The 142,550-nt window shown below is 43.8% G+C and overlaps 3 protein-coding genes across 5 annotated transcripts; 2 read left to right on the top strand and 1 right to left on the bottom strand.

Annotated features, from left to right (window-relative positions):
- Positions 1-60,229: 60,229 nt before the first annotated feature.
- LOC140454967 (uncharacterized) lies at positions 60,230-71,041 on the bottom strand. Its single transcript, XM_072549642.1, has 4 exons — positions 70,658-71,041; positions 70,366-70,489; positions 65,981-66,054; positions 60,230-62,426 (listed from the first exon to the last, which is right to left on the bottom strand). Exons 1-4 carry the CDS (start codon positions 70,986-70,988, stop codon positions 62,170-62,172), a joined length of 786 nt encoding a protein of 261 aa, XP_072405743.1. The 5' UTR covers positions 70,989-71,041; the 3' UTR covers positions 60,230-62,169.
- A 3,375-nt stretch (positions 71,042-74,416) lies between these two features.
- On the top strand, positions 74,417-90,127 carry LOC140455063 (uncharacterized). Its single transcript, XM_072549728.1, has 5 exons — positions 74,417-74,492; positions 75,734-76,108; positions 80,927-81,028; positions 81,779-81,834; positions 89,603-90,127. Exons 1-5 carry the CDS (start codon positions 74,417-74,419, stop codon positions 89,735-89,737), a joined length of 744 nt encoding a protein of 247 aa, XP_072405829.1. The 3' UTR covers positions 89,738-90,127.
- Positions 90,128-97,775: 7,648 nt separating this feature from the next.
- Positions 97,776-138,204, top strand: LOC140455140 (uncharacterized). 3 transcript variants are annotated; one of them, XM_072549814.1, is made up of 10 exons: positions 97,776-97,945; positions 105,603-105,908; positions 110,487-110,750; positions 119,598-119,726; positions 119,876-119,959; positions 122,336-122,461; positions 126,411-126,509; positions 132,244-132,345; positions 135,874-135,944; positions 136,796-138,204. In XM_072549814.1, the coding sequence occupies exons 1-10, from the start codon at positions 97,876-97,878 to the stop codon at positions 136,841-136,843; spliced, it is 1,299 nt and encodes a 432-aa protein (XP_072405915.1). In that variant the 5' UTR covers positions 97,776-97,875; the 3' UTR covers positions 136,844-138,204. The 3 variants fall into 3 exon arrangements, with proteins under 3 accessions (XP_072405915.1, XP_072405914.1, XP_072405913.1); XM_072549813.1 differs by having other exon boundaries at positions 97,776-98,548; positions 136,799-138,204; XM_072549812.1 differs by having other exon boundaries at positions 97,776-98,548.
- The last annotated feature ends 4,346 nt before the right edge of the window (positions 138,205-142,550 follow it).

Raw genomic sequence — 142,550 nt, 5'->3', positions numbered from 1 at the left:
CTGTGTGTGAGGGGGGAGTTAGATGGGGGTCTGTGTCTGTGTGTGAGGGGGAAGAGTTGGATGGGGGTCAGTGTCTGTGTGTGAGGGGGGGAGTTGGATGGGGGTCAGTGTCTGTGTGTGAGGGGGGGAGTTGGATGGGGGTCAGTGTCTGTGTGTGAGGGGGGAGGTGGATGGGGGTCAGTGTCTGTGTGTGAGGGTGTAGTTAGATGGGGGTCTGTGTCTGTGTGTGAGGGGGAAGATTGGATGGGGGTCAGTGTCTGTGTGTGAGGGGGGAGTTAGATGGGGGTCTGTGTCTGTGTGTGAGGGGGAAGAGTTGGATGGGGGTCAGTGTCTGTGTGTGAGGGGGGGAGTTGGATGGGGGTCAGTGTCTGTGTGTGAGGGGGGGGAGTTGGATGGGGGTCAGTGTCTGTGTGTGAGGGGGGAGGTGGATGGGGGTCAGTGTCTGTGTGTGAGGGTGTAGTTAGATGGGGGTCTGTGTCTGTGTGTGAGGGGGAAGATTGGATGGGGGTCAGTGTCTGTTTGTGAGGGGGGAGTTGGATGGGGGTCAGTGTCTGTGTGAGGGGGTTGCTGGATGGGGGTCAGTGTCTGTGTGTGAGGGGGTTGCTGGATGGGGGTCAGTGTCTGTGTGTGAGGGGGTGTTGGATGGGGGTCAGTGTCTGTGTGTGAGGGGGGTGTTGGATGGGGGTCAGTGTCTGTGTGTGAGGGGGTTGCTGGATGGGGGTCAGTGTCTGTGAGTGAGGGGGTTGCTGGATGGGGGTCAGTGTCTGTGAGTGAGGGGTGGGGGGGGGAGTTGGAACATGGTGAATGTTTTTATGATTTACTTCCTGACCGTACTGGAGATGTGCGAATAACTAAGGAGGCATTGCTGGATCAGTCACTGTTGTTAATAATAGAAATGTCAGGTCGACTGCCCTGTTTTTTAAACAGTGTTATAGCCAAAGATTTTACAATATAAAAGTGATTAAAATGACTTTTACTTTGCGATAGCCTATCCTGAGATCTCCAGAATGTTATCTCCAATCCTTCATCGTTGACCTCCCCATTTGTGCTTTTGTTGAATTTGTGTACTGCCGATGGAACAATATTTACTTTATCATCAGTGCTTCATGTGGCTAAATGGCCCTTATGGGTATAGTATTTTTTGGAATCTGCATGGGTTTTGACAGTGGTTTTGTGGGATATAATGAATGAAAGAGATAAAACAACATTATTACTCTACTTTATGAGAGTGTGGTTAATCAGCCCTCTAACCTTCACACACTTCTCATCGTGTCTAATTCAGAGATGAATGTCTGACCCCAAAATTGTAGTATAAAGGGTAACCACATTCCGTCTCTGTAATACTATAACTTTGTGCGTATTTGTCCATTCTGTAGCCCAGCCATCCCTTCACTCAGTCTCTTCTTCCCCACTGTTCTCTTCACTAGTCTCCCATTGTCCTTCAAAGTTAAAAATCACACAACACCAGGTTATAGTTCAACACTTTTATTTGGAAGTACAAACTTTGAAGCCTTCCAAATAAACCTGTTGGATTATGACCTGGTGTTGCGTGATTTTTTTTAAGTCCACCCCAGTTCAACACCAGCTGCTCCACATCGTTCTCCTTCAATATAAACTTCATTTCATTGTTAACACTGCTGTTTATATCCTGTCTGTTGCCAAATCAACAGGAGAATGTATAATGAGTCTTTTGGAATACTGCTGGTCTCCCTGCTATAGGAGAGATGTTGTTAAACTTGAAAGCGTACAGAAAAGGTTTCCAAGGATGTTGCTGGGACTGGAGAGTTTGAACTGTAGGGAGAGGCTGAATAGATTGAGGCTATTTCCCTGGAGTGTCGGAGGCTGAGGGGTGACCTTATAGGGGTTTGTAAAACCATGAGGGGCATGGAAAGGATAAATAACCAAGGTCCTTTTCCTGAGGGTGGGGAGTCCAAAATTAGAAGGCATATGTTTAAGGTGAGAGGGTATAGATTTACAAGGGTCCTAAGGGGCAACTTTTTCACACAGAGGGTGGTGCATGTATGGAATGAGTTGCCAGAGGAAGTCATAGAGATGTGTATAGCATGGAAACAGACCATTCAGTCCAACTCGTCCATGCTGACCAGATCTCATAACCTCAGAAGTAGTGAAGGCTGGTACACTTATAATATTTAAAAGGCATCTAGATGGGTATATGAATAGGAAGGGTTTAGAGGGATATGAGACAAGTGCTGGCAAATGGGACTAGGTTAATTTAAGATATCTGGTCAGCATGGACGAGTTGGACCAAAGGGGCTGTTTCCGTGCTGTACATCTCTTTGCCTCTTTGGGTTGTCTGTGAGAACCTTAGATAAGCAGAGTCTCTCTCCCTGCTCCCATGTGCTGACATGCAGTGCTTGTGTAGGTGGAGCTGACAGGAGGAGCTTTATCTAAACCTGTCACCATCTCGCGTTGTACACCTCTGTCTGATCTCCCCTCGACCTCCGTGGTTCCAGGGAGAACAACTTCTTCAGCTTCTCCAACCTCACCTTACTCTCTCAGCCAGCAGGGGGCATCATCCCTGGGACTGTCAGGAAGCTCGAGATTGGGAAGGAGATAAAGCAATTTTCTCTATCTTGTGAACAGCGAAATTGTGCAGATAATGGAAACCTGAAATTAAAAACAAGAATAGAAGTGCTGGAGATCCTCCGCAGGTCTTGCAGCATCTGTGGAGAGAAGCAGAGTTCCTGTAAACTGGCATGACTCATTTTTCCGAAATTGGAAGGGGCTGGAAAGTGCTGGAGGCAGAGGGGCAGGAGGAGCAAGTGAAACAGACTGCCCAGGACAAAAGACAAAGGAAGTTTTAATAGTGCTACAGGAGAAATAGAGATGTAAAAGGGGATAAATGGAAGTGTAAAAAGGGGAAAATCTGTCCGCTCTGTTGAGACCAACGCAACAAAATGCAGACAAGACATTGTCGGGGGGAAGGGGGAAGGGGGTGCAGAGGATGTCAGAAAAATAAAGGTCATTCACCGAAGTTGTGGAGCTCAATACTCAGCAGCCTGAAGGAGGAAGATGACGCAGTAACATCATCTCAGTCCGATATCTACAAATCCTTGTATGCCAGTCTGTATGACAAGAAGCCCACAAACAGTATGGCTCCCAGCCGTTCCTCTCCTCTAATGCGGAAGTCTTTGACAGTTTGTGGGAGAGGCTGGACCAGTCGCTATCTCTGGGCTAGCAGACCTAACGCCCTCGGGTCCTTAGAAAGGAATAAAGTTCACAGAAGCGATCGCTTACTGGACAGGGTGGGGGGCAAGGTGGGCACCTGCAAAGTCAGCCTGAACCAGGAGAAGGCCTTTGACAAGATGTCACACACCTACATGTGGGGCATACTCTTCCAAATGGGCTATGGGGAGGGAATCCACAATTGTTGCTCTACATCAATATTGATAGTGCAGTCTCAATCAATGAAAGCTTCCTGTTCAAATCCGGCATCAGGCAGAGTTGCCCACTCTCTGTCCTGCCGTGTGTCTCTGTGTGTATGTGTGTGTGTGTGTTGTACAGAGCCCTTTGCTGAACCATGCGGAAGGATGTGAGCCTCAGAGGGGGGACTGTTCCAGGTAGGGGGGGGGGGGGGGGCACAGGTCAAAGCCTCCCTGTGCATGGATGATGTTGCTATTTTCTGCTCAGCTCTGCTGTCGGTGTGCAAAATCCTGAGCATCCGTGACCAGTTTGAGCTGGCCTCGGGAGCCAAGGTAAACTAAGGCAAGGTAAACTAAGTTCTTCAGGAACTGGGTGGACTGATTTCCTTCACCAGCAGGACAGATTACCTGAAGGTGCTGGGAATACAGTTCAGAGGGACCAGGGTGTGAACAAAATCTTGGGAGGAAAACATAGAACATTACAGTGCAGTACAGGCCCTCGATGTTGCATCACCTGTCATACCAATCTGCAGCCCATCTATCCTACACTATTCCATGTACGTCCTTATGTTTGTCCAATGTCGACTTAAATGTACTTAAACTTGGCGAATCTACTACCGTTGCAGGCAAAGCATTCCATACCCTTACAACTCTCTGAGTAAAGAAACTACCTCTGATATCTGTCCTATATCTATCACCCCTCAATTTAAAGCTATGCCCCCTCGTGTTCGCCATTACCATTCTTGGAAAAAGGCTCTCCCTGTCCACCCTATCTAACCCTCTGGTTATCTTCTATATCTCTATTAAGTCACCTCTCAACCTTTTTCTCTCTAACAAAAACAGCCTCAAGACCTTCAGCCTTTCCTCATAAGACCTTCCCTCCATACCAGGCAATATCCTAGTAAATCTCCTTTCCAAAGCTTCCACATCCTCCTTATAATGCGGTGACCAGAACTGTACACAATACTCCAAGTGCGGCCACACCAGAGTTTTGTACAGCTGTAGCATAACCTCATGGTTCCGGAACTCGATCCCTCTATTAATAGAAGCTAAAGCACTGTATGCCTTCTAAACAACCCTGTCAACCTGGGTGGCAACTTTCAAGGATCTGTGTACCAGGACACCAAGATCTCTCTGCTCATCTACACTACCAAGAATCTTAGCATTAGCCCAGTACTTTGCATTCCGATTACTCCGACCAAAGTGAATCACCTCACACTTGTCCGCATTAACCTCCATTTGCCACCTCTCAGCCCAGCTCTGCAGCTTATCTATGTCTCTCTGTAACCTACAACATCCTTCATCACTATCCACTGACCTTAGTGTTGTCTGCAAATTTACTAACCCACCCTTCTACGCCCTCATCCAGGTCGTTTATAGAAATGACAAACAGCAGTTCACCCAACACCGACCCTTGCGGTACACAACTAGTAACTGGACTCCAGGATGAACATTTCCCATCAACCACCACCCTCTGTCTTCTTTCAGCAAGCCAATTACTGATCCAAACTGCTATATCTCCCATAACCCCATTCCTCCACATTTTGTGCAATAGCCTACTGTGGGGAACCTTATTGAACACCTTGCTGAAATCCATATACACCACATCAACTAGGTTACTCTCATCTACCTATTTGGTCACCTTCTCAAAGAATTCAATAAGGTTTGTGAGGCACGACCTACCCTTCACCGTGCTGACTATCCCTAATCAAATTATTCTTTTCTAGATGATTACAAATCCTATCTCTTATAACCTTTTCCAACACTTTACCAACAACTGAAGTAAGGCTCACTGGTCTTGTACTATAGTGTTCCCAGTCAATATTTGGAAAGTTGAAGTCCCCATGACAACTACCCTGTCTCTCTCACTCCTATCGAGAATCATCTTTGCTATCCTTTCCTCGACATCTCTGGAACTATTCGGGGGCCTATAGAAAACTCCCAAAATGGTAACCTCTCCTTTCCTGTTTCTAACCTCAGCCTATACTACCTCAGTTGACGAGTCCCCAAACATCCTTCCTGCAACTGTAATACTGTCCTTGACCAACAATGTCATACCTCCCCCTCTTTTATCATCTTCTTTGTTCTTACTGAAACATCTAAATCCTGGAACCTGCAACAACCATTCCTATCCCTGCTCTATCCATGTCTCTGAAATGGCCACAACATCGAAGTCCCAGTTACCAACCCATGCTGCAAGTTCATCCACCTTATTCCGGGTGCTCCAGGTGTTGAAGTAGACACACTTCAAACCCGCTTCTTGCTTGCCGGTGCCATCTTGCATCCCTGAAACTTGATTTCGGACCTTCCTACTCTCAACCTTTTCTATAATCAAACTACAATTTTGGTTCCCATCCCCCTGCTGGATTAGTTTAAACCCACCCTGATAGCCTTAGCGAATTCCTCCCCCCCCAGGATATTGGTACCTCTCTGGTTCAGATGAAGACCATCCTGCTTGGAGAGGTCCCACCTACTCCAGAAAGTGCCCCAATTAGCCAAGACTCCAAAACCCTCCCTCCTGCACCATCCCTGTAGCCACATGTTCAACTCCTCTCTCTCCCTATTCCTTGCCTCACTAGCACGTGGCACAGGCAACAAACCAGAGACAACAACTCTGTTCGCCCTAGCTCTAACCTTCCTTCCTAGCTTCTTGAATTTCTGCCTTAAATCCCCATCTCTCTTTCTAACTATGTCATTGATGCCTAGGTGGACCACGACTTGGGGCTGCTCCCCCTCCCCCTTAAGGATCCCAAAACACGATCAGAGACATCACGAACCCTGGCACCTGGGAGGCAACATACCAACCATGTGTCCAATGTGAGGCAGGAACTGGTCTTTTGGAAACACTGCTCTCTTTGCATTTTGGGTAAAAACCTGGTCATCAGGTGTGAGAACCTTTCTCTCCATTGCATGTGGCACAGGTCTGGCCCATTCCCTTAAACTGTGCTGTTTCAGTCACCCGAGCCATCTTCTACTTCATCTGGAGGTCTCTAAGATGGATCGTGTCTGCAGGGACTCCATACACCAACCTCTGTGGATAATAAGGTCACCAATGCTGCCCTCACCCTGATGACCACCTTTGTGTGTGGCTGCATCAAGCTATGGGTGGACCCTCAATACACAAACACCAAGTATCAGTACGTACTGAGGTTCGACCTGTTCCCAGGGTTGGGAAGATGGGATTGACCTCGCTGCTGCAGAACACTCTGAGTAGTTGGACTGTTCCGCATCTCCTGTCTTGCGTGGAGAAATTTACAAAAGAAATCACCTTTACCCACTGGTCCATCAGGAATTGGTCAGCACGTAGCATCCCCGATACCCTCCGGGATAGGGAGAGGTTGGATCCTGTCACGTGGTTCCCTGAGCAAACTGTCAAAGTCATTCGGCAGAATGTCCCATCACCAGAACTTTCCAACAAGCACCAAGAAATCGCTCGGCTGGTGGTGAGAAGGGCACTGCCCATCAGGTCCTTCATGTATGCCCGGACAGTCGACACCACCTCACGCTGCCCTTGAAACGGCCATGAGGGGGCAGTAGAGGCTGTTACACATTTCCTGCTGGAATGTGATTTTGTAAAGGGAGTCTGGAGGGAGATATTAGATTACATTACAGTGTGGAAACAGGCCCTTCGGCCCAACAAGTCCACACCGCCCCGCCGAAGCGCAACCCACCCATACCCCTACATCTACCCCTTACCTAACACTATGGGCGATTTAGCATTGCCAATTCACCTAACCTGCACATCTTTGGACTGTGGGAGGAAACCCGAGCACCCGGAGGAAACCCACGCAGACACGGGGAGAACGTGCAAACTCCACACAGTCAGTCGCCTGAGGCGGGAATTGAACCCAGGTCTCTGGCGCTGTGAGGCAGCAGTGCTAACCACTGTGCCAAGATGCAGTGGTTTGTGTCCAGGTTCATCCTGAGAAGCTCTGTGACATGGGACTCTGTGCTCTATGACCTGTTCCTTGGGACGCACACCGAGACAGACATCAACTGTGCCTGGAGAACCATCAACTCAGTGAAAGTTGCTCTTTGGTCTGCCAGAAGCCTGTTGGTCTTTCAGAACAAGGAGCTGACCCCAACTGAGTGTTGGAGCCTGAAACATTCCAAGGTCTAGGACTACGTGCTGAGGGATGCACTAAAGCCTGGGGCAGCTGCTGCAAGACCACTACCTGAGGTCTTCCTGCTGGAGGTTCAGTTATTGGACCCTCTGACTGTCTCAATGCGTGTAAATATAATATTGTACGTGTAAGAGAGGACAGAGTCAAACTTGTTTCCTTGACATGCTACCATAAAGAAACAAACTGTTTGTGACAATGAATACGTACAAAGACTTTTTTATGAATAAAGTATATTTTTGTAATTTAAAAATATCGCTGTTCTATCATCCAGGATGAAGCTATTCCATTACACTTTGCAAGTGCTGACACCTGTGGTGTCCCCAAGTGCAGAATTCCCTGCTGTAGTGGGGGACTGTGTTCATGCTCTCCCTGGTTTCTAATTCAACCACAGACTTTGTTCATTCATTCCTATCTGGCCTGGCCTGAAGCACTGGCCATTTCCCCTTTGTTGCTGCTGTTCTCATTCACACGCCATCCTCACTCTCTAAGCCTTCCATCAGTCACTTTGTCAGGCTGCTCCAATAGCTTCTTTAACAGAGAAAATCTCCGTCCTTTGATTCCACATTTCATTCACTGGCCTTTCCACCAACAACAAACACTCACACAGTATCCTCAAGAAAACAAAGCAAACAACTGCATATGCTCAACAAATTCTTACACCCACGGTTACCCTTTCCACTCCAGTCATCCTTCTTCACAACAGTGACATCAATTCTGTAACAGAACCTCTTCAATTCAAAGTCTTCTCCTTACACATGCAGTAACATGTTATTTGAAAACACAAAAAGCAGAGCCAATCCAATCCAGCCAATTAGACAAGTCTCAATCTTCAGCAAAGAGATGAAAGTTTGTCAGTGACAGTGCTGTCACTGCCCAGACTGTTCTCCACCAGGAACACTACAGCCTTGATTCAAACATGAACGAAAGCAATAAATTCCAAAGGAATGATGATTCCCGACATCTTGGCAGCATTTGATCAAAGTTGATCAGTGGGAATCAGGATAAAATCTTCTTCTTGGTTGGAGTTATACTGGCAGAAAGATGCTTGTGGTTGTTGAAGATTGACCATCTCAAGGTGTCCTTTGGCAGATTCCCAACTCGTGAGATGATGCTTTGTGCCTTGATAGTCAACTCTGTTATACATCACCCAGTGTGCCTCAGGAGTCCCATTCTGGCAGTGGTGCAGATGAAGACACTGGGCTGACAAGGTGCAGGATTTACTCTGGCCCAGTTGAACTTTCTCTTTCTTCAAATCTTGTTCAATGCCTTCCCAAGCAGTCAGCTACGGAACTCACAGCCATTGAGGCTATTTCCCATCTGTTCCAATGTTTTATAGCAGAGGTACAGTCACTCTGATGGCCATGAACTGGTGATCACTTCACAGTACACGCACTCAGGGTAGGTGGCTGCCAGCATTTGATGAGCATAATCATAGAATCCCTACAGTGTGGAAACAGGCTCTTCAGCCCAACAAGTCCATCCCAACCCTCTGGAGAATAACCCACCCAGACCCATTCCCCTACCCTATATTTTCCCCTGACTAAATGCGCCTAAAACTATGGGCAATTTAGCATGGCCAATTCACCTAACCTGCACATCTTTGGATTGTGGAAGGAAACCAGAGCACCCAAAGGAAATCCACGCAGACACGGGGAGAACATGCAAACTCCACACAGACAGTCGCCTGAGGCTGAAATCAAACCCGGGTCCCTGGCGCTGTGTGGCTGCAATGCTAACCACTGGTAGCCACCATGCTGCCCGTAATGAATAACCTTCCTTCCATTGTAAAGTCAGATGTAGGGATGTCACTGCAGATTGCACCGTGTCATTTGTATTTCTTCAGCTAATGAAGGAGTCTGTGCCAACATGCAGAAATAACCTGGGCAACATTCACATTCCAGACAATAATCATCGATGCGTAGAGAGAATCTAAATATCTTCCCTTCACACTCAATGGCTTCACTGTGGATGAATGACCCACATTGAATATCCGATTAACAAACAATACTATTGATCAGAATTTATTTGGAGTAGCCATGGAAACTCTGTGGATGCAAGAGCAGGTCAGAGGCTGGAAATTCTGTGGTGAGTAATGTATTTATTAACTCCCTAACCCTGCCCACCAACTGCAAGGCACAAGTCTGGAGTGTGATGGAGACTCTCCACTTACCTGGATGAGTGCAGCTCTGACAACATTCATCAAGCTTGATGCTGTCAACGACAAAGATATGTGTTTGACTGGTATTCCATCCGTCACCTTAAATATTCACTCCCTCCACCACCTAAGCTCAGGAGCAGCAGTATGCATTATCCCCAAGATGCACAACAGAAACTTAGCAACTCCAAATGTGTGTTCTGTAATACCTTGATTGATAAGGGTAGCAGATACATGGGAACACCACCACTTGTAGGTTCACTTCCCAGTCACTCACCGTCCTGACACAGAAATGTATCACCACTCTTACAGAGTCGCTGGGTTAAAATTCCAGAGATCACTCACTAACAGCATTGTAAGCCAGCTACACCACGGGGGCTGCAGTGGGTCAGGAAACCACCTCACTCTCACCTCCTCAAGGGCCATTAGAGATGGGTAATAAATGTTAGTGATGCCCATATCCCCTGCATAATGATGAATCTCATGTTGAGAATCTGATGCCTGATACTGCTTTATGCTCATCAGTTTGACTGCAAGGCTGCCCTAAAACAGCCCAGTTCTATTCTGTTCATTCAATCCTGAACAAAACAAACAGCCCATTATCAATGCAGTGTCCCATCTCAGAGGATACTCTTACCCAGTGAAACAAAAAGAAACTTGTTTGAGCTCATATTGCAGTGTAATTTTCAAGGGTGATGATGCAGTCTGCTCCCACTTTGCATAGTAACAGCCTCCTGCTGTAAAAATGAGCATGACGTGCTCCCTCTGCAAGAACACCTGAATGGGGACCATGGCCATGGAAGAGAGGAAGGCAGCCCTGCAGAAGGCCCTGTCGTCTACCCACTAGCTGCACTTTTAATGGCTGGCTTGGCCAGACCTCGAAGCAGAACAGAGGATAGCAAATGTGGTTCCCCTGTTCATGAAGGGGAGTAGAGACAATCCTGGAAATAGACCAGTGAGCCTTATTTCAGTTGTTGGTAAATTGTTGGAAAAGGTTATAAGAGATAGGATTTGTAATCATCTAGAAAAGAATAATTTGATTAGGGATAGTCAGCACGGTGAAGGGTAGGTCATGCCTCACAAGCCTTATTGAATTCTTTGAGAAGGTGACCAAACAGGTAGATGAGAGTAACCTAGTTGATGTGGTGTATATGGATTTCAGCAAGGTCTTTGATAAGGTTCCCCACAGTAGGCTATTGTACAAAATGTGGAAAAACGGATTGTGGGAAATATTGCAGTTTGGATCAGTAATTGGCTTGCTGAAAGAAGACAGAGGGTGGTGGTTGATGGGAAATGTTCATCCTGGAGTCCAGTTACCAGTGGTGTACCGCAAGGGTTGGTATTGGGTCCACTGCTGTTTGTCATTTTTATAAACGACCTGGATGAGGGTGTAGATGGGTGGGTTAGTAAATTTGCAGATGACACTAAGGTCGGTGGAGTTGTGGATAGTGACGAAGGATGTTGTAGGTTACAGAGAGACATAGATAAGCTGCAGAGCTGGGCTGAGAGGTGGCAAATGGAGTTTAATGTGGACAAGTGTGAGGTGATTCAGTTTGGTTGGAGTAAGCGGAATGCAAAGTACTGGGCTAATGGTAAGATTCTTGGTTGTGTAGATGAGCAGAGAGATCTCGGTGTTCAGGTGCAAATCCTTGAAAGTTGCCACCCAGGTTAACAGGGTTGTTAAGAAGGCATACAGTGTTTTAGCTTTTATTACTAGAGGGATCAAATTTCGAAACCATGAGATTATGCTCCAGCTGTACAGAACTCTGGTGCGGCCACACTTGGAGTATTGTGTACAGTTCTGGTCACCGCATTATAAGAAGGATGTGGAAGCTTTGGAAAGGGTGCAGAGGAGGTTTACTAGAATGTTGCCTGGTATGGTGGGGAGGTCTTACGAGGAAAGGCTGAGGGTCTTGAGTCTGTTTTCGTTAGAGAGAAGAAGGTTGAGAGGTGACTTAATAGAGACATATAAGATCATCAGGAGGTTGGATAGGGTGGACAGGGAGAACCTTTTTCCAAATATGGTGACGGCGAGCACGAGGGGGCATAGCTTTAAATTGAGGGGTGATAGATATAGGACAGATGTCAGAGATAGTTTCTTTACTCAGAGAGCAGTAAGGGTATGGAATGCTTTGCCTGCGACAGTAGTAGATTCGCCAACTTTAAGTACATTTAAGTCGTCATTGGACAAGCATATTGACATACATGAAATAGTGTAGGTTAGGTGTGCTTCAGATTGATATGACAGGTCGGCACAACATCGAGGGCTGAAGGGCTTGTACTGCACTGTAATGTTCTATGTTCTAGTGAGGAGATCCTCTGCTCCACCCACTCCGCCTCCAGCCTGTGGGGCAACCGTCAGGAGTGTAGGCTTAAATACAACCAGAAACTGAGGGGAAGCTCTTTCAGAGACAGGATGGGAACTGCAGCATATAACCTTGTGTATGAATAAAGTAAAGCTAAAGGTAAGGTCACCAATAAAGTAAGAGAAAAGTATAATGGCTGAGGTTGTAAACTTTGTAAGATGGAACTTTGCAGCCAGTAGAGGGGGCTGCTGGACTGTGTCAGCAGAAAACACTGAATCATACAATCACTACAGTGCAGAAAGAGGCCATTTGGCCCATCAGGGCTGCCCCAGCCCTCTGAAGACATCCTATACAGACCCAACTCCCCAATCTATCCTCATTTAACCCTCCCAGCCTGCTACTCCCACCTCCGAGGTGTTGTTAACATGCTGTGATTTCAAGAGTCGGGTGACAAATTAAATGGAGTGAGTGCGGTTCTATTTGGGAGCCTTGCTTCTGGTGAAATTTGCAATGTGGAGGTCAACTCTGTCTCAAACATACCTGAATGATATGGCTTGTTCCCCATAAATAAAGACAGACATTACAGAGAAATAAAAAGAATGATTTGTAACAACCGAAACCATTTATTCATTGAATTCATTCTCAATAGGTCCAGATTGCTGCCTTACCTCCATGTCCCTCTCACCCCATGGAGAGTTGCCAGATGGCAGTGAAAAGGGTTGGGGGTCTGGCAGGGTGCTAAGGCAAAGCCTTGAGAGTCCCAAAGGGCTGCCTGTGGGATCCTGCTGTGCATGACTTTGTCTGCAGGTTTCCTTTATACATCACAAGCCTGTCAAACCTGTGGGCTAAGGAGGAGCAGATGGAGTTTAATTTGACAAATGTGAGATGCTGCATTTTGGAAAGGCAAATCTGGGCAGGACTTATAGAAGTCCTGGGGAGTGTTGCTGAACAGAGAGATCTTGGAGTGCAGGTTCATAGCTCCCTTGATAGTGGGGTCACAGGTAGATAGGATGGTGAAGAAGGTGTTTGGTATGCTTGCATTTATTGGTCAGTGTATTGACTACAGGAGGTCATGTTGTGGCTATATGGGCCATCTCTTCAATAGTGTGCAGTCCTGGTCTCCCTGCTATAGCAAGGATGCTGTTAAAATTGAAAGGATTCAGAAAAGACGTATAAGGATGTTGGCAGGGTTGGAGGGTTTGAGCTGTAGGGACAGGCTGAACAGGCTGGGGCTATTTTCCCTGGAATGTCGTAGGCTGAGGGGTGACCTTATAGAGGTTTATAAAATCATGAGGGAAGCACGGATAGGGTAAATAGACAAAGTGGGGAGTTCAGAATTCTAGGGCATAGGTTTAGAGCGAGGGGGAAAGATTTTAAAGGGACCTAAGGGGCAACTTTTTCACGCAGACAATGGTGGGTGCATGGAGTGAGCTGCCAGAGGGAGTGGTGAAAGTGGTTAACATTACAATTTTTAAAAGGTATCTGGATGGGTATATAAATAGGAATAGTTTAGAGGGATATGGGTCAAATGCTGGAAAGTGGGACTAGATTAATTTCAGATATCTGGTCAGCATGGGCGAGTTGGGCTGAAGGGTCTGTTTCCGTGCTGTACACCTCTATGACTGAATGACTGTATCCCTGGATTCTATAGGGCAAATATAGTCAACATGGTTTCGGCAAGGGCACATCATTCCTCACAAACCTCACTGAGTTTTTTGAGAAGGTGATCAAGCATGTGAATGAGGGTAGGGCATTTGACATAGTGTACATGGACTTCCGTAAAACCTTTGATAAGGTTCCACATGGTAGGCTGTTGGAGAAAATGCAAAAGCATGGGGTTCAGGGTGATCTAGTAGTTGGAATTGGAAACTGGCTTTCTGAAAGAAGGTAGCGAGCAGTGGTTAATGCAAAATATTCAGCCTGAGTCCGATTGCCAGTGGTGTGCTACAAGGATCTGTTTTGGGACCACTCCTGTTTGTCATTTTTATAAATGACTTAGAAACAGGCATCGAAGGATGGGTTAGTAATTTGCAGATGACACTAAAGTCAGTGGAGTAGTGGACAGTGTGGAAGAATGTTACAGGTTGCAGGGAGACTTGGATAAACTGCAGAATTGGGCTGAGAGGTGACAAGTGGAGTTCAACGCAGCTAAATGTGAGGTGATGCACTTTGGGAAGAATAACAGGAAGGCAGAGTACTGGGTCAATGGAAAGATTCTTGGTAGTGTGGATGTGCAGAGGGATCTTGGAGTCCACGTACATAGAGCCCTGAAAGTTGCCACCCAGGTGGATAGTGCTGTGAAGAAGGCATACGGTGTGTCAGGTTTCATTGGAAGAGGGATTGAGTTCCGAAACCGCAATATCATGCTGCAACTATACAAAACGCTAGTGCGGCCACACTTGGAATATTGTGTACAGTTCTGGTCGCTCCATTACAGGAAGGATGTGGAAGCATTGGAAAAGGTGCAGAGGAGGTTTACCAGGATGTTGCCTGGTCTGAAGGGAAGGTCTTATGAGGAAAGGCTGAGAGACTTGGGTCTGTTCTCATTGGAAAGAAGAAGGCTCAGAGGGGATTTGGTAGAGACATACAAGATGATCAGAGGATTAGATAGGGTAGACAGTGAAAGACTTTTTCTGAGGATGATGACATCACTTGTACAAGGGGGCGTAACTACAAATTGAGAGGTGGTAGATTTAAGACAGATGTCAGAGGCAGGTTCTTTACTCAGAGAGTGGTAAGGGCGTGGAATGCCCTACCTGCCAAAGTAGTTAACTCATCCACATGAGGGAGATTTAAACAATCCTTAGATAAGCACATGGATAAGGATGGGGTAGTGTAGGGGTTGAGTTCAGAATAGTTCACAGGTGGGCGCAACATCGAGGGCCTAAGGGCCTGTTCTTTGCTGTATTGTTCTATGTTCTGTGTTCTAAATCAGTCTGGCACAGTGACTCAGTAGTTAGCTCTGGTGCCTCACAATGTCAGGGACCATGATTCCACCTTTGGGAGCCTATCTGTATGAAGGTTGCACACTCTCCCTCTGTCTGTGTGGCTTTTCTCTCAGTGCTCTCGTTTCCTCTCGGTCATAAAGATGGGTGGGTTGGCTGTGCTAAAGTGTGCAGGCTAGGTAGATAGGCCAAGAGAAATGCAGTGTGATTGGAGGGTTTGCTTTTCAGGGGGTAGGTATGGACTGGATGGCCCAAATGTCCTGCTTGCACACTGTCGGTATTCTATGATATTTCCATATCAGGATGGTGGGAGTTTGAAGGTGGTGTATGTGGCGCCTTTGTCCTTCTGGATGGAATAGGTCTTGAGTTTGAAAGGTGGGTGCTAAGATGCTTTGGTGAATGTATATATTTCATATCTTGTAGGTGGTACACACTGCTGCTACTGAGGGTGGGCAGCTGGGCATTGGTGAGCAGAGTAATTGTTTATGGATGTGGTGCCAATTAAGCCAGCTGCTTTGTCATAGATGATGCCTTTATGTCAAGGACAGCCACTTGCATCTCAGCTCATGTCAATCAGCGTTATAAAGAAACATTCTGGTCCTAGCCCAGATACATACACACAGCAACACATAATAACTAAAACAAAAGGTCAGAGAGTTACTCTCAGAGCATTGACCAATACAATATGTGAGTAGCTAATGAAGAAGTAGCCTTTCTTCCTCATGGGTCAGAAATGATTAAGCTTGGCTGAGAGCCAGAAACCTGGGCAATTTGGTCAAATCTTCAAAAGAACACGATTCAAGGGCATAGTCAGGCAGTGCAAAACTTCTCTTCCCATATGATGCAAGTTACAGATAAGTTCGAGGAGACCAGAATGATGCCAGGGCCAGGCAGAACACAATGGTGAAGGAGTAGTCCAAAGGATTTCTGAGAATACAAGACATTAGAGAGAAGGTTCTGGATTGGTAGAGATGACTTCTTCACCAATTCCCTCAATATTGCTCTTGTTCATTGGTTTGTGACAGGGTGGGCTGTTCTTAAGAAGTGTTATATCAGACTTGCAAGGTTAGCTCTGTTTCTCTCGCTTCAGATGCTGCCTGGTGAAATTCTCCAGCACTCCATATGCGATTGTTTCAAGTTTCCAGCATCCACAACATTTTGCTTTTATTTGAGGGAGGGCAAATATTACTCATAAGGAGATTAACAAAAGAGCATGGTTGTATCAAAGTTGTCAATTTGTCGCATATCAGATCCTCTCAAAATTCCCGCTCAAACCCAGAGGGGTCTGTTCATGACAGCAAAGGTCTGTGAATCTGGGTTGAGCATAAATGTGAAAGAGGGCTTCAACAACATTGACTAAAGATTTGGGAATCTTCCAGAGGTGATATTTGTAGGATTTCCAGATATTCTTCCATACGCTGTGAGCATCAGTGGGGCAAGGCCAGTACTTGTTGTCTATTCATAACTGATATTGAGAAAGTGATAGCGAATTGCTTTCTTGAACTGCTGCAGTTCAGCTGGTGTATGGACACCCAATGTGCTACTGGGGAAGAAGTTACATCCTTTACACCAGCCACAGTAAAGGAATGGTACCAGGTCAGGATGTTATGATGCTGATGGTATTGCCGTGTATCTGCTGCCATTGTTAGAATGGAGAGAATACTGAGGTTTGGATCATTTGGTCTAGCCTTTGGTCAATAACTGGAGAGGATGGTGGCCATTTTTGGCGAAGATACCGGTTAGAAATTTATATAGGGAGCAGTGACACAAGTCAGGAAAGGATGGATCTGTTTTTTCTGCGGGGACCTGATATTGAAATCGTTTGCCTGCAGGCACAGCACAGAATGACTTTTTTGGTCAATCCAACATTGCCAGCTTTTAATCACTGTCCAAGACAGATTCTGTGGTCTCATTACACAAACAAACACAATAAGACCCACCCCCGAAATTCCTGAACCCGGGAGGGCAGTACTGGGCATTGCTGTCGACGAACTGCAATCTGGATAGGGACTTTATCCAGTGGGATACTGAGCTCAGGGACAAATGTTCAGCCTCAGGGAGATGGTTATACATTGTACCTAGAAAATAGAACACATATGAAAGGAATTTTACTTGAATTAGAAGATATTTTCAAAGTTAAAAATCATGCAACAACAGGTTTAATTGGAAGCACTAGCTTTCGGAGTGCCGCTCCTTCATCAGGTGGGTGTGGAGTACACAACTGTAAGACGCAGAATTTATAGTAAAAGTTTACAGTGTGATGTAACTGAAATTATACATTGAAAAATATCTTGATTGTTTGTTAAGTCTCTCATCTGTTGGAATGACCATGATAGTTTCACTTCTTTCATATGTAAATCACAAAACATTTTTAAAAAGTTACATTCTCAGGTGAACTTTAACAATTAGTGTCAGCCCAGATAATGTGTTGAAGGTGTTAGCCCCCATGTGCTGCTGTCTGTGCCATAATGTTTAGACTAATTCTATTCTAAAACATGAATGAACAGAATCTTACATGGATACAGTTTTGACCAAAGTACAATATAACTCTACAAGTACATATTCACTCCACGAACATATATGTATATGTGTGCATATGTGTGTGTGCGTGTGTGGGGTAGGTGCTTGTGAGTGTCTGTGAGAGAGAGTATATATGTGTGTGTGAGAGTGTAAAGGGGTCTAAGTCTGTGAGAGTGTGCATATGTGTGTGTGTCCATGTGTGTGTGTATAGGAGTGCCTGTTTGTGTGTAAGAGTGTGTGTGTGTGCATGTGTGTAGGAGTGTGTCTGTGTGAGTGTATGCGTGTAGGAGTGTGTGTGTGTGTGTAGGAGTGTGTGTGTAGGAGTGTGTGTGTGTGTGTGTGTGTGTGTGTGTATGTAATGTGACATGAACCCAAGGTCCCGGTTGAGGCCCTCCCTATTGGTACCGAACTTAGCTATCAGCCTCTGCTCAGCCACTTTTCGTTGCTGCCTATCCTGAGGTCCGCATTGGAGGATGGTCACCCGAAGGTCCGAGGTCGAATGTCCTGGACCACTGAAGTGTTTCCCAACTGGGAGGGAACCCTCCTGTCTGTTGATTATTGTGTGGTGCCCATTCATCCCATTGTTACCGTGGCCTCTGCTCAGTTTCACCAATGTACCATGCCTCAGGGCATCCTTGCCTACAGCAAGATGACATTGGCTGAGTCATATGAGTACCTAGGAGAAAGTGAGGACTGCAGATGCTGGAGACCAGAGTTGAAAAATGTGGTGCTGGAAAAACACAGCAGGCCAGGCAGCATCTGAGGAGCAGGGGAATCGACATTTTGAGCATAAGCCTGAACCTTCCTGAAGAAGGGCTTATGCCCGAAACGTTGATCCTCCTGCTCCTGGGATGCTGCCTGGCCTGCTGTGTTTTTCCAGCACCACATTTTTCAACTCATATGAGTACCTGCCAAGTACATGGTGGGAGGTGTCCCCACGTGTAATGGTGGTATCCATGTCCACACTCTGACACGTCTTGCAGTGTCTACCATGACAAGGTTGTATGGAGTTGTCATGAGAGCCGGGCAGTTTGCTACGGACAACAGTCTGTTTGAGGTTTGGCAGTTGTTTAAAGGCAAGTAGTAGAGGTGTGGGGAAGGTCTTGGTGAGGTGCTCATCCTCATTGATAATGTGTTGCAGGCCACAAAGAACATGACGTAGTTTTTCAGCTCCTGGGAAGTACTGGACAATAAAAGGTATCCTGTCGGTTGCACTGCACAACAATCAACAGACAGGAGGGTTCCCTCCCAGTTGGGGAACACTTCAGTGCTCCAGGACATTCGACCTCAGACCTTCATGTGACAATCCTCCAAGGCGGACTTCGAGACAGGCAGCAGCGAAAAGTGGCCGAGCAGAGGCTGATAGCCAAGTTTGATACCCATAGACAGGGCCTCAACCGGGACCTTGGGTTCATATCATATTACTATATACACACAGACATTCCTACACACACACATACACATACACACAAACTCTTACACACGCGCACACAGACACTCCTACACAAACGCACACATAGACACATAGACACACATACACAGACACTCCTACACACACGCACATACATATTCTCACTCTTACACACACATGCACACAGACACTCCTACACAAACACACACACACAGGCACTCCTATATACATGAACACACAGAGGCACTCCTACACACATACACAGACACTCCTATACACATGCACACACAGACACTCCTACACAAACACACACACACAAGCACTCCTACACAAATACACATGCACACATACAGGTACGCCTACACACACAGACACACAAACACACATACACAGACACTCCTACACACACACACACACACACACATATACACACACATACACTCCTACACAAACACACATACACAGACACTCCTACACACACACACACACATATACACACACACATACACTCCTACACAAACACACACACAGGCACTCCTACACACACGTGCACACACAGGCACTCCTATACACACACGTGCACACACAGGCACTCCTATACACATACACACGCACGCTCACACATCACACACACAGACACACTCCTATAGACACACACATCCACATTCACATATGCACTCTGACAGACAGACCACTTTACACTCACACACACATACACTCTCTCTCACAGACACTCACAACCCCCCATATGACACAAACAAACTCACACGCACACATATACATATATGTTTATGGGGTGAATATGTAATTGTAGAGTTACATTGTACTGCATGAATCCATTGTAAGATTCTGTTAATTCATGTTTTAGATTAGAACCAGTCTAAACATTATGGCACAGACAAGAGCACACAGGGGGCTAAAACCTTCAATATATTATCTGGACAGACACCAATTGTTAAAGTTCACCTGAGAATGGAACTTTTAAAAAGAGTTTTGCGATTTACATGTGAAAGAAGTGAAACTAACACAGTCATTCTAACAGATGAGAGACTTTGCAAACAATCATGGTATTTTTCAATGTATAATTTAAGTTACATCACACTGTAAACTTTTGCTATAAATTCTATGTCTTACAGTTGTGTACTCCACAACCACCTGATGAAGGAGCAGCACTCCGAAAGCTAGTGCTTCCAATTAAATCTGTTGGACTATAACTTGGTGTTGTGTGATTTTTAACTTTGTACACCCCCGTGCAACACTGGCATTTCCAAATCAAGATATTTTCAGGTCGTTCAAGCACTTTGTTCTCCATTCAAAGACTTAAACTTTCTGTTGTCATGTGTATAATGTGTAGGAGGTAATTTCGATCCGAATCTCTCTCATTCCAATTTTCTTGAAAGGTAATAATGCTGATTTCTGAATTTATTTCGGGCGAAGTGCAAAATGGAATACAATTTACTTGCTACAAAGCCCCACTCCGAACTCTATTCCCAGAAAGAGGGTGTGGCCAGTAGGAGGAGCCCCGATCCTATCCCAAAGAGCTGCTTTTCACCAGACTGAGTCCAGAACCCCCAGTCTGCAGGAGAGTGCAATGCTCAGTGATACTGAGGCCCAAAACATGCCACTGTTTCAGAATCGCTGTCATCTCATTGTACGCTCGCTCTGTCCCGATGAGAAACCTCGGAAGGTCATCGACAGGTTAGATTTGGGCAGCATGGAGGTCGAGTACTGTCCATTTGAAGACGAGTTGCAGCAATCCTACTTGCTGTGGCGCTGTTGTTGGGGCACCTTACGAGTCTTTCAGGCTTTCTGCTGCAGGCTGTACAAACTCCTCAGCCCGCTGATCTCTTCAGTATGCTGCTGCTGTTCCCCTCTCTGCTCAATTGTGGCCGAGTGCTTTAACCGCTGTCCCTTGTCCTGGAGATACCTTGTGTGTCGATGTTTCCGGAATTGCTGGTATCCGAAGTATCACAATCTGTATGTAGTGTACCACACAAACCTTTATGGAAGAGGGAACCTTACGGACGTGCGCGACTCTTTCTATGACAACTTTTTAAATTACATGGAATTGAAAGCTGGTAAGAAGTAACAATGAGGTAACTTTGCTTTTAACTGTAATAACTGCAACATGAATTGCACACTTTCACGTTTGTGAACTCTGTGATCATTCCAACTCGACAGCACTAGCGATGCCCTGCATTCCCTCCCACTCTGTCTTACCCTGTCCCCCGTTCTGAGTTCTAACATCTCCCAGCATTTTATAAACGAACAACCCTCTCATCCCAAGAGACGATCTAATGAAACCTTCACCGCATTCCAATGTAGGTATATCCTTCCTCAAATACCAAACCTGCACATTTCAAGAATGGTCTAACAAAGTCATTTCTGATCGTATTCGGTGCACTCGAATCGCCGTGCGTTCAAAGGCAGTAGAACATTAAGCTTCCTAATTGTTGGCTAAAAGGACATGCTAACTTTCTGAGTTCCTGGTGCAAACACATCCAAGTCCATCTGGAGACAAATATTAACAAGTTTTATGCTTTTATCTGCCTTTGTTCCGTTAATGACCAAAGTGAATAATTTCATCATGTTCTCCGCATTATACTTCATTGTCCAACAAACCTTTTAACGTCATGTGACAGTGGGTTATGTAAATAGCTAAGGGAAATCACAAGTGCTTTACACAGAATGTTTATTCCTTTATTCATTGAAAGCAATTGAATTGGATTAGCGTTATTGTCACATGTACTCACTGAGCACAGTGAGGTGTTTATGATTCGCCGCTCAGTGCCACCTGAGGTACAGAATACCGAGAGACATTGAAGGGAGGAGCAGCAGGAGGCCATTCAGCCCTTCCAGCCTGCTCCGCCATGTATCACAATCATGGCTGATCATCCAACTCAATAATCTAATCCTGCTTTCTCCCCTTTGGTTCCATTTGCTCCAAGTGCTCTATCTAGACATCTTTTGAATACATTCAATGTTTTGCCATCAACTACTTTTTGTGGTAATCTATTCCACAGGTTCACCACTCTCTGAGTGAAGAATGGGGTGGCAAGGTGGTTCAGTGATTATCACTGCTGCCTCACAACACCAGGGTTCCAGGTTCAATTCCTGCCTTGGGTGACTGTCTGTGTGGAATTTGCACATTCTCCCTGTGTCTGCGTTGGTTTCCTCCGGGTGCTCCGGTTTCCTCCCACGGTCCAAAGATGTGCAGGTCAGGTGAATTGGCCATGCTCAATTACCCATAGTGTAAGGTGCATTAGACAGGGATGAATGTAGGGGAATGGGTCTGGGTGGGTTGCACTTTGGTGGGTCAGTATGGACTTGTTAGGCCTAAGGGCCTGTTTCCGCACTGGAGGGAATTTAATCAATCTAGACACCTTTTGAATGCATTCAATGTTTTGCCATCAACTACTTCTTATGGTAAAATATTCCATAGGTTCACCACTCTCTGAGTGAAGAAATGTCTCCTCATTTCTGTCCGAAATGGTCTAACCTGAATCCTCAGACTGTGAGCTCTGGTTCTGAACACACCCACCATCAGGAGCATCCTCCCTGCATCTACCCTGTCACAGAGTCAAAGAGTCATAGAGGTATACAGCATAGAAACAGACCCTTCGGTACAACTCATCCATGCCAACCAGTTATCCTAACCTAATCTAGTCCCATTTGCCAGCACCTGGCCCATATTCCACTCAATCCTTCCTATTCATATACCCATCCAGATGTCTTTTTAATGCTGTAATTGTACCAGCCTCCATCACTTCTTCTGACAGCTCATTCCATACATGCACCATCCTCCATTATATTTTTCCCCTCTCATGCTAAACTTATGTTCGGACTCCCCCACCCCAGGGAAAAGACTGTGTCTATTTATTCTGTACTTGTACTGACCTCACCATGTGCTTCCTTTGTCTGCTCTTCTCTCTTTTAAAACTGCTGTTGTTTTGACTTTTTTCCCCAAAGTTCCAAAACAATGCGACAGCATATAAAACAGTAATTGCTGCTCCTGGAATTTGAGGAAATCACCTCCAGCACCTAAAACACCTCAAAAAAAAAGGAGCAGCACTTACAGCCAGAAATTTTTCCCATCCTCCTTCCCAGCACCACCTTCTTGACCTGCAATCTTCTTCCCGACCTCTCCGCCCCTACCCACTCTCCGGCCTATCACCCTCACCTTAACGTCCTTCCAACTATCGCATTCCCAACGCCCCTCCCCCCAAGTCCCTCCTTTTATCTTAGTCTGCTTGGCACACCCTCCTCATTCCTGAAGAAGGGCTTATGTCTGAAACATCGATTCTCCTGCTCCTTGGATGCTGCCTGACCTGCTGCGCTTTTCCAGCAACACATTTTTCAGCTCTGATCTCCAGCATCTGCAGTCCTCACTTTCTCCTAGTTGTATTATAGACCCCCTAATAGTCAGAGGGAAATTGAGAAACAAACTTGTAAGAAGATCTCAGCTATCTATAAGAATAATAGGGTAGTTATGGTCGGAGATTTTAACTTTTCAAACATCGACTGGGACTGTCATAGTGTTAAAGGTTTAGATGGAGAGGAATTTCTTGTGCGTGCAAGACAATTTTCTGATTCTGTATGTGGATGTACCGACTAGAGAAGGTGCAAAACTTGACCTACTCTTGGGAAATAAGGCAGAGCAGGCGACTGAGGTGTCAGTGGGGGAGCACTTTGAGGTCAGCGACCATAATTCTATTCGTTTTAAAATAGTGATGGAAAAGGATAGACCAGATCTAAAAGTTGAAGTTCTAAATTGGAGAAAGGCCAATTTTGACAGTATTAGGCAAGATCTTTCGAAAGCCGATTGAAGGCAGATGTTCGCAGGTAGAGGGACGGCTGGAAAATGGGAAGCCTTCAGAAATGACATAACAAGAATCCAGAGAAAGTATATTCCTGTCAGGGTGAAAGGAAAGGCTGGTAGGTGTAAGGAATGCTGGATGACTAAAGAAATTGAGGGTTTGGTTCAGAAAAAGAAGGAAGCATATGTCAGGTATAGACAGGATAGATCGAGTGGATCCTTAGAAGAGTATAAAGAAAGTAGGAGTATACTTAAGAGGGAAACCAGGAAGGCAAAAAGGGGACATGAGGTAGCTTTAGCAAATAGAATTAAGGAGAATCCAAAAGGTTTTTACAAATATATTAAGGACAAAAGGGTAACTAGGTAGAGAATAGGGCCCCTCAAAGATCAGCAAGGCGGCCTTTGTGCGGAGCCACAGAAAATGGGGATGATACTAATGAATATTTTGTATCAGTATTTACTGTGGAAAAGGATATGGAAGATATAGACTGTAGGGAAATAGATGGTGACATCTTGCAAAATGTCCAGATTACAGAGGAGGAAGTGCTGGATGTCTTGAAACTGTTAAAGCTGGATAAATCCCCAGAACCTGATCAGTTGTAACCGAGAACTCAGTGGGAAGCGAGAGAAGTGATTGCTGGGCCCCTTGCTGAGATATTTGTATCATCAATAGTCACAGGTGAGGTGCCGGAAGACTGGAGGTTGGCTAACGTGGTGCCACTGTTTAAGAAGGGTGGTAAAGACAAGTCAGGGAACTATAGACTGGTGAGCCTGACCTCGGTGGTGGGCAAGTTGTTGGAGGGAATCCTGAGGGACAGGATGTACATGTATTTGGAAAGGCAAGGACTGATTCGGGATAGTCAGCATGGCTTTGAGCATGGGAAATCATGTCTCACAAACTTGATTGAGTTTTTTGAAGAAGTAACAAAGAGAATTGACGAGGGCAGAGCAGTAGGTGTGATCTATATGGACTTCAGTAAGGAATTTGACAAGGTTCCCCATGGGAGACTGATGAGCAAGGTTAGATCTCATGGAGTACAGGGAGAACTAGCCATTTGGATACAGAACTGGCTCAAAGGTAGAAGACAGAGGGTGGTGATGGAGGATTGTTTTTCAGACTGGAGGTTTGTGACCAGTGGAGTGCCACAAGGATCTGTGCTGGGTCCTCTACTTTTTTGTCATTTACATAAATGATTTGGATGCGAGCATAAGAAGTACAGTTAGTAAGTTTGCAGATGACACCTAAATTGGAGGTGTAGTGAACAGCGAAGAGGGTTACCTCAGATTACAACAGGATCTTGACCAGATGGGCCAATGGGCTGAGAAGTGGCAGATGGAGTTTAATTCAGATAAAAGCGAGGTGCTGCATTTTGGGAAAGCAAATCTCAGCAGGACGTATACACTTAATGGTAAGGTCCGAGGGAGTGTTGCTGAACAAAGAGACCTTGGAGTGCAGGTTCATAGCTCCTTGAAAGTGGAGTCGCAGATTGATATGATAGTGAAGAGGGAGTTTGGTATGCTTTCCTTTATTGGTCAGAGTATTGAGTACAGGAGTTGGGAGGTCATGTTGCGGCTGTACAGGACATTGGTTAGGCCACTGTTGGAATGTTGCATGCAAGTCCAGTCTCCTTCCTATTGGAATGATGTTATGTAACTTGAAAATGTCCAGAAAAGATTTACAAGGATGTTGCCAGGGTTGGAGGATTCGAGCTCGAGGGAGAGGCTGAACAAGCTGGGCTGTTTTCCCTGGAGCGTCGGAGGGTGACCTTATAGAGGTTTACAAAATTATGAAGGGCACGGATAGGAAGGTGTCGGGGAATCCAGAACTAGAGGGCATAGGTTTAGGGTGAGAGGGGAAAGATATAAAAGAGACCTAAGGGGCAACATTTTTCACGCAGAGGGTGGTACGTGTATGGAATGAGCTGCCAGAGGAAGTGGTGGAGGCTGGTACAGTTGCAACATTTTAAGAGGCATTTGGATGGGTATATGAATAGGAAGAGTTTGGAGGGATATGGGCCGGGTGCTGGTAGGTGGGACTAGATTGGGTTGGGATATCTGGTCGGCATGGACAGGTCAGACCGAAGGGTCTGTTTCCATGCTGTACATCTCTATGACTCTATGACTGTATGTCCCTCATGATTTTATAAACCTCTATAAGGTCACCCCTCAGCCTCAGACACGCCAGTGAAAACAGCCCCAGCCTATTCAGCCTCTCCCGATAGCCCAAACCTTTCAACTCTGGCAACATCCTTATAAATCTTCTCTGAACCCTTTCAAGATTCTCAACATCCTTCAACTGTCTAGCCCTGTTAGAAGTTTATGAAGTATCTTATAAAAGTATACTTATAAAACATATAGATACTTATTGAAGAAGTAGATACCTGGGGCATTATGGTGGCTCAGTTGTTAGCACCGTTGCCTCACATCAACAGGGACCTGGGTTTGATTCCTGCCTCTGGTGACTGTCTGTGTGGAGTTTGCACATTCTCCCTGTGTCTGCGTGGGTTTCCTCTGAGTGCTCTGGTTTCCTCCCACAGTCCATGCTAATTTGCCCATCGTGTTCGGTGCATTAGTCAGAGGGAAATGGTTCTGGGTGGGTTTCTCTTTGAAAGAGGCTTGTTGGACTGAAGGACCTATTTCCACACTGTAGGGAATCTAATCTATGAGATGCCCCCTCATTCATTTGAACTCCAGTGAAATCAATTCTAACTTAGCCAATCTCTCCTCATACATCAGTCCCACCATCCCTGGAATCAGCCGGGTAAACCTTCACTACACTCCCTTGAGAGCAAGAGCATTCTTTCTCAGAAAAGGAGATCAAATCTGCACACAATATTTTCGATGTGGCCTCACCAAGGTGCTGTATAACTGCAACCACAAATCCCTGCTCTGGTACCATCCTCAGCAACAGAATACAGAAATGGCAAAAAAAAACTGACATTACAGCTATACACAGTGCAGCTATACACATTATAATTATAGGTTGGAAAAACATGAAGCAATGTTAAAAAGACAACCAACACAGTCTCTCTCCAAAGGCTCTCTGCCGCAGACCAGCACAGGGGGTTTCCACATGGTCATATCACTGGCTGCTGCCATGCTCCACACTGAATTGCTGGATTCTTCACTCTGGCTGCTGTTTGCTGGTGTCCCTGCTCTAGCTGTTGGTCGCCAGTCTCCCAGCTTTGGGTTGCTGGTTGGTTTCACTACTTTGGGCCACTGGTCACCGCCATCCCTCTCCGGATGCTGGTGCCTTGTTTCTCTACTTCCATCTGCTGGTGCCTAGTTTCTTTACTTCCATCTGCTGGTCACCGTGTTCCTGTCTGGCTGCTGGTCACCAGTGTCCCTGCTCCAACCACTGCTTGCTGGTGTCTCCGTCCACAGCCAACCTGGCTTTGGAGGATGGCAGAAGAGGATGGCAGAAGGGAGGAGAGAGGGAGACAAAGAATGACAAGGAAAAAGAATGGGAGTAGCCAAGGAGTGGAAGTGCAATACATAGATTCTGGGGGCATGTTTTACTAAGAAGCTGCCAGGTGCCTAGCATACCCTGATGGTGTCTATGGAATTTCAGAAAATTCTGTTTCTTTAATATTTCTAATATTGGTTTATTCTGCAGGAAAATCATCCCTGATATTTATTGTTGATGATGAGAGAAATGGGAAAGAGGCAAAGGAACAAATTGAAGCAGAACATCCAACACTAAGAAAATGCTGTGATAAAATATTTGTTTTTGAGTCCCAGAATCCCAATGGCCAGAGTGTATGGAATCAAGAGGAAATTCGCAACTTCAACAGATATCTGAATGCATTTCAACAGAATTATACTCCAGAGCATGCTTTATAGAGTGTAAGGAGGTTGATGATGCAATTTTCCACTCTGCTTTCGCAAAATAGCCAACTTTCAAATTACCTACTTTTGAACAGTTTTAACTATTTTAGTTTGGATAATCCTGATTTTTCCAACTGCTATACAATGGAACCATTTAATTCAGAGGAGGCCCTTTGGACGATCAAGTCTGCACTGCCAAAAACTATTCTATGACCTACTTCAGTCCCACTTTCCCGTACTAGACCAATATCCTTGAACTGTCTGTTTAGGGTTAAATTTGACTTGGGCACTGCCTAACATTTTTCAGATGCTTCTGGCAAAGTGCTCACTCCCCACCTGCAATGTCCTTCCTGAAGTGACATTGACCTGAATCATTGCTGTCCATGTGTTGTTGGAATACTTATATTGCTGTTTGGGAAGAAGTTCAAGATTTTTGATCCTGTGACAGTGAAGAAATAGAAATATAATTCTAAGTTAGAATGATGTGTGACTTGGAGAAGTACGTACAGGTTATGTGAAGAAAAGGAAAGAACTAGGAATTATTTGTCTTTAAATGGTTTCTTTATTTTATCTAAAGATTTTGACACGTTTCATTTGCTCAAAATATTGTTTTCCCTTGATGTGAAGCATTGGTAATTTTATGAAAATGCTGTAAAACTGTAACATAATTATTAAAAAATCAAATGTGTTCATGTATCAATAAAAAGAAACAAATAAGGTAACTGAAGTAAACCTGTACCATGGGTGGGTAAGGCTGTGATGGGTTGGGTGTAAGAGGATTGCCTTTGATGTTTTTACTAACATCAAAATACTTCTCCTATACATAAGCTCTTTGTACTGATTATTGGCTATTTTTTGTTTGATGTTCAATAAACCTGTCCAACTGTTCACAATCTGGTCTAATAGTGTGAGTACTCTTCCAACCTTGGGTGCCAACTATGACATGGAATGTCATGTGAATGTACTGAGTCAGGAAAATCTGAAAGCAGAACTCTTTTCAAATCCCAGAGATCACTTCACTCTACAAATGTTGAGTTTTCCACTTCATAGATTTTACAAAACAATTCTGTTTCAGAGAATATCATATGATGGTCAGTCAAAATGATAAGGTAAGGAAGGAACCCAAACCCATTCTAGTACATGTTCACCTGCCATTGGCTCCACCTCTGCACAGTAAATGAACCTCTCTGTAGAGATGGTACTACCACAATTAATTGCCCTGAATTTGTCTTCCTCTGCCCCTGAGGTGATGCTTTGAGATTAAGTTTGTCAAATATTGTATTGTAGTTTGCGGTGATGACTGTTTATAAACTTCTGATGTGCAAAATATGAACATGAAGTGGAAGATGCTCAGCAGATTTTACTCCGCATCTGAATGATGTCTAATTTCTGTAGGAAGGAGAGAGACTTGTGGTTGGTGCATTGCCTCCCAGGTATCAGGGTCCGTGATGATCTGATGTTTTGGTGTATAAAACCAATGGTTTTGGGGAGAACTGCCAATAAAATCAATACGTATAGACTGCTAGCTGAAGAGCTGTCTGAAAGGTACCTGTCTATAAGAGATTTGTATAGGTCAGGAGGGTGGTGCTGAGTTGGAGGCTTGGGACTGGGATAATGCAGGGGGAGGGGAAATGAAGAAACTGTTGAAATCCACATGCATCCCATGTGATTGCAGGATCCCAAGGCGGAATAGGAGGCGTTCTTCCTCCCGGTTCAGATTGGGTAATGGAGGAGGCCCAGGACCTGCATGTCCTTGATGGAGTGGAAGGGGCAGTTGAAGTGTTCAGCCACAGGGCGGTGGAGTTGGTTGTGCGGATATCCCAGAGATGTTCGCTGAAATGATTCGCATTTCTGACGGATGTGGAAGGATCCTTTGGAGCCTTGACCTCTTCATTTCTAACTGCCACCATGACATCAGCCACGTCAACCTGTCCACCCACCTCACCCACTCCAACCTCTCGCCCTCACAACATGCAGTCATCCACTCCCTCTGCTCCAACCCCAACCTCACTATGAAATCAGCAGGCAAGGGGGCGGGTTCAGTGGTAGTTGGGCGCACCGACTTCTGCACTGTTGAAGCCAGATGCCAACTCATAGACACCTCCTCTGACTACACCCTCAACTACAACCTCACCTCCCAATACCAAACCATCATCTCCCTGACCATCCACAACCTCATCACCTCTGGGGATCTGCCATCCACGACCTCCATCCTAATCGTCCATGAACCCTTCACCACCTGATTCTATCTCCTACCAAAGATTCACAAACCTGACTTTCCTGGTCAACCCATTGTCTCAGCCTGCACCTATTTCACTGAACTCATCTCTGCACACCTTGACACCATCCTATCCCTCATAGTCCATGAGCTCCCTACCAATATTCAGGACACCATGCGTGCCCATCACCGCCTCCAAGATTTTTGTTTCCCCAGCCCCCAAAGCCTCATCTTCACCATGGACATCCAGTCCCTGTACACATCTATCCACCATGATGAAGGCCTCGAAGCCCTCTGTTTCTGCCTCTCATGCTGGCCAACTACTGACACCCTCCTCTGTGTGGCTGATTTGGTCCTCACCCTCAATAACATCTGCTTCCAATCCTCCCACTTCAATGATTTGAATGTGAACAAAGGAGAAATTATAAGTTTGCAGATGACACCAAAATTCGTGGTATTGTGGACAGCAAAGAAAGCTATCTTAGAGTACAACAGGGTCTTGATCAAATGGTGGATTAGTGGTGCTGGAAGAGCACAGCAGTTCAGGCAGCATCCAACGAGCAGCAAGATCGACGTTTCGGGCAAAAGCCCTTCAGGAATAAAGGCAGTGAGCCTGAAGCGTGGAGAGATAAGCTAGAGGAGGATCAGATGGGCCAATGGGGTGGGGAGTGGCAGACGGAGGTCTGGCTTTTGGCAGAAATGAAGCAGCAGTTTACAGGAATCATCATTCTTTTCTTGTAAAAGCTTGGCAGACCAAATGTCAGAATCTTTTCCGCTGTTGTCAACACCTAACTCACTGCAATCTTGTAGCAAATGCAGAACTGATTGCCGAGTCTTTGAGCTAGAGGAAAATTTGTCAAGTTTGGATCCCAGTCTACTGCATTCGGCACTGACCTCAATGTGTGAGACTGGGGAACGGGGTACATGACAGCCCAGCTGTGAGTTTGTGGACATCTCAGGGCGTGTTGTAAGGAGGATGATAAAGCAGTGTCTAAGGACATCTTTTGTTACGGTCTGGTTTAGCTAGCCCAAGCACAAACATTCAATTTTCAGGCAGGACCGGTAAATGAGATGCGTTCAGTTATAGAGTCAAAGAGACGTACAGCATGGAAACAGACCCTTTGGTCCAGCCCTTCATGCCGACCAGATATCCCAACCCAATCTAGTCCCACCTGCCAGCACCCAGCCCATATCCCTCCAAACCCTTCCTATTCATATACCCATCCAAATGTCTCTTAAATGTTGCAATTGTACCAGCCTCCACCACATCCTCTGGCAGCTCATTCCATACACGTACCACTCTCTGCATGAAAAGGTTGCCCCTTAGGTCTCTTATATCTTTCCCCTCTCACCCTAAACCTTTGCCCTCTAGTTCTGGACTCCCTGACCCCAGGGAAAACACTTTGCTTATTTACCCTATCCGCGCCCCTCATAATTTTGTAAACCTCTATAATGTCACCCCTCAGCCTCCGACGCTCCAGGGAAAACAGCCCCAGCCTGTTCAGCCTCTCCCTATAGCTCAAACCCTCCAACCCTGGCAACATCCTTGTAAATCTTTTCTGAACACTTTCAAGTTTCACAACATCTTTCTGACAGGAAGGGGACCAGAATTGCACACAATCCAAGGATAGGTGTACCCAGAAGGAAGGATTTCTGAAGCTCAGTATGTGAGGTTACAGAGAAACATTGCTGCACAGACCGGTAATTGTAAGGTACAATAAGCCCATGGACAGCTCTCTGTGACCTGTCCTCACTCCTGTGTGTGCAGTTAACTGACTGCTATCCTGTAGGAACAGTGGCGTTTTTTACTCTCTCATGGGGATGTGGGTGTCGCTAGCTGGGTCAGCATTTATTGCCCATCCCTAGTTGCCCTTGAGGAGGTGTTAGTGAGCTGCAACATTTATTATTAAAAATAACTGGGTTACAAAGAATCAAAAAAGCTACGTTTTCCCAGGTGAGGTGCCAATTGCTTCACCTGATGCCCTGGACTGGTATAAGAACAAAGAACAAAGAACAAAGAAAATTTACAGCCCAGGAACAGGCCCTTTGGCCCTTCAAACCTGAGCCGATCCAAATCTACTGTCTAAACCAATCAGTCAATTCCTAATCTGTTTACCTATTTGTTCTTCTCCCTCACGCTCACTGTTGGGAGGCCTGTAATCCAGCCCCAACAGTGTGACTGCACCCTTCTTACTTCTCAGCTCCACCCATAATGCCTCACTACCCAAGACCTCCACAGTGTCCTCCTTTAGCACAGCCGTGATATCGTCTCTGATCAGCGATGCAACTCCGCCCCCTCTTTTACCTCCCTCCCTGTCCTGTCTGAAGCGTCTATGTCCTGGAACATTTAGTTGCCAATTATCATGCCCTTCCTTCAACCAAGTGTCTGTGATGGCAATAATGTCATACTCCCAGGCATCAATCTAAGCCCTAAGTTCATCTGCCTTACACACTCTACTCCTTGCATTAAAGTCAATGCATTTCAGGCCACCAGTTCTTTTGCGCTCACCTGCTCTCTGTCTATTCTTCCCTTTATTAGTGCTATCTTCATAATTCTTACAGTCTCCAGTCTCCACCTCACTGCCTACTTGTTTTCTCTTCTGGTTCCCAGTCCCCTGCCACATTAGTTTAAAACCTCCCCAACAGCAGTAGCAAAAACTCCCCCAAAGACATTGGTTCTGGTCTGGTTCAGATGTAGACCGCCCCACCTTCCCCAGAACCGGTCCCAATGTGCAACAAATCTGAACCTCTCCCTCCTACACCATCTCTCAAGCCATGTGTTCATCCTGCCTATTTTTTCATTTCTACGCTGGCTAGCACATGGCACTGATAGTAATCCTGAGATCACTACCTTTGAGGTCCTCCCCTTTAACCTCTCTCCTAGCTCCCTGATTCTTCTTTCAGGACCTCATCTCACTTTCTACTTATATTGTTGGTGCCTATATTCACCAAGACAACTAGCTGTTCACCCTTCCTTTTTAAAATACTCTGCAGCCGATCAGTGACATCCCTGACCTGAGCACCTGGGAGGCAACATACCATCCGGGAGTCCTGTTTTCAGCCACAGAACCGCCTATCTACTCCCCTCACAATAGAATTCCCATCTGACTATGGCCCTACGAGTCTTTTTACTGCCCTTCTGAACAGCAGTGCTTTCCACGGTGCCATGATCCTGGCAACTGCTGCCCTCCCCTGGTGAACCATCTCCCCCAGCAGTATCTAAAATGGTACACCTGTTTTGGAGGGAGATGACCACAGGGGACATCTGCACTGCCTTCCTACTCTTTTTCTGTTTTTGGTCACCCATTCACTGTCTCCCTCAGCAATTCTAACCTGCAGTTTGACCAGTTCACTAAAAGTGCTATCCACGACCTCCTCAGCATCGCGGATGCTCCACAGTGAGTCCATCCGCAGTTCCAGAGCTCATGTGGTCAAACAACAACTGCAAGTGGATACACTTCTTGCAAGTGTAAGAGTATGTGTAAGAGTATGTCTGGTTCTTAGCAATTCAGATGAGACAAAACAGGAGTGCAGAACTACAATCGATGCCAGTACCCCAAGTATCTGAAATGCTGTAACTGTAACTCAGTCAGAGTCAAGCTTCACAAGATTAACACTTTAGCACTTTTCAAAATCAGCATCTGCTGGAATGAAACTGTATGTCAGTCAGATTTGGAGATTACAGGAAAATAACTGCACCTCACTCAGAGTCAGCGTCCACCAGGGCAAATCTTTCCCTTGATTAGAGTTGTTATAACAGAAATGCTTCTTCAGTTGTTGTTCTGTTCTATGAGAATAAAATCATACTCCACTTTGAGTTTACTCCTACACTTCCAGTTCGATTTACTTTCTACTGGATTGAAACTGTCCTCCTTATTTTACAGGAATCTATACTCCAGTTAGAATTAGGTTGACAGGAACAACATGGATTCCAGTTTGAGCTGGGACCTAAAACAGAGAAATGTTTTTGCAAATTCCACCCATTAAAAGTCAAGCTTTATAAAAGCTGGATCCCATGAGAAGGCCTGAACTGAATTCTATTGCTCCTGAAAATAATTGGAGTTAACCCTCAAATCCTGATTTGGAGGTCTATGTGAGTGTCTGTGAACTGGAACCCCTGTTGGATTCACGCTTTTATAATCACAGTAATACAGAACTTTTACAAGACAGAAGGAGGACTTTCTGCCCATCATCTCTGCACCAGCTCTCCAAAAGTACCTTTTCCGCTGCCTTTTTCTGTAGCCCTGCTCCTTCTTCCTGTTCTCCTCTTAGCTTTCTCTTCTTTAAGGGAAACAGTTCTAACTTCTCCAACATTTCTCATCCCCTTACATTAACAATGGAATCGAAAACTCTTAGGAGTCTTTTTGTCTCAACTTCATTCCTAAAGTGCATTCCCCAGAACTGAATGCTTTACTCCAGCTGAGGTTCAATATACAAGAGTTTTACACATTTAAGTAAGTTTCATCAGGAAGAAGAGATCATGTCCGGAGTGATACACAGCCTGAGTGAGGATATAATTCAGGGAATTTGGAGGCAGCATAGGAATTTGGTGCAGAGGGTGTGGAACTTGGAAAGCCACAAAAGGATCAGTTCCATTTTTACTTCTTTTTCCTGACATACTGGGGACTCAAGGGTTAAACATTCCACTGCCAAAAAGACTCACTGCAGTATCAATTGCGTGCCTGTCCTCTTACAGAACGAGGCAGGACGTCACATCAGGGGAGGTGGTTGACTCTCACAGAACTCAATCTTCTGGAGCCATACATGTGAATTCCACTTGCAGTCTCAGGCAAAGGTATTTGTCCTCCCTGGACATGACTAATAGCCTTAGCCATGACTCTATTAACTGCCTCCTGCTCCCATTATCATGCTTCCCCTTCCTAATAGCATAGGTATGTGCATCTCACTTTGAGAACAAGCAAAGTCCTTATGTTTAAATCTCTTCTCATGAACACACGATTATGAAGAATATGATAACCAGTCCCTGTAATCCATTCACTAGTTATCACAGGGCATTGGCAATCACTGGGGCATTGTAAAGTTATAATTACCTATCTTAAACAATGTAATGAAAATCAACTATGTGACTTATAGACCTTTTGAATTATTCCTATAAAAAAAAACTGCCTTAGTGTGTAGAGCAGAGATTCATGGAGAAGTGTCACCACATGTAGAGCACGATTACTTTTGGGGACATTGAGAATCTCTCACCAGCTGTCCGATAATAAAGCATCTACTGTTGTACTGAAACTTGAGTCGTCTGGATTTGTGGAACAAAATATATCTCAACGGGGAAGAGGTCATTTTGTTGTCTCATAGTTTGGAAGGATTCTTTTTAGGTTTTTGATTCCATTGTTAAGGATGAGATTATTGAATATTTGAAAGTGCATGGTAAAGTAGGGCTGGGTCAGCATGATTTCAGCAAGGAGTAGGGTCATGGCTGACAGTTCTGTAAGAATTCTTTGAGGAGGTCATGAGCAGTTTAGATAAAGGAGAGCCAATGGGCATGATCTGTTTGGATGTTCAGAGATCTTTTGACAAGATGCTATGCAGAGGCTGCTAAATAAAGGAAGAGACCATGGTGCTAGGGGCAATGTGTTGGCATGGATAGAGGATTGGCTGACTGGCAGATGGCAGAGAGCACAGATAAAGGGGTCTTTTTCAGGATGGCAGTCAGTGGTGAGTGAAGTTCTGCAGCTCTCCCTGTTAGGACCATAATTATTCATGTGATACATTAATCTTCTGGGTGAAGGAATTGAGGGATTGGTTGCTAAGCTTGCAGATGTCACAAAGATGGATGGAGGGACAGTTAGCTGTTGAGATGGGCAAGCTTCAGAAGGCAGAGAGAGAGTGGACAAAGAAGTGGCAAATGGAAAACAGTGTGGGCAAGGGTGAGGTTATGCATTTTGGTGGGAAGAATAGAGGTGTAGACTATTTTTTAAGTGTGGAAAGGCTTCAGAAATCTGTAACAAAAAGGGACTTAACTGTTAACATACAGGTTCAGTTGGCAGTTAGGTAGGCAAATGCAAATTGGCAATTATTTTGCAAGGACTAGAATCCGAGAGCAGGAATGTACTGCTGAGGCTCTATCATGCTCTGATCTGATTGCATTTGGAATATTGTGAGCAGTTTTGGGCCTCGTATCTAAAGAATAGTGTACTGCCCTTGGAAGGGGTCCACAGAAGGTTTGCAGGCATGATCCTGGGGATGAAGGGTTTGTCATCTGAAGAGCAGTTGAAAAAATTGAGCATGTACTCAATGAAGCTTAGAAGGATGCGGGGGAAATCCCATTGAAATCAACGTAATTAAGAAAGGCTTGGATAGAGTGCATGTAGAAAAGATGTAACTTGTCCGTGGCAAGCAGAAATCCTAAATGAATCTAATCCTATTTGCATTTGGCCCACATCTTTCTCAACACTTCCTATTGAAATATCCATCCACATTCCATACATGCACCACTCCCTGCATAAAAAAGTTGTCCCTTGTATCCCCTTTCAATCTTTCCCCTCTCACTATATTTGGACTACATTTGCCCTCTAATTTTGGACTCCCTTACCCTGGGAAAAGACCTTGAATATTCACCTTAGCCATGCCCCTCATGTTTTATAAACCTCTATAAGGTCACCCCTCAGCCTCCGACATTACAGGGAAAATAGCCCCAGCCTATTCAGCCACTCCCTATAGCTCAAACCCTTCCACCCTGACAGCATCCTAGTAAATCTTTTCAAGTTTCATAACATCTTTCTTATAGAAAGGAGGCCAGAGTTGAATGCAGTATTTCAAAAGTGGCCTAACCAATGTCCTGTACAGCCACAACATGTCCTCCTAACCTTTATGGTCAATCCACTGCTCAACAAAGGCGAGCATAGCGAACATCTTCTTCATTAGTTGAAAAGTGTGGTGTTGGAAAAGTACAGTAGTTCAGGCAGAATCCGAGGAACAGGAGAGATGATGTTTCGAGCATGAGCCCTTCATCAGAAAGCCCTTTGGTGCTGAGAAACTCACTTGGAATATTGCCCACTTGCCTTAATAATCAATGTGCAAACGACACTCGAAAAGATTGACAGCATCAAGGAAAAGCAGCCCACCCCATGAATCACCTTCAACCTTTCCTCCTTTATTATGGACACACAGTGGCAATAATATGTATAATTAACAAGACATTAACTTAGTATCTCACCAAGGCTCCTTTTGACATCAGCTTTCGAATCCACAACTTACGTTACCTAGAAAGATGATGGCAGCAGGTACATGGGAACACCACAATCTGAAAATTCCCCTCCAAATCACACAATATCCTGATTTTGCGCAATATTAACATCCCTTCACAGTAATCTGGCGTATTTATCAATGCAGGCCCACAGCAATATGGTTGACTTATATTGACTCATATTGGTACTTGTAATGGCCTGGCCAGTCACTCAGCACAAGGGTAATTACAAGGCAACAAATGCTGGCTTTGGTAGCAATGCCTACATCCATGAAATAATTAAAAGTAGTCTTTAACTGCCCACCACTGTTTATTTTCTGTAACATTTTCTCTTTGGCTTTTGCCTCATGACATAATTTGTTTTAAATTTCTTCCTGTGCTCACCCTCCACCCTATCACAGACCTTGCCCTTCTATTTTCCTGTCACTGCCCTTCTCTTTGTTGCAAAGTACTTACATTTCTATTTCTATTCAGTGCTGCCAGCTGGTGATATGCCTGAAATGTCCTCCTATTGCCTGACCTTCTGAGCATTTCCAGTCACTGTTGTTTTAATTTTATGTTCTGCTTGGTATAAAGCCACTATCACATTCTAATCAACCAGCTATACTGGTTTTCTCCATGTAGGTGCAGAAATACAGTTCCGCATTTTATTCTGATTAGTTCCAAACTTGTTCTGCACGAAAGTTGTAGTTGATTATTAATTGTAATCTGTTTGGGTGATTTGGTCAAGTCTGAATGCTTGGGAGTCTATTCAAGTTTCAACATGCAGGTGTTACAAGATGGAAATATATAATATTTGTGCATGGTGTGAAAGATATGATTGGATTTTGTGAGCTGTTTTACAGATGAGTTATGGAAGAATGGTAAAATGATCAGTGAGTGGTCGAAAAGCCACAGAGCAGAAGGTGAAGCTCTGCAGAGAGTTAGAAAATAAATCAAAGCATTCAGCAGAGAATTAACACATAAGCAATATCTATTGTGATACGTAAATTTATTGGAAGTGATAGACAAAAAAAAATCAATAAAGTGTGCCTTTGCTCTTTTTCCTAAAGAAAAGAGTCGATAACCAGAGATTATTTCCCAGGGCAGAAATGGCTAACACGAGGGGTCATAGTTTTAAGCTGGTTGGAGGAAAGTATAGAGGGGATGTCAGAGGCAGGTTCTTTACACAGAGAGTTGTGAGAGCATGGAATGCATTGCCAGCAGCAGTTGTGGAGGCAGGGTCATTGGGGACATTTAAGAGACTGCTGGACATGCATATGGTCACAGAAATTTGAGGGTGCATACATGAGGATCAATGGTCGGCACAACATCGTGGGCTAAAGGGCCTGTTCTGTGCTGTACTGTTCTATGTTCTATGTTCTAAAAAGGGGATGATGTAATTGTTCCAAGGGATGAAGTAGCACTGCTATCTGTGCAGTCATGCCCTGCAGTGCATCGATGCAAGGTGACCGGATGCAATCAATGCAAGACAAAGTGGTGGAGGCACTAAGGGCAATTAGTCCTGAATTTTAACATCTAATTACTGTTAAATAATGAAATAAATGTGGCAAAATGGATCAATAAGGTGCCACAGATGGCATTTTTAAAATTAACCCATCAGGAACAAAGACAGTGTTTACTGCCCATCCCTATCTGACCAGAGAAGAGTTAAGAGTCAACCATATTGCTTTGGGTCTAAAGTCACCTGTCAGCTAGACAACAGAAGGGCAACAGATTTTCTTCCCACAAGGGCGGCACGGTGGCACAGTGATTAGCACTGCTGCCTCACAGCGCCAGAGACCCGGGTTCAATTCCCGCCTCAGGCAACTGACTGTGTGGAGTTTGCACGTTCTCCCCGTGTCTGCGTGGGTTTCCTCCGGGTGCTCCGGTTTCCTCCCACAGTCCAAAGATGTACAGGTCAGGTGAATTGGCCGTGCTAAATTGCCCATAGTGTTAGGTAAGGGGTAGATGTAGGGGTAGGGGTATGGGTGGGTTGCGCTTCAGCGGGGCGGTGTGGACTTGTTGGGCCGAAGGGCCTGTTTCCACACTGTAAGTAATCTAATCTAATCTGAAGAGAAAGAACATTAATGAACCACATTGACAACCTGACAATTTTCTATGGTTTCATGGATATCCCTACACTCTTATTTCCAGATTATTATTCTATTTAAATTGCACCATATGTCAGAGAAGGTTTTATGCACAGATTCCCCAGATCACTGCTTGGCTCTGAAGATTATTAGTCTCGTGATACTAAAACACTGCCATTGTCTGATCCTTATATTGACCATGGGACATAGTGACATAAGACAGGCATGCATGAACAAATGGTTATCAGCAGCAGATGGGAACAAGTGTTGTTAAATTGAGCGAGTATTCCCAGTCTTGAAACGTCAATTCTGTTGTTTCCTCTGCGGGTGCTGCCATCCATATTGCGTTTCTCCAACAGTTTCAGTATATGCATCAAAGAGCCGTTGTGGCCAGCTGACATTACTGATCTCCTCTGTACATGCACAGAAGATTGTGGCCATCCTGGCTTTGGGAGTAATCATTCCATTTGAATTCCAGCGATGATCGGAACTGACTGCCTTCCCATTTCTGATAGTCATGGGTGTGCAAACTGAGCAAGTGAGTTTGGAAATGCCACAATCAATGACATTTGGTGATGACAGTGAGCTCTGTGATGGCCATGATGACAATATGACAGAGTGTCTGGGAGACCGGTAGAAAGCACTGGAAGCAAAGGGTTTGGAGACAAAAGCCCCCAAAAATGGACTGTTAGATTGGAATTGGGAATAAAGATGGGATTTGAGGTAAAAAAGGTGAATAACTTGAATTATCTGAGGGATAGAGGAAAATGGAATAATGGGAATGGAAATTATCAACATATTGGCTATTTTTCGAGTAATTAGAAATACAGTGAAGTGCAGTTTAATAGAAAAACTTTGCGGAAATTGAATGGAAGGATCCATGATCAGGTTGTTTGAGTCTTGCGATGTAGTGCAGAAGGTTAGGAAATATCAAGAACAGGTAAACATCGCCCTGAAACTAATAGGAGAATGAGACTGAGTGGGATACTCATTGGAAGGCCAATGTGGACTTGCTGGGCTGAAGGACCTGTTTCCACACTGTAGGGATTCCATAAATTTAAAAAAATTCTATTCTATAAATTTAGAACAGGTAAACATCGACTGGAAACAAATAAGGTGCAGACACTAAGATAGATATGTGGAGTGAGAAGAAAAAACAAGGCCTTATGCTATTGGCATCTGTGAAAACTGCTGAAGCATTGAAGAAAGGAGCCAAGAATGGATTGAAATGGTATGGCATCTGTTGTGTGCAGACAATATGTGGTGAGGTGACTAATAGAGATGGGAGTTTGAGAAAACAGGAGAAGAAGGTCTATGACCAGATGGAAGGATGAATGGTGAGGGAAGAACATATTGGACTGGAGGAAGATTGAGATGCTATCGAGTGGATATGGAAAAGGTAAACCTATTATGATTTTGGCTGCTCTTATCAAAAAAGAGGCAGGTTGAAAGACGAAGACACTTTTATTGGTCAGAGTATTGAGTACAGGAGTTGGGAGGTCATGTTGCGGCTGTACAGGACATTGGTTAGACCACTGTTGGAATATTACGAGCAATTCTGGTTTCCTGCCTATTGGAAAGATGTTGTGAAACTTGAAAGGGTTCAGAAAAGATTTACAAGGATGTTACCAGTGTTGGAGGATTTGAGCTACAGGGAGAGGCTGAACAGGCTGGGGCTGTTTTCCCTGGAGTGTCAGAGGCTGAGGGGTGACCTTATAGAGGTTTATAAAATCATGATGTGTATGGATAGGATAAATAGATAAAGTCTTTTCCCTGGGGTCGGGGAGTCCAGAGCTCGAGGGCATAGGTTTAGGGTGAGAGAGGAAAGATATACAAGAGACCTAAGGGGCAACTTTTTCACACAAAGGGTGGTATGTGTATGGAATGAGCTGCCAGAGGATGTGGTGGAGGCTGGTACAATTACAACATTTAAGAGGCATTTGGATGTGTTTATGAATAGGAAGGGTTAGGAGGGATATGGGCCAGGTGTTGGCAGGTGGGACTAGATTGGATTGGGATATCTGGTCGTCATGGACGGGTTGGACCGAAGGGTCTGTTTCCATGCTGAACACCTCTATTACTCGATGACTCAAAGACATGATAGTGATTTTTAAGAAGACAAGTGTTGGAGTGTTGAGCTATGAGTCAAAAAGAAACTCACGCACTGTGCCGGGTATATTTGTATTGGTTATGATTCACAGAGTTTTGATTAGCAACCCTGGACACCTCTCAACCTGTTACGCTCCAGGGAAAAAAATAGTCTCAGCTTATGCAATCCCTCCTTATAAGTCAAAATCTCAATTTGCAGCAACATCCTGGTACATTGTTTCTGAATGCACTCCAGTTTAAAAAAATTCTTCCAATAACAGGTGACCAGAACTGCACATAGTTCTCCAATGTCCTGTTCAACCACAACATGACAATCCAACTGCTGTATGCAATGGTTTAAGCAATGAAGACAAATGTGCCAAACACCATCTTTACCAATCAGTCTACCTGTGATGCAACATTGAATGAACAATATCTATGAACCGCTAGGGCTCTCTCTGTTCTACAACACTCCCTACAGCCCTAACATAAACTGTGTAAGAACTGTTCTTGTTAGTCTTTCCAAAATAGAACCCCTTGCATTTACCTAAATTAAATTACAGCTGCCACACCTCAACCCATTGATCAAAATCCCATTGTAATCTTTGATAACCTTCCTCATTGTTCACCATACCACCATCGTACTGACCAAAGAGCTTTCACAGCAATTCAGTAACACGAAACGTTGTTGTCATACGCTCCATTCAATAGTGCATCAAGTTCTGATAAGAGCAAGACCTGATCAATACCATGGAGTTGGGCTCTACATTGAGAATGTCTGCACTAAGAAGAAATACTAACAATATGCATGTGAAAATGAAGGACCTGGGAGGTGACACTACAGAGATCGATGTCATCCTAAATCATACTGAAACAAGAAGAAATCAGTGGAAATAGGGCAGGTGAGTGACAGGTTGTTTATTGAATCAGGGTTGAGCAGGTTTCAGAGTGCAGTACAATATATGGTGTGGTGGGTATGGTTACTGACAGTGTTCTATATGGCTGTGACACAAAGACAGACATTGCCATTGATATTGGAGATTTAAAGGAGTCAGTTGGTGCGTAGGACCAGAGTGGCAAAAAAGATTGGGTAAATTCATTGTAAATGATTTCACATACTAATGAATTGGGGCATTGGAATGTCCTCCTCATTCCTGAAGAAGGGCTCATGCCTGAAACATCGATTCTCCTGCTCCTTTGATGCCGCCTGACCTGCTGCGCTTTTCCAGCAACACATTTTTAAGCTCTGATCTCCAGCAGCTGGAGCCTTCACTTTCTCCCATTGGAATGAGTGTACATCAAACATTTGGTCATAATATCTCATGAACAGAATATCCTCAACTGGTCATGGAGACACAAATGGTGACATCCTATCATCCACGAACACATCCATGCCAATAGAATTGGAGAAATGAAAGCAGGTGTCCAGTGAGGAGGTTCTTGACACTGAGAGCAAAACATTCCATTCACTCTTCACAATGTGGTCTCCTTTATACTGAGGACACAAAGATACAGCTCAGGAGCACTTGATGGAACAGTTCTTGTCGCTTTACAACTACCATCCTCAGCTTTCTGTCACTTTTTATTGTTCACTTTACTCCAGTCTTTGTCTTTCTGTTCATGCCCTGTCGCAATGTTTGATTGAAGCTTAATACAAGCTCAAGGAATGGCATCTCATCATTCTTGATATTGTCCCAACCACTCAGAATCAACATCAAGTTCAATAATTTATGATCATCACCTTTGCCTCCATCTCATTCCCTGTGTTTTTGATGCGTTTTAATTTTATGTCTTTATTTCTTTCTTTACTATTTCATGTTGCAGTCAAATTGAACTGGGTTTGGAATGCAGATCCCCAGAAAAAAAGTACTCTGCAGCATGTGTTCGAGGCTCACGATGGTGGCTGGTGGAATTTAAATTCAATGAATAACTTGAGAATATAACATTCACACCATGCAATTGCCAAGTTTGATCATATCCAACAAGAGTTAATGTAATTATTGCCTATTGATGGAAAAATTGATAAATTACGTGCACTGAATCTGCAAGTGTCAATGTCCTGTGGGTTACCATTTTCCCAGAAACTGAACCAGACGAGTTGAATATTACTTTATCTGAAAGACCTGGTGAGAGCTTGGGAAATTGGTGGTGAGAAAGACTCCTCGGAGCATGTCTGCCCATGTGCAAGGCTGAAGTGAGCACTGCGATGGAATATTCCACATTTGTCTTGGTCAAGGCTGCTCACTCAAAAACATTGACAGCATTGAGGAAAAGCAGCCACCCCATGAATCACCTTCAATCTTTACTCCTTTATTAATGACACACAGTGGTAATAGTATTTATCATCCACAGAAAGCACTTAGTATCTCAACGACGCTCCATTTGATATCAGCTTTCAAATCCACAACTTATTCTGCCTAGAAAGACAATGGCCAGCAGGAAACTCCCCTCCAAGGTACACAACATCCTGCCTTGGAACAATATTAACATCCCTTTACAGTAGTTGGTCTACGTGTCAATGCAGGCCCACAGCAATGTGATTGACTCATTACTGCCCCCTGTAATGGCTTGGAAAGATACTCAGCACAAGGGTAATTACAAGACCACAACAAATGTTGGCTTTGCTAGCAATGCCCACACCCATAAAAAAATAAAAAGTAGTCATTAACTGCCCACCATTGCTTCTTTTCTGTAACATTTTCGATTTGGCTTTTGCATCATGACATATTTTGTTTTAAAATTCCTCCTGTGCTCCACCCTAGAACAGACCTCGACCTTCTCTTTGTTAAAAAATTCTTGCATTTCTATTTTTATTTAGTCCTGACGGATGGTGATATGCCTGAAATGAATTCTGTTTCTATTCACACATGCTGCCTGACCTCCTGAGTATTTCCAGTCATTTTGCTTTCATTTTATGTTCTGCATTGCATAAGGGCATTGTCACCTTCTAATTAACCAGGTATACTGAGTTTCTCCATGAAGGTGCAGAAATGCACTTCTGATTTTAGAATATAGAACCATAGAACAGAACAGCACAGAACAGGCCCTTCAGCCCACGCTATTGTGCTGACCATTGATCCTCATGTGAGGTAAACCTAATGTACGAACTCTCAAATTTCTGTGACCATATGCATGTCCAGTAGTCTCTTAAATATCTCCAATGACCTCGCTTCCACAACTGCTGCTGGCAACTCATTCCGTGCTCCCACAACTCTCTGCCTAAAGAACCCGCCTCTGACATTCCCTCTATACTTTTCACCAAACAGCTTAAAACTATGACCCCTCGTGTTAACAATTTCTGCCCTGGGAAAAAGTTTCTGGCTATCAACTCTATCTATGCCTCTCATTATCTTGTACACCTCAATTAGTTCCCCTGTCTTCCTTCTTTGTTCCAATGAAAGAAGTCCGAGCTCAGTCAACCTTTCTTCGTAAGGTAAGCCTTCCATTCCAGGCAGCATCCTGACTCATCTCCTCTGAACCCTCTCCAAAGCATCCACATTTCTCCTATAATAGGGCGGCTGAACTGGACACAGTATTCCAAGTGCGGTCTAAGCAAAGTTTTACAGAGCTGCAACAAGATCTCGCAGCTCTTAAACTCAATCCCCCTGTTAATGAAAGCCAAAACACCATATGCTTTCTTCACAACCCTGTCTACCTGGGTGGCAATTTTCAGGGATGTATGTACCTGCACACCAAGATCCCGCTGTCCTCCACACTGCCAAGGATCCTGTCTTTAAACATGCACTCAACTTTCAAGTTTGACCTTCCAAAATGCATCACTTTGCATTTATCCAGTTTGAGCTCCATCTGCCACCTCTCAGCCCATCTCTGCATCCTGTCAATGTCACGCTGCAGCCTACAACAATTCTCTATACTGTCAATGACACCTCCAAGCTTTGTGTCGTCTGCAAACTTGCCAACCCATTTTTCAATCTCCTTATCCAAGTCATTAATAAAAATTACAAAGAGCAGAGGCCCAAGAACAGAGCCCTGTGGAACACTACTCACCACTGACTTCCAGGCAGAATATTTTCCTTCCACTACCACTCGCTGTCTTCTGTCAACCAGCAGTTCTGTATCCACACAGCAAAATGTCCCTGTATCCCATTCCTCCTGACCTTTTGAATGAGCCTACCATGGGAAACCTTATCAAATGCCTTACTGAAGTCCATATACACAACATCCACTGCTCGACCCTCATCAACTTGTCTAGTAACATCATCAAAGAACTCAATAATATTTGTGAGGCATGACCTGGCCCTCACAAAGCCGTGCTAACTGCCTTTAATCAAGCCATGCTCTTCCAGATGGTCATAACTCCTATCCTTCAGAATCCTTTCTAACACCTTGCAGACGACAGACATGAGACTGACTGGTCTGTAATTGCCGGGGAATTCCCTATTTCGTTTCTTGAAGAGAAGAATTACATTTGCCTCCCTCCAGTCCTCAGGTACGACTCCAGTGGAGAGCGAGGATGCAAAGATCTTCGCAAGCGGCGAAGCAATCACATTTCTCGCTTCCCAAAGCAACCGAGGACAAATCTGGTCTGGCCCTGGTGAATTGCCATTCTGATTAGTTCCCAACTTGTTCTGTAAGAAAGGTGCAGTTGACCATTGATTATGATCTGGGTGACGTGGTCATGTTTGAATGATTGGGAGTGTATTCAAGCTTCAACATGCAGGTGTTACAAGATGGAGATATATAATATTTGTGTGTAAGGTGAAATTATGATTGGATTTTGTGAGATGTTTGACAGATGAATGAGTGGTAAAATGATCAGTGAGTGGTTGAAAAGCCATAGAACAGAAGGTACACAGTGAAGCTCTGCAGTGATTTAGAAAGTGAGTCGAAGCATTCAGCAGAGAATTAAAACACAAGCAATATCTATTGTGATATGTAAATTTATTGGAAGTGATAGACAAAACAAATCAATAAAGTGTGCCTTTGCTCTTTCTCCTAAACAAAAAGTGAATGACGTAATTGATCCGAGGGACGAAGTAATACTGCCACTTGTGCAGTCATGCCCTGCAGTGCATTGACGCAAGGAGCCACGAGACAATACAAGATAAAGAGGCTGAGGCACTAAGCACGATTAGTGCTGGATTTTGAAATCTAATTCTCATTAAGTAATGAAATAAATGTGGCACAATGAGTCAAAAAGGTGACATGGACTGCATGCTTTTAAATATCATCCATCGGTAACAAAGACAGTGTTTACTGCCTGTCCGTATCTGACCAGAGAAGAGTTCAGAGTCAACCACATTGCTGGAGGTCTAAAGTCTGACAATCGAGACTTATAGGAGTATGTTGGTGGGTTGGAGCAGAGTGGCAAAATGGCTATGGTCTTGGTCAACTTTGTAAATGATATCACGTACTAATGAAGTGGGGCATTGGAACGATTGTCTCTCAAACCAAATGCTTTGGTCATACTATCTCATGAACAGTACATCCTCAACTGGTCATGGAGACACAAAGGATCAAATCTTATAATCCGTGAACCCGAGGTAGGCCATGCCAACAAAACTGGGAAATAAAAGAAGGTGTTCAGTGAGGAGGTTCTTGACACTGAGAGCAAAACATCCCATTCACTCTTCACAATGTGGTCTCCTTTATACTGAGGACACAAAGATACAGCTCAGGAGACATTGATAGAACAGTTCTTTAGATTAGATTACTTACAGGTGGAAAAGGCCCAATAAGTTCACAACAACCCACAACCCACCCTGACCCATTCTGTTTACACTACAGGCAAGTTAGCATAGCCAAGTCAACTAACCTGCACATTTTTGGACTGTGGGAGGAAACCCATGCAGAATGTGCAAAGTCCACACAGTCAGTCACCTGGGGTGGGAATTGAACCCGGGTCTCCGGCGCAGTGAGGTAGCATTGCTGACCATTGTGCCGCCATGCTGCCCACCATGTTGCTTTACAACTACCATCCTCAGCTTTCTGTCACTTTTTATTGTTCACTTTACTCCAGTCTTTGTCTTTCTGTTCATGCCCTGTCGCAATGTTTGATTGAAGCTTAATACAAGCTCAAGGAATGGCATCTCATCATTCTTGATATTGTCCCAACCACTCAGAATCAACATCAAGTTCAATAATTTATGATCATAACCTCTGTCTCCATGTTATGCCCTGTGTTTTTGATGCATTATAATTTTATGTCTTTATTTCTTCCTTTACTGCTTCATGTTGCAGTTCAAATGGAACTGGATTTGGAATGCTGATCCCCAGGAAAACCCTCTGCAGCATGTGTTCGCATCTCACAATGGTGGCTGGTGGAATTTAAATTCAGTGAATAATTCGAGAATAGAACATTCACACCATGCAATTGCCAAGTTTTGATCATCTCTAACAAGAGTTAATGTAATTATTGCCTGTTGATGGTAAGGTTGATAAATTACTTGCACTGAATCTGCAAGTGTCAATGTCCTGTGGGTTACCATTTTCCCAGAAACTAACCCAGACGAGTTGAATATTACTTTATCTGAAAGACCTGGTGAGAGCTTGGGAAATTGGTGGTGAAAAAGACTCCTCGGAGCATGTCTGCCCATGTGCAAGGCTGAAATGAGTACGTTCCACGTTTGTCTTGGTAAAGGCTGCTCACTCAAAAACATTGACAGCATTGAGGAAAAGCAGCCACCCCATGAATCACCTTCAATCTTTACTCCTTTATTAATGACACACAGTGGTAATAGTATTTATCATCCACAGGAAGCAATTAGTATCTCAACGACGCTCCATTCGATATCAGCTTTCAAATCCACAACTTATTCTGCCTAGAAAGACAATGGCCAGCAGGAAACTCCCCTCCAAGGCACACAACATCCTGCCTTGGAACAATATTAACATCCCTTTACAGTAGTTGGTCTACGTGTCAATGCAGGCCCACAGCAATGTGATTGACTCATTACTGCCCCCTGTAATGGCTTGGAAAGATACTCAGCACAAGGGTAATTACAAGACCACAACAAATGTTGGCTTTGCTAGCAATGCCCACACCCATAAAAAAATAAAAAGTAGTCATTAACTGCCCACCATTGCTTCTTTTCTGTAACATTTTCGATTTGGCTTTTGCATCATGACATATTTTGTTTTAAAATTCCTCCTGTGCTCCACCCTAGAACAGACCTCGACCTTCCCTTTGTTAAAAAATTCTTGCATTTCTATTTTTATTTAGTCCTGACGGATGGTGATATGCCTGAAATGAATTCTGTTTCTATTCACACATGCTGCCTGACCTCCTGAGTATTTCCAGTCATTTTGCTTTCATTTTATGTTCTGCATTGCATAAGGGCATTGTCACCTTCTAATTAACCTGGTATACTGAGTTTCTCCATGAAGGTGCAGAAATGCACTTCTGAATTTAGAATATAGAACAATAGAACAGTCCAGCACAGAACAGGCCCTTCAGCCCATACTATTGTGCTGACCATTGATCCTCATGTGAGGTAAACCTAATGTACGAACTCTCAAATTTCTGTGACCATATGCATGTCCAGTAGTCTCTTAAATATCTCCAATGACCTCGCTTCCACAACTGCTGCTGGCAACTCATTCCGTGCTCCCACAACTCTCTGCCTAAAGAACCTGCCTCTGACATTCCCTCTATACTTTTCACCAAACAGCTTAAAACTATGACCCCTCGTGTTAACAATTTCTGCCCTGGGAAAAAGTTTCTGGCTATCTACTTTACCTATGCCTCTCATTCTCTTGTACACCTCAATTAGTTCCCCTGTCTTCCTTCTTTGTTCCAATGAAAGAAGTCCGAGCTCAGTCAACCTTTCTTCGTAAGGTAAGCCTTCCATTCCAGGCAGCATCCTGTCTCATCTCCTTTGAACCCTCTCCAAAGCATCCACATTTCTCCTATAATAGGGCGGCCGAACTGGACACAGTATTCCAAGTGCGGTCTAACCAAAGTTTTACAGAGCTGCAACAAGATCTCGCAGCTCTTAAACTCAATCCCCCTGTTAATGAAAGCCAAAACACCATATGCTTTCTTCACAACCCTGTCTACCTGGGTGGCAATTTTCAGGGATGTATGTACCTGCACACAAAGATCCCGCTGTCCTCCACACTGCCAAGGATCCTGTCTTTAAACATGTACTCAACTTTCAAGTTTGACCTTCCAAAATGCATCACTTTGCATTTATCCAGTTTGAGCTCCATCTGCCACCTCTCAGCCCATCTCTGCATCCTGTCAATGTCACGCTGCAGCCTACAACAATCATCTATACTTGTTTTGATCACCTCTAACAAGAGTTAATGTAATTATTGCCTGTTGATGGTAAGGTTGATAAATTACTTGCACTGAATCTGCAAGTGTCAATGTCCTGTGGGTTACCATTTTCCCAGAAACTGAACCAGACGAGTTGAATATTACTTTATCTGAAAGACCTGGTGAGAGCTTGGGAAATTGGTGGTGAGAAAGACTCCTCGGAGCATGTCTGCCCATGTGCAAGGCTGAAGTGAGCACTGCGATGGAATATTCCACATTTGTCTTGGTAAAGGCTGCTCACTCAAAAACATTGACAGCATTGAGGAAAAGCAGCCACCTCATGAATCACCTTAAATCTTTACTCCTTTATTAATGACACACAGTGGTAATAGTATTTATCATCCACAGGAAGCACTTAGTATCTCAACGACGCTCCATTTGATATCAGCTTTCAAATACACAACTTATTCTGCCTAGAAAGACGATGGCCAGCAGGTACATGGGAACACCACAGTCGGAAAATCCCCTCAAAGTCACACAACATCCTGACTTGGAACAATATTATCGCCCCTTCACAGTAGTCTGATCTACATGTAAATGCAGGCCCACAGCAACATGGTTTAATCATAACTGACCATTGTCATTTCTGGCAATCTTTTTCAAGAGTAATTACAAAAAGGCAATAAATATTGGCTTTGCTACTAATGGAGAAAATGAAGGGGAGTGCAGCTGCTGGAGATCAAAATCGAGGGTGTGGTCTTGGAAAAGAACTGCAAGTCAGGCAGCATCCTAGGAGCAGGAGAACTGATGTTTCGTGCGTAAACTCCTGCTCCTCAGATTGCCTTTAAGGCAAATATTGCCTTTGCTCGTAATGCCCACACCCATGAAACGATTTACAGTAAATCATTAACTGCCCGTCTTTCTTTCTTTTCAATAACATTTTCTCTTTCGCTTTTGCATCATGACATACTTTGTTTGTTAAATCATCCTTAGCTCCACCCTATCACAGACCTACCCCTTCTATCTCCTATCCCTTTCTTCTCTCTGTTAAAAAATTCTAACATGTCTAATTTTGTTCAGTCCTGACGTATGGTCACAGACCTTATGTTACTGTCCACAAATGCTAAGTATTTCCAGTCATTTTGCTTTTATTTTATATTTTACTTGTTCGAAATGTACTGTCACCTCATTTCTCTATAAAAATACGGAAATGCAATTCTGTATTTCATTTTGTTGAGTTCCCAATCTGTTTTACAAAAAAAGGTGTAGTTGATAATTGAAATTGACCTGTTTGGGTGATGTGGTCACATTTAAATGATTGCGAATCCTTTCAAACTTCAATATGCAGGTGCTTGATTTTGGACACGTGTTGTGTTTGATTTTTTTGAGATTTTGATACAAATACCTGTGTAAACAAAAGAGCAGAGCAAAAGGTATATACTGAAACTCTGCAGTGAATTAGAAAACAATTTGAAAGATTCAGCAGAGAATTGAAGCGCAAGAAACTTCTAATGTGACGTGTAAAGTTTATTGGAAGTGACAGACAAAAGTAACACCAAGCAAGTGTCCCTTTACTCTTGCTCTGAAAAACAAAAGGGGAACAATGTAGATGGCACGAGGGACCAAACAATACTTCTAAATGTGCGGTCATGACCTGCAGTGCATCGATGGGATATGCTCAGATGGAATACGAGAAGAGGCACTTAAAGTGATTAGTCCTGGATTTTAAAAACTAATTATGAAATACATACGCGGCAATGGTTCCATCAAGTGACATGGAGTGCGGGTGGGGGGGAATGGAGGAGGCACCCAGCGAGATAGTGAGGAAAGGGATCTACCACCTGATGAAGGAGTGTCGCTCCGAAAGCTAGTGTGCTTCCAATTAAACTTGTTTGACTATAACCTGGTGTTGCGTAATTTTTAACGCTGTACACCCCAGTCCAACACCGGCATCTCCGAATCAATCTGAGACTGGTAAAGTTGAGTACAAAGGTGAGTCAAGCAGTTAGGGCAGGCAGGGATAAACAGAGAACAAGGTAGGACTAATCAATTAAACGGCATTTATTTCAATGCAAGAGGCCTAACAGGGAATGCTGATGAACTCAGGGCATGGGTAGGAACATGGGACTGGGATATCATAGCAATTACAGAATATGGCTCAGGTATGGTCAGGACTGGCAGCTTAATGTTCCAGGATACAACTGCTACAGGAAGGACAGAAAGGGAGTCAAGAGAGGAGGGGGAGTGGCGTTTTTGATAAGGGATAGCATTACAGCTGTACTGAGGGTGTTGTTTGGGTGCAACTGAGAAATAAGAAAGGGGTGATCACCTTATTGGGATTGTGTTATAGATCCTTAATAGTCGGAGGGAAAATGAGAAACAAATTTGGATGGAGATCTCAATTATCTGTCAGAATAATAGGGTAGTTATAGTAAGGGATTTTAACTTTCCAAACATAGATTGGGACTGCCATAGTGTGAACGGTTTAGATGGAGAGGAATTTGTTCAGTGTGTACAAGAACATTTTCTGATTCAGTATGTCAATGCACCTACTAGAGAAGGTGCAAAGCTTGACCTACTCTTGGGAAATAAGGTAGGGCAGGTGACTGAAGTGTCAGTGGCGAAGCACTTTTGGGCCAACAACCATAATTCTATTAATTTTAAAATAGTGATGGAAAAGGATAGTTTTAAATTGGAGAAAGGCCAATTTTGATGGTATTAGGCAAGAACTTTCAAAAGCTGATTGGAGGCAGATGTTCGCAGGTAAAGCGATGGCTGGAAAAATGGGAAGCCTTCAGAAATGAGATAACAAGAATCCAGAAAAAGTATATTCCTGTCAGGGTGAAAGGGAAGGCTGGTAGGTATAGGGAATGCTGGATGACTAAAGAAATTGAGGTTTTGGTTAAGAAAAAGAAGGAAGCATATGTCAGGTATAGACAGGATAGATTGAGGGAATCCTTAGAGTATGAAGGAAGTAGGAGTATACTTAAGGGGGAAATCAGGAGGGCAAAAAGGGGACATGAGATAGTGCTGGCAAATCGTGTAAAGGTGAATCCAAAGGGTTTTACAAATACATTAAGGACAAAAGGATAACTAGAGAGAGATTAGGGCCTTTCAAAGATCAGCAAGTGGTCATGGTGTGGAGCCACAGGAGATGGGGGAGACACTAAATGAGAATTTTGCATTAGCATTTACTGTGGAAAAGGACATGGAAGATATAGAATGTAGGGAAATAGATGATGACATCTTGAAAAATGTCCATATTACAGAGGAGGAAGTGCTGGATGTCTTGAAATGCATAAAAGTTGATAAATCCCCAGGACCTGATCAGGTGTACCCTAGAACTCTGTGGGAAGCTAGGGAAGTGATTGATGGGCCTCTTACTGAGATATTTGTATCAGCCGATAGTCACAGGTGAGGTGCCTCTAGACTGGAGGTTAGCTCATGTGGTGCCACTGTTTAAGAAGGGTGGCAAGGACAAGCCAGGGAACTACAGACCAGTGAGCCTGACATCAGTGGTGGGCAGGTTGTTGGAGGGAATCCTGAGGGACAGGATGTACATGTATTTGGGAAGGCAAGGACTGATTAGGTGTAGTCAACATGGCTTTATGAGTGGGAAGTCATGTCTCATAAACTTGATTGAGATTTTTGAAGAAGTAAAAAAGAGGATTGGTGAGGGCAGAGCAGTAGATGTGATCTATATGGACTTCAGTAAGGCGTTCGACAAGGTTCCCCATGGGAGACTGGTTAGCAAAGTTGTATCTCATGGAATACAGGGAGAACTTGCCATTTGGATACAGAACTGGCTCAAAGGTAGAAGACAGAGAGTGGTGGAGGGTTGTTTTTTCAGACTGGAGGCCTGTGACCAGTGGAGTGCCACAAGGATCGGTGCTGGGCCCACTATTAATCATCATTTTTATAAATAATTCGAATGTGAACATAAGAGGTACAGTTAGTAAGTTTGCAGATGACACCAAAATTGGAGATGTAGAGGACAATGAAGAAGATTACATCAGATTACAATGGAATCTTGATCGGATGGGCTAGTGGTCTGAGAAGTGGCAGATAGAGTTTAATTTAGGTAAACATGAGGTGCTGCATTTTGGGAAAGCAAATCTTAGCAGGACTTATACGCTGAATGGTAAGGTCCTCAGGAGTGTTGCTGAACAAAGAGACCTTGGAGAACAGGTTCATAGCTCCTTGAAAGTGGAGTCGCAAGGAAATAGAATAGTGAAGAACACATTTGGTATACTTTCCTTTATTGGTCAGAGTACTGAGTACAGGAGTTGGGAGGTCATGTTGCAGCTGTACAGGACATTGGTTAGGCCACTGTTGGAATAGTGCGTGCAATTCTAGTCTCCTTTCTATTGGAAAGATGTTGTGAAATTTGAAAGGGTTCAGAAAAGATCAACAAGGATGTTTCCAGGGTTGGATGATTTGAGCTATAGGGAGAGGCTGAACAGGCTGGGACTGTTTTCTCTGGAGCGTCGGAGGCTGAGGGGTGACCTTACAGAGGTTTACAAAATTATGAGCGGCATGGATAGGATAAATTGGCAAAGTCTTTTCCCTGGGGTCGGGAGTCCAGAACTAGAGGGCATAGGTTTAGGGTGAGAGGGGAAAGATATAAAAGAGACCTCAGGGGCAACGTTTTCACACAGAGGGTGGTATGTGTATGGAATGAGCTCCCAGAGTACGTGGTGGAAGCTAGAACAATTTGCACATTCAAAAGGCACCTGGATGGTTATATGAATAGGAAGGGTTTGGAGGGATATGGGCCGGGTGCTGGTGGGTGGGACTAGATTGGGTTGGGATATCTGGCGGCATGGACAAGTTGGACCAAAGGGTCTGTTTCCATGCTGTACATCTCTATGACTCTATGATTCTAGTGCAGAAGGGTAGGAAACATCAATAACAGATGAACATCAACTGGAAACTAATAAGGTGCAGATGCTGACATGGATATGCGGAGTGACCAGAAATAACAAGGCCTTATGCTATTGGAATCCATGATAACTGCTGAAGCATTGATGAAAGGAGCCAGGAATGGATTGAAATGGTATGATATCAGTTGTGGTGAGATGATATGTGATGAGTTGAGTAATGGAGATGAGACTAGGAGAAAACAGGAGAAGAAGAAGGTGAAAGAATGAGTGGTGGGGGAATGAACACAATGGGACTGGAGGAACTGAGACACTGACAAGTGGTATGGAGAATATTAACTAACCATGCTTTTGCCTGCTCTTATCAAAACAAGACAAGCTGAAAGAAGAAGGCATATGTACTAGAACAGTAGGAAACACGTACTCTGTGGAGTTTGTGCATATAATAATATGCCATCCAGTATTGTGATCTAGTGTCCCCAGGTCCTGGATCCTACCATCTCTTTCTGCTTTTTCAGGATGGGATCTTTTTGTGTCAATAGTTTGCAGTGACCGGAAGAGTATACAGAAAGTTTAAATCCAGGTGGGGCTCTTCCATGGGCAGGGCCACTGGTGGTCCATCCAGCAATGGGACGCCATTCAAGGCATCAATATTTACCACTTGGCACACCCCCCCCCAAATCATGTTCCAACTTCAACTAAGTTCAGAATAAGAGCCCACCATTGGATTCGACCTAGAACATAGAACATAGAACAATACAGCGCCAAACAGGCCCTTCAGCCCTCGATTTTGCACTGACCTGTGAACTATTCTCAGCTCGTCCCCCTATACTATCCCATCATCATCCATGTGCTTATCTAAGGATTGTTTAAATCTCCCTAATGTGGCTGAGTTGACTATATTAGCAGGTAGGGCATTCCATGCCCTTACCACTCTTTGCATAAAGAACCTGCCTCTAACATCTGCGTTAAATCTATCACCCCTCAATTTGTAGTTACACCCCCTTGTACAAGTGATGTCATCATCCTCAGAAAAAGACTTTCACTGTCTACCCGATCTAATCCTCTGATCATCTTGTATGTCTCTATCAAATCCCCTCTGAGCCTTCTTCTTTCCAATGAGAACAGACCCAAGTCTCTCAGCCTTTCCTCATAAGACCTTCCCTTCAGACCAGGCAACATCCTGGTAAATCTCCTCTGCACCTTTTCCAATGCTTCCACATCCTTCCCGAAATATGGCGATCAGAACTGCCACATTCTTGTTTTCCTTATCCCGAACCAATTATCCACTTTGAATGTCTCAATATGAGACACTGACACTGGAAATGCATCTAATTCATCCAGTGCAGTTCTTTCTGTCACACTCATTGCAGGAGCCAGAGAACTGTTAGTGATATAGCAGTGTGGAAAAGATTACTATCGAATACAAAATGCATGACCCCTGATCTCCTTATCACTTTAATTTTAATTCACAACCTTGCTCCCATCGGCCTTTCTATCCAGGTCCTTTTGCTATATTCCAAAGACATTCGATTCATGCACAGTGTTATGAAGATGTGGGTGTACTGTACCTTTAAAAAGTTAAAAGTTAGCATAACTACCTGACAGCACCAAGTGTTCTGAACAAGACACAATGTAACTTTTTGGTCTAGCAGTTAGTGTAGCTGGTTGCATGGAGACAAAAACAAATACAAATTAGGCCAATCAGTTTACATTTTACCCCCCAAAAAACGTAACTCCAATCAAGCTTGAATTTCGTGTATTGACAATATTAAAACCGATGACACAATCCAATGTTTTGGGGATATAAGACAAGGAAAACATGAACAGTTGAGAGAAAACTGCCAAGCCACCAACATCTGCCGACTGCCCGGAAAAGTAGCGTTATCGACCAACCACCTGTGAAAGAGAAATCCTAAGAAGAAGAAAATCTACAGAGGAAGATACAAAGGGAAGATTCAACAGCTGCTGGTTTTCTGAAATTTGAAGTTTGGCAAATCTTAATCGGGGAGTTTATTGGACTAATATTATGGAAGGCAAAGGAAAGGTAGGAGTTGTAGATAGTTATTAGCTAATTATTCTGTTACACTTTAAGAAATAAAGTTGTTAATTTTTACTTTACATTGTACTTGGCCTCTCAAATTTTCACAGATTACTGCGTGGGATAAATCTTTTCTGTGTTGCTGGTTTAAAATTAACAGAGGGAATTTTAGCCTGTGTCATAACAGTTTGGGGACTCATCGTTGGGATTTGCACTGGTACAGACAAATTTGAATAGATTTAGGGGTACAAAAAATCCCAACAGATTTAAACACTTGCAGATTAGTGTCCTAGATCTTTAAATAAAACATAGGTGAGACAATTTGCTTAATTTCAGTGACTTGTGGTTGATTAAATTAAAAGTGAGAGAAATGGTTCTTAAAATTGCTCAAGAAGTTCTGGATTTGAAGATGATTCGCAAATTTGCCAAGAAAGTTTAGAAATAAAGAAAAAGGACATACTTTTAGAATTAGCAAAGAAATTAGACTTAAATTTAACCAGGGACAAAAGTAAAGCTGAAATTGTAAGGAAATTACTCAAACACTTATGTGTGTCAGAGAAACAGGTAAGTACAGTAGAGGTGGAAAACTTAAATTACAATTGAGGAAAATGGACTGAGAAGAAAAACAAAGAGAGAGACGACAGAGAGAAGGAGAGAGAGAGAGAGAGAGGGAGAGAGGAAAGAGAGCGAGAGAGGTTTTTTAGGCTGAGCAAAGAGAGAGAGAAGAAAGGGAGAGAGAAAGAGAGAGAAGGAAAGGAGATACAAAAAGAGAGAATTTGAATTTGAGAAGTTGCGACTTAGTAAAGTCAAGTTAACAGGATGGAGATTAAAAGAGAAGGCAGTGATACATAAATATGTCAAAACTCTGCGATATTTTGATGAGAAAGATGTTGATGCCGTCTTTATTTCATTTGAAAAATTGGCTATGCAGATGGAGTGGTCCAAGGATTTATGGGTAATACTAGTTCAGACTAAACTGGTAGGCAGATGAGGTAGTAAGGTATTTGCGGCATTGTCAGATGAGATGTCAAGAGATTATGCAGGTTATATGGGTTATTTTAAGTGCTAATGAATTGGTACCAGAAGCATATGGACAGTGGTTGAGAAACACAAAGGTCAGACTTAAGTTGAGTTCAAAAGAATTAAACAAAGTCATTTTGATAGATAGGTGTGTGCTTTTCAAATAGATAGGATCTTTGAGGCTCTAAGAGAGATTATTCTGCTGGAGGAATTAAAAAACTCACTTCCAGAGATGGTAAGAATTCACGTGGAGGAACAGAAGGTTCAGGAAGAGAGAAGGGCAGCAGAATCAGCAGATGAGTACATGCTGGTGCATAAGACAAGCTTCTGGCCAAAATTTCATCCTGTGAGAAAGAGAAGTTTGGAGAAGAGGAGATCCTACATTACAAAATCAAGAGTAGAGAGAGCAGGTAAGAATTTACCACAGGATAAAAAGAAGTCCAAGAGGGTGGAAAGGAGGTGAAAAGCCTCAGGTGCATCTACTGTGGTAAAGTGGGACACATAAAGTCATAGTTCTGGTTGTTAAAGAAAAGCGCAGTGGAAAAAGATGTGGTAAATGAAGCTAAGCCAATAGCATTAGTGAATGTAGTAAAGGTGACTCCAAAAAGAGCCGAGGAGCTGCAGGAGAGTGTACAGCCTAGGCAGGGGCTGGGTATGGAGTTAGTATCTGATCTCAATAAAGAATTCGCCTCTGTGGGTAAAGTTTACTCAGAAAGAACAGAGGGAGAAGGGCAAGAAGTTATAATTTTGAGAGATACAGGATCTAACCAGTTGCTGATTCTAAGGGATGAGCAAAAATGCACTCTTTCTGATCTGTTACCCGAAAGCGTGGTAATTTGTGGGGTAGATGGACAGACATTTAGCATTCCCCTATATAAGATCAAGTTGGAGTGTCAAATCAAGATTGCGGAAGTGATTGGCAGAGTGTTAGTTCCAGGAATTCTTGGGAATGATTTGTCAGGATCCAAGGTGGGAGTGGGACCCTTTGTTCTGGAGAAGCCCAAGGAAGACCAAGAAACTGAGGAGTCAAAACAGGAATGTCCTGGTATTTTCCCAGATTATGTGATAACCAGATCCCACTATCATATGTCACAGCATGCAACAAAAACTAAAGAGAAAGATGAAGGAGTTGAGGTTCAGTTAGCAACTGCCCTATTTGACGTAATGGTGCAGGAGAAACCTGAACAGGCAGAGGGTCAGACAGAAGCATTTACTCCTGAAAGATGAAGAGACTTGCAACAGCAAGACAAGATGATAAAAGATATATATGTGGATGTGTACTCTGAAAAGGAGGCAGAGAATATTCCTGAGGGTTATTATCTGAAAGATAGTATTCTAAGATAGAAATGGAGATCACGGCAGGTTAGTGCAGAGAAGAAATGGGCTGAAGTGCACCAGATTATGTTGATCCAACAACTACATTTTATTTCACAATTTATTCTTTCATGACATGTGGCCATTGCTGGATGAATGAATGTTTGTTTCCTATTCCTAATTATCTGGAAAACAATGGTGAGCTGCCTTCTTAAACCACAGTGATCCATGTGGTATAGATGCACCCATACTGCTGTGAGTGAGGTGTTCAGAATTCTGATGAACAATAAAACAACAGTGGGGTGACCAGCTTAGAGGTGGTCCTTCAGGTTATGGTGTTCCACGCACCTGCTGCCCTTGTCCTTCTAAGCAGGAGAGGTGACTGGTTCAAAAAAAGAATATTGGATGAAAGGATTTGGAAACTTGCTGCATTGTATCTTCTGGATGGCACATTCCAATAAGATGGTGCACATGCGGAGAAAGGGAATGTTTAAGATGATGACTCAAATGCTAAGCATACAGCATGCTTTGTCCTAGATGGTGGGAAGCTTCCTGACTATTGTTGGAGTTGTCAAGTGGATAAAGCTAATTACATTCTTGACTGCACCTTATAGACAGTAAAAAGGCTTTGAAGAATCCAGCATTCAATTATTCAGCACAGAACATGCAACCTCTGAACTACCCTTGTAGCCACGCTATTCATGTGGAAGCAATAATGAAAATTTTATTAAATGCCAAGGGTGTTTCAGAGCTATGCCTTATTTGACATCAAAGCTATTCCTGGAAAATGGTGTATTAAATTAAATGAACAGAAGTAAAATAATTTTAAGAGATAATGTCAAAGGGTTGGTTTAGGTTCTTGGTCTGTGCAGAGCATTGTCCTCTACCTTCACCCATGATCATTTCAGCTGCATGGAACAGCAAATGTTACCTAAAAATAATCTCAATGACATCTGAAGCAATTTAGCACAAAGGAAGCTGCCAGAAATGTTCCTTATAAGAGTGGGGAAACTCTTCCAGGACTGGGAGTGATTCTGGAATGATAGTTACTAGCTCCAGGAGAAGCTCTTCAGGTTGAGGAATGAGAAATATCTGCAGCTGTAGGACTTAGATCAGAATGCTGTGGGGACTCGGTCCTGAGTTGGTTCCCCAAGTACCTGTACCAGGTTGCAATTACTGACCACATGTCATTCCTTCTCATCATCATCACCACACACATACATTTTGACTACTGGGAGAACATCAACGCGCTGACAGTTTCATTATAGATTGAGCTCAGGTTAAAGTCCCAGAGAACAACCTGAAATCACTGACCTGGTTGTTCAAGCATGAAATGAGGCGCTGACTGGAAGGCTGGTGAATATAAGGAGAAGGCTGTGCAGGCCTTTACAAGACTGGAGGATGGGAGTATGATCAGCTGAGGTGAACAGCAGCTCAAAATGTACAGTATAATGTTTAACAAAAATTCAGGTAACTGAAAACTGGAAGTGTTGAAACTGAATCTTCATTGCATGCCCAGTTATAACATATGAACTGTGCTCAACTGAAGACTCAAATCAAAAGCTATTTAGGACAGTATTTTTATTTTTAAAATTGCTCAAAAGTTCTGTAAGCAAGATGCTTAAATTCCATAAAACCAAATGTTGAAAGCTGGAACAGAATCCAATTTTTACACAATGTAAAAGCATTTATTTGGAGAGATTTCCATTACAAATATGCATCTTCTGATTCCAAACAATACAGTTTCAGATTGTTCCCAATAATATAAGGATAAGTGAATTCCCAGTTCTTGCACATCACAATGTATGATTAAAGAGAATTGATATAGCAATTAAAATGAAACAATTAACAAATGGAAGCTTAAATTTCACCTCATTGCAGATGATCATTGCCTGGCATTCATATGGCATGATTACTTGCTACTTATCAATCCAAGACTGAAGGCTATCCAGCTCTTGCTTCATCAGACTCAGATATTGTCTGAGGAAATGTGAGTAGAATCGAATGCCGTGCATTCTTCCACAAAACAAAATCCAAATCTGACTTAAATCTTCATCTCAATCAAGACGTAAGCAAATAAAATATCTTTTGTCAAGTATAGCAAAGAAGCAGAGCCTACGTTTGCAGAAGAAGGGTGTGTTTTTAATGAAAAGAGCAAATCCCTCATGCAATTAAATATAAAAGTGAATTGATCTTTCATCAACAGTGTTGCTGTAACCAAAGAAAATGTTACCTGTCATAAAATTCAGAAGAAATCTGAGATTCCAGTTCTAATAGAATATTCTAATCTTGCTTATGGATCAGATATATCAGTATTACCTTTCATTTCTCTGAGTAGAAATTTTGCAAGAATTCATGATCACTCTCAGTTCCATATGAAATAGCTGAATCCTTATTCTAGAACTATGTTCCCTTTCTTGAGATTCCATCATGGAGAAATATTCTCTCTGCATGTACTTTGTGAAACCCCTTCATTATTTTGTACATTTCCAGAAGATCAAATATCCCTCTTCTAAATACACCATCCCCACCAACATCAAACTCTTCTAATACTTGTTTTTTTTTAGTTCCTGACTATTACTTCTAAGCTTTTATTTATCATTCGTGTAAAACTGACCAGTCTGTACTTACTTGGAATGTCCTCACTTACTTTCTTGAATGAGTGTGTCACTTTTGCCACTTTTCAAAACTCTGATGCCTCTTCCATAGCTAGGGAAGAGGGGAAGAATATGGACTGTATTTCCACTATCTCCACCCATACTGAAATCAAAATCAGCTGGTCTAGATGACTGACCCACTCTGAGAATGTCCAGTTGTTTCAGTACCATCTCCTTCCCAATTTTCACCTGATCCATTACCTGTACAACCTCCACTTCTACTTTTACTTAATCAGCATTCTCTTCCTGAGTAAACACCAATGCAATGGCCTTACTAAATATTTCATCGTCTGAGAGTCATTCACTTTATCTCTAATGTACACATTTTACTTCTTACTATCTGCTTCTTAATCTACCAGTTGTATTTTACTTATCATGTCCCTTTTCATCTTAATGTATTTGGCCTGATTCTTGCTTTAAGAATTGATCTGACATGCATCATTTCACCCTTTTTCTTTCATCACATTCTCTTTCTCTTTTTGGAGCTTGGCTTTGGTCTCTGCTTTTCCGATCATTTTCAAATCAACTTAGTCTATACTTGTATTATCTCCATCTTAGAGCCATTATTTGGTTTCATTATTTCTTGTCAATCTTTGTTCCATTTTGCACTGCTGAGATCTCCACCAGCCCTCTTCAAGTTTGGAACTTATGATTTCAATCGTTTTTATTTCTGTCCATCACTAATCTAATGCTTGTGACTGTTCACTACAACAGTTGTTCCACTTTATTTTGCAAGACAAGATTTGGCAATTACTCTTTTTCTTACTCTTGTTAAATATTCTTTGAATATTAGTAAAAAGCAGTTTTGAAAACCTACATCAAAAAAGCCAGAATACAGAGTTTAGAAATGATTGCTAAATTGAAAGAAACACCTTTAATTTTCAACACAATTTTCAAAAAGTAAATAAAAATTGGATTAATTGCAGCTACAATCCTTTACCTTGCCAGAAATATGTGTATTCAGTTAAACTTTTCAGGTTTGTATTCTGTAGTAACTGACTCTATTACCTCTCCTGCACGTTTCAAACATTGGAGTAGAACCTTCAGTATCATTTCATCAGTTTCTTCATTCCGTTCTACTGGAACCTTTTGGTCATCCTTGCAAAAATAGTTGTTCAGGAGGAAAACATCAGGACAATGCAGTGACTGAAAAATTGCTTTTACATTGAAATTTCCGATTTCTGTTGCATGAGTTACAACAATTATTGGCCACATTCCTGCAGAAAAGTTTAAGAAAATATAAAAAATGTCATTTTTAACTTCACTTGGTCCTGAATATACATTCAGCAATCCAGACATTTTCATCAAGAGACACTTCTGCACAGATCAGATTTTGTGGATGTCTATTGATGAGTAGGATGTTCTGTGTTATTTATTCCATATATATTCATTCTTTTGGCGTGTATGTTGCTGGTCAAGATCAACAGTTTTTACAAAGTTAAAAGTCACACAACACCAGGTTAGTCCAACAGGTTTAATTGGAAGCACACTAGCTTTTGGAGTGCTGCTCCTTCATCAGGTGATTGTCATGAAGGAGCGTCGCTCCGAAAGCTAGTGTGCTTCCAATTAAACCTGTTGGACTATAACCCTGGTGTTGTGCGATTTTTAACTTCTGGATTAGAGTGGTGCTAGAAAAGCACAGCAGTTCAGAGAAAAATGAGAAAAATAAATAGAAAGTACTTTCTCCCCACCCCACCCTCCTCTCATTTATCTCTCCACCCTTCAGGCACTCTGCCTGTATTCCTGATGAAGGGCTTTTGCCCGAAATGTCGATTTTCCTGCTCCTCGGATGCTGCCTGAACTGCTGTGCTTTTCCAGCACCACTCTAATCCAGAATCTGGTTTCCAGCATCTGTAGTCATTGATTTTTACCTTTGTACACCCCAGTCCAACAGCAGTATCTCCAAATCAGCACAGTTTTTACACATCTCGAATTCCTCTCATGAAGCTGGTGCTGTGTTGCATTCTTGAAATGCTGTTGTCCATATTGTGAAGGTGTTGTTTGGCAGAGAGTTCCAGGTTTTGAACCAGTAACAATTAAGAGTTGGTGATATAACCAAAGCAGTTTAATTTTCGAGTTAGGACAGGGACTTGGACATTTTCGAGGTAAATGGAAAATTAATTTGGCAAGAGAAATGTAACAAATAGCAGATGCACACCAAAATTGGTGCTATAGTGATGAGTGAAGAAGGTTATTTAAGATTATAAAGAGATCGAGATCGATTATATCGATAAGGAAATAAAGACATCAAGTTAGCCCCCAACTACCACCCCCTGAGAAAAAGAACAGAAAACAACATCACCACAGAAAACGACATCACCAACAGAAATAACAGCACCCAAACGTATAAATAGAAAGCAGAAATCATCAGCAGTGCTTCATCTGGAGGCTCACTAAAGATGTTACCTAATAGGGTGATGAAACGTCTGAAAGCGAACCTTCCAGCTCAGTGAGCAAACCTACATGCAGACCTCAACCTGAGCTACAAATCTTCCCAAAACTTGCTAGATCTTGATCAGTTGAATCAATGGGATGAGGACTGGCTGATGGAATTTAACTTGGATAATATGAGGTATTGCATTTTAGTAAGACAAACAAGAGCAGGACTCATTAAATTAATGGGAGGGCCCTGGGTAGTGTTGTACAACGGAGAAACCGATGGGTTCAGGTGCATAATTCTTTGAAATTGGTATCACAGGTAGAAAGGTGGTTAAGAAAGTATTTAACAGAGTTGCCTTCATTGCTCAGACTTTTGAGTATAGGAGTTGGGTTGTCATATTGAGGTTGTATAGGGCATTGGTGAGGCATTTTCTGGAGTACAGTGTGCAGTTCCACTGAGGAAGGATGTTACTAAATTGGACAGGGCATGGCAAATTTTTACCAGGACATTGCCAGGAATGAAGGGCTTGAGTTATAAAAATAGGCTGGATAGGCTGAGATGTATCTCACTGGAGTGCAGGAGGGGTGACCTTATAGAGGTTTACAAAATCATGAGGGGCAGAGATAAGGATTTTTCCCTGAGAACGGCGGAGTTTTAAAGTAGTTTGCATATTTTTAAGGTGAGAGGAGAAAGATTTAAAAAGAAAATGAGGGGCAACACTTTTACACACAGCAGTTTGTGTGTGGAATAAACTGCCAGGGGAAGTGGTGCATGCACAGCTCAAGGACATTTGGATTAATACAAGAATACGAAAGCTTTGGAAGGATATGGGGCAAATGCAAGCAAGTGGGACTCATTTAGTTTGGCAACATAGTCAGCGTGGAATAGTTGACCGTATAGTCTGTTTCCATGCTCTACCATTATCTATGACTCACTGCACTAAATTTTAGTCTCTTATATAAAATCTTGCTGAATCAGTGCATCTTGCAGTAGGAATTAGATATTTTTTCAACACCTTCAGCTTTAAAGTGTTTTGCAGTCTATCTTGCAGGAAGTGCAAACTGGTGCACTGGAGACAAAGGATTATCTGGGACCTCAACAAATAACCAAACCCATAGCCTAACTCCTTGGTGTAATAGAAGAGTGAGGACAGAAGATTGGGTAGCTAACAAGAAACAGAGAATAGGCATGGGTCATTTTCTGGTTGACTAGATGTAGGAAGTAGTGTGTCACATAGATTAGTGCTAGGCGCTCAACTTCTTATAATTTACGCAAGAAGATTGGATGAACAGACCAAAGCCAGAGTCACTAAATTTGCTGACAGCAATGATGCTCATAACCCATCAATAAATTAGTTTCCCAACTGTTAGATGGATCTATCAACTTGACATTGGAGTGGACTATTGGCCTTTTATACTCAGAGGTATTGATGATGGTGAATGTGTGGTGGCAATCAAAGGGGAAGGGGCACAACTGCTGAGGGGAGTGTGGGACTGAGAGAGGCACTGACCTTAAAAACCTCATGGTGGATAGAGGGAGGAAGATACACAGGAAATGGCAATGTCAAAAATGGTCAGACCAGCATGGTGTGAGCAAATCAGTGGTTATATGAGGAAGGTCAATAATGAAGTTCTAAAGTTCATGTTGAAATGGAAAGATATAGGATGATAGAGGGACATTCAAAGTGTTGGATAACACATCAAGAGGTCAGTTCTACTGCATTGGGAAGTCTCAAGGGTCATTGGATAATTAATAATTGGGCAGCTAGGCATTGTGAAAGAACAAGGGTGACATATTGATGGTCAGTAGTGATGAAGAAAACATTATATTTTTGCATGAGGGGCCAGAGGTGATGTCATCCTATTCCGGAGTCAGCCTGAGTTTCTACAGATATGGCTTCGTAGGTGGGAGTTATCACAATTAAGTTTTAGGATGGAGTTAAATGAGTTAGGTGGAGACCAGTGTATAATTGAAGTTAACTATAGGCCCACTCATTGGTCAAAGGTGCAGAGGAGAAACAGGGAAACAGAACTGCTAGCCATTCCCAGACATTCCCAAGCTTTATTGAACCATGGGATCACTCTTTCTCTCTGCATAAACATTTGTCCATTTTTATATGGAATGTAGCCAGCTCCAGGGATCACCAGGTGGCAGACGAAGAGAGAGAATGGCAGTAGTTGCAGTTCCCATAACCTCCTCTCAGACAAGAATTGTGGTCCTGGCTTTCAGGAGATGACTCTCTATCTGGATACTCTTTAAATATAGTACTTAGACCACTGAATCCTGAGGTAACAGCAGCAGCACTGCTTTCCTGTCTGCTCTACCACATCATTTCATATGGTCCTCACCTAATAACTAATTTACTGGCAAAAATAATCATCATAAACCTACCAGTAATATTGCGTGCATTGTCAATTAACGGCTTTATCATTGGTTTCTCCTTTTCGAAAGATGGAAAGTCTCCTCTGCAAAAGATAATGAGTTACCTTTGATCCTTTTACAGCCAGTTATAAGGAGCGAAATTTTCTTTTTGAGATTAAGTGTGGAGGTAGGCATAAAAGCGAGAGGGCCTTCCACTCAATGGCAATTTGGGTTTTTCTGAGCAATTATATTCTTCTCAGCTCCTTACATTTGCTTGCACAGATTAAGCATGAAATTACATAAGCAAACCGTTCTGAAGCCTGCTGGGTCATGCTGGACTTCAACATCAGAGTCAAGATTAGAGTGATGCTGGATAAACACGGCAGATCAGGCAGCTTCCGAGGAGCTGGAAAATTTCGGGCAAAAGTCCTTCATCAGGAATGAGGCAGGGAGCCTTTGGTTCAAGAGATAAATGGGGGGTGGGGGTGGGAATGGGGCTGTGGAGAAGATAGCTAAGAGTACAATAGGTGAATGGAGGTGGAGATGAAGGTGGTAGGTTGGAGAGGAGGGTGGAGTGGATAGGAGGGAAGAAAGATTGGCAGGTAGGACCGGTCATGAGGATGGTGCTCAGCTGGCAGGTTGGAACTGGGGTAAGGTGGGGTGGTGAAAATGATGAAACTGGTGAAGTCCACATTGATGCCCTGGGGTTGAAGCATTCCGAGGCAGAAGATGAGACGTTCTTCCTCCAGGCATTGCGTGGTGAGGGAGTTGCGGTGGAAGAGGCCCAGGACCTGCATGTCCTTGGCAGAGTGGGAGAGGAAGTTGAAATGTTTGGCCATGGAGCGGTGGGGTTGATTGGTGCGGGTGTTGTAGAGATGTTCCTGACAGCGTTCTGCGAGAAGGCGTACAGTCTCCCCAGTGTAAAGGAGACCGCATCAGGAGCAACGGATACAATAAATGATATTGGTGGGCGTAAAACTTTGATGAATGTGGAAGGCTCCTTTGGGACCTTGGATGGAGGTGAGGCGGGAGGTGTGGGCACAGGTTTTGCAATTCCAGCGGAGGCAGGGGAAGGTGCCAGGAGGGGAAGGTGGATTGTTGGGGAGGCGTGGACCTGACCAGGTAGTCACAGAGGGAATGGTCTTACTGGAAGGGGTAGCCATGGGCACCCACAAGGACCCAGCTATGCCTGTCGCTTTGTTGGTTACGTAGAACTGTCCATCTTCCACAGTTACACCAGCATGACTCCTCACCTCTTCCTCCACTACATTGATGACTGCATCAGCACCACCTCATGCTCCCAAGAGGAGGTTGAGCAGTTCATCAACTTCACCCACACATTCCACCCTGACCTTAAATTCACCTGGACCATCTCTGACATCTCCCTCCTCTTCCTGGACATCTCTATCTCCATCAATGACGACCCACTTAACACTGACAAACCCACTGACTCTCGCAGTTAACTGGATTACACATCTTCCCATGCTACCTCCTGCAGAAACACTATCCCATATTCCCAATTCCTCCGCCTCCGTTGTATCTGCTCCCAGGAGGATCAGTTCAACTACAGATCACAACAGATGGCCTCCTTCTTTAAAGACCATAATTTCCCTTCCTACATGGTTGGAGATGCCCTCCAACGCATCTCATCCACAGCCTGCACCTCCACCCAGAAACCCCACCCTGCCAACCGCAGCAAGGCCAGAACCCCCCGGTCCTCACTTTCCACCCAAACAACCTCCGCATAAACTGCATCATCTGCCAACATTTCTGCCAACTACAAATGGACCCCACCCACCAGGGATATATTTTCCTCTCATCTCTATCCACTTTCCACAAAGACTGTTCCCTCCGTGACTACCTGGTCAGGTCCACGCCCCCCCAACAACCCACCCTCCCCTCCTGGCACCTTCCCCTGCCACCACAAGAATTGCACAACCTGTGTCCACACCTCCCCCCTCACCTCCACCCAAGGCCCCAAAGGAACCTTCTAAATCCATCAAAGTTTCATCTGCACATCCACCAATGTCATTTATTGTATCTGTTGCTCCCAATGTGGTCTCCTCTACATTGGGGAGACTGGACGCCTCCTCGCAAAGGACTGTAGGGAACATCTCTGGGACACCTGCACCAATCAACCCCAGCACCCAGTGGTCCAACATTTCAACTCCCCTCCCACTCTGCCAAGGACATGCAGGTTCTGGACCTCTTCCACCACAACTCCCTCATTACCCAATGTCTGGAGATGAATGCCTCATCTTTCGCCTCAGAACACTTCAACCCCAGGGCATCAATGTGGATCTCACCAGTTTCTTCATTTCCCCTCCCCCTACCTTACCCCACTTCCAACCTGCCAGCTCAGCACCAACCTCATGACCTGACCTATCTGCCAATCTTCCTTCCCACCTATCCTCTCCACCCTCCTCTCTGACCTATCACCTTCATTCACCTATTGTACTCTTAGCTACCCAGCCCCACTCCCCCACCATTTATCTCTCCACCGCAGAAGCTCCCTGCCTCATTCCTAATGAAGGGCTTTTGTCCAAAACGTTGATTTTCCTTCTCCTCGGACGCTGCCTGACCTGCTGTGCTTTTCCAGCACCACTCTAATCTTGACTCTGATCTCCAGCATCTGCAGTACCCACTTTTGCCTTCAACATCAGGGTGCCATGCTTCAAATCCCACAACCCATTTATCTATTGTCACCGCCAAACAGCTCTGGAGATTCCAGAGAGCAGGGAAAAATTGGCACCGTGCATTAGTAATGCTTCCCTAGAGATTCATCTAAAGACTGCTTAAGAGCAAAGAGAAGTTGTTTTCCCTATGAATAGCAACAAAAGGCCACATTGACTCATAAAAGCAGCCTGGAATGAAGTGGTTATGCAGGTCAGTGTATTTGATAACTTTTCACAAAACACTTGTATAGGATAAACAATTTTCCACAAAAGGCACCTTTGAGTTAATGTCCTTGTTGAATTCATCTTTACTTGCTTGCCCCAGTCAGGGCTGCTGTGTGGCTGTGTGGTTTGGGTGGGTGCGTTGGCCCAGTCAGGCTTGACTGCTCACCTTGTGTACGATTAACAACAAGCTAGACTGTGCATCTTTCAAGCTTCCCATGAGCCAATCAAAAGCCTCACACTCTTTCATTTTAACAGTTTGTGCAAAGAAATAGTTTTGGTATGAAGGAGTCAAGTAACCAAAGTTTGTACTCACCAGAACTTGGAGGAAGAAGTCTACTCCACTAGGTACACAAGCCTCATACAGCCATACATACATATATAGCCAGGCTTGTGAACACTAGTTTCCTGTTTACACGCAACAAGATTGTGTTGGTGAACAAAAATTCCAAGGACCGGAGTGTTAATGAATATTCATTACATACCAATGAATGCAAAGCAGGTTCCCATCAACCTACCTGAACATAATAGCAAAACATTAACCCACTGCTAGGAGTTTGAATACTTTTTCGCTCACCCAATTAAGCTCCCTATCCAGCTGCCTGCTCATCTAAAACAAACAGATATGCAAATACATTCCATCAAAATAATCAATTATATTGACAGAATAAACTGGTTAACGATCCCTTAAACAGAATAAACGATATTGTCATCGTTTGTAGTCAGGGCCCGTTGACTGAATTTGTGGTCACTGCAGAACGAACGGATTTTATCACATTTAGTGTGGAAAGGGCAAGAATTAGTGTTGACCTTCATTGGATAGAGAAGCGATGTCTTTTTTTATTTCATAGGTATGGCTGGCTAGGCTAGCATATATTACCTATCCCTATTTGTCTTTGAAAAGATGGGAAAATTGGGAAAGAGCGAAGAGAAAGGATAATTGAAATGAATACCAATTAATTACCACTATCGAAAGGTCTGCCACCTACCCAGTTACTGAGACCAGAGAGGGATTCGGGTCTCAGCCCCACCATATTGTCATTTTGTGCAGAGCCCGCCCCTCAGAACGTGTTCCAGTGAAATAGACAGATACCAACCCAACGCCTACTAAAACCGACTCTTGTTTGAAAACATGGATTGTATTCAATGCAGCACGCTGTGTAGGAGACTTGGAGATCGTATCTGAACGACTCGTTTGGAGGAACAGGGAGACAGGTGGGAGGCGGAATGGGAATGCCCAAGAAGGAGATACATTGCTGTCAAATAGGTTTTTCTAAAAGAAATCTAATTATTCGGGTTATCTCTTGTAATATGGAGCCTGCAAAGACGACTTGTCCGTTAAGAGGTTAAAGACCTGACGATATGATACAGTGTAAAACCGTCGAGAGTACAACATGCTCATCTAGATATTCCAATGGTTGTTATCTTGACTGTATGCGTCAATGTGTACAGGAAGAAATGGCTTTGCAGCAGAGTGCATCCCGCTGTAACTCTGTTGTTTAAACCCCTGACCATTACCTGTAAACAATTACTGGGATGTATATCGTGTTTTGCCAGTCCGCATTTCGTGATGTCACGTAGTCCCAAAAATAACTCCCCCAGCCTCCAGATCCGACTTGTTCGCCCACTTTTCGATACCCACCTACAAATAACAAAGTGAGAACATCTGTGAAATATAATCAAAGTGAGAATTACTCATTTTCTGATTAACGTCCAGTTGAGCTGCTTCGCTTCTTCTGTTTTGTAACTCGCTGATCTGACAGCCTCAATAATTTACAGCAACAAAGAGGAACAGAACAAAAATATATACCTAACTGAGCACGGAATTCGTAACATTCATTGGAACTGTACGATTTTGCTCCAATGTTGTCGACAATTTCAACATAATCGCTGAGTCGGTATCGCTTTAGTTCAACTGTGAAACTCCCTTGCGGATCCCCTTCACCAGCCTCGGTGCGGTACTCGGTGTCCTTGACCACACACAGGCAGTTGTTAATAAATGTTGATTTCCCATGCCCCATTCTGCCGAACAGCCGAATACTTAGTTTGAAGGGTCGGTATGAGTTAGTCCTCATGCCGCCTGATTGTGGATTGTAGTTTAGAAATTCCTCTCTGAGTTTCTGGTTTGAATTGAAGGCCATGGTTGTGAAAAGTCAACGGAGAGCTGTTACGAACGAGCTGGAATTCCTCAGCAGGTCTGGCAGCATCAGTGGAGAGAGGAGCTGTGATCATGTTTAAAGTGTATGGGACCTTTTTGTTTTCTTTAAACGCATGTTTCAGACTGCGGAACTGAGGGCGTTTCAGGAAATATTGATGCCCGGAACCATTTCAACAGGTTCCTTTATCACAGCCCCACAGAGTGAAATCGTTTAGTGCAGCAAGTGTAAAAAATACACTTCCAAACTAAATGTTCCATTTCTTGCAGAATTTACCAATACCTAATTAAACTAGTAGCAGCCATAGACTCACAAATCAAAACCTGAGGGGCGGGATTTTAATTTCATAGAATCATAGTCATAGACGTACAGCACGGAAACAGGTGCTGATCCAACTCGTCCATGCCGACCAGATATACTGAATAACTCTAGCCCCATTTGCCAGCACCCGGCCCATATCCCTATAAACCCTTCCTATTCATATACCCATCCAGATGCTTTTCAAATGTTGCAATTGTACCAGCCTCCATCACTTCCTCTGGCAGCTCATTCCATACATGCACCACCCTCTGTGTGAAAATATTGTCCCTTAGCTCCCTTTTAAATCTATCCCCTCTCACCTTAAACCTATGCCCTCTAGTTTTGGCCTCCCCCACCCCGGGAAAAGATCTCGCCTATTTACCCTATCCATGCCCCTCGTGGTTTTATATAATTGTTGTATGACTGCTACCACAACCTATTATTATCACAGTGGGAGCTGTGTCTTCACGACTCTGTGTACCCATCCTGGGGGTAAAATTGCAGCCTGATTGATTTCTTCTGGCTCCCCTCTCGCCCCCCTCCCCATCGTTTTGAAATCTCGTGAATTCCTTAAGCTTTTTATCCTCTTTTTGTTAGTTGCGTCTGTCTGCCAACAGAGGGTAGTGTTGTATCACTTCAGTCCCAAATTCGCAGAGAAACAAGTTTGGGGAAATGAAACTTTCACCCTCATTTCATTCATTCTCCCAGATACAGATGCTTGTCCTTATTTTTTAGTTTTTCACTCCCAATGCCAAGGCAGTTCATGAACCAGCCTCCACCACATCCTCTGGCAGCTCATTCCATACACATACCACCCTCTGTGTGAAAAAGTTGCCCCTTAAGTCTCTTTGGTATCTTTCCCCTCTCACCCTAAACCTATGCCCTCAAGTTCTGGACTCCCCAAACCCAGGGAAAAGACTTTATCTATTTACCCTACCCATGCCCCTCATAATTTTGTCAACCTCTATCAGGTCACCCCTCAGCCTCTGACGCTCCAGGGAAAACAGCCCAGCCTGTTCAGCCTCTCCCAATAGCTCAAACCCTCCAACCCTGGCAACATCCTTGTAAATCTTTTCTGAACTCTTTCAAGTTTCACAATATCTTTCTGATAGGAAGGAGACCAGAATTGCAAGCAATATTCCAAAGTGGCCGAACCAATGTGCTGTACAGCCGCAACATGACCTCCTAATTCCTGTACTCAATACTCTGACCAATAAAGGAAAGCATACCAAATGCCTTCTTCACTATCCTATCTACCTGCAACTCTACTTTTAAAAAGCTATGAATCTGCACTCCAAGGTCTCTTTTTTCAGCAACACTCCCCAGGACCTTACCATTAAATGTATAAGTCTTGCTCAGATTTGCTTTTCCAAAATGCAGCACCTCATGTTTATCTAAATTAAACTCCATCTGCCACTTCTCAGTCCATTGGCCCACCTGGTCAAGATCCCGTTGTAATCTGAGATTACCTTCTTCGCTGTCCACCACACCTCCAATTGTGGTGTCATCTGCAAATTTACTAACTGTACCTCTTATGCTCGCATCCAAATCATTTATATAAATGATAAAAAGTAGTGGACCCAGCACCGATCCTTGTGGCACTCCAGTAGTCACAGGCCTCCATTCTGAAAAACAACCCTCCACTACCACCCTCTGTCTTCTACCTTTGAGCCAGTTCTGTATCCAAATGGCTCATTTGCCTCTGTGATTTAACTTATTTTTTTCCTGACCTCACATCCGAGACAAAATGGCCCATTTGGTTAACACCCACCAACACCTTTCAATCTTCAGAATATTCAATCCCCTCACTGATGCACAGTGACAGCAGCCTGTACCATCCACAAGGTAGACTGCAGTAACTCACCAAAGCTCCTGCAGCAGCAACAACTTCCATACACATGACCTCTAGCAGCTGGAAGCACACCATAGGAATACCACACACCATTCTGACTTGAAACTATTTGATTATTCCATCAAAGGTGCTGGGTCAAAATCCTGGAATTCCCTTCCTAATTGCACTGTGGATGTCCTTACACACCAAGGAATGTTTCAGGTAAGCAGCTCACAACAGCTTCTCCCATTGGTGTTGGACAAGAAATAAATAGTTAACCACACCCATAACCCATGTGCAAAACATAATAAAGTACAGCATATGCTGGAAATCTGAAATAATGCACCGTATTACAGAAACCTGACAGATCTGCTAGCATCTATCAAGAGAGAAAAACAGAAATTGGTGATTTGAATCCGTTCTTATTATTTTTTGGAGGAAGAGTCATATGTTGGACTCGAAACATTAACTAAGTTTCTCTCTCTGCTGTCTAGGTCTGCTGTGTTTGTCCAACACGTACTGATTTCAGATATCTGAAAGAAAGTTGTTTGGTATGAAATGAGAATTCTAAATCTCAGGATACAAATAGTGGTGGACTTTTACACACAAAGGGTGGTTGATGTTTGGAACTTTCTTCTACAAACGGCGAAGGATTCAGGATCAGTTATTATTTTTGAATCTGAGATAGATTTGTTTTTTTACAACCTGGTATTGAGCGATATGGGCCAAAGGCAGGTAGATGGAATGAGGGCACAGATCAACCGTGATCTCATTGAATGGTAGAACAGGCTAGAAGGGCTCTGTGGCCTATTCTTGTTGCTATGTTTCCATGACTTGAATTCCTCTTACAGGATTTCACTTTATGTAATGCCAAAATGAGATGTCATGTGACACATTCTACCTAAGAGATGTTCAAAAAAAAAAGTACATTTTCTTAAACTCAAATATTACACAATTTCCAGCACCTTATTGTGCTGTAGTGCTATTTTCTAGCAGAAGATTGGGCACCCTCATGGCAACTCTGATACCAAACTGAAATGTGAAAATCTATTACAGCTTCAGAAAACAGGAAACACTGTGAGGTTGACCACAGGTAAAAGCAAATGGGACTTTTCAGTTAAAGGCTGCACTTCAAGTTGTTGCGACTCAACCTCATCAAGTCCCCTTATAAATGGTTTGAATTGTATCACTGTGGATGTGCGGATATTTCTACATTGATGGTGCCTGAAAACTCCTTCCAATAAAACACAACTGTAAACAATTGCACAGAATCTGGAACAGAATGTCACCAAGCAGAAATGGGATTCCCAAAATGTGTGGAGCCTGCCTTTTCGCTTTCAATCCTTTTGCTCTACTTGGTAAGTGTTGCTACAATTAATAAAGAAAATGTATATTTTAACAGTAATTTAGATTGAGAAAGATTTTGAGAAAGCATCTGAAGTAATGTATCAAACACTATATGTTCAGTGGAATTAATCTTTAGGAAAATATTGTCTGTATTTCTACTAGTTGCAGTTCTCGTTAAATGAGAGTTGTATTATACAATTGTAAAGTTGTACGACATGGAAACAGACCCTTTGGTCCAACTCGTCCATGCTGACCAGATATCCTAAATTAATCTAGTCTCATTTACCAGCATTGGATTCATATCCCTCTGAACCCTTCCTGTTCATGTACTCATCCTTTTAAATATTGTAATTGTACCAGCCTCCAACACTTCCTCTGGCAGCTCATTCCATACATGTACCACCCTCTGCATGAAAAGTCGCCCCATAGGTCCTTTTAATTCTTGCCCTTTCACCTTAAACTTATGCCTTCTAGTGTTGGAGAAAAAGAAAATCAGCTATTCATCTTATCCATGCCCTTCATGATTTGAAAAAAGCACTGTAAGGTCACCCCTCAGCCTTTGACATTCCAGGGAAAACAGCCCCAGCCTATTCAGTTTCTCCTTGTAGCTTAAACCCTCCAACCTTGGTAACATCCTTGTACATTTTTTTCTGAGCCCTTTCAAATTTAACAACATCTTTCCTATAGAAGGGAGACCAGAAGTGAATGGAATATTCCAGAAGTGGCCGAAACAATGTTCTGTACAGCCTCAGCACAACCTCCCAACTCCTATCCTCGGCGTTCTGATCAGTGAAGGCTGGTTTGAATTTTGGCACACATTGAGGGTGAAATGTGCCAATATTACTCACAGGGTAGTTAAACAATTCTGCTCTTTCTTCCCAAGACACAGAATGTGTTGAGTATTCTCCTTGTGTGACTCTGCACATAATCACAGGTTGTTGATTGGAATGGTTCCCACAGGCAGGAATACTGCTGGAGCCCAATGTGTGTGTGTGTATATCACTGTGATGGAAGTGTTGAGGCATCCCACAAACACTACTGTAAAATTACCACAGAATGCCATAGATTATTACTGATGCTTGTACACGCCAGAAAGTTATGAAAGAGGATGTTCCGACATTGTACTGAAGGGACCATAGTGTGAAGTTAAAATGTGTAGGGTATACTAAAGATCAATATCAACCCCATCATTATTCAATGTTCGCGTTATTATCTAGATCTTGTAATACACAGTAATTCTCTCCATCTTTAGCTGCTGTAACACTGAGGGTGAGCCAGGACAGCGTGAATGGAACTGTTGGTGAGTCTGTGCTGTTAGCCGCCTCTTACACTGTCTCAGACCCAGGCGGTTACTTGCGGATCAGATGGACTAGAGGTGGGATCAGAGCGGTGGACTACAGATGCATATCGGATCGAGACAACAGCCTGTCTGGGCGCTGTCATTACCTGCCAGTTCCCGGTGATTACAAACATCGAGTGGTTCTTTTCCCAGAGAATGCCTCACTGCTGCTGCAGCACTTACACCACAATGACAGCGGAATTTACGAACTGTCCGTCAGCCACTCGGAGGGAACAGAAACCGTCAAGATCACTTTAATGGTGCAGAACACCACAGGGTATGGAATGGGTAGGTCACCTCTCCAACGCGGGGATTCGTTTCATTCGATTTTATTAAACAAAACCCCAAGGAAAACAAAAAGGTCTTTATTGAACTGGGTGTTGCACGGGAATGTGCACATGGCTCACCAAATGTTTCGCGTGTTGCGTTCCACTGTTTGTAACGGCGACGTCCATAATGAAAGTCAAACACTCAAGTTAGCATCTTCCTCGCTCCCAGTGACATGTTCCAGAAGGAAATCTGCCGGACTGCCCCCAAGATAGCGTCAGGGTGGGTGACCAAAGAGGGAGGTTTCAGACAGCTCCCCCCCCCCATCCCCTCCCCACTGAAGGGGGCAAGAAACACAGGGATTATGGGGTGGTTTAAACTGGGAATTCTCAGATCCGGGCAGCGGAATACCTGACTCAGTGGAAAACTCAGGAATCCAGACAGGTTTCAGAGGATGGCGGGGGGGATTACAGCAAGCAACAGAGATGGGACGGTGGAGTAATTTAAAATCATTCCATCACCCTGGGGTCAGGGAGTCCAGAACTAGAGGGGCATAGGTTTAGGGTGAGAAGGGAAAGATATAAAAGAGACCTACGGGGCAACTTTTTCACACAGAGGGTGGTACGTGTATGGGATGAGCTGCCAGAGGAAGTGGTGGAGGCTGGTACAATTACAACATTTAAGGGGCATTTGGATGGGTATATGGATAGGAAGGGTTTGGAGGGATATGGGCCGGGTGCTGGCAGGTGGGACTAGATTGGGTTGGGATATCTGGGTCAGCATGGACAGGTTGGACCGAAGGGTCTGTTTCCATGATGTTCAATTCTATGACTCTATGACTCAATCCCGCTGATCTGTTCAGGAAATGTTAAGGATGGACCTTGCACCTAACAGACCCCCTCCAATCACAAAATCACACGCTTATTCCTGTTCAGATCACTGAAGTTACAAGATTCATCTATTCCTATGGCCACCCCTTTAAGCTGGTTTTCAATCTATCCAGTTTAAAGTTAAGGTGAAAACAATCATTTTGGGTTCAAACTGATAAATGGTACATTCGAATTTGGTTGCACAAAGACTGAACAGGAATTTCGTGTGGGTGAGTTACACGGCGGGATTAGCCATCAACCTGGGGTGGGTTGGTAGTCTAACACAGGAAGCGAGTCTCTGGAGAAAAATCAGCCCCACCGATTTATCTCCGCAGCTCCCATTCACATACGCGGACGGTAAATGTCAGGGGAGTGCAGCAAGCTTTACTCACTAACATCGCCAGTAGTTACTGAGTTACTTCAGCCTTTTTGGGATAAACCGTTCTGTACAGCCATGAGCATAAACCCTTCAATCCTCATCGGGAGGTGATTAGTTCCTGAGTTTCTGCCATTTAATTTCTGGTATTTTTGAAGCCAGAACAGGATGGACTCCCTTAGAGACACACACACACACACACACACAAGGGCCGACACATTCTGGTAAAATTCACGGCCTTTACCAAATCTGAGATCAGGTTTCCGGCTCTGTTTTGTTGTATCTTCGGTCAGGTTATAATCATCCACTGCCTTTAAATCCAAAGGTCAAACAGCTTTCTGCAGCACACAAAGATGCCTCTCGGCAGTAGCCCCTATCCTCCCCGGGCCTCTTTGAAATTGTATCTCATTGGTCCCACCCGCCCGCTCTTTCCTGATAGCCCCACATTCTGTTTCTTGAAAGTTATTATTGAAGATGAGGCGTCTATCCTTTGAGACAGTGCATTCCAGATCACAGCCACTCACTGCCTTAAAAACCTTCCCTCATTTTCCTCTCTGCTCCTGTGGGTTATTTACTTCAATCTGTCTCTTTTTGTACAGTTCTATTCACTGATGCTGTTGACACAAAACCTGCCTCTATTGAACTTCCTCTTAACATTTTCTGCCAGAACGTATCAGCCTTTTCCAGTTCCCCTTATATTTGAAACTTTTAGGGTTGATCTAATTTTTGGAAATTCCCACTGCCCATTTTCCAAGGCCTTGCTGCCCTTTCCATAGTTTGTCCAAAATGTTCTGGCTCAGGGGCGGCACAATGGCTCCGCGGTTAGCACTGCTGCCTCGCAGCGCTAGGGACCCAGGTTCGATTTCAGTCTCGGGCAAATGTCTGTGTGAAGTTTGCACATTCTCTCTGTGTCTGCGTGAATTTCCTCCCGCAGTCCAAAGCTGTGCGGTTCAGGTGAACTGGCTGTGATAAAATTGCCCATAGTGATAAGAGCATTAGGAGGGAGTAGGTGAATGGGTCTGGGTGGGTTACTCTTCGGAAGGTCAGTGTGGACATGTTGGTCCGACGGGCCTGTTTCCGCACTATAGGGAATCTGATCTAATTAATAAAGTGTTACAAATCTTCCATTGTTTGCGGAGTTGGTTCACTGATCAGTATACTGAGAATGTAGTTCCATCTGAAGTTAAATGGTGAGATGTAGAATCTCACTCTCCCAAGTGGGACAGAATATCCAACTTAACATCATCAGAAAGCAGGGTGGCGTAGGCAGGGACAAATTAAATAATCAGCCACAAACTATTTAGTTCCCCACGTAATCATAGGATGAGAATTCTTAACTCATATTAAAAATAATTTTGTTGATAAGAACACCAGTTATGGAAATGTGAACTATAATAATAAAAATAACTACAAAAGTTTTCAGCACAGAGAGACGGCATGCTAATATTCTGAACTAATGACCTGGTTCTTGTCACTTATTTAGTTCCTATAACCAACCTCCCTTTGCTCTTGCAATCTCCTCTGCCATCTTTTAGTATTGTGACAATTTGAATGAATGAATAAGTATTACATATATATGTAATTATTCAATAACCAGACATGAATATGAACTATATAATGTGCATATGAACGTACAATGAAGTGAATGTATAATGAGAATTAAGCAGAGTATAATGCATAGATGCGGTATTATGATGGAGACCAACTTAATGGAGGGGAAACCCTTTCGTGCCTTGTCATTGAACTTGCCTTGGGTGAAAGTATAATGAGTCAATATTAGGGACTAGAGAAGGAATTAATTTTATCCACCTTATATTTAGCTATGCAAGTTAAAATCCTAAAGTTAGGAGCCTTCAGAATTTTAGGAAATCTACACCATCAAGAGAAAGCTATAAATTAAAATGAGGTTATTTATTTAATCTGTATTTAAGTTTAAAAACTACAGAAAGTGTAAGATATAAATATTACTCTTTATTAATATTGACAGAAGTGTAAATAATTAATTAGAAACTTTTAATTTTAATTTTAATTTGACAGCAACAATTTAGAATATAGAAATCAGACAAAAAATAATGAAGTATATATTTCTGCCAAATCAAATCTCAGATTAAATTAATGTAGTGAAATAATAGTTAATGGTAATGTTTGATCTTACTAAATTGGTAAATTGAATTAAACTTTACATGTTGCATAAATACAGAGAAGAAATCAGCATTAGCCTACGTTTGATACTTTAGGCTTGTTATTTTTATTTTTCTGTGTTTCACTGTGAAAACTTAGTCTTCCCTTTTCTAGAGTATCGACAATGGAATTTATGCTATTCCCTAATACTATTACAATGTCTTTTCGAACCTATTACAATGTCCTGGAAGTCTTTTTATCACCTTCACTTGTGATTCTATATAGTTTGCAGAGTGAAGCTGACATTGCACAGTCTTAAGAATGTGAGCAAACAACTCTATATATACTTGACATAAAATTCTAATTATGAATTCTATTCTTCTAGATACAAACACTACTGGTTGTTGTTTCACAGTTCTGCATCTTTGCTAAGCAGCATTACTGACTTTAACAATTCTTTTTTCATCTTTTCTTCTCAATACCTTTGCTTCTTTAGCCTACATAAACATTTGTTTTCCAAGAAGTGTTGTAGAACAGAGAAATCGAGGAGTTCAGATAAGTAATTCTTTGAAATTTGTACCACATATAGATAAGGTGGTTAAGAGGGCATTTCATACACTTGCCTTCATTACTCAGACCTTTGAATATCGGAGTTGGGACTTCTCATTGAGGTTGTACAGTATGTTGGTGAGACCTCTTCTGCAGTATTGTGTCTAGTTCTGGACGCCCTATTATAGGAAAGGTATTGTTAAACTGGAGAGAGCTCAGAAAAGATTTACCAGGATGTTGTCAGGATTGTAGGGTTTTTAGTTATAAGAAGAGACTTTTTTCACTGGAGTGAAGGAGGCTGATTGGTGACATTGTAGAGGTGTATAAAATTATAAGAGGCTCAGATCAGGTGAATAGCAAAGGTATTTTCCCTAAGGTGGTGAATTCAAAGACGAGGGGGCATATTTTTAAGGTGAAAGGAGAAAGATTTAAAACGGGTATGGGAGCAACGTTTTTAGATAGAGAGTGGTTAGTGTGTGGAATGAACTGTCAGAGGAAGTGATGGATGCAGGTACAGTTACACATTTGGATAAATACATAGATAGGGAAGGTTTGAAGGGTTATGGCCAAACACAGGCAGGTGGGACTAGTTTAGCTTGGGAACATAGAAGGATCTGTTTCCACGCTGTGTCTAAAATCTACAGAACATTATAATCTTTGCAGAATTCGAAGCAGCCAACTTTTCAGGACAGGTTACAAGATATATTAAGCTTAAAAGACTAAGATCATCATCGTTCTGAATAACAGTGTAAACAATTTATTTTAATTCAGTCAGGGCAGAAAGCTAGAAATGAATTGAAATATTAATGTAGCTGAAGGTCACAAGAACTTCCTTCTGGTCCAAATGAATGTCTTGGAATGAAAAATGAATGTAAGCAGCGAGCCATTTCAGTGTAATGACCAAATCTTTTTCTTATTGCACAGATACGAACACGAAAGAAACACCAAGAGCTGAAGCTAAAATTCGATATGCTAGCCTTATTGTTATTTTGATCTTCCTGTGTTTCACTGTGAAAACACAAAGAGGTAAGGGAGCATGTTGTGAGACAGTCTCAGGTACCCTGACACATGCTGATGCTGCATTTATTATTGGAGCACTGATGAAAAGTGTTCATCTGTAAGTCAGGGGAACTGATGAAGGATATTTTTCCTCTGTTCCAAGCAAGTTCAGTTCAGCAATGTGGAAATAACTTGATTTTGTTTTGTTATTCCTTATTTGCTTTGGTAATATTGTCCACTTTGTTTCCAATCTTTTGTTGTCTTTTATCAAAACTACTGCCCAGTACAGCTGGGATGTTATCCTAACTGGCGGGGATTGAGTGAAAGAGCTGCTTTATACCTTTATGGTGCAGTGGTAGTGTCCCTGCTTTTGAGCCAGAAGATCCGGTTCAACTCTCACCTGCTCTAGAAGTGTCTAATAGCGCCTGAACAGATTTATTAAAATAAGTACGAGAGCATAAAAGAAACAATATAAGCAAGCTGGGACATCTGCTGAATCATAATTGCCTGTGATATTGTTCATTGATCATACAGAAAAGAAAATCCTAACTTATAACATAGCTAACACACACATCCACTGCAGCTGAGTGGAATTCTGTCACATAAATCACCTGTGGAAATGAAACAGTGATATGAGATCTGTAACTGCTACATCATTCCAACCTTTATTAAACTGCAGGATCATTTTATTACAGAAGTATTGATGTAAACGGTGTATTGTGTTAGCAATGATAGACCAATCCCCAGGGAAGATTAACAGAGATTTTTCTCCTTTAGGTTGTAATCGAATACAGAAACAAACAGTAAAGAAAAAGACTGCTCAGGGTGGTTGGGTAAGTGAAATATTCTGTGGAAAGGTAAGAGTATTGTTTTTCTTTCACAATTATTACGGTACAGAAGGAGGCTATTTGGCCAATTATGCTTCGCCAGCTCTATTTCTTATGCATATCACCTTTTTTCTTCCCCCATAATGCTTTACCTTTTGGGCTGTAGCTCCTGCAGTAGATTTACTTTCAATGTGCAATTGTGAAACTACATGGTGATCAATAAATCTGATTGCAAGGGGAATAACCAATTGAATGCAAGATTGCTATTGAGAACTGCTTGCATCGCTCTGAGCTTAGTTTTTAAAAAATACATTTGTTTTTTTCTTCATTCATGGGATGTGAATGTGCAGGCTGGGATAATTTGTTGGCTGTCCCTTCAGGAGGTGGTGCAGAGCTACCTTCTTGAAATACTGAACTCCATTTGCTTCAGGTAAACCTAGAATGTCATTACGGAGGGAGGTCCAGGATTTAGGCCAGGGACACCAGAGAAGTTGTGATATATTTCCAAGTCAGGATGGTGATCAGTTTGGCAGGGAATGTGCAGGTGGTAGTGTTTCAGTGTATTTACTGCTCCTATCCTTCTAGATGATAGTAGTCATGGATTTGGAAGGCTCTATCTAAGTTGCACACTGAGTATTGATGGTTGAAAGAGTGAATGTGGTGTCAATCAAGCAGCTGCTTTGTTCAGGATGGTGTCATGCTTCTTGAGTGTTGTTGGAGCTGAACGCATCCAGGCAAACGGGGAGTATTCTATCACACTCACGACTTGTGCTATATAGAAGGTGGTGAGTTTTTGGGGATTGATGTGGTGAGTTCTATGCTGCAGCATTCCAAGTCAGTTGTAGTCCTCCGAATGTTAATAGTTAGGAATACAGTGATAGTAATGCCATTGAATATCGATGGGCAAAGGTTCAATTTGAAGGAAAGTACAGCACAGGAACAGGCCCTTTGGCCCTCCAAGCCTGCACTGATCCAGGTCCTCTATCTTACTGGAGATGCTCATCGCCTGCCATTTGCATGGTGTGAAGTGTTATTTGGCACCTGTCAGCTCAAACCTGGATGTTGTCCGGATCTTGCTGCAATTGGACATGGACTGCATCAGTGTCTGAGGATTTATGAACATTACTGAACGTTGTGCAATCGCAAGCAAACACAATGGAGGGTAAGTCATTGATGGAGCAGCTGAAGACAGTTAGGCCTGGGACACTTCCCTGACGAACTCTAGGAGTACCAGTGAGAACCTGAGATGATTAAATTTCAACTGCATCTTTGTCTGTGCAAAAAAATGGCACCATCCAGTGGAGTTTTTCTTTGTTTTCCATTGACTCCAGTTTGACTTCCTCAGCTGTTAAAACCCTTAGACAGTTGTCCTGAGACCTGAATATCGAGAAGAATATGCTAATACCCTGTGATTTCTGTATGACAGTACTGCAGTAGCCATCCATTACAACAGACTGGTGTCCAAACCTTTCAGTAACTGGAATAAAACAAGTCTGCATCATTGCACCATCTCTGTTTACGGACAGCAGAACCAAAACATCCTTCCAGCCTCTGATGTCACAACACAGTTAAATTAAACCATCAAACACCCCCAAATAGTCACTCCAAAGATCTTAATTAGACTTTTGAATCATCAATCCTAGACTTCATGAATAATTCATTTCCAGACACTGGTTTTGTATCTTAACCAAAAGACTTAACTCCTTATCAAATACACAGTAGCTTTAGCAGAGAGAAAATTAGACAGCACCATAATCTGATTAATGCCTGTGTTTAAGGCCCGGAACAGTTGTTTTAAGCCCCCATTCACACAAAAGACTGTAAAAAAAAAGTTAAGGGATAAATGAAAGAAAATAGCAAAACTGGCCAGATTGCTTTTATAGGAGAAAGTGAGGACTGCAGAAGCTGGAGTACCAGAGTTGAAAAATGTGGTGCTGGAAAAACACAGCAGGCCAGGCAGCATCCGAGGAGCAGGAAAATCGACGTTTCGGGCATAAGCCCTTCTTCAAGAATGAGGCTCATTCCTGAAGAAGGGCTTATGCCCGAAACGTCAATTCTCCTGCTCCTCGGATGCTGCCTGGCCTGCTGTGTTTTTCCAGCACCACATTTTTCAACTCAGATTGCTTTCATAATGACTTTCACAATGCATTGTCTCACGGGCATCAATGTGGACTCTATTGTTGCTTTTTGAAAAGATGATCAGGGTCACCGTCTCAGTTCACTTGAGCAATATTTCTTACTCAGCTTTCTACTCTTTAGGCTTCTGGTAGCAGAATAAGTTGGGAGCTTTCAAATGTTCCTGCTATCCCAATAGCAACCAGAAACCATCTGTTAGAAAACATACTTCAAACAAAAAACAACTTCAGTACTGATTCCATCTGGACTAACTGATAAATTATTTCTAAATCCTCACTTGCCATTAAACAACTGCTATCTGTTTGGAAATAAGGTTCCTTCCAGACTTGCTGGAACCAATTCCCAAATACTGACCTCATCAATAGATAATGTCTGCTATCTGTTTGAACGCAATGCTCCTCCCATGTGCTGCATCTGTGAAGGGCAGTGCTTGTCACTGGCCACTCGGGTGTTTTCCTATCTTCCTGGTGGTGGAAATTGAATAAAGATTCATGCAACTTGTGTTTCTCACTGTATCTCACACCTACACACACACACACCATGGGTGCTGGGGGAAAAATAAGCACTACTGCAGTTAGGCGGGAGTGTGGGGGGGGTTAAAAAAAAAGAAAAAAACCCAAAAATAAAATAAACAGAAAAACAAAAAAAGAAATATAACCAAAAAAAGAGCAGCATTGTTTTGGCTCTATTTCCAATCCCCTGACCTGATTTACTGGCTACTCCGGTGTTTCCCTTCTTCCTGGTGGTGGTGAAATATAAATAAAGGTTTACACACTTATTGTTTTTCACTGTGTCCCACACCTGCACACACACAACATGGGTGCTGGGGAAAAATATTAAAAAAAAAGAAAGGTGCCTTTTTCAGACTGTCTCACTTGTTTGTGAAATCCTTCTGACTTTTTGTTTGCCCACAGAAAAACAGCTTGCAGTTACATTGAACTTTAAATTTTAGGATAATGCTTGTGAGCAAATATTTTCTTCGCCCTTCCTCCCAGACCATTGAATGTTTAATTCTTTTGCACTTAAGTAATTACAATATATGTTCCAGTTGGTATTGAGTGTCAGTTCTGCCAAGTTTTAATTTTTATTTCCATTCAATATTTACTGAAAACCCCCAGGGACATTGTGAAATGTGATGATATCAACTAATCTCAAAACATGAAAGTAACAGAGAGGAAACACAAGTGACCACTTTAAGTGACTGATTATGCTTCATGCAGAATGTGAGCATAAAAAGAGACATCCTGTTCAAACTGACCGCTGTCTCTGCAACAGGATTGTCAATAATGATCTCATCTTAAAATCCTTCCCACTCTTTCATTATAACTTGCAGTTCGGGAGAAATTCGAGTCGAACCTGGAAATAAAGATTAAAAACTGGAACCACATTATTTCAATGGCAGCTGGGATGTACATTACATAAACCTTGAAGAGTCAACTACCTTATGCTCTGGACAGGAAGAGCTCAGACACTAAGTTGATGAGGTTTATGTAGGCCAACGACGCTAACACCTTTGTTTCCACTGGTCAGAAAGTTAGAACACTTTATCACTTGTTAATGGCACACACAACTATTAATAACACAATTAATACTATTTCCAATCCCCTGACCTGATTTAAGTTCCCTAATGTTGCCTACAGTCAGTTGCTGAATGCAAGGTAATCAGAGTTGGGACAGACAGAACTAACCAGTTATATGTTGTCACAGTATACAACTATTTAATAGTTCACACTGGGACATTTCCAATCTGAATGTTTACACAGTCAACTTCAAGTTAAATGTTGAGTTTATAAATACAACAATAGGAAGTGTGGCCATATATAGGATTTTGATTATTTAGATTTTTAGATTTAGATTTAGATTCCCTACAGTGTGGAAACAGGCCCTTCAGCCCAACAAGTCCACACCGACCCTCTGAAGAGCAACTCACCCAGACCTATTCCCCTAACACTACATTTAGCATGGCCGATTCACCTAACCTGCACATCTTTGGACTGTGGGAGGAAACGGGAGCACCCGGAGGAAACCCATGCAGACACAGGGAGAATGTGCAAACTCTAAATTATACTTGCACCAAAAACCTCAGCTCACACCAGCGGAGTTGAAGGAGGTCACACACTTCTGTACGATGAGGTGACTGGAACCAGATGATGAGTACGACAGAGGAAAGCTCAGCTTCCACGTTGCTTGCAAGGATGACATGAAGGCCCAAGTTACTGGATGTCATTAGCTGGAGACAGAGGAAAAAGGGCAATACCTCTTTTGGACCAGCATGCACCTCGTAGCATAGCAGCAGAAGCCGATGCTGTAAGCAACCCATGATAACAATGGTTGGCTTCACTTATAGTATGTGAGGCAGAACCTGCCTTTTAAGGATTGGCCTAAAACAAAGAACAAAGAAAATTTACAGCCCAAGAACAGGCCCTTCAGCCCTCCAACCCTGAGCCAATCCAAATCTACTGTCTAAATCTGTCGCCCAATTCCTAAGCATCTGTCTCTGTCTGCTCCCCACCTACTCATGCATCTGTCCAGATGCACCTTAAATGAATTTACTGTGCCTGCCTCTTCCACCTCTGCTGGCAACACATTCCAAGCACCTACCACCCTCTGTGTAAAGTACTTGCCACGTGTATCCCCTTAAACCTTTCACCGCTCACCTTGAAAGCGTGACCTCTCGTTATTGAATCCTTCACCCTGGGAAAAAGCTTATCTCTATCTGCCCTGTCTATACCCTTCATGATTGTGTAGACCTCAATCAGGTCCCCCCCTCAATCTCCCTTTTTCTAATGAAAGCAATCCTAACCTACTCAACCTCTCTTCATAGCTAGCACCTTCCATACCAGGCAACATCCTTGTAAACCTTTTCTGCATCCTCTCCAAAGCGTCCACGTCCTTTTGCTAATGTGGTGCCCAGAGCTGAACACAGTATTCAGAGTGTAGCCGAACCTATGCTTTGTACAATTTTACTGTGACCTGCTAGCTCTTAACCTGGCCTGTTCAACCATCGGTGAAAGTGCCCGACATGAAGACATCTCATCGGGAATGGATTGGTTGTTGTGTGTCCATTGCTGTTCACAGGCAGAAGGATGCCAATCAAAAAAAAAGTTATAACTTCTTTTTGAGAAGATTTGTAGCTCAGATTGATGTTCAGGTTGTAAGTTTGCTTGCTGAGCTGGAAGGTTTGTTTGCAGACGTTTCGTCACCATGCTAGGTAACATCATCAGTGAGCCTCCTGATGAAGTACTGGTGTTCTGTCCTGCTTTCTACTTATGTGACTTGGTCTGTTAACGTGGGTGGTATAATTTCTGTTTCTGTTTCTCAGAGGTTGGTAAATGGCAAACCCACAAAATGAATGTCATTTACAAAATACCTTGCAAGGACTGTATCAAACACTACATTGGGGGTAGGCAGAAAACTAGCCACTGGGATACAGGAACACCAACTAGCCACCAAAAGACATGGCCCACTATCACTATTATCCTTAACACAGACGAAGAGGGACACCACTTTGACTAGGACAGCACATCCATCCTGGGAGAGGCTAAACAGAGACACACACGGGAATTCCTAGAGGCCTGGCATTCAAACCCGAACTCCATTTACCAACCTCTGAGAAAAAGAACCAGAGGCTCTACCTATAATTTTCCAGATATCCTTAGATTTGAAATTGCATCAGGGCTCTTGAGAAAGACCACTGTATTATTTCTATCCAGTAATGGAGAAAATAATTTACTGGGTAATTATGGAAACTTCATCTAATTTTAGATTGAATTAAGAAATATGTAAAAGGAAAATCATAGAATCCCAACAGTGTGGAAAGAGTCTGCACTGAACCTACAAAAAGCATCCTGCCCAAGTATAGCCCTATAACCCACATTTACCATGGTTAATCCACCTAGCCTCTACCCCTAGTCACTACAGACAACTTAGCATGGCCAACTCACTTAATGTGTCCATCTTCGGTCAAAAACCAGAGCACCCAAAAGAAACCCACACAGACATAGGGAGAACATGCAAACTCCAGTTTATGGGCAGCACGGTGGCTCAGTGGTTAGCACTGCTGCCTCACAGCGCCAGGGACCCGAGTTTGATCTCAGCCTCAGGTGTGGAGTTTGCACATTCTCCCCGTGTCTGCGTGGGTTTCCTCCGGGTGCTCCGGTTTCCTCCCACAATCCAAAGGATGTGCAGGTCAGGTGGATTGGCCATGCTAAATTACCCATAGTGTTAGGTGCACTAATCAGGGGTAAATTAGGGAAATAAGTCTGGGTGGGTTACTCTTTGGAGGGTCAGTGTGGACTTGTTGGGCCAAAGGGCCTGTTTCCACACTGTAGGGAATCTAATCTAATCCAGTCAAACAAGGCTGGAATCAAACCCGGGTCTCTGATGCTGTTAGGCAACACTGCTAATCCCTGAACTAACATGCCTCCCAATGCCCAAGTTAATCAAAGATAGTCAGTATGGATCGAAGTGGATGTTATTGAGTTGACTACCTATTATATAACCCATCCTATATTCTACACGGTCTGCTTCAGCTCAGCTGAATATTGAGTAGGGCATGCTTTTGACAAAAGAAGATTAATTTGAACTTGACAAGTTTATTTGGAACTAATTTAGTGGATTGTTCGAGCTTTCATTTTGCTTGGCAATAATACTCAACGTTAAAGACATGGTAGAACTTTCTGGTTGTAACATGCTGTCTAATTCCTTATGCCTTTACTCATGATGGAAAAGAACCATTTTAAAATGATCAGACTGTGGTTATTTCACACAATAAAACAACAAAAGGTAAGCATGAACCTGCCTGTTTCCATAATGCAATAGCTAACAAAAAAAAATCACGTTACCGTATTCTCCAACATGTTTACTTGGGAAGTAGAGTATGAATCACAAGTGAATCTTAGAACTTCATCATATTCTGCATTGCTTACAGCAACTGAATTTCTACTATTTCATGTATTAAAATTGAGTGAACAAAAGGTTGGTTATATTTCTCATCACCTGCAGGTATGAGGCAAATTGTACCTTTGGTCAAAGATGTTAAAAGGGAAATATTGAATTAGCTGCACCTTTTACAGCTCATCATACCTGACTTTAATCTCCATTAAAATTAAAACTTTAAAGTTACTCGTTCTACACTTCCACCCAATACTTCAACACACCTCTGTACACCTCATCATGACCCTAGTCATTGGCAGTTTACCAGGAGAATCGATCCAATAGAAACTCTTTATGTAGATCTTAAACCAAAAAACCTTGGAAGAAAAATCATAAAACTGACCAAATTTTAAAAAAGGCTGTGTGAAAAACAAGCTAATTGTGAATGTGCAGTCCATGTTTCTATAATGTGAGTCATAAAATCTGACACACCAGATTCACACTAGGGAAATACAAGAGCAAAATTGGGATGTTACTCATGATTATTCAGAATTAAGTACAGCTAATAGATTGTTAGATAAAAATAACTACATAATACATTGCTTCTTTCAAAAACAAGTGAAAATTGCAAGATTGAATGTCGGAGATGTTTCTGTTAATAGTTCGTCTCCTGTCCCACTCATGGTTATTCAGTCTATTTTATTTGACTTATCTAAGGAATTGCTCATGAATTTATGACTTTGCTTCTGTTCCTTGGCTTCAGAATTCATTATCGAACAACTCTGCTGTGACATTCAGTGAGATGAAGTTGTATAAATCTACAGGAGCTACGGAAAGGAAGATGTATGCCACTGATGAGAATACAGAACATGCTCATATTCAGATGTTGACGACCTGATCATAACATAAAGATTAGACTGTTTATATTTTTCCATTCTGTGATAATTATTATACTAACATTATGAATAAATATAAAAATTACTATATTGGCTCCAAGCATCAACTATAACTGATATCTAAGGAATTGCTCATGAATTTATGACTTTGCTTCTGTTCCTTGGCTTCAGAATTCATTATCGAACAACTCTGCTGTGACATTCAGTGAGATGAAGTTGTATAAATCTACAGGAGCTACGGAAAGGAAGATGTATGCCACTGATGAGAATACAGAACATGCTCATATTCAGATGTTGACGACCTGATCATAACATAAAGATTAGACTGTTTATATTTTTCCATTCTGTGATAATTATTATACTAACATTATGAATAAATATAAAAATTACTATATTGGCTCCAAGCATCAACTATAACTGATTGTCCAGTAGTCACTATAGAACCTAATTCTTTCTGATATCTGCTTGTATTTGGTAGCCATTATTAATTAATAGAACACTTAAGATTTCTCCACCTTAGAGCGAAAACTGTAGCACAGTATGGTTAGATGGGAGAAGACTAGGTTTTACAAGATATGAAATTGTTTTTTGAACATTGTGAAAGACTAGGACTGTGGTAACAAGTTTCAATTTGCAGCCTGAGGATTTAGTAATTAAATTGTGCTGAAACTATGAGATACATTTATATGTATTTCAATATTAATTTACTATAAGTCTGGGTTCTTGGAATTCAAAGCCAAGCGTACGGGTTTGTCTGTGTGTTTGGAGTTAACAATTAGCTTTAAAGAAAATGCAATACCCATAATCCTCAGTGGGAAGATGTTACCCAGCATTTCTAGCAAGCAACCTCCAGGAAGAGAACTTTGCATTGTCATATATGATGGGTTATCAACTTATCTCACAAGGAAGGGATAAAGAGAAATGGAAGGGCCAAATTCTGATGAAGAGAGTTGCTGATTCATAGAATGCATTGCTAAAGGGAGTAATGTAGCAGAGAATGCCGAAATATTCAGTTGATGCAGAGTTATGGGACTGCATGGGTCATCGTGAGTAATTCCTTCCATAAAGGAGGTCAGTTTGAAATTTTAGAATTGTGAAAAATAAAAGGTCATCATGCAGGTGGCAGCATATTAGCATGCATAGAACAGTGGCTGGCTAAAAGCGTCTTTTTCAAGGTGACAAGGTATATGAAACTGAGTTCCAGAGCGATTTGTACCAGGACCTCAATTGTCGATAATTTACATAAATAACATCAGTCAGGGATGGAGGATGCCAAATTTGCTGATGGCCCAAAAATAGATCAGAAAATTTAAGTTGTGAAGAGGAGACCAAGAGTTTACAAACAGATATAAAAAGCTTGAGTGAGTGGGGAAGAATACGGCAAATGGAACATAATGTGCAAAAATGCAAAGTTGCCCATTTAGGCAGAAAGAAAAGCATCTTATCTTAATGGTAAGACCATAGGATGTAGGAGCAAAAGTAGGTTTTCAGTCCATCAGGTTGCTCTGCCATTCAATGAGATCATTCACAGCCGATCTGATAATCCTCAACTCCACTTTCCTGCCTCTCCACAAAACCCTTGATAAAAATCTGTCTATCTCAGCATTAAAATAATTAATGACGCAGCCTCTGCAGCCCTCTGTGGTAAAGAATTCCACAGATTCACTACTGTCTGACAGAAGAAAAATCCCACACACCAAACTTTGAGGCATGCGTTTAATTCCTTGAATTTATTTATCATAGGCCAGTTTTCTTGTGGTTCAGATATTAATCCTGCGGTTATTACCTTAAGGGATCTCCTTTATAATTTAGCCCTTAACTATTCAAAAATTTTCAGTAGAACCATCTCTCGAGTCCTACAAATATAATCAATAGTGTCGGCACTGCCCATGGCTGAAAACAGCACAAAATAGACAAAGGGTTGTTCACAGTTGAAAGCAGCACAAAATGGCCGAATGACTGCCCACGGCTGAAGGCAGCACAAAATGGCCGAAAGTAGTTTTCAGCTGCTTGAGAATAGTTTGCTTGATATAGATTGTACTGAAGTAAGTCTTAAATTAGAACAATAGTAGCTCTGTAGGAAGAACATGTCCAAGGACACAAGATTAAAATAGTCCAAGATTAAAATTTTCAGATAATCAGAGTTATCAATTTTGATATATAACCTTACAAACAAAAACCCAATCAGCATTAAAGAGATTCCATGAAAAATCCTATGGACAAGACAGTAAGGGAGACCACTTGCAGGGAGGATTGAATTACAGAAGTCAGCAATATTGGAATGTGGTTAAATACAGCTTGCATTGTGAAACCACCAAGGATAGAGAGAAGGGTGTCTGGTAAATATTGTGTTTGTAATTAATTAATAATATAATTGGTCTGTAATTGCTAAAGGTGGGCTGAAAACAAGTGTATAAAAATGTCTGTCTTTCCTTTGTTCATTGAAAAAACTTCTGACCCCCAGATGTTTCTTCCCACTGGTGTAATTTCAATAGCTCTTTGATGCTGCAAGTGGATTCCAGGTGTCGAGTGACTTATTTGGTCTTTCTGCTCCAAAAAGCACCAATTTGGCTGATGAGGTGCTCATGAAACCATGAAAGATTGCCGAATTTGGAAGCAGAGAGCAATCTAAGCTCCCTTGTACTTAGACTGCAGGATGTTAATGTGCAAGTCCAGCAGGAACTTAGGAAAGCTGGTAGAAAGTTATCCTTTATCTCAAATGAACTTGAGTAAAGTACAAAGGTTCTGCTTCAGTTGTACTGGAGAACTATGCACAGTCAGGGTCACCTTAGTTAGGGTAAATGCATTGGAGGTAGTTCCGGAAAGTTTTACTCAACTCACACCTGGACTGGATTTATGACGAAAGGTTGGATAAGTTGGGCTTATGTCCATTGCAGTTTAGAAAGGTAAGAGTTGACTTGATTGAAACATAAAATACCCTGAAGAGTCTTCAAAGTGCAAAGGTGGATAGGATTTTTCTTCTCATGGGAGAATTTAGAACTGGGGTCAATGTTTAAAAATGAGGAATGACTTTGTACAAAAATTAGACTACAAAGAACTTCTTGCTGAATGTCATGAGTGATTGGTGCTCTCTCCCCGAAGAGGTGGTGAAAGCAGAACCCTTGGGTATTCTTAAGCAGAGATAGATAGATTAAGCAAGGGATTGTTATAGTTAACAGACATAGGTGGTCATGTAGATTTCAGGTTGCCCTCTGATTCGCCATGATCTTGTTAAATGATGGAGCACACTCAACAGGCTGAATGGTCTATCTTTCACTGTACTTCGCATGTTCATATTGTTATCAGTCCAGCTGATGTGATGCCTGATGAAGGACTCCTGCCCGAAACGTCGATTTTCTTGCTCCTCAGATGCTGCCTGACCTGCTGTGCTTTTCCAGCACCACTCTAATCTTGATATTATTATACGACAAATCAGATCCCAAATTGAATTCTGGCTCAATAGGTTATTCTCCAACCATATAATTTGAAAATTGTTCATGTACCTGGAATAAAAAATGTCATAGTGGATGCATTATTGAGAGCATCTATGAAGGATACCAACTAATATTGACATGGATTTGCATAAAATATGGTTGCTGTGTAACCCATTGCATACTTAATGTCAATATGGTATGACTGTATTGTGATACAGAAATTATGTGCAGGTAATTTTTGATGAGTAATGAATAGGCTTGCTAAAGATATATTTTGATCCTTCTTTGGGGTAGTGTGATGTAAGATGTGTGATTTATATATACTTTAAGGTAACTTATTTTATAGTTTGTAACAAGGTAGAAATTCAATGGAACACAGGCATGTAAAGCTGCAGATTAGGTTTTAACGCAAAACACAAGATTGTTATGCAAAAGAATTAAAATAAAATAAATCAAACTATTTAAACATATGTAATTTGAAATATTTCAAAACACAGATAAAATCTCATTTAAACCAATAGCACTCCTTTATATATAAACTCCAAACATATAAATAGAAAGCAGGAAGTTTCAGCATTGCTTCACATGAAGTCAACTGAAGATGTTACCTAGTAAGGCGATGAAACGTCTGGAAAATGAACCTTTCAGATCAGCAAGCAAACCTACATCCAAAAGCACTCCTTTATGACACTCAAAGATGAGAGAGTGTCATAAAGGGGTACTATTAGTTTCTTCTCTAAAAACGTCTATGAATTGACTTAACTGTTGCTTACAATTTCCAGACTTGAGAATCTGATCGCACTTTTCTTCAGTATCCACATAGATTAGATTCCCTCCAGTGAGAACCGGCCCTTTGGCCCAACAGGTCCAAATCGCTCCTCTGAAGAGTATCCCACCCAGACCCATTTGCCTCTGACTAATGCACCTAACACTACAGGCAATTTATCATGGCTAACTCACCTGATCTGCACATCTTTGGACTGCGGGAGGAAACCAGAGCATCTGGAGGAAACCCACACAGACACAGGGAGAATGCGCAAACTCCACATAGTCACCTGAGGCTGTAATCGAACCTGGGTCCCTAGTGCTGTGAGGCAGCGTGTTAACCACTGAGCCACCATGCCACCAATGAACTTAGACTTTCTCAGTAAAAGCAAAAGAACTGCGGATGCTGTAAATTAGAAACAAAAAACAGAAATTGCTAGAAAAGCTCAGCAAGTCTGGCAACATCTGTGAAGAGAAATCTATGACCCTTCCTCAGAGTCCAGTTGAGTTCTGAAGAAAGGTCACTGGACCGGAAACGTTAACTCTGATTTCTCTTTACAGATGCTGCCAGATCTTGTGTGCTTTTCCAGCAATTTCTGTTTTCGTTTTAGACTTTCTCAAATTTGAATAACCCCTTCAGAGTTATAACCAAAACTTCTGGTCTGGAACAGTCAAACTAAACTCCTTTATAATGAGATAACCAATTTCTCAATTGTTCTAAATTATCTCCATCTTCATGAGAAGCTGTTTTACAAATCTAATTTCCAGCAAACCAAACTTGAAACCAAAATGCTTTTCAAGCTATTTGTGTTTTCCCTCAACCAAAAAACCCCTCAAATCCTTCTAATTACATTGGCCAAAATCCACATGACTAACTCCAATGTAACAATATTTCTATGTCATGTTAATAGGAGTTCCATATTGACATTCAAGACACAATGAATTACACAGCAACTATATTATATATAAGCCCATTTGAGTCAGTCAGACTGCACCTGTGTCACTCCTTATATATAGAATTAGAGGGAGTCAATTTAGAACAGAAATGAGGAGACATTTTTTCAGCCAGAGATTGGTGGGCCTGTGGAATTCATTGCCGCGGAGCGCAGTGAAGGCTGGGACATTAAATGTCTTGATCTCACAAGGAACTAAGGGCTATGGGGAGAATGCGGGTAAGTGGAGTTGAAATGCTCATTGGCCATGTTTAATAGTGGAGTGGACTCGATGGGCCGAATGGCCTTACTTCCTCTCCTATGTCTTATGGTCTTACATGTCTGACCAACCCAGCTCCATGCTCTATGCACAGTTGAAGATAGACAGACTCAGCCCTGGCATTGTATGTAGTAAGATCAGGTTCAGTCAGTTCATTGACTCTGAACAGGCGATAACAAGAAAACCCAACTCACCCTTTCCCTGCAGGAGAGGGATAATTTTCTCAGCCCATACCTGTGTACAGGTGGGGGCAGTTTGGCTCATGTTCTGCATCCTGTATTCAGGTGAGATCAGATTGTCTCCTTCCCCTGTGGAGAGGTGAGGTCAGATTGTATCCTCCTTCGTTGTACAGGTTGGATTAGTCAGTCTCCTCCCTCTGTGTACAGATAATGTCAGACTGATTCCTTCTGCAGTGTACAGATTATGCCAGACTGTCTCCTCCGCAATCCCGTGTACAGGTGATATCAGAAGGTGATATCCTTCCCCCGTGTACAGGTTGTATCAGTCACCTCCCCCATGTACAGATGATGCCAGACTTGTCACTTCCCTTCCCACGTGGTTAAAGATGCCCTCCAACGCATCTTGTCTACATCCCGCACCTCCGCCCTCAGACCCCACCCCTCCAACCGTAACAAGGACAGAACGCCCCTGGTGCTCACCTTCCACCCTACCAACCTTCGCATAAACCAAATCATCCGCCGACATTTCCGCCACCTCCAAACAGACCCCACCACCAGGGATATATTTCCCTCCCCACCCCTTTCCGCCTTCTGCAAAGACCGTTCCCTCCGTGACTACCTTGTCAGGTCCACGCCCCCAAACAACCCACCCTCCAATCCTGGCACTTTCCCCTGCCACCGCAGGAACTGTAAATCCTGCGCCCACACCTCCTCCCTCACCTCTATCCAAGGCCCTAAAGGAGCCTTCCACATCCATCAAAGTTTTACTTGCACATCCACTAATATGATTGATTGTATCCGTTGCTCCCGATGCGGTCTCCTCTACATTGGGGAAACTGGGCGCCTCCTAGCAGAGCGCTTTAGGGAACATCTCCGAGACACCCGCACCAATCAACCACACCGCCCCGTGGCACAACATTTCAACTCCCCCTCCCACTCTGCTGAGGACATGGAGGTCTTGGGCCTCCTTCACCACCGCTCCCTCACCACCAGACGCCTGGAGGAGGAACGCCTCATCTTCCGCCTCGGTACACTTGAACCCCAGGGCATCAATGTGGACTTCAACAGTTTCCTCATTTCCCCTTCTCCCCCTCACCCTCGTTCTAAACTTCCAGCTCAGTAATAGTCACCATAACTTGTCCGGACTTGTCCTACCTGCCTATCTTCTTTTCCACCTATCCACTCCAACCTCTCCTCCCTGACCTATCACCTTCATCCCCTCCCCCACTCACCCATTGTACTCTATGCTGCTTTCTCCCCACCTCCACCCTCCTCTAGCTTATCTCTCCACGCTTCAGGCTCACTGCCTTTATTCCTGATGAAGGGCTTTTGCCCGAAACGTCGATTTCGAAGCTACTTGGATGCTGCCTGAACTGCTGTGCTCTTCCAGCACCACTAATCCAGAACCTCCATATGTGTACAGCTGACGTCACACTTTCTCCAACCCCGCCCCGTTTACAGGTGAGGTCTGACAGTCTCCTTCCTCTGTGTCCAGGTGATGCCAGACTGTCACCTCCCTTTGTGTACGGGTGACGTCAGACTGTCTCCAGTCCCGCCCCCCGTTTACAGGTGAGGTCTGACAGTCTCCTTCCTCTGTGTCCAGGTGATGCCAGACTGTCACCTCCCTTTGTGTACGGGTGACGTCAGACTGTCTCCAGTCCCGCCCCCCGTTTACAGGTGAGGTCTGACAGTCTCCTTCCTCTGTGTCCAGGTGATGCCAGACTGTCACCTCCCTTTGTGTACGGGTGACGTCAGACTGTCTCCAGTCCCGCCCCCTGTTTACAGGTGAGGTCTGACAGTCTCCTTTCTCTGTGTCCAGGTGATGCCAGACTGTCACCTCCCTTTGTGTACAGCTGACGTCACACTTTCTCCAACCCCGCCCCGTTTACAGGTGAGGTCTGACAGTCTCCTTCCTCTGTGTCCAGGTGATGCCAGACTGTCACCTCCCTTTGTGTACAGCTGACGTCACACTTTCTCCAACCCCGCCCCGTTTACAGGTGAGGTCTGACAGTCTCCTTCCTCTGTGTCCAGGTGATGCCAGACTGTCACCTCCCTTTGTGTACGGGTGACGTCAGGTTGTCTCCACGCTCCGTTTACAGGTGACGTCTGGCAGTCTCCGCCCCATGTGTACAGGTGACGTCAGACTGATTCCTTCCCCCTGTCAACCGGTGATGGCAAACTGACACCGCCCACTGCGTGCTTGTGACGTCACACAGTCCCCACCCCCGTCTACGGATGACGTCAGACAATCTCCTCCCCCAGCGTGCAGGAGATGTCAGACTGACCCCGCCCCCTCAGCGTCCAGGTGACGTCAGACTCACCCCACCACCTGTGTACAGGTGACGTCAGACAGTCTCCGCCCTCCCCCCGTGCAGAGGTGAGATCAGACTGAGCCCACCCCCTGTGGTGATGTCAGTGTGGCCCCGCCCCTCCCGTTCTGTCCTGATGCGGAAGACGGTGTTTGCGGAAATTGGCGGAATGTAGAACCGGGCAGCGCCGTCCCCATTGATCTACTTTTCAGCAGGCGGGCGAAAAGTTCGGGGACCGAGGATGGATCCCCGATCCGCTCCGGTGCTGCTGCTGCTGCTGCTCGGCTTCCTCCGGGGGATCGCTGCAGGAGGTGAGGATCTGCCCTCATTGGGGTTGGGACGGGGATCGAATTCCCCGCAGGATCTGCAGGGAAAAGGGACTTCGACCATTCCTCCCGGAGCGAGCCGTGAGCAGCTCAGGCTCCGGAATCTCCCTCTGTGTGTCTCTGCAGAGACATGTTCAGGATCGAGAAGGCGCTGTTTCCTGCAAAAAGATGCATCGAGTATTTTCATCCCCTTGGAGCTAGTAAAAAGAATGTTGCCTTTCCTGAAACAGCCAGATTCCTCGGCATTTCCTTCGGAATCAATACAGCGGCTCAGTGGTTAGCCTTGCTGCCTCACGGCGCCGGGGACCCGGTTCGATTCTACCTTTGGGCGACTGTCTCTGTGGTGTTTGCACATTCTCCCCGTGTCTGCGTGGGTTTGCTCCCGTTTCCCAAGCAAACACAAACATATAAATAGAAAGCAGGAAACACCAGCAGTGCTTCGTCCGTTACCTGGTATGGTGACGAAACGTCTGAGAATGAACCGTCCACCTCAGCGAGCAAACCTACCTCCAGAACCTCAATCTGAGCTACAAATCTTCTCAAAACTCACTCACATGTGCCTTCTTAACCACTTTGTCTACTTTAATGGTAAGATACTGGGGAGTATTGCTGAACAAAGAGACCTTGGAGTGCAGGTTCATAGTTCCTTAAAAATTGAGTCACAGGTACAGAGAACAATAGAACACAGAACAATACAGCACAAAACAGGCACTTCAGCCCATGATGTTGTGCTGAACATTTGTCATAGCTTAAGCACCTATCCATGTACCTATCCAATTGCCGCTTAAAGGTCACCAATGATTCTGACTCTGCCACTTCCACAGGCAGCACATTCCATGCCCCCACCACTCTCTGGGTAAAAACCTACCCCGACATCCCCCCTATACCTTCCACCCTTCACCTTAAATTTATGTCCCCTTGTAACACTCTGTTGTACCTGGGGAAAAAGTCTCTGACTGTCTACGCTGTCTATTCCCCTGATCATCTTATCAATTTCTATCAAGTCACCCCTCATCCTTCTCCGTTCCAATGAGAAAAGGCCTAGCACTCTCAACCTATCCTCGTGCGATCTATTCTCCATTCCAGGCAACATCCTGGTAAATCTCCTCTGCACCTTCTCCAAAGCTTCCACATCTTTCCTAAAATGAGGCGACCAGAACTGCACACAGTACTCCAAATGTGGCCTTACCCAGCTGCAACATCACCTCACGACACTTGAGTTCAATCCCTCTGCTAATGAACGCTAATACACCATAGGCCTTCTTACAAGCTCTATCCACCTGAGTGGCAACTTTCAAAGTTCTATGAACATAGACCCCAAGATCCCTCTGCTCCTCCACCTTACTAAGAACCCTACTGTTAACCCTGTATTCCACATTCTTATTTGTCTTTCCAAAATGGACAACCTCACACTTGACAGGGTTGAACTCCATATGCCACTCCTCAGCCCAGCTCTGCATCATATCTAAGTCCCTTTGCAGCCGACAACTGCCCTCCTCACTATCCACAACTCCACCTATCTTCATATCATCTGCAAATTTACTGACCCACCCTTCGACTCCCTCTTCCAAGTCATTAATAAAAATTACAAACAGCAGAGGACCCAGAACTGATCCCTGCGGAACTCCACTTGTAACTGGGCTCCAGGCTGAATATTTACCATCTACCACCACTCTCTGACTTCGACCAGTTCGCCAGTTCTCTATTCAACTGGCCAAACTTCCCACTATCCCATGCCTCCTGACTTTCCGGATAAGCCTACCATGGGGAATATTATCAAATGCCTTACTAAACTCCATGTACACTACATCCACTGCTCTATCCTCATCCACATGCTTGGTCACCTCCTCAAAAAATTTAATAAGACTTGTAAGGCAAGACCTACCCCTCACAAATCCGTGCTGGCTGTCCCTAATCAAGCAGTGTCTTTCCAGATACTCATAAATCCTATCCCTCAGTACCCTTTCCATTACTTTGCCTACCACCGAAGAGACTAACTGGCCTGTAATTCCCAGGGTTATCCCTATTCCCTTTTTTGGACAGGGGCACAACATTCGCCACTCTCCAGTCCCTTGGCACCACCCCCATTGACAGTGAAGACGAAAAGATCATTGCCAACATTTCTGCAATTTCCTCTCTTGCTTCCCACATAATCCTAGGATATATCCCGTCAGGCCCGGGGGACTTGTCTATCATCAAGTTTTCCAAAATGCCCAACACATCTTCCTTCCTAACAAGTATCTCCTCTAGCTTACCAGTCCGTTTCATACTCTCCTCTTCAACAATACGGTCCCTCTCATTTGTAAATACTGAAGAAAAGTACTCATTCAAGACCTCTCCTATCTCTTCTGACTCAATACACAGTCTCCCACTACTGTCCTTAATCGGACCTATCCTCGTTCTCGTCATTCTCATGTTTCTCACACATGCATAAAAGGCCTTGGGGTTATCCTTGATCCTACCCGCCAAAGATTTTTCATACCCTCTCTTAGTTCTCCTAATCCCTTTCTTCAGCTCCCTCCTGGCTATCCTGTATCCCTCCAACGCTCTGTCTAACCTTGTTTCTGCAGCCTTATGTAAGTCTCCTTCTTCCTCCTTCCTCGTCAACCAAGGTTCCCTCACACGACCATCTCTTTCCTGCCTGACAGGTACATACATATCAAGGACACATTGTATCTGTTCCTTGAAAAAGTTCCATACTTCAACAACATCCTTCCCTGACATCCTATGCTCCCAACTTATGCTCCTCAGATCCTGTCTTGCAGCATCGTATTCCCCCTTCCCCCAATTGTAAAACCTGCCCTGTTGCAAACCTGCCCTCCCTCCATAACCAAGGTGAAAGTCACAGAATTGTGGTCACCATCACCAAAATGCTCACCACTAACAAGCCTATCACTTGTCCCGGTTCGTTACCAAGTACCGAATCCAATATGGCCTCCCCTCTGGTCGGACAATCTACATACTGAGTTAGAAAAGCTTCCTGGACACACTGCACAAACACCGACCCATCCAATCTACTTGATCTAAAGAGCTTCCAATCAATATTTGGGAAGTTGAAATCTCCCATGAATACTACCCTGTGGCTTCTGCACCTTTCCAAAGTCTGTTTCCCAATCTGTTTCTCCACGTCTCTGATGCTATTGGGGGGCCTATAGTAAACACCCAACAAGGTGACTGCTCCTTTCCTATTTCTGGCTTCAACCCATACTACCTCCAAGGGCAGATCCCCCTTGAACTGCCTTTCTGCAGCCGTTACACCATTTCTAATTAGTAATGCCACCCCCCCAACTTTTTTACCACTCTCCCTAATCTTACTGAAACATCTGTAACCAGGAACCTCCAACAACCATTCCTGTCCCTCTTCTATCTACGTTTCCATGATGGCCACAACATCGTAGTCCCAAGTACCGATCCACACCTTAAGTTCACCCACCTTATTTCTGATACTCCTTGCATTGAAGTATACACACTTGAGCCCATCTCTGTGTCCGCAAGTATTCCCTGTCAGTGCTACCTTCTCCACAGCCTCCCTACATTCTTGGACATCCTGAAAAACAGCTAACCTACTTGCTGAACTACAAGTCCGGATCCCATCCCCCTGCCAAATTAGTTTAAACGCCCCCCCAAGAGTGCTAGCAAACCTACCCCCCAGGATATTGGTGCCCTTCTGGTTCAGGTGCAACCCGTCCTGCTTGTACAGATCCTTCCTTCCCCAGAATGCAGTCCAATTGTCCAAATACCTGAAGCCCTCACTCCTACACCATCCTTGCAGCCACGTGTTCAACTGTACTCTCTCCCTATTCCTTGCCTCACTGTCACGTGGCACTGGCAACAACCCAGAGATGATGACTCTGTCCGTCCTAGCTTTTAGCTTCCAGCCTAACTCCATGAGCTCCTGAATGACCTCCCCACCCCTCTTCCTACCTATGTCGTTGGTGCCAATGTGCACCACGACTTCTGTCTGCACACCCTCCCCCTTAAGGAATCTGAAGACACGGTCCGAGACACCTCGGACCCTGACACCCGGGAGGCAACAAACCATCCGAGAGTCTCGCCCATGTCCATAGAACTGCCTGTCCGTCTCTCTAACTATAGAGTCTCCTTTAACTAGTGCTCGCCTCCTCTCCCCCTTTCCCTTCTGGGCCTCAGAGCCGGACCTCATGCCAGAAACCCGGTCACTGCAGTTTATCCCTACTAGGCTGTCCCCCCCAACAGTATCCAAAGCGGTATACTTATTGTTGAGGGGAATGACCACAGGGGAACCCTGCACTGCCTGCTTCCTCCCCTTCCCACCTCTAACTGTTACCCAGCTACCTCTGTTCTCTGGTGTAACTATGTCCCTGTAGCTTCTATCAATCACCCTCTCAGCCTCTCGAATACTCCTCAGTTCATCCAACTCCAGCTCCAGTTCCCTAACACAGTCTTTGAGGAGCTGGAGCTGGCTGCACTTCCTGCAGGTGAAGTCGGCAGGAGCATCGGTGGTCACACCTACCTCAAACATCCTGCAGGAGGAACATTCCATTGCCTGCGCTGTCATAACTGCCATAACTGCCATAATGGGTAGACAGAATAGTGAGGAAGGCATTTGGTATGCTTGCCTGTATTGGTCAGTGCATTGAGTATAGGAATTGGGAGGTTATGTTGCAGCTATACAGGACATTGGTTACTTTTGTAATATTGCATGCAATTCTGGTCTCCCTGCTATTAGCAAGGATGTTGTGAAACTTGAAAAGGTTTGGAAAAGATTTACAAGGATGTTGCCAGGTTTGGAAGGGTTTGACTATAGGAGAGGCTGAATGGGCTGGGGCTATTTTCCTTGGAACATCGGAGGCTGAGAGGTGACCGTATAAAGGTTTATAGAATCATGAGGGGTATGGATAGACAGAGTCTTTTTCCCAGGGTGAGAGGGTCTAATACTAGAGGGCATAGTTTTTGGGTGAGAGGGAAAAGATTTCAAAGGGCCAAAGGGGCAACCTTTTCACACAGAAGGTGGCGCATGCATGGAATGAGCTGCTAGAGGAAGTGGTGGAGGCTGGTACAGGGGAGGGTTTAGCAGAATATAGGCCAAAAATTGGTAAATGGGACTAGATTAATTTGGGATATCCAGTCAGCATGAATGAGTTGGACCGAATGGTCTGTTTCCATGCTCTACAGCTCTGTGACCCGATGACCTGTCCTGCTACCTGAAGTATTACAGTGTGTTCGGTGCCTTCCTGAATGAACCTTCTCCATTTTGGCTCATCACAAGCCAGGATCCATCCTGAGTTGAATGGCGATGTTTAATCTTTTCAGTGATACTTCTCAGGGGTAAAGTGTTAAAGTGTTAAACACTTTTATTAAAGTGTTTCTGCTATTGTCCTGCTGGCATCAATTTCTACGTTGCTCAGGGGTCTAGTGTCAGGTGTCCAAGTAACAGGGACCTCCCACCAGAATGGGTTTTGACTGATTAGTGCCAGGATGCCCGGCAATTGGTTTGGGAGAAGATGGTGCTGTTAGACTGCCCATCTTGCAGATTCAAAGGATCTGGCAAAGTGCAGGGATCATTGACCTTAATTGTCAGGAACAGTTCATTAGCTCTGGGTGCTGGTTTAAAGAGGACTTCAGTTTTCCAATGCTGAGTGAAAGGATAATTTTCTCAAAGTTCTTAGAATTGGCACTCCGCCCCAGTTTCATTTTGATAGACTTTGTGGAGGTTCCATTGGTGATCCTGACCAACCATTGGGGAAGCTTAATGGCTTAGTGGTATTACCAGTGGATTATTAATCCAGAAATCCAGGTAATACCCTGGGGATTTGGGCTTGCATCCAGACTCAAATTGAATTTAATAACCATCTGGAATTAAGAGTCTGACGATGACTTTGCCAATTGTCAGAAAAACTCTATCCAGTTCACTAATGTCCTTCAGGGAAAGGAACTGCCCTCCTTACCTGGTCTGGCCCACATGTGATTGCAGACCCACAACAATATGGTTGACTCCTAACTGCCCTCTGGGCAATTAGGGATGAGCAATAAATCGTGGCCTAGCCAGCAATACCCAGATCCCAGGAATAATGAAAAAAATACATGTTACTTACTCTTCCCCCCTCCCCCCGCCCCACAACTTTTGTGAGCCTTATTTAGTACACCTTTCGTGAGAAATACTTGACAATCCAAGTATATCACAGTAATTAGCTTGACCCAATATTCTGTTTTGGGTCATAGTCAAGTAGAACCTCAGCCTGTTGTGAATGCACCATCCATGGCCACCAAATCCTGGAACTGGACTCACACCTAGAGTTCCTGGATCAGAGGAAAGGACATGACCCATTGTGCCTCAAGACGTCCCCTGTCTCATCATATCATCCTGAATCTAAAGTAGCTTTTGGTTGACATTCAAGTCTTCGGAGGACTTTCCCAAGGGTTCCACGATTGATGGCGAGTCAAAGCCCTTTAACAGATCGGATTAAAGCATGTTGAGCTCTTTACATTATTTCAGACATTACTTGGATGTATCAATCGACAAAGATTATTTATGTAGGTGGATGATTGAATCTCTGGATGTATGTCTTTGCTGTTGAGTGGGATATGGTTCAGGAGGTTTCATGAGAGAATCTTCCTCCATATGGACAGAAGTGTTGTGCCTCTTCAGTTCTTCATAGTAGGGCAAAGGTTTTAGCAACATCGCTGTTTCTCTCAGCACCCTTCTATAAGGCACTGAGACTTGGTTCGCCTCCCAAAAGCCACTGAAGAACCAGAGATATCTTTCTTGCAAGGTACTCAAACTCAAGAGGGAAGGGAGTAGAAGGTTCTCCAGAACTGCAACGATGATCATCCAAGTAACTAACTTCCGAAGCCGATCTTCTTTTCTTGACCTAAGGTTGGCTCCCAATCTTGAGAAGAGCAGAGGGAATGTTTCATTGGAACTTTGAAGGATTTGTTAATTTAAAAGGCAGATTGATGTCAGTTCATGGGCAAAATTTGTTCCTGACTGTGCCACGTGATGGAGCTTGCTTCTGGCATTTATCTCTTCCCCACTTCCCTCTGGGCCCTTTCTCTGTGGGTTATTTTTCCACCCTCTTAGTTTTGGTCTCTTCCTCTCTGTTGTCTTCATTCTCGGCCTTTTCTTAATATCCACCTCTCTCTGGGCCCTTTCCATGTAGCACCTCTGCTCTGCTCGGGACTCTTTCTCTTCCTGTCCTGACTTGGCCTCGGAGCTCTTCCTCTTCCTCTCCCCCTCTCTCTCAGCTATTCCTTGCCGCCAACTTCTATCTTTGCTCACTTCTTCCTGAGGCAGGACTGAAGGTGATGCCTTTCAGATGAGATGCTCGGTACATGTCCCATGTGCCCTCAGCTGAATGTGAAGGTCCCATGGTACCATTCTGAAGAGACACTGGGGAGTTGTCTCTGATGTTAGGACTGGCATTTATCACAATTATTAATAGCAGAAACAGATCGTCTGGAGTTTGCTGTGGATGAGTTGCCTGTTTAAATGTCCTCCGTTGCCTGTATTTCAAGGATTACCTCAATTGATGTAAAAGGTTTCTGAATGTCTTGTAGTCTCCAGACATCTGTACAATTTTCCTTCAGAATTGTTCCTGATCTCCAGCGCTTCACTGTCACATTTTAATGGATTACATTTGTTTTTACTTTTCATGTCAATCAGCTGGAGAGGGCGATGTGTTGGCTGCCATTGGTTCATCAGTTTTACTGGATCCTGGACATGGAGCTAATCTCAGCCACAGTCAAGTTGAATGGAAATTCATCGGCAGCGATGGAAAACTTGTCACTATTCTGGATTACGTACCAAATTCCCCAATACAAAAACCGAATGAGGCATTCAAATCCCGTTTACATTTTAATGCATCCAATGGATCAGTGACGTTGACCAATCTGAAACCCAGTGACCAAGGGGTTTATACCATCACTGTGGGTAGTAACTGGAAGAGGAGTATGGATCTGAAACTCATTGGTAAGTGATTTCAATTTTTCATCTCTTTGAAAATGATGCACATTTCAAATCTCGAACAGTTTACAACTTGACAACACTACCACAGAATTGGAACAGGAATAGTTCATTCAGCCCCTCTAATCCATTCTGTCATTCCATGGTTCACCTGTTCTGACCTGTTCTGCCAGTTCCATTTCCCAGTTGGAAAAATATTGACCTCGGTTGTGACAATTTTCACTGACCCCAGCAACCATGACCTCCCGGCAGTCAATTCCAATGTTCTTCCTGTGGTGCTATTGCGAGGGGGGAATACTTGAATGATTTCTGTGTAAGCTGGTCCAGCTCTAGTTTTTTTATGTTAATCCATCTTGTTCCGGACTGTCCCATCAAGCAAACTGCTTGTCTTCATTCAAGGTGAAACAGAAACTACTGATCAGAATGGAAGAAGCAAATGACGGATACTGACCTTCAGCTTCTGTTGTCATGCTGTATCTGAATTCAGGAATTCTGTGGGATTTGTGATCTATCTTTGTTGCTCTACTCATCATCATAGTCCCAGAGGCCATTCTGTCTCATTGAGAGAGGGATGACTTGTGGTGAGTATAACCTGAGGGTCACCACACTTTAGGGAAGGGGTAAGGTTGAGTAGGTTGGATCTTCACGATGACCTCAACTCCGAATGGGAATTTAACCCACGCCATTGGCAACACTCTGCATTATGGACCTATATTGGTAGGGTGGTTGGTTTGCTCAGTTGGCTGGGTGGCTGTTTTAGGTGCAGAGTGATGCTAACAGTGTGACTTAATTGTGTAAGTCCCATGTTCTTGACCTCATTCCTCTCTGTAGTCTGGTGACCCTCACATTAAACCAACACCGGTCCTCTCTCTCTCTCTGTCGCTGTCTCTGTCTCTCTCTCTCTGTCTCTCTTTGTCTCTCTATTTCTGTATGTGTGTGTGTCTCGCTCTCTCTCTGTGTCTCGGTCTGTCTGTCTGTCTCTCTCTCTGTGTCTCTCTGTCTCTGTTTCTCTGTCTATTTCTCTGTCTTTGTCTCTCTTTTTCTGTCTGTCTATCTCTGTCTGTGTGTGTGTCTCTCTCTCTCTCTGTCTGTCTCTCTCTGTGTCTGTCTGTCTCTCTCTCTCTCTCTCTCTCTCTTTTTGTGTGTGTGTGTGTGTGTGGTCTCTCTCTCTCCTCTGTGTCTCTCTTTCTCTGTAACTCTCTCTCTCTCTCTCTGTCTCTCTCTGTGTCTGTCTCTGTGTGTGTATGTGTGTGTGTGTGTGTGTGTGTGTGTGTGTGTATGTGTGTGTGTGTGTCATCTCTCTCTCTCCTCTGTGTCTCTCTTTCTCTGTAACTCTCTCTCTCTCTCTCTCTCTGTCTCTGTCTCTGTGTGTCTCTGTCTGTCTCTCTCTCTCTCTCTCTGTCTGTCTGTCTGTCTCTCTCACTCACTCTCTCTCTATCTTTTTCTCCCTCTCTGCAATCCCCCCTTGATCCCTTTAGCCACAAGGGCCATGTCTTGAATGTGTCTAACAAACTGACCCCAACAGCTTCCTGTGGGAGAGAATTTTACAGGTTCACAGCTCTGAGGGAAGTGCGATGTATGGTATGAAGTTGTAGAGTCATACAGCACAGAAACAGACCCTTCAGTCCAACCAGTCCATGCTGAACATAATCCCAAACTAAACTAGTCCCATCTGCCTGCTCTTGGCCCTTATCCACTCAAACATTTCCTATTCATTTGCTGAACCAAATGTCCTTTAAATGTTATAACTGTCCGCATCCACCACACCCTCAGCAAGTTCATTCCGCACGCGGACCAACCTCGGGTCTTTTTAAATCTCTCTCCTCCTACCTTAAAAAATGTGCCCCCTTGTCTTGAAACCTCCCCCAATCCTGAGGAAAAGACGTTTACCATTAATCCTCCCTGTACCCCTCATGATTTTATATACTTCTATGAGGTCACCTCCTGCGTTCCACTGAAAGAATTCCCAGCTTTTCTTGACAACTCAAACCGTCGATACACAGCAACATCTTCTTTACTGTAGTGGTCTACTGTTTCATAAATCAGAGCGAGGGGAGTGTGCTGGAATTGGGGTGTGTGGATTGGACAGGATTAAGAATTAATATCACATTTACTATTTTTAGATCAGGCCTTGATTTAATGGATCTGAAAAATGTTATTGATGAGCTCAGTAGAAGAGGCCCCGTAAGAATTTGGAAGGATTCAGACAGTTCCTCTGGTCCTATTTTACAGTGAAAGATTCCAGTAAATGTTTCCACTTACGTGCTGCGGTCACAGTGGCCTCCAGTGAAGACCTGGTTGGGATTATACCTGAATCCAGCCAATGGACTAGGGAGCAGTGATGGTCGGTGTTTGTGATTTGGCATCAGGCTGATAGAAGAGAAGGTGGAACTGCAGTGGGGGATGTCCTTCTGTCCTACATGAGGGCAGTGATGGCTGTCCACCAGCATATTCCACATAAAACGCAGTGCCCGCCACTTACACAGAATCCCTACAGTATGAAACAGGCCATTTGGCCCATAGAGTCCACACTGACCTTCCGACAAGCATCCTACCCAGACCCACCCTCTACCCTATCCCAATAACTCCATATTTCCCATGGCTAATCTACCTAACCTACACATCCCTGGAAGCAATGGGCCATTTAACACCAAACCTGCACATAGAGTCATAGGGATGTACAGCATGGAAACACCCTCGTTACATGTCGATCAGGTATCCTAAATTAATTTAGTTCTATTCACCAGAACTTGGCCCATATCCCTCTAAACCATATCTTTGTGGCTATGGACGAAACTGGAGCAAACCCATGCAGACACTTGGAGAATGTGCAAACTCCACACAGGAAATCGACTGAGGGTGGATTTGAACTTGGTCCCTGGTGCTGTGAGGCAGGTGTGCTAACCACTGAGCCACTGTGCCATTTCCTCAACCTTTCTCGCATTCTGGTAATATGGTGGACACATCACATGGCCCCTGGAGCACCCATTTGAGAACTCTGAGACTCTTAAGCAGTCCACAACACAGCGAGTTAAAGAGCCAATTCAGCCAGCGAGGATCGGGATGATGTGTGATGGTTCTTGGTACCGGATAGGATGGGAACAGCAGAGGTTTAGATGAGTTGAAGGATGGAAGTTGGGAGACTAACCAGGAGAGAATTGGAATAGTGAAGTTTTCTTTTCAAATTCATTCATGGGATGTGGGCATCGCTCACCAGGCCAACGTTTATTGTCTATCTCTAATTGCCCACAGGACAATTAAGAGTCAGCCACATTGCTGTGGGTTTGGAGCCACATGTAGGCCAGACCCGGTAAGGATGGCAGATTTCCTTTCCTGAAGGACATTAGCTAACTAGATAGTTTTAAAACAACTAACGGGAGGAGGTTGGAGGTGAAATGACATGATCGTCATTTAATTCCAGATTTTAGGAAAGAAATTGAATTCCAATTTCCTCATCTACCACGGTGGATTCAATGCTATATCCCTCAGAATAATAAACTGGGGTTGGAGGTCATACAGTAGTTACCCCTAACATTGCGTCACCACCTCCCCACTTTGTTGAGGGTGGGTAAGGGGAGAAACGGTGTGAGAATTTCAGCAGAAGTAGGGACACAGCAGGGTGATGTTGGAGGTGTACAGACTTTGATGGGATTATGAGTGTGGGATTTTCCAGTCTCGCCACATCGACAGAACAAAGTATAAAATTACTCTTGTGAGAGGCATAAAATCAGATTCCTGCTGCTGAGATAAGCGATTAAGCGCTCCTCCATCAGGTAGGGTGTTGAATATTTCACCAGCAGGAAAAATACCTGGAGGGTGAGGATTGTCTTATAAGGAATAGCTCAAGAGGCTAGGCCTGTGTTCTCTGGAGTTTAGAAGAGCCCTAGGTAACTTAATTGAAACATTGACTGGGACTGCCATCATGTTAAGGGCATGGATGGAGCAGAATTTGTTAAGTACGTACAAGAAAATGTTCTTAATTGTCAGACAGAGGTTACAAATACTCTACCAGAACCACTTGAGTAAACAGCTTCTGGGGACTTGGAATTTTCTTTTTCTAACAGCCTGAATGGCTGTGGTCAGCTCTTAAAGATCAGGATTTCTGAGTGTAGCTTTGAGCAGAAGCTATTGCAGTCACAACAGAGTTGGAAGCTTGAGTGTATGTCTCCTGGCTGCTATTCTCTCTGAAATCTCTCTCGATGTTTGCTTCCTCCTGGAGTGGAGAACTGCATGTGAGAACCTATGTCTGAGTTTGCCTGTTTGCCACGGGGGTGTGCTTATGGGATGTTACTGTATTGGAACAGTCAACTACCAACAGTTACTGTATCTATTATTCTGGTAAGTTTTCCAATCGAGTTAAGTTTGTTTGAATTTTAACTGTAGTGTTTAAATAAATTGTGTTTTGCTTAATATTTGAGTAGTTTGATTGGTTGCATTGCACCTGGACCAGGTCCAATACGTTTGCCTTTAAAATAAAAGATTAGGGTCTGGGCTACCTTCTTAAAATATTCTGAGGGAGTCTGTTCAGGCCCATAGCACTTCATGCTCAGACCTATTTACCTGGCTATTTATTCTCCGCCGCAGAACCAATGCCAGAACCTTTGATCAAAGCTACCTGTATGGCTTCCGCTGTTGAGCTGATCTGTCTAGTGACTGCAGGGAAAGCAAGTTCCATTCTGTGGAAGAAAGGTCCTGATGTGATAAAGAATAGCCAACATTATCAGTTGGTGCAGAACAACAGCAAGCTGGTCATTGTTAAAGCCACCGAAACAGACAGCGGGATCTACACCTGCATCGTGGAAAATATGTTGAGCAAGAACAGCAATGCACATTCTCTTATTTTACACGGTGAGTCACACCTGGCAATCGGTTCCATTTCATAGTTAAAAATGATATTTCACTGCCATGCCTTGCACTCAGCCTGAACAGGCTACCTTTGAATATTGGGACTTCATGATGAGGTGGTACAGGTGAGACCCTTTCTGGAGTACTGTGTCCAGTTCTGGTCACCCTGTTATAGGAAGGATATTATCAAGCTGGAAAGGATTCAGAAAATATTTCCCAGGGTGTTGCTGGGAATGGGGGGTTTGAGTTAGAAGGAGAGGCTGGACAGACTGAGACATCTTTCACTGGAGCGTGGGAAGTTGAGAGAGTTTTATAAATTTCATGAGGGCTACGGATCAGACGAATAGCAGGTATTCTTTCCCAAGTGTGGGGGATTCTAAGATTAGATAGATAGAAAGATTCCCTACAGTGTGGAAACAGGCCCTTCGGCTGAACAAGTCCACACCGACCCTCCGAAGAACAACCCACCCAGACCCATTCCCCTACATTTATCCCTGACTAATGCACCTAACGCTACGGGCAATTTAGCACGGCCAATCCACCCTGACCTGCACATCTTTGGACTGTGGGAGGAAGCCGGAGCATCCGGAGGAAACCCACACAGACACAGGGAGAACGTGCAAACTCCACACAGACAGTTGCCCGAGGCGGGAATTGAACCTGGGTCCCTGGCGCTGTGTGGCACCAGTGCTAACCACTGAGCCACCGTAAGGTGAGAGGAGAAAGATTTTTTAAAAAAGCAGAGATTGTGGCAATTGGTTTATACAAAGAGTGGTTCGTGTGTGGAATGAACTTCCAGAGGAAGTGGTGGATGCTGGAGTTCTAACATTTAAAATACATGAATAGGAAATGTTTGCAGTGACATAGGCCAGGGGCAGGCAGGCGAGACCTGTTTAGTTTGGGATTATGGTCGTTATGGACTGTTGGACTGACGAGTCTGGTTCCATGCTTTATGACTCTTGGTTGTTAAAGATGGAGAAGCAGAAGCATTGTATATTCTCATGCCTGGAGAAGTGAGTAGAATGGAGGCTGGTAGTTCTTCAGAGTAGTAGGGTCTCCTTTTACAGGGGTATCAAGTTTTGTGGATATTGGGAGAAGGTCAGAGTTTATTTTTGAAAAGGTAAGGTGCACAAAAGGGAAAAGCTCTTCAAGGTTGTTAAAGCAGACCTGAATGTGTGTAACAGGTACTTGAACTCGGTGGAGCTGCCAAAGGAACGGGAAAGATATTTAACAGGATGAGGGGCAAGAGACCCACAATATTTTAACAGGATGAAGGGCTAGTCAAACTAGCTGCCAATCTGTCACTTTGATCTCCTGGCCTTTAAATAGTTGAAATAAACAGCCTGCCAGTCCTCTTTAAAAATGCTCATGTTTCACTCTGTCTGTGGAGATAAGCTCTAGGCTATCATCACGCGAGTAGTACTCCATGACTGATTTCACAAGTACTCATTATCAGAGTGGGGTGCTGTTCTGCTCAACATTTGATTGACAGTTCAAAGTAGTTCCAGACTTTTGAAGCTGGAGTATGAATTGTGTTTATAAGCGATGAACGAGAGTTAAATTCACTGAGCATTATTTAATCAACAAATTAATTTTTAAAAACACAATAAGTTTAATTTGAAAATGTGAGATATTAGTACGATGAACAAGAACAGGGCTTACACAGTTAGTGATAGAGGCCGGTGTAGTATTGTCAAACAGGGACCCAGGTGTTCAAGTACATAGTTCCTTGGGAATTGTGTCATAGGCTGACAAAGTGGTGAAGAAGATGTTTGCGCACACTTGTTTTCATTGCTCAGACTGTTACGTATAGGAGTTGGCATGTCATATTGCAGTTGTACAGGATGTTGCCAACACCACGTTTGGAGCACTGTGTACAATTCTAATCAGCCTGTTCTAGGCAGGATATTATTAAATTGGAAAGGGTGCAGAAAAGATTTACAAGGAAGTGGGGACTGGAGGGTTTGAGTTATGAAGGAGTGGCTAGAGTCATAGTCATAGAGGTGTACAGCACGAAACAGACCCTTCGGTCCAACCCATCTATGCCGACGAGATATCCCCAACCCAGTCTCGTCCCACCTGTCAGTACCCGGCCCATATCCCTCCAAACCCTTCCTATTCATATACCTGTCCAAATGCCTCTTAAATGCTGTAATTGTACTAGTCTCTACCACTTCCTCTGGCAGCTTATTCCACACACGCACCATCTTTTGCGTGAAAGAGTTGCCCGTTAGGTCCCTTTTATATCTTTCCCCTCTCAACCTAAACCTATGCCCTCTGGTTCTGGACTTGCCCACCCCAGGGAAAAGTTACCCTATCCATGCTCCTCATGATTTTATAAACTTCTGCAAGGTCACCCCTCAGCCTCTGACGCTGCAGGGAAAACAGCTCCAGCCTGTTCAACTTCTCCCAACAGCTCAAATCCTCCAACCCTGACAACATCCTTGTAAATCTTTTTTGAACCCTTTCAAGTTTCACAACATCTTTCTGATAGGAAGGAGACCAGAATTGCACACAATATTCCAAAGGTGGCCGAACCAATATCCTGTAAAGCCGCAACATGACCTCCCAACACCTGTACTCAATACTCTGACCAATAAAGGAAAGCATAACAAACACCTCCTTCATTATCCTATCTACCTGTGACTCCACTTTCAAGGAGCAATGAACCTGCACTCCAAGGTCTCTTTGTTCATCAACACGCCTTAAGAACTTAGCATTCAGTGTATAAGTCCTACTAAGATTTACTTTCCGTAAATGTAGTACCTTGCATTTATCTAAATTAAACTCCATCTGCTACTCCTCAGCCCATTAGCCCATCTGATCAAGATCCCATTGTAATCTGAGATAATTTTCTTTGCTGTCCACTACACCTCCAATTTTTGTGTCATCTGCAAACTTACTAACTCTACCTCTTAAGCTCACATGCAAATCATTTATATAAATGATGAAATGTAGTGGACCCAGCACCGATCCTTGTGGCACTCCACTGGTCACAAACCTCCAGTCTGAAAAACAACCCTCCACCATCACCCTCTGTCTTCTACCTTTAGAGACAGTTCTGCATCCAAATGGCTAGTTCTCCCTGTATTCCATGAGATATAACCCTGCTAACCAGCCTCCCATGGGAAACCTTGTTGAATGCCTTACCCTGAAGTCCACACAGATCATGTCTACCACTCTGCCCTCATCAATCCTCTTTGTTACTTCTTCAAAAAACACAATCAAGTTTGTGAGACATGATTTCCCACGCACAAAGCCATGTTGACTATCCCTAATCAGTCCTTGCCTTTCCAAATACATGTACATCCTATCCCTCAGGATTCCCTTCAACAACTTGCCCACCACCAACTTCAGGCTCACCGGTCCACAATTCCCTGGCTTGTCCTGACCACCTTTCTTAAACAGTGGCACCCCATTTGCTAACCTCCAGTCTTCCGGCATCTCACATGTGACTATTGATGATACAAATATCTCACTAAGACGCCCAGCAATCACTTCCCTGATCAGGTTCTGGGGATTTATCCACTTTTATGTTTTCAAGACATCCAGCACTTCCTCCTCTGTAATATGGACATTTTTCAAGATGTCACCATCTACGTCCCCACATTCTATATCTTACATCTCCTTTTCCAAAGTAAACACTGATGCAAAATACTCGTTTAGTATCTCCCCCATCTCATGCGGCTCCACACAAAGGCTGCCTTGCTGATCTTTGAGGGGCCCTATTCTCTCCCTAGTTAACCTTTTGTCCTTAATGCATTTGTAAAAACCCTTTGGATTCTCCTTAACTCTATTTTCCAAAGCTATTATAGAACCTATTATTTGTGGGCTATTATTTGTGGGCGGCACGGTGGCACAGTGGTTAGCATTGCTGCCTCACAACGCCAGAGACCCGGGTTCAATTCCCGCCTCAGGCGACTGACTGTGTGGAGTTTGCATATTCTCCCCGTGTCTGCGTGGGTTTCCTCCCACAGTCCAAAGATGTGCAGGTCAGGTGAATTGGCCATGCTAAATTGCCCGTAGTGTTAGGTAAGGGGTAGATGTAGGGGTATGGGTGGGTTGCGCTTCGGCGGGGTGGTGTGGACTTGTTGGGCCGAAGGGCCTGTTTCCACACTGTAAGTAATCTAATCTATCTCATGTCTCCTTTTTGCCCTGCTGATTTCTCTCTTAAATATATGCCTACTTCCTTTATACTCTTCGAAGGATACACTTGATCTCTCCTGTCTATACCTGACATATGCTTGTTTCTTTTTCTTAACCAAACCCTCAATTTCTTTAGCCATCCAGCATTCCCTATACCTACCAGCCTTTCCTTTCACCCTGACAGGAATATACTTTCATCTCATTTTTGAAGGCTTCCCATTTTGCAGCCATCCCTTTACCTGCGAACATCTGCCCCCAATCAGCTTTTGAAAGTTTTTGCCTCATACTGTCAAAATTGGCCTTTCTCCAATTATGGTCGCTGGCCCCAAAGTGCTCCCCCACTGACACCTCAGTCACCTGTCCCAAGTTATTTCTCAAGTTTGGCACCTTCTCTCCTCGGTACATTCACATACTGAATCAGAAAATTTTCTTGTGCATGTTTAACAAATTCCTCTCCATCTAAACCCTTAACACTATGGCAGTCCCAGTCTATGTTTGGAAAGTTAAAAGTCCCTACCACAACCATCCTATTATTCTTACAGATAGCTGAGATCTCCTTACAAATTTGTTTCTCAATTTCCCTCTGACAATGGGGGGGGGTTCTATAATACAATCCCAATAAGATGATCATCCCTTTCATATTTCTCAGTTCTACCCTGGATGTATTTCCGGGAATATCCTCCCTCAGCACAGCTGTAATGCTATCCCTTATCAAAAATGCCACTCCCCCTCCTCTCTTGCCTCCCTTTCTCTCCTTCCTGTAGCATTTGTATCCTGGAACATTAAGCTGCCAGTCCTGCCCATCCCTGAGCCATGTTTCTGTCATTGCTATAATATCCTAGTCCCATGTTCCTAACCATGCCCTGAGTTCATCTGCCTTCCCTGTTAGGCCTCTTCCATTGAAATAAATGCAGTTTAATTTATTAGTCCTATTTTGTACTTTGCTTTGTCCCTGCCTACCCTGACTGTTTGATTCACTCTGTTCTCAACTGTACCAGTCTCAGATTGATCTCTTTCCTCACTACCTCCCTGGGTCCCACCCACCACTTTAATAGTTTAAATCCTTCCGAGCAGCTCTAGCAAATTTCCCTGCCAGTATATTATCCAATTCAGGTGCAATCTGTCCTCCTTATACAAATCACTTCTACCCCAGAAGAGATTCCAATGATCCAGAAATGTGAACCCTTTTCCCATACACCAGCCCCTCATCCATGCATTCATCTGCTCTATCCTCCTATTCCTACCCTCACTAGATCGTAGCAACGAGAGTAACCCAGATATTATTACTCTCGAGGACCTCCTTTTAAAATTCCCGCCTTTCTGTAATCTCCCTTCAGAATCTCAACCTTTTCACTTTCTATGTCATTGGTTACAATGTGTACAATGACCTCTTGCTGGTCCCTTTTCCCTTTGAGAACATTCTGCACCCTCTCTGAGATATCCTTGATCCTAGCACCAGGGAGACAACGCACCTTACCCTCTTCCCTTAAACCTACCATATAAACTCACCTTTCTGATTTTTCGCTGCTGGCCACAGAAATGTCTGTCTCATTAGAGCATGGGAGATTGAGGAGTGAACGCAGACATTTATAAAATCATGAGGGGTATAGATGAGATGAATAATAAACACTTTTTTTCCATAGGGTAGTGGAGTTCAAAACTAGAAGACATAATTTTAAGATGAAAGGAGAAAGATTTAAAAGGGACCTGAGGGGCAATCTTTTCACACACAGGGTGGTTCATATGTGGAATGAACTGCTGGTGGAAGTGGTGGATGAAGGTACAGTTGCAACATTTGAAAGTCATGGGATGAATACATGAATAGGTAAGGTTTAGAGGGAAATGGGCCAAATGCTGGCAAATGGGACTAGATTCGTTTAGGATATCTCGTTGGCATAGCCGAAGGGTCCAGACCCTTCTGTGCTGTACAATTCTATGACTCTCAGTACATCAATTGACACAATAAATTTATTCAACCTCATCATTGGTCCTGAGGTCTCTCCGTATTGGATACTTACTGAGTTTATATGGTAGGTTTAAGGGAAGAGGGTGAGGAATGGACATAGCCTGTCATGACTGTTTGGCATAGGGTTACAAAGAGCCATGCGGAGTGGATGGAGCTGGCATCGGTTGGCATGGGTGGGACATTGGCAATGTGGTGCTGTGGTGATGGGGTGAGGGCAGCTTTCATTTATCTTTTTATCTTCGCATCTTCAAAAAACAAAGTACTGGAGCACCGGGGCCAGACTTTCAGCCATCGCACCTCCACACCCAGAATGCTCCAAGCTCTTTCTCATGTTGTCTGGCACGGCTCCCATTTTCACCCATCACTTGGCACAAAAATCCAACCATTTTGGGTGCTTTTCCACAGGTCAGGTTTGAAGGGCTGGGAATTGTCGTGGCTCTGCACTCATGACCCAGGAGCAAAATAAAACAACAGAATTAAGCCCACAATTTCTTGATGCGCACCTTTGGTATCTACTGAGAATGTTAACGGAGAAGATCAATGCTTAGGTTCAGATACTCCTTCAGAATGCAGGCAGGTTGCCCAATACAGGAGATCAAACAATGGTCCATTATGACGCAGTGCTGGATTATTGAGTCAAGGTAAGTTATTGTGGTAGCACTGCATCTAAATGTGTGTATTTCACATTGAAACAGAATTGGCCTGTTAGGAAGTGTTCCATTTGCAGCATGCTATCACAAAGCTAGTCCCTTTCTAAAAACTGTTCCTTGGCTCCAGGATTGTCGGTCCTTGACTTTTTTCAGAGGGGTAATAAACCAGGCGGGGCTCCGATCAGTCTGGTTTGGTACAGAGATGAAAAGGATTTTGAGAGGCCTTTTGTTTATATGTAAACAGATGAGACTTCAGGCCAAAGTGGTCATGTTTTAGAAGTGACCTGTATAAAGAAAGGGGCGTGGTCAGCTCTCCAGCTGAGCTGAACAGTTTTAGTTCAGTCTGGAACTGGTTGAAAGTTCAACAGGGAGCTGTGTGGAAACTCTCTGTCTCTTTTCTGCCATTCAACTTCAACCTGTAAGCGTATTCCATTTATACTGGGTTTTGAAGGGAGTTTGCATATTGGGACTATAGACAGACATAGAGATGTACAGCATGGAAGCAGACCCATCGGACCAACCCATCCACGCCGACCAGATATCCCAACCCAATCTAGTCCCACCTATCAGCACCCATCCTATATCCCACCAAACCCTTCCTATTCATATACCCATCCAAATGCCTCTTAAATATTGCAATTGTACCAGCCTCTACCACTTCCTCTGGCAGCTCATTCCATACACGTACCACCCTTTGTGTGAAAACGTTGCCCCGTATGTCTCATTTATATCTTTCCCCTCTCACCCTAAACCTATGTCTAGTTCTGGACTCCCTGACCCCAGGGAAAAGACTTTGCCTATTTACCCTATCCATGCCAATCATAACTTTGTAAACCTCTATAAGGTCACCCCTCAGCCTCTGACGCTCCAGGGAAAACAGCCCCAACCTGTTCAGCCTCTCCCTATAGCTCAAATCCTCCAACCCTGGCAACATCCTTGTAGATCCTTTCTGAACCCTTTCAAGTTTCACAACTTCTTTCTGATAGGAAGGAGACCAGAATTGCATGCAATATTCCAATAGTGGCCTAACCAATGTCCTCTACAGCCGCAACATGACCTCCCAACTCCTGTACTCAATACTCTGACCAATAAAGGAAAGCATACCAAACGCCTTCTTCATTATCCTATCTACCTACAACTCCACTTTCAAGGAGCTATGAACCTGCATTCCAAGGTCTCTTTGTTCAGCAACACTCCCTAGGACATTACCATTAAATGTATAAGTCCTGCTAAGATTTGCTTTCCCAAAGCATTCTCAGCCCATTGGCCCATCTGGTCAAGATCCTGTTGTAATCTGAGGTAACCCTCTTTGCTATGTAGTACACCTCCAATTTTGGTGTCATCTGCAAACTTGCTAATTGTACCTCTTCTGCTCACATCCAAATCATTTATATAAATGACAAAAAGTAGAGGACCCAGCACCGATCCTTGTGGCACCCCACTGGTCACAGGTCTCCAGTCTGAAAAACAAATCTCCACCACTACCCTCTGTCTTCTACCTTGTATCCAAATGCTAGTTCTCCCTGTATTCCATGAGATCTAACCTTGCTAATCAGTCTTCCATGGGGAACCTTGTCGAACGCTTACTTAAGTCCATATAGATCACATCTACCACTCTGCCCTCATCAATCCTCTTTGTTACTTCCTCAAAAACCTCAAACAAGTTTGTGAGGCATGACTTCCCATTCATAAAGCCATGTTGACTATCCCTAATCAGTCCTTGCCTTTCCAAATACATGTACATCCTGTCCCTCAGGATTCCCTTTAAGTCTAGTTGGATCAGTTGAGTTCTGTAGGGGTTTGTTATTCTTTATTCATTATGTAACTTTGTGAATAAATTTTTGTCTGTTTTAAAATCTAGTAGTCAACCTAGCTACTTACTCCAGGTAATTTTCACTGTACACTTACTGAAACAAATTGCAAAGTTATAGTCTGAGCTGCCTGCTTAAGAATGGTTTGAGTGGTCTGGCCTAGTCCATAACAGTACAAATCCATGAGAACTTCAATTTTAAGGCAAGGCAGACCTTGTTTGCAATTTGTAAATTGTTTCCAAAGTTGAATGAGCTAAAAATAACTTTTCTCTTTCAGATGTTCCACTGCTACTCAACTGTGCAAAGATATTATCCATCGCTGCACTGGTCACTGCTGTTGTTACCTTGATTTGTAAAATAATTGAGTTCTTCATTGAGCTCAAAACAAGAAGTAAGCAGAAGCAAGGTAATGTTGAAGGCTTTCAAAATGTTCTAACATAACAATAGAGACTCTGAGTCATCTAAATGTGCCTCTTCTTTGCATCGAGTTTTAATTTCAATGTGGGGACGTTACTTGCTCAAGAAATATTGATTGGAATTTGCTGATAATTTCAGGTCTTCAGCTTCATCAAAATCTACTCCAAATCTTGCAGTTCCTTCTTCTTATCGGTGCATTTGGTTGCTGGATCTCCACTGAAGGTACAGTATGTTCTCCCCTTTCTTTGCTCCTAATTGGTAATTGTATTTCTGCGCTAAAATACTTCTGATGGATTCAGTTCCAGAGCAGTCTGTTTCTTAAGGTAAATCTTGGCTGGATTCTAACTTGACATTCACAAATTGTGTCTCCCACCCCAGTTGCAATCTCTTCTGTCGGGCAGAAAATGCAAAAGCATAATTATGCGTCCCAACAGATTCATGAACAGCTTGTTTCCCTGCTGTTATTAAACCTCCGAATGGACCTCTCAAAAGTTGCATTTAATGTTGAACTTGGTCTTTGTGCACCTTCTCGGCAACCACAAGATTGTATTCCTCACTGTGTTCTATCACCCTGATGCACTTTGTGCGGCATGATCTGACTGTGCTGCATGCAAAACAAAACTTTTCACTGTACCTAGGTACATGTCACAATTAGTGAGTTTTGAGAAGATTTGTAGCTCAGTTTGAGGTTCTGGATGTAGGTTTGCTCGCTGAGCTGTAAGGTTAATTTTCAGATGTTTCATCACCATACTAGATAACATCTTCAGTGAGCCTCCAGATGAAGCACTGCTGATGGTTCCTGCTTTCAATTTATATGCATATAAATAGAAAGCAGGAATCATCAGGAGTGCTTTGTCTGGAGGCTCACTGAAGATGTTACCTAGTATGGTGATGAAACGTTTGAAAATGAACCCTCCAGCTCAGTGAGCAAACCTACATCCATGTGTCACAATAATAAATCAAATCAAATCCAAAAGAAATTGCCAGTTTGTGAGCTTGTGATCAAAAAGTGTATATAATGTCCAGAGCTATGGACCAAGAATTGGAAAATTTGATTAGTGCAGTCAGATCTTGACTGGACTGAGGACATTGGGCTGAATGGTCTGCTTTGTGCTGTAAACATCTGAGTCTCTGAGAATAAACTCATCCAGCTTCTTTCTGCATCTGAGCAGGGTGACTTTAGGCAATTAACAGTAAGGCGCCTGTTTTCTGTTCCCTTCTGAGTGAGTGTTAGCAGTAGCTGGGTTATCGCATCTGTACTGTGCATTATTGTCCCTAGGCTGTTGCATTTGTGTGGTGTGAAATCAGGAATGCTGGTCTGGCGCACAATTGCAGATCCCTTCCCCGTATTGTCCGAGTAGTAAAAGCACACCTAATTCTCCATTAGTCTCACTGAGTAAGTAATGTACTCAGTGAGTTATCTGGGCTCCAGCCCAGAAATGACCATTGCTCCAGCTAATTCTTTCTCTCATTTTTGTTCCACATGAGCCTCACCTCGACCCTCTTTACCTTATTCAGTCAAATCTCGCCTATTCGCCTTCACATGTTTTAACTTTATTGACACGATTCCCCTCATTGCAAATACTCTTTGGGTAAAGAATTTTCCTCTGAATTTTTACAGGAGTTATTGATTATATTGTATTTATGACTTCAATTTTGTCACCACCCCACACTCCCCCCAGGGCAACATGGTGACTCAGTGGTTAGCACCGCTACCTTACAGTGCCAGGGACCCTGGTTTGATTCCAGCCTCGGGCAACCGTCTATGTGGAGTTTGCACACATTCTCCCTGTGTCTGCGTGGGTTTCCTCTTGCAATCCAAAGACGTGCAGATTAGGGTGAATTGGCCGCACTAAATTGCCCATAGTGTTCAGGGATGTGTAGGTTAGGTGCATTAGTCAGGGGTAAATGTAGACTAATGGGTTTGGGTGGGATACCCTTCAGAAGGTCGGTGTGGACTTGTTGGGTCGAAAGGCCTGTTTCCACATTGTAGGGATTCTGTTCTCGGTGGAAACATTGCATTTATCAAAAAGCTTCAGACTTTCCTGATAATTATGACTTTTACATCATGGGTTGTATTTCTTGTGAATTACTTCTGAACCCTCACCAGTGACTCTATCGTTGTTTATGAAGTGATTCCAAATGTTGTTCACCCTTCATTCAAAATGTGCTTGATCTAACCTCTTCGTTTTTGAATTGACTTCCTCTGGGAGTCGAACCCAATGGGCTTATTAACTAGAGTCGTTAGTGTAAATGATTGATGGTTCTGTACTCCCTTTGCTGCTGCAATCCGTTTAGACTTGTATTTTCCAATCAGCTTGCAGTCTCCTTTTTCCTCCCAAGTTTAACAACATGCTTATCCATTCTGCCACTCACTCTCCAACTCCACGTGTTGGGACCTTAATCATGAGCCATACCAAAATACTTTTGACAATCTGAATGTTCTACCTCTGCATTAGCCTTGATTGTAAAAGTGTCCATAGACAGTCATTTGCACGCTGCACGTTCTTAATTTGAATGGAGAATTAAATAGAAATGGTTATTATTCCCTAATTTACAAATTGATTTAATTTTGTTCACGTTTCCTTCCCTGAATAGGGCCTACCAAAGTCACAGTGATCGTCTTGATGTTTTTATTGCTCCTGTTAGCAGGAATAGTATCTTCGACTTGGTGCATGACGTTCTATAACACAAAAAAATTCAGCAAGATCTACATTGCTAAACGTAAGTTCAGGTACAAACTCCATATCTGTATGGCACATATCTGCACAATTACATGTTTGTATAGCAAAACCTTTGTTTAGTGAAGGGTGGGGGGAATATTAGTGAAATTAGGATTCACAGGCATGGAGGGAGCGTAGAGATTAATGAGGCAGCCTGCTCAATGGATTGGCTCAGACTTGGACCTGATGACCTCCAGAAAACGTTGGATGGTAAGTGGATGATAATTCAGGAAGACCACAAATGTGTGGGTTGGCAGTGCCCAGCATTCGTGGTGTGGAGCTGGAAGAGATACAGTTTCTTCAGGAAACCCTTTGACTGAAATAACTGGAAGGACATTGCACAGTGAGTACTCCCGTCCTGTTTTCTGCATTCTGTAGAAGACCACGTGTTTTTCATTTGACTGGAAACTGAACTGCAAGTCGGAATGCTTTAACTGAAAACCAGAAGTTTGCAACTCGTAAGAAGGAAAACAACTGCTGCACCTTCTTGGGCTGTGCCATACAATATTGCTTTTGGAAGCATCAAATGTGGCTTTTGAGTCTGAATGGCACAAGCTGAAGAGATTCTGCCTAGAATTAACTTTCTGATTCGTTGGACTACAGAATGTTGAGAAGCTTTAAGTGCCAGATGTTTTCTCTCTCTCTCTCTCTCTCTCTCTCTCTCACACTCTTTTCATCTGGGGAAAAAGACAAAAAACCTCAGAACGTTTTGAAGAAAGAATTCTACAAGAAAAGGCCTAAGTTCGCCTGCTCAGCCATCAAATTGAGAAATAACTATCACCAGCCAGTCAGCGGCTTCTCACCATTGTAAACATCAAAGGAATTTGAGAGAGTAAAGATCTTCCACCCTGTAGTCTGGAATTTGATCTTTGAAATGTTTTTTGTCCTTTCTGTATTCTTTTCCACCCATGGTTTATGTGTTAAACTATTTATCTTTGGTCCTCTTCATCACGTTTGAATGTTTATGTGTATTTGGGAGGGACTTGAAGTAGCTTAAAAATGTGTTGCTGGAAAAGCGCAGCAGGTCAGGCAGTATCTAAGGAGAAGGAGAATCGACGTTTCGGGCATCAGCCCTTCTTCAGGAATCATGCTCGAAACATCGATTCTCCTGCTCCTTTGATGCTGCCTGACCTGCTGCGCTTTTCCAGCAACACATTTTTAAGCTCTGATCTCCAGCATCTGCAGTCCTCACTTTCTCCTAGGGACTTGAAGTAGCATAGTTAAGTTGCAATAAAAGGGCAATATTTTCTATCTAATCTTCCTGTTGAAGTTAAGTGTGTTACAATAATTAGAGACATTGCAACTTCTACTGAAGTAGGGTTAAAATCAACGAGGTAAAAACAATGACTGCAGATGCTGGAAACCAGATTCTGGATTAGTGATGCTGGAAGAGCACAGCAGTTCAGGCAGCATCCAAGTAGCTTCGAAATTGACGTTTCGGGCAAAAGCCCTTCATCAGGAATAAAGGCAGTGAGCCTGAAGCGTGGAGAGATAAGCTAGAGGAGGGTGGGGGTGGGGAGAGAGTAGCATAGAGTACAATGGGTGAGTGGGGGAGGAGATGAAGGTGATAGGTCAAGGAGAAGAGGGTGGTGTGGATAGGTGGAAAAGAAGATAGGCAGGTAGGACAAGTCCGGACAAGTTATGGGGACAGTTACTGAGCTGGAAGTTTAGAACTAGGGTGAGGTGGGAGAAGGGGAAATGAGGAAACTGTTGAAGTCCACATTGATGCCCTGGGGTTGAAGTGTTCCGAGGCGGAAGATGAGGCGTTCTTCCTCCAGGCGTCTGGTGGTGAGGGAGCGGTGGTGAAGGAGGCCCAGGACCTCCATGTCCTCAGCAGAGTGGGAGGGGGAGTTGAAATGTTGGGCCACGGGGCGGTGTGGTTGATTGGTGCGGGTGTCTCGGAGATGTTCCCTAAAGCGCTCTGCTAGGAGGCGCCCAGTCTCCTTAATGTAGAGGAGACCACATCGGGAGCAACGGATACAATAAATGATATTGGTGGATGTGCAAGTAAAACTTTGATGGATGTGGAAGGCTCCTTTAGGGCCTTGGATAGAGGTGAGGGAGGAGTGTGGGCGCAGGTTTTACAGTTCTTGCGGTGGCAGGGGAAAGTGCCAGGATTGGAGGGTGGGTTGTTTGGGGGCGTGGACCTGACCAGGTAGTCACGGAGGGAACGGTCTTTGCGGAAGGCGGAAAGGGGTGGGGAGGGAATTATTTCCCTGGTAGTGGGGTCTGTTTGAAGGTGGCGGAAATGTCGGCGGATGTTTTGGTTGATGCGAAGGTTTGTAGGTTGGAAAGTGAGCACCAGGGGCGTTCTGTCCTTGTTAAGGTTGGTGGGGTGGGGTCTGAGGGTGGAGGTGCGGGATGTGGATGAGATGCGTTGGAGGGCATCTTTAACTACGTGGGAAGGGAAATTGCGGTCTCTAAAGAAGGAGGCCATCTGGTGTGTTCTGTGGTGGAACTGGTCCTCCTGGGAGCAGATCCGGCGGAGGCGGAGGAATTGGGAATACGGGATGGCATTTTTGCAAGAGGTAGGGTGGGAAGAGGTGTAATCCAGGTAGCTGTGGAAGTCGGTGGGTTTGTAAAAAATGTCAGTGTCAAGTCGGTCATCATTAATAGAGATGGAGAGGTCCATGAAGGGGAGGGAGGTGTCAGAGATGGTCCAGGTAAATTTAAGGTCAGGGTGGAATGTGTTGGTGAAGTTGATGAATTGCTCAACCTCCTCGCGGGAGCACAAGGTGGCGCCAATGCAGTCATCAATGTAGCGGAGGAAGAGGTGGGGAGTGGTGCCGGTGTAATTACGGAATATCAACTGCTCTACGTAGCCAACAAAGAGACAGGCATAGCTGGGGCCCATACGTGTGCCCATGGCTACCCCTTTGGCCTACTGAAGTAACCTGGTGTGGTTTGCTTTTGCGCAGGACATTTGTTGGCCAGTCAAATTGGGTTTATGGGTCACATGGACATTTTTATGTATTGGCATGTTTTGTGACAAATTGTGGAACAGTTAGGTCAGGCTGATAGAAGTGTCCTGAATGTGTTTTGGATCCACATTTGTGTAATTAGATTGATCCATCATGTATTGCAGGAATTCACCAGGTAAAAGTGAAAATAACCAACAGAGAATATCCTTGCCCCCTGCTGTAGATTATCCAGGCACCCAAAATGTGGTATCTAAGGTATGCCCAAGAAACAGATGAAGTGTACAAATATGTGTCTCCGTGTTTCCAAATACGTTCTGCTGGAAATAGCCCATCCCATGTGCTAGAACCTCCGATCAATAATTTTATGCTCCGACTTAGAATCGTGAGTTAGGTCGACCTGTGGTTCTCGAGGTAAAAACAGTGACTGCAGATGCTGGAAGCCAGATTCTGGATTAGTGGTGCTGGAAGAGCACAGCAGTTCAGGCAGCATCCGAGGAGCTTCGAAATCGACGTTTCGGCGGCTTTTGCCCGAAACGTCGATTTCGAAGCTCCTTGGATGCTGCCTGAACTGCTGTGCTCTTCCAGCACCACTAATCCAGAGACTGTGGTTCTCTGTCTGGAACATCAACTTGCTACTGTCAGATTTCACTGCCTGGTGGTTTAACGGTTTCCTGTGTTCAATATATTAGCCCAAGGTTGGAGGTATAGGTCAGCAGGAGGCCAAAGCGACAGTGAGTTTCCCCGGAAAAGCGAATTGAAGAGAGAGGTGCACGCATCCATATTAGGCCACTGTTTGTCTATCGGCTGAGTTTAAGTGATCGCATATCTGGCAGACTGCTCGTGAGGTGCATTTTGTCCTGTCCAATTTTCCTGTTAGCATTAAATTCGGGTGATTCCAAAATCCCAAACAAGAAAATCGTCCTTGTACCTTTTTCTTGAATATCTGCCCTTCCCAAGGCAGACGGATCGGAAGGTGTGTTGTGCGTGTGATGGGTGAGCTCTGTTTAATTCTGTTTGATTTGTTGCCAGCTTGCCGTCTGATACAAATGGTTTCTGTGACTCCAGCGGGTGGAATCGTTGTGATCTGTCTGTCGTGCTCGCTGATTGTGGACACAGTGAGAGAAGCTGGTGAGTGTTAAAAGGTAAAACTGGAGCCAATACGTTCACTGCAGACGTACCATACTGTATGATGGGAGAGCTCATAATGCAGTCATTTTTACCAGGCTTTCCACGGGACGGTGTTCAATCACGAGAAGTTTATCGGGTAGGAGACCATATGGCTCATCCTGTCTGTGCGAGATCAGTCCAGATCAAACCCCACATTCTCACTCTCTCCTCGCTTCCCTGGATCACAGTCTGCTTCAAATATTAACGCCATTCCCCCTGAAAGACTCATCTGATAAAAGATTCGATGCTTTGAGAACTTCTGAGAGTACAGTTTCAAAATGATGACAGAAATTACAGAGCAGGAACAGACCACTTCAGCTGAACTATCCCATTGCCAGAGCTTACGATTTAGTGGATCTCCAAACCATTCCTCCTCCAGCTAAATCTTATTGGCAAAGTGCTCTATTTAACTTCTCCCTCTAACACTTAAAAAGTTTCTTCTTACATGTCTCTAACTACTTTCTGTTCACCTCTGGGGTAGATGGGACATATACATAGGTCTCCTAGCCTAGAGAGAGGGACATCACTGCTAAGTCATCTTCATACATGTGTGTCAATGCTCACTTCAATGGCTGCATATAGTAATGTGCTTTATATTCGCTCTGTTCACTGGTAAGGAAGATTCTGTTGTGTTTCTGATTTGATTTCTTGGTGACTATCTTATAATAATGGCCTTTGAGTTACATCTATCCCACAACAGCAAGCACATCTTCTATGTCTACCCTATCAACACTTGCTTTTAATCATTTTAGGTATCCCATCATCAAAATATCAATGGAAAATTGAAGTATGTACTGATTCTATCAATTAAAATTAATAGATAAAAAATTGCAGCAGCATATGTCAGGATTCACGTAGGATGCTCCCAATGAGTGTAGCTTTTGCAATTAGACAGAATTCTGAATCATTAAATGTCTCAGCAGTTGTAGTTTTTATCACTGTCACCAGAAGTCATAGATGCATTAATTAAAATGGGTTTTCCTCCACAGTATATTGGATTTTTTTTTTGTTGAGGATTACATATTATTCTGCTGTAGTTAAAATCTGGAAATCTGAACAAACAACAAGAAATATGGCATGAACACAGTAGATCTGAGAGCATCTGTGGATGCTGAGTTAATGTTCCAAGACTAATACCATACCAGTTTGGAACGCAGAGGTTTTCCAGCACTTTCTTTATATATCTTACGGTTTGAGATAACCATTATAACTGATGCCACCTAAATTGCTATTAGATAAATGCCTGGTGAGCCTCTACACAAGCCAGTAATGAATGTGCAGTCCATCTAGCTCTGGCAATTTTGTTCTGTATACAACAATAACACATTTAGTACCTATAACATAATAGACATTTAAAGGCTTAGGATGTTGCTACTGCTGTTACTGCCATTTCTTTTAGCTACTCCAACAGGAGATTTGCTGTCGTTCCTTTTTTCATTCACTCATGGGTGGTGGCCATTACTGGCTGGGCCAACGTTTATTACCTGTCCCTTGCTGCTCTTGAGAAGTTGTGAGGAGCAGCCTTCTTGAACCGCTGCAGTCCATTTGATGCAGGCGGACTCACATGCTAATAGGGAGGGAATTCCAGGATTTTGACCCAGCAGCGGTGATATATTTCCAGGCCAGGCTGCTGAATAGCCAAGAGGCGAACTTTCAGGTGGTGGTATTGTGATGTATCTGCTCCTTGTACATGGTGATGGTCAGGGGTTCGGAGTGTTCTGCCTGAGGTGCCTTGGTGAATTATTGCAGTTGTAGATGGTACACACTGCTGCTACTGAGCATTGATGGTGGAGGGAGTGAACGTTTGTGTGTTTCAGGACAATATCATTTGTCCTGAATGATATTCTGCATCTTGGAGCTGCATCCATCCAGACAAGTTGGGACTGTTCCATCCCACACCCGATGTGCGTCGCACTGTCTGTTTTGCACCATTTTCCCACATCCACTGTAGTTTCTCTGCAACTGCTCTGTGTTTCCCACCATAACTATTCCCCAGATGGACCCCTCTTTCTAATACCGTTCACTTTGTCCTCCAGGAAACTGAAAAATGGAGCGATGTAGGAAGATGTTAGGTTCGATGTCCAAAATGTTGGTCAAAAGGGTAGGCTTTAAGGAGAGACATAAAGGGAGAAAGAGAGGTTTAGGGAGGGAATTCCAGAGCTTAGAAGCTGAAGGAACAGTCAACACGGTGGAGTAATTAAGATCAAAGATCTACTAGAATAGTGCATGCCTTGATTTTCTGCATTTTTGTGGTTGGAGTACAGGAGAAACATGTGAAGTGGGATGAGACAACAGTGCTGGCTGAGAGCTGGAGAAACAGTGTGCTGTATCACCTTGGAAGCAAGCTTTGGGAAGTCTCGCACAGCCGCACGTTATTTTCGTTATTTCAATTAAAGTCAATGATGGGAAAGCAGGAGATAGAAATGGACAGCTTTAGGAAGTGAACTTCCAGATGTGCTTAGGTTTGTGAAACACAACATCCTGCCTAGTCACTTCATTAGAGCTGAAAATGTGTTGCTGGAAAAGCGCAGCAGGTCAGGCAGCATCCAAGGAGCAGGAGAATCGACGTTTCGGGCATAAGCCCTTCTTCAGGAATGAGGAAAGTGTGTCCAGCAGGCTAAGATAAAAGGTAGGGAGGAGGGACTTGGGGGAGGGGCGTTGGAAATGCGATAGGTGGAAGGAAATCAAGGTGAGGGTGATAGGCCGGAGTGGGGGGGGGGGGGGGGGGGCGGAGAGGTCAGGAAGAAGATTGCAGGTTAGGAAGGTGGTGCTGAGTTCGAGGGATTTGACTGAGACAAGGTGGGGAGAGGGGAAATGAGGAAACTTTAGAAATCTGAGTTCATCCCTTGTGGTTGGAGGGTTCCTAGGCGGAAGATGAGGCACTCTTCCTCCAACCGTCGTGTTGCTATGGTCTGCCGATGGAGGAGTCCAAGGACCTGCATGTCCTTGGTGGAGTGGGAGGGGGAGTTGAAGTGTTGAGCCACGGGGTGGTTGGGTTGGTTGGTCTGGGTGTCCCAGAGGTGTTCTCTGAAACGTTCCGCAAGTAGGCGGCCTGTCTCCCCAACATAGAGGAGGCCACATCGGGTGCAGCGGATGCAGTAAATGATGTGTGTGAAGGTGCAGGTGAAGTTGTGGTGAATATGGAAGGATCACTTGGGGCCTTGGAGGGAAGTAAGGGGGGAGGTGTGGGCACAAGTTTTGCATTTCTTGCGGTTGCAGGGGAAGGTGCCAGGAGTGGAGGTTGGGTTAGTAGGGGGTGTAGACCTGACGAGGGAGTCACGGAGGGAGTGGTCTTTTCAGAATGCTGATAGGTGAGGGGAGGGAAATATATCCCTGGAGGTGGCGGAAATGACGGAGGATGATACGATGTATATGGAGGTTGGTGGGGTGGTAGGTGACGACCAGTGGGGTTCTGTCCTGGTGGCGATTGGAGGGGCGGGGCTCAGGGAGGAGGAGCGGGAAGTGGAGGAGATGTGGTGGAGGGCATCGTCGATCACGTCTGGGGGGAAATTGTGGTCTTTGAAGAAGGAGGCCATCTGAGTTGTACGGTATTGGAACTGGTCCTCTTGGGAGCAGATGCGGCGGAGATGAAGGAATTGGGAATATGGGATGGCGTTTTTACAGGGGGCAGGGTGGGAAGAGGTGTAGTCTAGGTAGCTGTGGGAGTCAGTCGGTTTATAGTAAATGTCCATGTTGATTCGCTCGCCCAAGATAGAAATGGAAAGGTCTAGGAAGGGGAGGGAGGAGTCTGAGACGGTCCAGGTAAATTTGAGGTCGGGGTGGAAGGTGTTGGTAAAGTGGATGAACTGTTCAACCTCCTCGTGGGAGCACCTTGTCTCAGTCAAATCCCTCGAACTTAGCACCGCCTTCCTAACCTGCAATCTTCTTCCTGACCTCTCCGCCCCCACCCCACTCCAGCCTATCACCCTCACCTTGACCTCCTTCCACCTATCGCAGTCCTAACGCCCCTCCCCCAAGTCCCTCCTCCCTACCTTTTATCTTAGCCTGCTGGACACACTTTCCTCATTCCTGAAAAAGGGCTCATGCCCGAAACATCGATTCTCCTGCTCCTTGGATGCTGCCTGACCTGCTGTGCTTTTCCAGCAACACATTTTCAGCTCTGATCTGCAGTCCTCACTTTCTCCTAGTCCCTTCATTATAACAAATTAGATTAGATTCCCTACAGTGTGGAAACAGGCCCTTCGGCCCAACAAGTCCACACCGACCCTCTGTAGATTAACCCACCCAGACCCATTTCCCTCTGACTGATGCACCTAACACTACGGGCAATTTAGCATGGCCAATTCAGCTGACCTGCACATCTTTGAACTGTGGGAGGAAACCGGAGCACCCAGAGGAAATTCACACAGACGGAGGAGAATGTGCAAACTCCACACAGTCAGTCACCCGCAGCTGGAATCAAACCGGGTCCCTGGTGCTGTGAGGCAGCAGTGCTAACCACTGAGACACCGTGCCATCCCAGATGTGATGCATATTAAGCAAGAGGTAGTTGAGATAATAATCCAAACAGTCACAAGAACAATCCCCAGTAGGGAGGGATTGTCTATGAGCAAAGGTTAACCAGATTGGGACTCATTTGAATTTAAAGCAATGAGAGGTGATCTCATTGAAACGTATAGGATTCTTAAGGGGCTTGACAAGGTAAATGCTCAGAGGATGTTTCCCGTCATGAGAGAGTCTCCCACCAGGGGGCACAGTCTCAGAATTAAGGGGCATCGACTTAAGTCTGAAATGAGGAAGACCATTTTCTCTGTGTTGTGCGTCTTTGGAATGACTTGCCTCAGAGAGCTATGGTTATTTTTGGTTGAGATAGATTCTTGATCAGTATGAGAACGAAGGGTAATGGAGAAAAAGCTGATGTGAGGAATGTGGAAGCAGAAGCGATCTTTTTTGAACGGTGAAGTGGTTGAAGAGGGTGAACAGCCTCCTGCTATTCCTATTTAGAACATAGAACATAGACCATTACACCACGGTACAGGCCCTTCGGCCCTCGATGTTGCGCCGCCCTGTCGTACTAATCTGAAGCCCATCCCACCTACACTATTCCATGTACGTCTATATGCCTGTCCAATGACGACTTAAATGCACTTAAACTTGGCGAATCTACTACCGATGCAGGCAAAGCATTCCATACCCTTACTACTCTCTGAGTAAAGAAACTGCCTCTGACATCTGTCTTATACCTATCTCCCCTCACTTTAAAGTTGTGTCCCCTCGTGTTTGCCGTCCCCATACTTGGAAAAAGGCTCTCCTTGTCCACCCTATCTAACCCTCTGATTATTTTGTATGTCTCTATTAAGTCACCTCTCAACCTTCTTCTCTCTAATGAGAACAGCCTCAAGGCCCTCAGCCTTTCCTCGTAAGACATTCCTTCCAAACCAGGCAACATCCTAGTAAATCTCCTCTGCACCCTTTCCAAAGCTTCCACATCCTCCTTATAATACGGTGACCAGAACTGTACACAATACTCCAAGTGTGGCCATACCAGAGCGTGGTACAGCTGCAGCATAACCTCCTGGTTCCGAAACTCAATCCCTCTATTAATAAAGGGGAATTAGGAATTAAGGATTCCTAGTGACAATGGTATGGTAAAGTGCTTCGAATAAGGGTTCAACTAATTTGTATACTTTTAATAATTGCAGTCCATGCATATCTGTGATTATATCTAATATAGGTAACAGGTGTGAGCCAGCAGCCAAGCACCAATCAAGTTTAACTCGTGCCTGGGCAGTCCTGTTATTTTTACTTCTGATATACATTGTATTTTACATCAGAGGTAAGTAATATGACTGAAGTTATTGATTGTTTCAAATGTATTGCAGCTGATACAAAAGGGGTCGCTTGCTACTTCGAGTAGACATGGTTTTTGTCAGCGCGGGTTGAGTGTGATTCACACGGGACAGAAAACCAATCTCAGCAAGAACCATTAGTGTCCCATTCATACAGACTCTGTTTTGAGTGTTGTGAAGGGGTAGGCCTGCAGGGTGAAATTTGCAAGTGGATGAAGTAGGTAGAAACTCTCTTGAAGCACAGATGAATTCTGTTTAACTCTCAGCCTTGGAAGTTCTTTAAATCTCCTGCTCTTGAAAGCTAAAGGAGAAAAATGTCGTGACTGCAGCTGTCAATAATTGTTTTAAAAGAAAAACTGCTGGGTTATTTTGATTGAGGACATCTCTTCCTGCAATAATTGTTAATATTTCCCGAAGAAGGGACTACTTGCAGCTGAGAGGCAGTGTTGATATGAATATGTGAATGAACAGCAGAATTAGGACACTCAGCCCATTTAATAAGATCGTGACTGATCTGAGTGTAAGCTCCTAAAATCCACATTCCCGCCTACTGCCAATTAATGAGCACCCCTTGTCTAAATTAAAACATTGCAAGACTCTGCTTTAAGCACCTTTGAGGAAGAGCGCTCCAAAGACTAATGGCCTGCCAACAGAAAAAAAAAAGTTACCTCATCTCTGTCTTTAATAGGAAAACCCTTATTTTTACACAGGGCTCCCTAATTCTCTATCCTTCCACAAGAGAAAATATCCTCTGCACGTCCCCCTGTGCAAGTACTCTCAGGGTCTCATATGGTTTTATACAGGTTCTTCTGAGTTTCTTCCGTGTTAGAGAGGTGATGGGCATACTGGTGTTTTTATGGGACTATGAATCCAGGGATCCAGGTTAACAGACTGGGGACGTGGGTTCTAATGCCTCCACAAGCTGTGCAATTTGAATTAAGCCTGGAATTAAAAACTCAAATTTAAAAAAAAATTCCACCTGATTCACAAATGTCCTTGAAGGATAGAAATCTGCTGGCTGCCTCACAAGTGACTCCAAATAAACAGCAAGAGGTTGACTCTTAACTGGCCTAGCAAGCCTCTCGGTTATTGAGTCGTAGAGACCCTTCAGTCCAACCTGTCCATGCTGACCAGATATCCCAACCCAATCTAGTCCCACCTGCCAGCACCCAGCCCTTATCCCTCCAAACCCTTCCTATTCATATACCCATTAAGATGCCTTTTAAATGTTGCAATTGTACCAGCCTCCACCACATCCTCAGGCAGCTCATTCCATACACGTACCACCCTCTGTGTGAAAAAGTTGCCCCTTAGGTCTCTTTTATATCTTTCCTCCCTCACCCTAAACCTATGCCCTCTAGTTCTGGACTCCCCCACCCCAGGGAAAAGAATTTGTCTATTTATTCCATCCATGTCCCTCATGATTTTATAAATCTCTAAAAGGTCACCCCTCAGCCTCTGTTGCTCCAGGGAAAACAGCCCCAGCCTATCCAACCTCTCCCTATAGCTCAAATCCTCCAACCCTGGCAACATCCTTGTAAATCTTTTCTAAACTCTTTCAAGTTTCACAACATCCTTCCAGTAGGAAGGAGACCAGAATTACACGCAATATTCCAACAGTGGCCTAACCAATGTCCTGTACAGCCGCAACATGACCTCCCAACTCCTGTACTCAATACTCTGACCAATAAAGGAAAGCATACCAAATACCTTCTTCACTATCCTATCTACCTGCAACTCCACTTTCAAGGAGCTATGAACCTGCACTCCAAGGTCTCTTTGTTCAGCAACACTCCCCAGGACCTTACCATTAAATGTATAAGCCCTGCTCAGATTTGCTTTCCCAAAATGCAGCACATTGCATTTATCTGAATTAAACTTCATTTGGCCACTTCTCAGCCCATTGGCCCATCTGGTCAAGATCCTGTTGTAATGTGAGGTAATCCTCTTCGCTGTCCACTACACCTCCAATTTTGGTATCATCTGCAAACTTACTAACTGTACCTCTTATGCTCACATCCAAATCATTTATATACATGATGAAAAGTAGAGGGCCCAGCACCGATCCTTCAGACACTCCACTGGGCACAGGCCTCCAGTCTGAAAAACAACCCTCTACCACTACCCTCTGTCTTCTACCTTTGAGCCAGTTCTGTATCTAAATGGCTAGTTCTCCCTGTATTCCATGAGATCTAACCTTGCTAACCAGTCTCCCATGGGGAATCCAGTTATATGAAACTGCTAAAAAGTTTTAGCAAGGAATGAAATCAGACAGACCACTTTGGACTGACTGAAGCACTAGCAATGGATCTAATCTTTTGGGTGTTTCTTGAGTACTTCTAGCAAAAGTCATATTTTGTTTTCAAGCTATGCTCATCAGGACAGTTCGCAAGAATACCAATTCATGGGGCAGCTAACCATTGATTAATACACAGGGCCCTGCCCTTTGCAGTTAGAAAAAGTGTGGGTGTGCATTGCCCCTGTTTGAACTTGGCAAAATCGCTGGGAACCATTTGCTGGTCTGTTTCTCTTTGACCAATCAGAGTTATCCAACCTGGTTTAAAATTTAAGCAAAACTCAGCCATTAACTGTCAATCGTCACTAATTGGTAATGCCTCTACCAATCAGAGCCAATCAGCACTTTCCCTCTCATGCAGTGTAAATGCTGGTTTTCCAGGTCCAGGCAGCGGGCAGTGGAGGGGCATCGACTGCTAGGGCTGACTGCCTGCCCCTCTTCCGCGGTTATGTTAGAGCCCGGCTGTCCCTGGAGAAGGAGCACGTGGTGTCCACCAACACCCTAGAGTTGTTCAGGGAGAGGTGGGCACAGCAGGGAGTGAAGTGTTTCCACCTCCAACCTCTATTTTGATTTAATCCCTGCCCTCCCCTTCATTGTTTGATCATGCAGCATTGCCCTTTGATGTGAAGGGCACTGCTTGTCACTGGCCACTCGGGTGTTTCCTTTCAAAAACAAAGGAAAACAAAAATGCTGGTTTCCCCCTTGACCTTCTTACAAATTGTAAACGAAAGATGAAAAGAGTCGAAGGCATGTGTCTTATTTTCTCAACAGTGCTCAAATTGTGTACTACCAAATGACTGTTTCCAATGTCTCTGTGAAATTGATTTGTCTGCCACTTCAGCAGAGCCGTGATAATAAGCAGGTTAGTAATATATTGGAGCAAATCACTGCAGATGCTGGAATCTGTACTAAAAGTAACAAATGCTGGAGATCGCAGCAGGTCAGGCAACATCCATGGAGAGAGAGCAAGCGAACATTTCAAGTCAATATGACTCTTCGTCAGAGCTCCAGCACCAGCTGTGTTCAGGTTATTGATATAATGGGCGAGGTAGTTTTATCTGAGCCATTCATCATTGCTAGGCTGTGTGGTAAAGTCTGATGCGGAAAATGTTTTGGAAGAGAAGTTCCAGATGATATTCCAGACATCTGTTCGGTAAAAATCTTTGCCAAAGTCATCTTTCTCCTGCAACATAATGCATTGTATGTTTCCCATGAACAGACGGGAAATGGAGGAATTGGACTACAGGAAACCCATCTGCAACTGGAAGAGAACCTGATGAACATTGTAAAGTAAGTACCAGTGTCACATACATGTTAGAAATGCAGCCTTTGCTAACAACCTTCACGTAAATGGATGTTCCTGTCGTTCACACAGAGATGGAATTGGAAAATTCTGCTTTATTTCACTCTGTGACAGGTTTCAGTATCTCCTCAGCAAAACACATTCCACTTGCTACAAGTGGAATCATATGGTCCTCATGATACACACATTGACGAGGTTACCTATCCTCTGCTACGTTGTGTCTAGTACTAGAGTAAAACCAGCCCAAATCTCTTCCAGGCCGAAAGCGCACAGTTGAATTAATATTGTGTCAGTAAATGATCTGTTGGAGAGAAATTGAACTTTAGACTTCCTGCAGTGCAGAAGCAAGCCATTTTGGCACGTTGAGTCCACATCCATCCTCGCAAAAGTGTCCCATCCAAGCCTCCCCCCAACCATATAATCCTGCATTTTCTCTGGCTAATCCACCTGCCCTGTACATCTTTTGAATTGTGGGAGAAAACCCACACAGACAGGGGGGAGCATGTGCAAACTTCACACAGGCAGTCACCCAAGGATGAAATTGAACCAAGCCACCCCAAAGAAGGTTAGAAAATGATTGAAATTGCTGTGTAGAGTGCCTAATAATGCTGCATGATACACTTTAAGCATGTTTGGTAATACCAGACTAGGAAATCTCTCTTTCTTAAAAAAAAATCATGACTAAAACTTGCAGGTGTTAAAATTGAAATCATTCAACTGAGAATACTTTTTTAATAAAATGCAAATTCATGTCATCAATTTTTGCTAATTGTTTGTACCTTTAGTAAAGCTAATTGCTGGTCACAGACAACTCAATTTACGTTTCTTTTCCCTTTAGCAGTTCAACGAGCCATTCTTAAAACATACTGACGATGAGCAAACATGAACCCAGAAATGAAGAACTGAATCTAATCTGGAACTGATCTAATCTGCTGCCATTGAAGCCCTGCCTTACATTTCAGAGTCTGAATGCCTTGGGACCAGGAGCACCTGGCTTAACGTTTTCCGCCCTTTGATTTTGAAAGGGGGAGAGTTACAGTTTTGTTTGTATTTTTGACGAGTTCAGAAACACACGGTTGGATATGACATTCTCAGGTTTAAACAACATTTTGAAACAGGAAGTGGGAATTAAGTGGTAATAGTTAGTGCCAATCTATTCCTAAACAAGAATTATCTGACTAGGTGTTGAGGGGCTGGCATGTGGGTAGCTTGTAGGAAAATGGCAAGTGAATTGCTTAAAATTAATGTCACATTTACTGCTTCCTTCCTGTGCACTTTTCACTTCCCTGCCATTTTTTCTGCCCAACACATTGTTGTTCTTTTGCTTTTAATGCTAGGATCCCAGGGTTTGTCCCATTTCAGTTGCCTGTCCATTTCAATCGACTGTCCCCTTTCTCCCATTGGTCGCAATCCTGCTGGGTGTATTCAGTGCCCACCTTCCAGTGCTGCTGTTCAGACAATCTCAGTCCCTCCCACCTCCCAGACTCAGTGGGAGAAACTGCCCAACCTTTTAGCTTTTCCCTCGGGAAACACCAGTTCAATCACTTGTCAGGTCTTTATCATTGACGTGATTTCGTGATTCGATTATGTCGTCAGATTATACCCCTTTGTTTCTTGAAGATATAGTTTTAATGAAGTGCTGAGAGGTTGGAAGTGTGCAACTTATACTGAGACAAGACAAAATGGGTGACATGGTGGCTCAGTGGTCAGCACTGCTGCCTCACAGCGCCAGGGACCTGGGGTCAATTCCAGCCTTGGGAGACTGTCTGGGGGGGTTTCGTCCGAGTGCTCCGGTTTCCTCCCACAGTCCAAAGATGTGCCGGTTAGGGTGGATTGGCCATGCTAAATTACCCATAGTGTTAGGGACATTAGTCAGAAGAGAATGGGGTCTGGGTGGGTTACTCTTCGGAGGGTCGGTGTGGACTTGTTGGGCAAAATGGCCTGTTTCCATACTGTAGGGATTCTAATCCTAAAAATACTTTAAAATGCTTCCACAGTGATAGTCAAAATTCAAATGAATTGCCTTCGGTGGGGATAGTGCCAAAAAGAAACTTCCTACAATGGGAGACATCACATCAAAACTTACCACAGTCTGAGGGAGACATTAACAACTTTCATCCCAGGTTAAAACCTCACCCCTCAAAGTTAACCAAAGGACTGTAAATTTTATATTCTTTTCTTTCAAAGAACACTAGTTTTGTGTGTGTGTGTGTGTGTGTGTGTGTGTGCGCGCTTGAAGATGTTTTTCACTAGGTTTTTGCAGTTAATAAATTTGCACTTTGCCTCAACAAACCTTGTTGATTGACTCCTTATTGATCATAGCAAACAGTTACATCTTCAGTTGGAGAGAGGAGAGAGGTATAGTCTCATGTGAAAATCTTGTGTGACCAATGGAGGAGGGTACCACGGGGAACCAGTTCACCCCTTCTCACCCAGTTGTTACAATTAGCATTTTTTCTCCCACTCTCCCCACCAACACCCTGAATCCAACCCCTCCCCCCCCCCCCCTTCCACACACACACACACACACACACACACACACCGGTACCTAGACCTGCAATGGGAAAAGATGTAAAACCTGCCTGCCTACCGTCCTCCTCACCTCTATCCATGGCCCCAAACAGTCCTTCCAGGTGAGACAGAGGTTCACCTGCCTCTCTTCCAACCTAGGTTACTGCATCAGCTGCTCCCAATGTGGTCTTCTCTACACTGGGGAGACCAAACGTAACTTAGGGTACGGCTCACCAAGTGTCTCAGCTCCCAGTCATTGCCCATTTTCATTCACCTTTCTGACAGACCATCCTTGACCTCCTCCATTGCCACAACAAACCACACCTCAAATTGGAGGAACAATACCTCATCTTCCGCTTGGACAGCCTACAGCCTGGAGGATTCAAAATTGAGTTCTCCAATTTCAAATAACCCATTCCCCCTGACTCCCTCCAAGCCCCTTCCACTCCCTGCCACCAACTAGATTCATTCCTCCCATTGACCAACTAGGTCATACACTCCACCTGTCTTCACCACCCTGACCCCGTCACACCCCTATACCCGCAGCTCCCCCCACACCCACCCCGAGTCCTGAAGAACGGTTACACCCGAAACGTTGACTTCTCCACCTCCTGAAGCTGCCTGGCTTGCTGTGTTCTTCCAGCCTCCTGCCTGTCTACTTTGACAGAAGCCAGGCAACAATCGACACCAACTTACCGTTTCCTGAACTTCCTTGCTCCCTTCTTCAGGTGGCACGGTGGCTCTGGTTAGCACTGCTGCTTTGCAGCACCAAGGACCCGGTTCGATTCCAGCCAGAGCAACTGTCTGTGTGGAGTTAGCATGAGCTCCCAGTGTCTGTGTGCGTTTCCTCTCTCTCTGTTAGTTAAAGTGAATGGGTCAATAACTCAGTCAGAGCGCTGAGTGAATGAATAAATATTGGAACCTCAATACAATGATCAGACTACAAAGAAGAAACATTGGCAGGCAGCTTCAGGATGAACCCTGAGATTTAGAATGGGCTGGAATTGTAAAATAGAGGTTAAAAACAATGACTGCAGATGCTGGAAACCAGATTCTGGATTAGTGGTGCTGGAAGAGCACAGCAGTTCAGGCAGCATCCACGAAGCTACTTGGATGCTGCTTGAACTGCTATGCTCTTCCAGCACCACTAATCCAGAATCTGGAATTGTAAAATAGCTGTAGCAACATAATGTAGCCACTAGGTGGCTCCAGAAACAAATCTCTGAATAAATTCTCATAGAAATTTCAACTCTGGGGCAGTGTGGCAGCTCAGTGGTTAGCACTGCTGCCTCACAGCACCAGGGTCCCGGGTTTAATTCCAGCCCTGGGCGACTGTCCGTGCGGAGTTTGCACATTCTCCCTGTGTCTGCTTGGGGTTTCCTCCCACAGTCCAAAGATGTGCGGGTCAGGTGAATTGGCCATTCTAAATTGCCCATAGTGTTAGGTGCATTAGTCGTTCCTGAAGAAGGGCTTATGCCCGAAACGTCGATTCTCCTGCTCCTCGGATGCTGCCTGGCCTGCTGTGTTTTTCCTGTATCACATTTTTCAACTCTGGTACTCCAGCATCTGCAGTCCTCACTTTCTCCTGGCATTAGTCAGAGGGAAACGGAGCTGGGTGGGTTGCTCTTTTGGAGAGTCGATGTGGACGTGTTGGGCTGAAAGGCCTGTTTCCACACTGTAGGGAATCTAATCTCTAATCAAATAACACCTTAGGAAATCGGAACAGAGGGAGGCTATTCAGCCCCTTGAGCCTGCTCTGCCATTCAACCAAAGCATGGTGGATTTCACATTCCTCATCTCCATTTTCCTGTGTTATCCCCGTAACCATTGATTCGCTAACTCAACAATAACCTATCTCAGCCTTATATATATACATATACACACACACACACACAAAGACTCTGCCCCCACAGCAGTCTGTGGCAAGGAGTTCCAGAGACTCTCAACCCACTGAGAGAAAAGAAATTCCTCTTCACCTCAGTCTTTAAATGATGCGCCTTTATTCTGAGACTATGTTCCCTGGTCCTCAACTGCCCCCAAGAGGGGAAATGTCCTCTCAGCATTTACCTGTCAAGCTCCTTAAGAATCCTAACTGTTTCAATTAGGTCCCCACACAGAGGGGGTTCACCAGGGTGTTGCCTGGAATGGAGGGTTCTAGCTATGTGGAGAGGTTGAGTGGAATATGATTATTTTCATTGGAAAGAAGGAGGTTGAGGGGGGACCTGACTGAGGCCTACAAAATCATGAGAGGTGTAGACAGGGTGGATAGCAAGACAGACCAGAGTGGGGGACTCAAATACGAGGGGTCATGAGTTCAAAGTGAGAGGGGAAAAGTTTAGGGGAGTTATGTGTGGAAAGTTCTTCTCGCAGAGGGTGGTGGGTGCCTGGAATGCGCTGCCAGTGGAGGTGGGAGGGGCGAGAACGATAGCGCCATTTAAGACGTATCTAGACAGATACATGAATGGGCAGGGAGCAAAGGGATACAGATCCTTAGAAAATAGGCAACAGCTTCAGACAGAGGATCTGGATTGGTACAGGCTTGGAGGGCCGAAGGGCCTGTTCCTGTGCTGTAATGTTCTTTGTTCCAGTGGGTAGAGTCCCAATCTGTTTAGCCTTTGCTCAGAAGGCAACACTCCATCCTGGTGAACCTTGTCTGATCTCCCTTGAATGAAATTATATCTTTCCTTAAATAAAGGGACCAAATTTTCTCACAGTACTCCAGATGTCTTCTCATTAGCATCTTGTACTGTTGCAGTAAGACTTCCCTATTATTATACTCCAACTCCCTTGAAATAAGAGCCAGTGTTCCATTAGCCCTCCTGCTTACCTGCACTCAGTAAAATTCAGTTCACTCTGTAAATGTTTAATTTTGAATGTCCATGTTTTAGTAAAAATTCACAAAGAACTCTATTTCGAAATTGTCTTACTCTTCTAGACCTTTGGGGATCTCAGAAGATTTTCTTTCACTCTGTTGTTGTGAATGATTATTGTACTGTCGGACCTCACCATAGCTCCTCAAACCTCCTTCTAATGCCAAGATAGCTATCGGCAGGATATTATTAATTTGGAGAGGGTGCAGCAAGGATTTACAAGGATGTTGCCAGGACTGGGAATGGTTTGAGTTATAAAGAGAGGCTGGATAAAAGAGGCCTTTTTTTCACTGGAATGTGGGAGGTTGAGGGGGTGACCTTATAGGGATTTATAAAATGATGAGGGGTACTGATCAGGCGAATAGCAAAGATCTGTTCCCTAGGGTAAACGAGCTCAAAACTAGGGGGCATAGTTTTACGATGAGAGGAGAAATATTTAGAAGGGAGCTGAGGAGCAACCTTTTCACACAGAGGGTAGTGCAAATTCGGAATGAGCTGCCAGAGGAAGATGCAGGTCCAGTTACAACATTTAAAAGACATTTGGATGAGCACATGAATAGGAAAGGGTTAAAGGAATATGGGCCAAACACAGGCAAGTGGGACTAGTTGGGTATAGAAAACGTGGTTGCCATGGACAGGTTGGACTGAAAGTTCTGCTTCAGTGCTCTATGCGCTATCTCCAATCTCGAAGGATAAGAGAGACACAAAACCTTCTGCTTGACATGGTCAAAGGAGCCCTGTGGAAAGATTGCCGCTGCTGTCTGTGTCTTGGTGAAATGAAGATCAAGACCAATGGGAGCAAGCGATTGAGTGGGAGGATATTTGCAATGACCTTCCCTGTGCCAGACAAGGGAGATCCCTCTCTAGTTACTGCAATCAGTCTTATTCGCATTTCCAAAGATGGTCACTTTTATGTTATCTGGCGTGCTGCATTCTTTCCAAACAAGGGAGATGATGTCCTGTGTCTGAACCAGGAGTGCTTCCCTATTATCATGGCATTCCTGCAGGAATTATGCCTATGCTGCTCCGTTGTTGGTTTTCAGTTGTCGGATGGTCTTTCAGTCCTATATCAGACTGGAGTTGTGCAGAAAATGGAATGTCGTGCAAACAATCCAGGCAGCTCACAGAGTTAAGTAGCATAGATAAGTAAATAATAGGTAAACAGTGGCAAAAACAAAAACACAGGTACAGGTGAATTTTAAGAGTTTGTGA

This window comes from Chiloscyllium punctatum, chromosome 30 (assembly GCF_047496795.1).
Source record: "Chiloscyllium punctatum isolate Juve2018m chromosome 30, sChiPun1.3, whole genome shotgun sequence".
Classification (NCBI taxonomy): Eukaryota; Metazoa; Chordata; class Chondrichthyes; order Orectolobiformes; family Hemiscylliidae; genus Chiloscyllium; species Chiloscyllium punctatum.
The sequence above is the reverse complement of the archived record's forward strand: the minus strand, read 5'-3'. Positions and strand labels throughout refer to the sequence as shown.

Excerpts from the sequence above, each read along its gene's own strand:
- LOC140454967 (XM_072549642.1), bottom strand. The coding sequence starts at position 70,988 with ATGGCCTTCAATTCAAACCAGAAACTCAGAGAGGAATTTCTAAACTAC. Across the intron at positions 70,490-70,657 it reads CGAATTCCGTGCTCAGTTAG|GTGGGTATCGAAAAGTGGGC; the intron begins GTATATATTTTT and ends TGTTATTTGTAG. Across the intron at positions 62,427-65,980 it reads CAATGCACGCAATATTACTG|GAATGTGGCCAATAATTGTT; the intron begins GTAGGTTTATGA and ends ACTTTTCTGCAG.
- LOC140455063 (XM_072549728.1), top strand. The coding sequence starts at position 74,417 with ATGTCACCAAGCAGAAATGGGATTCCCAAAATGTGTGGAGCCTGCCTT. Across the intron at positions 76,109-80,926 it reads CACCACAGGGTATGGAATGG|ATACGAACACGAAAGAAACA; the intron begins GTAGGTCACCTC and ends CTTATTGCACAG. Across the intron at positions 81,029-81,778 it reads CACTGTGAAAACACAAAGAG|GTTGTAATCGAATACAGAAA; the intron begins GTAAGGGAGCAT and ends TTTCTCCTTTAG.
- LOC140455140 (XM_072549812.1), top strand. The coding sequence starts at position 98,416 with ATGGTGACGAAACGTCTGAGAATGAACCGTCCACCTCAGCGAGCAAAC. Across the intron at positions 110,751-119,597 it reads ACATTCTCTTATTTTACACG|ATGTTCCACTGCTACTCAAC; the intron begins GTGAGTCACACC and ends TTTCTCTTTCAG. Across the intron at positions 119,727-119,875 it reads AAGAAGTAAGCAGAAGCAAG|GTCTTCAGCTTCATCAAAAT; the intron begins GTAATGTTGAAG and ends TGATAATTTCAG.